Source organism: Heterodontus francisci, chromosome 41 (assembly GCF_036365525.1).
Source record: "Heterodontus francisci isolate sHetFra1 chromosome 41, sHetFra1.hap1, whole genome shotgun sequence".
NCBI classification, from domain to species: Eukaryota; Metazoa; Chordata; class Chondrichthyes; order Heterodontiformes; family Heterodontidae; genus Heterodontus; species Heterodontus francisci.
The window spans coordinates 34,632,341-34,776,519 of NC_090411.1; the positions used below are offsets into that span (position 1 = coordinate 34,632,341).

Sequence of the window (144,179 nt, forward strand, 5' to 3'; positions counted from 1 at the left end):
AAGCACTTCTTCACACAGAGGGGAGTGGGAATCTGGAACTCTCTCCCCACAAATAGCTGTTGATGCTGGGGGTCGATCCAAAATTTCAAAATTGAGATTGGTAGATTTTTGTTGGGTAAGGGGATTGAGGCTTAAGGAACCAAGATGGGTAGATGGGGTTAAAGTACATTTCAGCCATGGTGTAATTTATTAGGAACAGTTTCGAGGGGCTGAATGGCGTCCTCTTTCGATCAACTGAAAACGTTACCCAAACACTTTTCAATTTTTTTGTGCTTATTAAAACCTTTATAATATCAAACAGATAGCCTTGGTAGAGGTCTTTACGATTATGAAGGGTTTGATAGAGTAGACATAGAAAAAATGTTTCCATCTGTGGGGAGGAAGCCACAGCTAGGGGCCATAAATAAATAATCACTGATAAATCCAATTGGAAATCCCAGAGAAACGTCTTTACCCAGAGAGTGGTGAGAATGTGGAACTCACTACCACAGGGAGTGGTTGAAGCTAACATTATAAATGCATTTAATGGGATGCTAGATAAGCTAAAAGGTAAGAGACCTTCCTACCTTGAGGGAGAAAGGAGTAGAAGGATATGTTGATGGGGGTAAGATGAGGTAGGGGTGGGAGGAGGCTCGTGTGGAGCAGAAACACCAGCATTGACTAGTTGGGCCAAATGGCCTATATCTGTGCTGGAAAAGTCTGTGTAATTAACACTATTAACGTATCTGGAGGGAAATTTATCAACTGATTGACTTTAGAAAACTGCAAAGTTGACGAATATGAGGTTTGTTCTTGCTCTCCCCTCTCGCTGAATGAAGTTCCTCAGCAGGCGGCTTTGTGCTGAAAGTCATTCATTTGGATTTTATTCGTTGTTCTCTCCCTCAAAAGGCTCTCGGGGAACAATTGGAGCTTTTAAGACAGAGATTGATAGATTTCTGTTGGGTTAGGGTATCGAAGGACATGCAGCAATGACGGGTTAGTGGAGTTGAGGTACAGATCAGCCATGATCTAACTGAATGGTGGAGTCGTCTCCAAGGGCTGATTTAACCTCCTGCTAGTCTCTACCTTCCCTCCTGCCCTCTGCGTTTTAGCCAGAATTGCGCCTCTATAACAGAAAGATTTGCATTTCTATAGCGCCTTTCAAGAGCTCATGACATCCCAAAGTGCTTTAAAACCAATAAAATACTTTTTTTGATGTGTAGTCACTGTTGTAACATGGTAACCAATTTGCACACAGCAAGCTCCCACAAACGTCAGTGCGATATACTAGGTATGAAGGGCATCTGCTCAGAATCGAAGCTGCCTTATTTTATCATCAGATTCTGTTGCTTTGCATCAGTGACAGTTTTTGCTGGTGTGATTTCACATTCCCTGCATTGGCAGCCTCTTTTATCTGGTTATATACCCCCAGGTCATGGCACAGTTAACGATTAACATGGTAGAAACTGCAGTTAATATGGATGCAAATCCCTTCAGGGACCTTACTGTGCTAGAAACCTAGATACAGTCCACCTCGCACATTATTTTTACCCACAAGATTCTTAATAAGAGATGTATTTTTTTTAATTAACCACCATAAACTTATTGCAACTCTCAAGTTGCACAATGGCGGTTGTACAGGAGGGGGAAAGGAGAGGGGGAGGGGGCAAGAGGCATGGGAGGGCGATAGGGGTGTGGGAGGGGAAAGAGGAGCAGGAGAACAGGATGCGGGAGGGTGAAAGGGGTGGGGAAGTGCAAAAGGGGTGTGGGAAGGGAAAGGGGTGTGGGAGGGGTAAGTGTGCGGGAGGGGAAAGGTGTGCGGGAGGGCCAAAGGGGTGGGGAAGTGCAAAAGGGATGCGGGAGGGGAAAGGTGTGTGGGAGGGGTAAGTGTGCGGGAGGGGAAAGGGGTGCGGGAGGGAAAAGGGGTGCGGGAAGGCGAAAGGGGTGTGGGAGGGAAAAGAGGTGCGGGAAGGCGAAAGGGGTGCGGGAAGGCAAAAGGGGTGCGGGAGGGAAAAGGAGTGCAGGAGGGAAAAGGGGTGCGGGAAGGTGAAAGGGGTGTGGGAGGGAAAAGGAGTGCGGGAAGGCGAAAGGGGTGTGGGAGGGAAAAGGGGTGCAGAAAGGCGAAAGGGGTGCGGGAGGGAAAAGGAGTGCAGGAGGGAAAAGGGAAAAGGGGTGCGGGAAGGCGAAAGGGGTGTGGGAGGGAAAAGGGGTGCTGGAAGGCGAAAGGGGTGCGGAAGAGAAAAGGAGTGCAGGAGGGAAAAGGGGTGCGGGAAGGCGAAAGGGGTGCGGGAGGGAAAAGGAGTGCGGGAGGGAAAAGGGGTACAGGAGGGAAAAGGGGTGCGGGAAGGCGAAAGGGGTGCGGGAGGGAAAAGGAGTTGGGAGGGAAAAGGGGTGCAGGAGGGAAAAGGGGTGCGGGAAGGCGAAAGGGGTGTGGGAGGGAAAAGGAGTGCGGGAGGGAAAAGGGGTGCGGGAGGGAAAAGGGGTGCGGGAAGGCGAAAGGGGTGTGGGAGGGAAAAGGGGTGCGGGAAGCCGAAAGGGGTGCGGGAACGAAAAGGGGTGCAGGAAGGCAAAGGGGTGCGGGAAGGCGAAAGAGGTGCGGGAGGGAAAAGGGGTGCGGGAGGGAAAAGGGGTGCGGGAAGGCGAAAGGGGTGAGGGAGGGAAAAGGAGTGTGGGAGGGAAAAGGGGTGCGGGGGGGAAAAGGGGTGCAGGAGGGAAAAGGGGTGCGGGAAGGCAAAGGGGTGAGGGAGGGAAAAGGAGTGTGGGAGGGAAAAGGGGTGCGGGGGGGAAAAGGGGTGCAGGAGGGAAAAGGGGTGAGGCAGGGAAAAGTGGTGCGGGAGGGAAAAGGAGTGTGGGAGGGAAAAGGAGTGTGGGAGGGAAAAGGGGTGCGGGAAGGAAAAGGAGTGCGGGAGGGAAAAGGGGTGCAGGAGGGAAAAGGGGTGCAGGAGGGGAAAGGGGTGCGGGAAGGAAAAGGGGTGCGGGAAGGCAAAGGGGTGCAGGAAGGCAAAGGGGTGCGGGAAGACGAAAGAGGTGCGGGAGGGAAAAGGGGGGCGGGAGGGAAAAGGGGTGCGGGAGGGAAAAGGGGTGCGGGAAGGCGAAAGGGGTGCAGGAGGGAAAAGGGGTGCAGGAGGGAAAAGGCGTGCGGGAGGGGAAAGGGGTGCAGGAGGGCGAAAGGGGTGCAGGAGGGAAAAGGGGTGCGGGAGGGAAAAGGGGTGCAGGAAGGCGAAAGGGGTGCGGGAGGGAAAAGGGGTGCGGGTGGGAAAAGGGGTGCGGGAGGGAAAAGGGGTGTGGGAGGGAAAAGGGGTGCGGGAAGGCGAAAGGGGTGCAGGAGGGAAAAGGGGTGCGGGAGGGAAAAGGGGTGCGGGAGGGTGAAAGGGGTGCAGGAGGGAAAAGGGGTGTAGGAGGGAAAAGGGGTGCGGGAAGGAAAAGGGGTGCGGGAGGGAAAAGGGGTACAGAAGGGAAAAGGGGTGCAGGAGGGAAAAGGGGTGCAGGAGGGAAAAGGGGTCAGGGAAGGAAAAGGGGTGCAGGAGGGCCACTGGGCCACGGGGGAGGAGATGTGGGCAGGTGGTTACTATGTTTAAGTCAGTGGGAAAAATTGTGGCAGATGAAGGTCATCTGGGGGAGGTTTGAGGTCATCACAGGGAAGTATGAGGTCATTGTGGGGAGGTTTGAGGTCATCGCAGGGAAGTATGAGGTCATCATGGGGAGGTTTGAGGTCATCGCAGGGAAGTATGTCATCACGGGAGGTATGAGGTCATCACGGGGAGGTATGAGGTCACCCACCCACTTTGGAGTTAAGTAGATCATGGTAAAAGGCTGGGGACTGTGGAGGAGAGGAGAGAGTTTGAGGTCCATGTATAGAAATCATTAAATGCTAATGGAAAGGTACAAAAAATAATTTCAAAGACAAATGCAATGTTGGCCTTTATCCCAAGAGGGCTGGAATAAGAATGAGTCGCAGTTATGCTACAGTTATATAAAGCTCTGGTCAGACCCCGGCTGGAGTCACTGTGTTCAGTTTTGGGCTCCGCACCTCAGGGAGGAGATATTGGCCCTGGAGGGGGTGCAGCACAGATTCATCAGAATGATACCGGCGTTAAAAGGGTTAAATTATGAGGACAGATTGCATGGATTAGACTTGCATACCCTCAAGAATAGAGGATTAAGAGGTGATCTAATCGAGGTGTTTAAAATGATTAAAGGATTTGTTATGTAGATTGAAACTGTTTTCTCTGGTGTGGGGGGAGTCCAGAACAAGGGGACATAAGCTTAAATTTAGAATCAGTACATTCAGGGGTGATATCAGGAAGCACTTCTCCACACAAAGGGGAGAGGGAATCTGGAACTCTCTCCCCCCAAAAAGCTGTTGAGGCTGGGGGTGAGTTGAAAATTTCAAAACTGAGATTGATAGATTTTTGTTGGGGACGGGGATTAAGGGTTACGGAACCAAGGCAGATAAATGGAGTTAAGATCCAGATCAGCCATGATTGAATTGAATGACGGAATGAGCTCGAGAGGCTGAATGGCCTCCTTCTGTTCCTATGTTCTATCCTATGTGCCCAGTGCAAGACGGACATTGCGTTCAAAACACAACAATAATAAAATAGTCCAATTACACAATGCCACGGCTGATTTTATTTCAGCTTTTCAAGTTAGGAAAAGTCTTTGTAATTTCTATCTTCGTGTTTTGCCATTTTGCACTGTACGACGTTTCATCCCAGGATTCATTTCTTGCCCTCTTTCTCTGGGCAAACGTTAATCTTCTGTTCTTGCCCCTCCCCCAACCTCCCCTTTACCCCTCCACACCCCCTCCCAACACCAAAGGCAAGTGAAAAACCTCAACCCATATTATGGAAAGGTCTGTGTCCACACAGCACAGTTTGCCTACACTGCACCAATCATTGCTGAGCCCATGACCTTAGCAGGGCAAAGGTTAGTGCCAAGGAGCAGTTGATTGGACCTCAGTCCTCCCTGTGTATTGATCACTTGATCTCCACTATAAACGCATCGCCTCAGATTTCCAATTTAGAAAAACCCATTTTCCATCTTTTGACCTGGAAACATTGGAGATAAAAACCCATCGGAAACGTTCACCTGGAGCAAAGATGAAGGCACACCGCTGCTCTTTCTCCTGATTCACTTCACGGTCTGGATTTGTACCTGGCGAAAGGCGGTAAACTGAGGGCGTTTTGTTGAGCCACTCAGTGGGTAGCAGTCTCACCTCCGAGCCACAAGGTCATGGGCCGAGCCCTACTCAAGAGACTTGAGCACAGAATCCAGGCTGACACTTTCAGTGCAGTACTGAGGGAGTGCTGCACTGTCAGAGGTGCCGTCTTTCAGATGAGACTTAAAACCTAGGCCTTGTCTGCCCTCGCAGGTGGATGTAAAATAGCCCACGGCCACTATTTCGATGAAGAGCAGGGGAGTTCTCCCCATTGACCTGGCACAATGTTTATCCCTCAATCAACATCCCTAAAAGCAGATTATATAGTCATTATTACATTGCTGTTTGTGGGAGCTTGCTGTGCGCAAATTAGCTGTCATATTTCCTACACTGCTGACATCATATACAGGCCCAGACTGGGTAAGGACGGCAGGTTTCCTTCCATTAATGAACCAGTTGGGTTTTTATAACAATCCAACAACTTCATGGTCACTTTTACTGATCCCAGCTTTTTATTTCTAGATTGAATTTCTTTGAATTCAAATTCTCAATTGTTGTGAATTGAATTCAGGTTCTCTAGATTACTGGTTCAGTAGCATAACCCCTATTGTATCCTGACATTTATTGCCCATCCTTAGTTACAACTGAGTAGCTTGCAAGGCTACATCAGGAGGCAGTTAAAAGTCAACCACAAAGACAGAAATGAAGGAGTGACATAGAAATGAATGAGGAGAGAGACTGAAGTTGGGAAGGAGATGGAAAGAGTGAATGAGGAAACAGAGGTGAGAAGGAGTGAAAATGAAAGAGGCAGAAGTGAGGGAGAGTGAGATAAAGAAATGAAGGAAGAGATAGTTTGAGGATAGTATGAATTAAGAGAGTGGAGATGGACTAAAGTGAGGGGCAGAGAGAGAGAAAGAAACTGTTATTGGTAAATGTGATAATGAAGTGACCATAAAAACCCAACTGGTTTACTAATGTCCCTTTAGGGGAGGAAATCTGCCGTCCTCAGTCTGGGCCTATATGTGACTCCAGTCCCACACCAATGTGGTTGAATCTTAACTGAAGTAGCCCTAAAACCATGCTGCTGTCACAGGGAGGGGCAGTAAATGCCAAGCTTGCCAGGCACCACTGCATCCTGAGAATAAATTAACTAAAAAACTCACGGAGATGCAAAGAGATAAAAGGTAACAGGAGTCGTAAGAGATGCAACAGGAAGAGGTCGAACATTTGGTGATTCAAGACTTATAGGAAGGGTAAGATAGTTCATACGTTGATCTGGCAAACAACTTTGTCTGACTCACAAGTGAGTTGATCAGACACAGTGTACTCTGTAGTCATGATGTACAGATTGGCGCAAAAGGGTTAGGGACAGCCCTGACCCCTCACCCATGACGCCTGACCCCTCGCCCCCCCAGATGATTGGATGGGTCCTATGAATAAATTAGAGATGTATTAAAAAAGACAAAGAAATCAAAAGCTTGTTATAAAAGTTTTTATTTGAATGTCTCAGATTTTTTTTAACAGTCTGCAAACAAAAAAAGAATTGTAACAATTGAGATAAATCGATGGGATTTGATTTCTTCGTATGAAGTGAATCATTAATTACAAGATAAGCAGTCCCACATTCTCTTTCCTGCGACTCAATCATGTTTTGTTTCTGTAAATCATTTTTGGGAAAAAGAAAGGTTTTGTTGTAAAGTTTTGGCAAGCCGAATTTCTTTAGCTCACTGAGAATTATATTTTTCATGACCAAACACTCCTTCAGTTGTACAATCATCTCAGCGTAAAATTAATCTTTCAATTCTCTTAAATATTTCCATTGGAACCCACATCAAATCCTGTGTTTAAACTATACTTGAAATATTCCATTGTAGACCTTTTATCAGATGTTTGAATTGAATTTCTTTTTTATTCCTTGTTCAAACCATAGAAAATGTATTTTTTTTATTTTTGAAAATAAAATATATGAAAGCTTTTTTTTGGTAAATTTTATTTAATTTTTTTGAAATTTTTTTACATTTTTTTAAATTTGGCGTGAAATGAATTAAACACCACAGCACCACACTCGCACAACAGAGTATCCGGATTTAGAGAGGTCACTCGCTCCACTTCGCCCTCATCCCTCTCCCTTTCCCCTCACTCCATCCTCAAGCCTTCAGAAATTGAAATAGTCATTCTAGCGTTGGAGAAAACGAAATAGAAAACTTCTGGAAATAAAGCAGATGTGTTTTCCCCCACTCCTTGCCCTCCCAAACTGAAAATTCCTGCTTCGCACAATATTCCATTCCATTTTTATCTTTTTTTTTTCTTAAATTATAATTGAAATCGTTAAAAAATTTCTTGGTTTTAAATTCTTGATTTGAGCTTTTGGTTGGAAGAGGGTAGTCATTACCCATCCGTTGCATGCAAATTTCTCAAATCCACATCTTGCCACACTCCTGTAGAATGTCTTTTAAAAGAATATATAGTTCCTTTTTTTAATTTCCTTTGATATCTGAAAACTTCATTCAACGGCTGAGCAAATTAAAAACTGACACTTCTTGTCTCTGTCCTGTGTTTTCTTTGTTTTAATCGCCCTGTGTTGCAGTTGTAGCAAAGAATGGATTTCTGTCTCTTTTCTATTTTTAAAAACCTCTTCAGCAAATCTTAAGGAAAACCATCCCTTTCATTTCTCGTCCCTTCAGTGAAGTATAAGGCAGGGAAAAATAATACGTAATAGAATTTCAACGATAAATGGCATTTAAATTCATTTGATAAATGAAAAGAATTCTCTTTTCCTCATTGTCCCTCTCACTCTCTCCTCAATCCATTCTCTGGCAGGAGTTTAGGCTTCACAGATCTTCCCACTCTCATCCCCTTTCCCCCGTTTCTTCCCCGTTTTCGATTTTAAAATCTTTTTGTTTTTTTTTGACAAAGTAACTTTTGCATTTTTTTTGCAATGGAATTCGGGTTTTCATGCAATAACTTTTAATATTCTCCGTTTTTGTAAATTAGTAATTTTTTTTTCTCTTTTCTCTCTCTCTCTCCGCCGTTCAATGTTTATACAGGTGTTGTTCTCCGGTTGGCGGTGTTGGTGTGTAAAGAATCCTTAAGGTCTTTCTGGATGCAATTGTGAACCTGTAGGAAATTGTGGTCTCGCTCGGAGTTGTAGGTGGCAGTCGAGGTGGTCGTCTTCAGGGGGTCTCTGGTGAGGGTGTACATGGATATCTCGGTCGAGGGCAGCGTGTTGAAGCCTTTGAGGCCGACAGGCGATGCGTCCCTGGAGTGCGAGGGCTCCGTGGAGCGGGAGCTCGACCTGCTGCGCCGCCGGTACCGATACCGGTAGCTGGGGATCCGGGTGATGGCAGAGGACTGCAGGTAATCCGTGGATCTGGCACCCGCCCGTATCTGTTTGTGTCTGTCAATGAACATGTGGACTGCAAGCACACCCACCATCTCAGCAATGATGAAGGAGAGGGCTCCAAAGTAAAAAGACCATCCATAGGAGTAACTGTTCTTTTTTGAATCACTCTTTGCTGGGTCTCCCGCGTTGGCTGATATGTACACTATGATCCCGATGATATTACTCAAACCTGGGGTACAACAGGAAAATAAAAACAACACCAATTATTTACACTCAAAAGAGAATATTAAAGGGAAAAAAACCCAAGGATATGGGGAGAGAGCAGGGGGATTGGGATTAATTGGATAGCTCTTTCAAAGAGCCAGCACAGGCACGATGGGCCAAATGGCCTCCTTCTGTGTAATATCATTCTATGATTTTTTTGTTTACCCCACCAAAGCTGATGAAGGGAGAAGACACGATAAAAGTTTCCATCGCTCTGTGGCTCAGTGCGTATCTCGCTCACCTCTAAATCAGAAAGTTGTGGCTTCAAGTCCCATTCCAGAGACTCGGGCACAATATTCTGATGCTCCGAGGGCAGGACTGAGGAAATGCTGCAATGTCGGAGGTGCCGTCTTTTAAATGAGGTATTAAATGGAGGCCTGTCCACCCTCTTAGGCTCTCGTAAAAGATCCCATGGCACTATTTTAAAGAAGATCAGGGGAGTTATCCCTGGCGTCCTGGCCAATATTGATGTCTCAACCCAAACCAGAAAACAGATGATCTGGTCATTTTCACATGGCTGTATGTGGGAGCTTGCTGTGTGCAAATTGGCTTTCATGTTTCCTACATTACAGCAATGACGAAAAGTTCATTGGCTATAAATTGCTTTGGGAAATCCTGAGGTGGTGAAAGATGCCATTTAAATACAAGTTCTTTTTTCTGTCTGTCTTTACCAGTTCAATGTTCTCCTCTGTTGGGTTTTTGTGCTAGAAGGTGAAAATTAATCTCAAAGACATGTCTGTGAAATGCAGAGCAATACACTGTCCACAGCCCTGCACATTTCAACCGGGAAGGGGCTAAGATATTGGCACTCTCAGAGACACCCCTCTAAATACTGACACACTCCCGGGACCCCCTCTAAATACTGACACGCTCCCGGGACCCCCTCTAAATACTGACACACTCCCGGGACCCCCTCTAAATACTGACACACTCCCGGGACCCCCTCTAAATACTGACACACTGCCAGGGACAGTTTGGAAACCCAGTTCTATCACATTGACTCAGTTGCACACCAAGCAACAAAACCATTGGAAAAATGTTTAAAAGAAATTTACCATTAAAAAAATTAATAATTAAACATCACATTCTGTTTGGATAAATAGTGTCAGGTTTAGGATATCACCTCTCCTCATCCACCTGTGTCTTATTTACATGTGAGTAACACTAGCACCAATTAGTGGAGGTGGACTGAAAGTTGCTGTTAACACCTATTTTCACTGTAGGAGCCAAGTGTATTTACTGGTGAATAAAATTACTTCATGTGATCCATGTTCAAGAAGAGAGAGGAGTTTTATTGCTTATTGGCTCAGCTGACTGCTCGAATCTCAAGTGTAACGTGCCGATCACACAGATTCCGATAGATCAGGGTTCTATCCGATATCCTGCCCACTTTTTAACTCTCAGCCATTATTAAAAGAGATTTTCTGGTCATTATCATATTGCTCTTTGTGGACTCTTGCCGTGCGCAAACTGGCTGCCATGTAGCCTACATTAAACACTAATTAGACCACAGCTGGAGTACCGTGTACAGTTTTGGGCACCACACTATAGGAAGGATGTGATTGCACTGGAGAGGGTGCAGAGGAGATTCACCAGGATGTTGCCTGAGATGGAGCATTTCAGCTATGAAGAGAGACTGAATAGGCTAAGGTTGTTGTCCTTAGAGCAGAGGAGGCTGAGGGGTCACCTGATTGAGGTATACAAAATTATGAGGGGCATAGATAGGAAGAAACTTTTTTCCTTAGCGGAGGGGTCAATAACCAGGGAGGCATAGATTTAAGGTAAGGGGCAGGAGGTTTCGAGGGGATTTGAGGAAAAAGATTTCACCCAGAGGGTGGTTGGAATCTGGAATGCACTGCCTGAAGGGGTGGTACAGGCAGGAACCCTCACAACATTTAAGAAGTATTTAGATGAGCACTTGAAACGCCATAGCATACAAGGTTATGGGCCAAGTGCTGGAAAATGGGATTAGAATAGTTAGGTGCTTGATGGCTGGCACAGATGTGATGGGCAAAAGGGCATGTTTCTGAGCTGTTTAACTCTATGATTACAACAGTGACTGCACTTCAAAAAGAACATGGCTGCAAAGCATTTTGGGACGTCCCAAGACCATGGGAGGCCACCATTGAGCCATGGTGGGGCCCATGATAGAAATTAGGAAGATGGCCCTGGCTCTTTTGACCCTCCAAGACATGCTCAGCCAATTGCAAGACCCTTATAACCAATCACCTTAGCAAAGAACAGCTAGCTCAGTGCCGTCTGGGAATCGAACCCCAAAACTTCCAGATACTCAGTTTAAACCTACTGACTTATTGGGAGAACAGCAACACCCCTTTTAAAGAGGCTTTCTCATCATTGCAACGCTTTGAAGAGGTGCCACCAATGTACCATTCCCATGTCAGACATCCCTTTGCCTTCACTGAGGTGGTGTTAAGTTTGCGGCAGGTAATCTATGGCCCAGTTGTTGTCAAATCAGACAATGATTTATGTAGGAGCTTTAATGTAGAAAAAAGATCCCAAAGCATTTTACAGGAAAATTTGATACCGAGCTTGGTCAAAGAGGTAGATTTTAAGGAGTGTGTTAAAGGAGGGGAGAGAGGCGGAGAGGTTTAGGGAGGGAATTCCAGAGCTTAGGGCCCAGGCAGCTGAAGACACAGTCACCAATGGCGGAGTGGTGGAAATCAAGGATGTACAGCCATCCAGAATTGGAGGAGCGCAGAGATCTTGGAGGATTGAGAGGCTGGAGGAGGTTACAGAGATAGGGAGGGGCGAGGCTGCGGAGGGATTTGAAAACAAGGATGAGAATTTTAAAATCGAGACGTAATTGGAAATTCTAGAAATTAGCAAGGTCTGTGAAGCATGCTAGTTTTCGGATGCTATTCGGTTTAATTTCACAGTGTCCATGACTAGAACCTGGAAAGGATGCCGTTATCACGATTAAAAAGAGGTTCGTGAAACAGTACCATGTAAAAAGCAAACAAAGCAATGACATCAGACTTCTCGCCCTCCTTACTCTCAAACTAAAAATGCTATTGCTTTCTCTTCTCAATAAATAAGCATATGTTCAAACATACGCAGCCCTCTTCACAAAATAACCTACGTTCCTGATTCACCAACAGTGCTGTGTGTGTTAAAATTAAGCCAGCTTATGAAAAAAATGACATTTACTTGATCAACAGAATCTGCTTTGTGAAGCATGAAAAGTCACTGCAATGACACCAGCAGACCAAACACCACAAATAAAACTGGAAAACCTACCAGTAACCAACCATAAACATACCCATATAATACAACAACAATCTGTATTTATATAGTGTCTTTAATGTAGTAAAATGTCCCAAGGTCTTTCGCAGATTTGTTATCAGATACAATGTGACAGATACATACAAACTAGAAAGAGCAGGAGTAGGCCACTCGGCCCCTCGAGCCTGCTCCGCCATTCAATAAGATCATGGCTGATCGAATTGTAATCTCAACTCCACGTTCCTGCCTACCTCTAATAACCTTTCACCCCCTTGCTGACCAAGAATCTATCTACCTCTGCTTTAAAAATATTCAGACTCTGCTTCCACTGTCTTTTGAGGAAGAGAATTCCAAAGACTCACGACCCTATGAGGGAAGAAATTTCTCCTCATCTCTGTCTTAAATGAGCGACCCCTTATTTTTAAACAGTGACCCCTAGTTCGAGATTCTCCCACAAGGGGAAACATCCTTTCCACATCCACCCTGTCGAGATCCCTCAGGATCTTATATGTTTCAATCAAGTCGCCCCTTACTCTTCTAAACTCCAGCAGATACAAGCCTAGCCTGTCTAATCTTTCCTCATAAGGCAACCCACCCATTCCGGGTATTAGTCTAGTAAACCTTCTCTGAACTGCTTCCAACGCATTTACATCCTTCCTTAAATAAGGAGACCAATACTGTATACAGTACTCCAGATGTGGTCTCACCAATGTCCTGTATAACTGTAGCATAACCTCCCTATTTTTGTATTTAATTCCCCTCGCAATAAACAATAACATTCTATTAGCTTTCCTAATTACTTTCTGTACCTGCATACTAACCTTTTGCGATTCATGCACTAGAACATCCAGATCCCTCTGCATCTCAGAGCTCTGCAATCTCTCACCATTTAGATAATATGTTTTTTATTCTTCCTGCCAAAATGGATAATTTCAAATTTTCCCACATTATACTCCATTTGCCAGATCTTTGCCCACTCACTTAACCGATCTACATCCCTTTGTAGCCTCCTTGTGTCCTCTTCACAACTAACTTTCCTTTTGTGTCATCAGCAAATTTAGCAACCATACCTTCAGTCCCTTCATCTAAGTCATTTATATAAATTGTAAAAAGTTAAGGCCCCAGCACTGATCCCTGAGGCACACCACTCGTTACATCTTGCCAACCAGAAAATGACCCATTTATGCCCATTCTCTGTTCCCTGTTAGCTAGCCAATCTTCTATCCATGCCAATATGTTACCCCCTACACCATGAGCTTTTATTTTTCACAGTAACCATTGATGGGGCACCTTATCAAATGCCTTTTGGAAATCTAAGTACAGTACATCCACTGATTTCCCTTTATCCATAGCACACGTTACTTCTTCAAAGAACTCCAATAAATTGGTTAAACATGAATTCCCTTTCACAAAACCATGTTGATGTCACCTGATTACCTTGAATTTTTCCCAGTGCCCTGCTATAACATCTTACGATAAGGAGATATTAGGGCAGGTGACCGAAAGCTTGTCCAGAGGGAAGTTTTAAAGATTGTCTTAGAGGAGGAGAAGGCGGCAGAGAAGCGGAGAGGTTCAGGAACTTACGGCCCAGGCAGCTGAAGGCATGGCCGCCAATGGTGGAGCGATGGAAATCAGGAATGCTCAAGAGGTCGGATTTAGAGGAGCGAAGATATCTTGGAGGAAATTGCAGAGATAGGAAGAGGTGCGGACATGGAGGGATTTGAAAATAATTATGAGAATTTTAAAATTGAGGCGTTGCTTAAGCAGAAGCCAATGTAAGTCAGCGAGCACAGGGGTGACGAGTGAACAGGACTTGGGTGCGAGTAAGCACACAGGCAGAGTTTTGATTGACTTCAAGTTTAGGGAGAGTAGAATGTGAGAGATCAGCCAGCAGCGTATTGGAATAGTGAAATCTAGAGGTAACGAGGACATGAAATCTAGAGGTAACTAGCATGGCGCAGTGGCTAGCACCGCAGCCTCACAGCTCCAGCGACCCGGGTTCGATTCTGGGTACTGCCTGTGTGGAGTTTGCAAGTTCTCCCTGTGACCACGTGGGTTTTCACCGGGTGCTCCGGTTTCCTCCCACAGCCAAAGACTTGCTGGTTGATAGGTAAATTGGCCATTGTAAATTGCCCCTAGTGTAGGCTGGGGAATTGAGGGAAGGTGGGGATGTGGTAGAAATATGGGATTAATGTAGTATTAGTATAAATGGATGGTTGGATGGTCGGCACAGACTCAGTGGGCCGAAGGGCCTGTTTCAGTGCTGTATCTCTAAAATAAACAAAAAATTAATAAAGGTTTCAACAGATTAGACGGTCAGAAACAGGTGACATTACAGAGGTGGAAATAGGCAGTCTTATTCATGGAGCTAATATGTGGTTGGAAGTTCATCTTGGGATCAGATATAACACCAAGGTTGTGAACAGTCTGGTTTAGTCTCAGGGTGCGGTATGGAACTAGTGGCAAGAGAATGGAGTCGGTCTTCCCAATATTAATTGGAGGAAATTTCTAATCATTCAGTTCTGGATGTCAGACATACAATCTGACAATTGAGAGAGGTGGTGGTGAGGTAGTGCTGGGTGTCGCCTGTGTACATGTGGAAACTGATGCTGTGTTTTCTGATGATGTCAGCGAGGGGCAATATGTAGATGAGAAATAGGAGGCGATCAAGGATAGATTTTTGAGGGACACCAGAAGTGACGGTGCAGGAGAGGGAAGAGAAACCATTGCAGGTCGTTCTCTGGCTATGATTATATAGTTAAGAATGAAAGCAGGTGAGACAGTGGAGAGGCATTGGAGAAGGATGGTGTGGTCAACCGTGTCAAAGGCTGCAGACAGTTTGCGAAGGATGAGGAGGGACAGTTTATCTTTGTCACAGTCACATTTTAACTTTGACTTTGATAAGGGCTGTTTCAGTGCTGTGGCAGGGGCAGAAACCTCATTGAACCACGTAAACCCATCTGAGCACATCAGCAAACAACTTCGCATATACCAAGAGAAACTGCCCAAATCCACTTAAAATAAAACAAACACAGCAACAAACATATCAAAATGTATCAATAAACCATCGATATTACATACGATATATGGCACAGAAGCAGGCCATTCGGCCCAGCCAGACCATGCCAGTGTTTATATTTCACTCAAGCCTCCTCCCATCTTTCCTTATCTAAATCTATCATCGTAATCCTCTATTCCCTTCTCCCTCATTTGCTTGCCTAAGGTAATCAGGCAACGTCAACATGGAACTCCGGGTTCCGAAGAAGGGTCACTGACCCGAAACGTTAACTCTGCTTCTCTTTCCACAGATGCTGCCAGACCTGCTGAGTGAATCCGGCATTTCTTGTTTTTGTTTCAGATTTCCAGCATCCGCAGTATTTTGCTTTTATAACAAGGAAGATTGATGAGGATAGTGTAGTGGATGTTAGTAAAGCATTTGACAAAGTCCCACATGGCAGACTGGTCAGAAAAATAAAAGCCCATGGCATATAGGGAAATGTGGCAGGTTGGATCAAAACTTGGCACAATGACAGGAAACAAAGAGTAATGGTTAACGGATGTTTTTGCCAATGGAAAGCTGTTTCCAGTGGCGTTCCACAGGGCTCAGTGTTGGCTCCCTTGCTGTTTGTGGCATATATTAACGATTTGGACTAAATGTGGGAGGCATGATTAGGAAATTTGCTGATGATCAAAAATTGGCCGTGTTGTTGATAGTGAAGAGGACAGCTGTAGACTCCAGAAAGATATCAATGGTTTGGTTGATTGGGCAGAAAAGCAGCAAATGGAATTCAATCCTGAGAAGTGTGAGGTAATGCATTTGGGGAGGGCAAACAAAGCGAGGGAACACACAATAAACGGGAGGATATTGAGAGGGGTAGCGGAAGTGAAAGACCTTGGAGTGCATGTCCACTGGTCCCTGAAGGTGGCAGGACAGGTAGATAGAGTGGTGAGGAAGGCATATGGAATGCTTTCCTTTATTGGCCGAGGCATAGAATACAAAAGCAGGGATGTAATGCTGGAGCTGTATAAAACACTGGTTAGGACACAGCTGGAGTATTGCATACAGTTCTGGTCACCACATTACAGAAAGGACATAACTACTCTGGAGAGAGTAGAGAGGAGATTTACAAGAATGTTGCCAGGGCTGGAAAATTGCAGCTTTGAGGAAAGATTGGATAGGCTAGGGTTATTTTCCTTAGAACAGAGAAGAGGCTGAGGGGTGACTTAATTGAGGTGTACAAAATTATGAGGGGCCTAGATAGAGTAGACAGGAAGACCTGTTTCCCCTAGTGGAGAGGTCAGTTACCAGGGGGTACAGATTTAAGGTGATTGGTAGAAGGATCAGAGGGGACATGAGGAAAAATATTTTCACCCAGAGGGTAGTGAGTGTCAGGAATTCACTGCCCGATCGGTGGTGGAGGCAGAAACCCTCAACTCATTTAAAAGGTACCTGGACCTGCACCTGAAGTACTGTAACCGGCAAGGCTATGGACCAGGTGCTGGAAGGTGGGATTAGATTGGCGGCTATCTTTTTCAGCTGGCACAGACAAGATAGGCTGAATGTCCTCTTTCTGTGCCGTAACTTTTCTATGGTTCTAACCACTCATGTACATTTCGACACCCATCGGAGATTTACAAGTAGACCCAAAATAAATACAACTGAGTTGGAGATAGTGGAAGGGCTTGCCACAATCTTCCAATCTCCTCTAGATGTGGGGGAGGTGCCTGAGGATTGAAAAGCGGCTTCCTTATAAGGGTGTGCCACCCTTATTCATGAAAGGATGCAAGGACAGTCCTAGCAACTACCGGCCAGTTGGTTTAACATCAGTGCTGGATAAAGTTTTAGAAACAATAATCAGGGAAAAAAATCATCAGGCATTTGGAGAGGTTTGAGTTGATTAAGGATAGCCAGCACAGATTTGTAAAAGGCAGATTATACTTAACTAATCTAACTGAATTTTTTGATGAAGTAACAGAGCAGGGAATGTGGTGGATGTTGTCTATGTGGATTTTAAGAAAGCGTTTGATAAAATACCACGTAAAAGGCTAGTTAACAAAATTGAGGCTCATGGAATAGGAGGGCCAGTGTCCAATTGGATAAAAAATTGGCGTAAGGACAGAAAAGAGCGTTCATGGTAAATGGTTGTTTTTCCAGACTGGAGGATGGTAGACAGTGGTGTTCCCCAAGGGTCAGCATTGGGACCACTGCTTTTTTTTTTGCTATATATAAATGTCTTGGATCTTCGAATACAGAGTAGAATTTCAAAATTTGCCAGATACCAAACTTGAGTGAGGATGATACAAATCACCTGCAACAGGACATAGATAGGCTAGCAGAATGGGCAGACAAGTGGCAGATGGAATTTAATGCTGACAAGTGTGAGGTGATGCATTTTGGCAGAAGGAATAAAAGAGGCAATATATACTTAATGGCACAGTTCTAAAGAGTGTGCAGGAACAGAGGGACCTGGGGGTGCATGTGCATTGATCTTTGAAGGTGGCAGGACATATTGAGAGAGTGGTTAATAAAGCATATGAGATCTTGGGCTTCATAAATAGAGGCATTGAGTACAAAGCAGCGAAGTTATGCTGAACCTTTATAAAGCTCTGGTTAGGCACCAACTGGAGTATTGCGTCCAGTTCTGGTCACCACACTTTAGGAAGGATGTGAGGGTCCTTGAGAGGGTGCAGAGGAGATTTACCAGAATGGTTCCAGGGATGGAGGATTTTAGTTATAAGGTTAGATTGGAAAAGCTGGGGTTGTTCATAGAGCAAAGGAGATTGAGGGGAGATTTAGTAGGGCTTTACAAGATTATGACAGGTTTAGATAAGTTAGACAAGGAAAAACTGTTCCCGTTAACTGATGGTACAAGGGCTAGGGGGAGGTTTTGGGAAAGAGATGCAGAGGGTATGTGAGGAAGAACTTTTTTACACAGTGGGTGGTAATGACCTGGAACTCTCTGCCCACGGGGGTGCTGGAAGCGGAGACAATGATTTCGAAAGGAAATTGGATAGGCAGTTTAGGAAATAAACTTGCAGGGCTATGGATATTGAGTAGGGGAGTGGGACTGACTGGATAGCTCTGCAGAGAGCTAGCATGGACTCGATGGGCCCGAATGGCCTCCTTCTCTGCCATAAATGACTCTATGACTCTATTAATCTATAACTAAATCCACCCCAAATACAAAAAGCAAATTCCAGCAAAATAGGCAGTGAATCTACAACCAATGATTATTGCAAATGACCCCACCAAAATACCCACACTCCCCTACCAAACCCACCCAAATTTCTACCTGAAACATACCAGATATCCCACCCCAATAAACCACCCAATTTACACCAGCAAACTCACTCAAATCCCACAGCCCAAATACACTGGTAAATATAACAGAAAACATCCATCAAATAACCCACCTACAATATTCCAGCAAAACTCGCCCGAATTATACTAAACTCATCCAAACATGATGGTGAAACTATGTAAAGTACACCAGGTAATGGATCCAACACACCAACAATATGAAAACACTAAGCTAGCACCACCTGCTGTTAAGAAGCCCATTCAGAAGCTGATAAATACAGTTATCGCTGTTACACAAATGTAGTTACACTCACAAATATAAAACAGACAGAGAGAAAATAAATTGGCCTCTTTGAGAATCCTTCATTTTCCAGTTGTGACAGAATATTAACAGGTCTTTTCTGGTTTTAGGTGTTGGCAGATTGGTTGAGTATTCCCTATAGTTGGTGTCTTTCAAACTCTGCAGTGTACAAACATCACTCCAATTATAAACAGGTCATATTGTAGTTAACGGAGAAGGAGGAGGCCATCAGTCCCTTGAGTCTGTTCTGCCATTCAGTTAGATGATGGCTGATCTGTACCTCAACTCCATTTACGCACCTTTGATTCATGTCCCTTAATACCCTTAAACCAACAAAAATCTATCAATCTCTAAAGCTCCAATTGTCCCCAGCATCCACAGCCCTTTTTGGAGAGAGACTAACATTTGTGTGAAGAAGTGCTTCCTGATTTCACTCCTGAATAGCCTGGCTCTAACTTTATGATCATGTCTCCTTGTTGTGGATTGCACCATCAGAGAAAATAATTTCTCTGTATCTACCCTATTGATTCTTTTAATGTTTTAAAGACTTTGATCAGATCACTCTTCAACCTGCCATATTCAAGAGAATACAAGCCAAGTCTTTGCAACCTTTCCTCATAATTTAACCCTTTTAGTCCTGGTATTTGTGCTGCAACCTTTCAGGGCCGATATACTCTTCCTGAGGTGCAGGGCCCAGAACTGAACGTAGTTACTCCAGATGGGGTCCGACCAAGGCTCTACATATCTGAGCGTCACTTCCTCCCCTTTGTACCCCAGTGGTAATGGTCATTTTTCTTATCTCTCTTTATCCTATTGATATGATTCTGGTTATTACTCCTCAGAATTTTCCTCCCTTGTTCCTCCTAACCTGAAAATATTCCCTGGACCCCACAACAGTGGGGTTTGCTAATCCCCTCAGTCTGATAGTCAGTGATAAGTGAACTGAAAGGACACAGTAACATAATTGAGTGTGAGCGTATGTGTGAGGAGGTGTGCGCACGTTTATATGTGCATGTTTGGCGTGCGTATGTGAGAGACACACTTTGAGGTATTTCATTGAACGCTACAAATAAAACCAAACCACTAGCTCCTCTAAATCCATCTGCACAAGTTCACAGACTGACCAACAACTTATAAAGCACCTTTAACATAGTAAAACGTCCCGAGGTGCTTCGCAGGAGCGTAACCAAACAAATTTGAAAATGAAACACATAAGGCGATATTAAGACAGGTGGCCAAAAGCTTGGGCAGGGTGATATGTTTTATAGAGAAGGTCTAAAAGGAGGAGAGAGACATAGAGAGACAGAGAGATTTAGGGCAGAGAATTCCAGAGATTTGGCAGTTGAAGAAAAGGCTGCCAATGCTGGAGCAGTTAAAATCAGGGATGCATAAGAGGCTGGAAAAGGAGGAGTGCAGAGATATCTCAGAGGGTTGTAGGGCTATGAAGGTTACGGAGATTGGGAGGGGTGAAATTTTAGACTGTAAAAACACTCCTATTAATGTCCATTAATTCACACAGAATTCATTCCAACCACTCGGTTTGATTCTAGGTTGCGACTGACTCCCAAGTATCCAATCATCCAAACTCCTTGACTAGATTTCAAGTCGCTCTGGATCTCAGCTATTCCTACATAATCTTCCACAGAATTTCCAGCACAGAAACAGGCCATTCGGCCCACCTGGGCCATGCTGGTGTTTATGCTTCACAAGAACCTCCTCCCACCCCCTCTTCATCTCACCCTATCAACATATCCTTCTATTCCTTTCTCCCACATGTGTTTATCCAGCTTCCTCTTAGATGTATCTATACTAATCACCTCAACTACTCTTTGTGGTAGTGAGTTTCACATTCACACCACTCTCTAGGTAAATGAGTTTCTCCTGAATTCTCTACTGGATTTATTAGTGACCATCATATTTACAACCTCTACATCTGCTCCCCACACACAAGTGGAAACATCTTTGCCAGATCGACCCTCTCAAACCCTCTGGTAATTTTAGAGACCCACTATCAGGTCATCCCTCAGCCTTCTCTTTTAGCAAAAAAGAGCTTCAGCCTATTAAATATTTCCTTTCAGTTCTGACACCATTCTAATAAATCTTTTTTGCACTTTCTCCAGTGCCTCAATATCCTTTTAACAATATGGAGACCAGAACTGTTCACAATGCTCCAAATGTGATTGAACCATAACTTTCCTGCTTTTCAATTCTATCCCTCTAGGAATGGAAGAAGGTTACTGGACAGCAAATTATTCATTATGCAAAGTAACCTGGTGGTAAATAAGGCCATAATTTCTAATCAAAACAAGAAATGCTTCAATATACAGTTGACCAATTAGCATCTGATTAGAGAAAAAACAGATTAAAGTTTCAAGAAGGTTTGCTTGTCATTATGATAAAGGATCTCAATCCAATACAATAACCTGTCCTATAATCCCAATATCATAGAGTCATAGAGTTATACAGTTAAACAGAACAGAGACAGACCCTTCAGCCCATCGTGTCCATGCCAGCCATCAAGCACCTATCTATTCTAATCCTATTTTCCAGCATTTGGCCCGTAGCCTTGTATGCTATGGCATTTCAAGTGCTCATCTAAATACTTATTAAATGTTGTGAGGGTTCCTGCCTCTACCATCTCTTCAGGCAGTGTATTCCAGATTCCAACCACCCTCTGGGTGAAAATTTTTTCCTCAAATCCCCTCGAAACCTCCTGCCCCTTACCTTAAATCTATGCCCCCTGTTTATTGACACCTCCACTAAGGGAAAAAGTTTCTTCCTATCTATCCTATCAATGCCCCTCATAATTTTGTACACCTCAATCATGTCCCCCCTCAGCCTTCTCTGCTCTAAGGAAAACAACCCTCACCTATCCAGTCTCTCTTCATAGCTGAAATGCTCCAGCCCAGGCAACATCCTGGTGAATCTCCTCTGCACCCTCTCCAGTGCAATCACATTTTCCATTTTATCTTGACTCATAACCTGAGCTTCTACATTTACAAAAAAAAAATGTCCAAGATTCCACATCACAAGGGAAACAGAAAACTTGCATCAAACTGTGAGAGGCATTGGATGGTATCAATTCACAATCGTTTTTACTGGAAAATCCAATCAGTGTGACACAGAAAACTCCAGTGAATCATGCAAATTGAAACTATGCAAAATCAATAAATAATTGTTGGCACCATTGCAGTTTTCAGCACAGGCCCTAAACTCAATGTTGAGATATCATTTGGGAACAAAGCACAATGTCAAAGGGAAAATCTACTCTTATATTGCACACACATAACTTGCAACTTGCTTCAATCAGATTCAGTTGCCAGAAACCTAAGTACATATCTAAAATTTTTTGCATTGTCAAACTGTGCCCTCATTCCCTCAGGAGCTTAAAGCTTGAAATGTTCTCTTTTTATCAGCCCTTCGAGATCCAAGAGTGTACCATTTGTTTTGTCAACAGTTATGAACAAGATCACCCAATGACTTGGTTCATCTACCTTCTTTATGATTTTCAAGTCCTCTATTCTGCCAATATCCATTGTTATTTTTCTTGAACAGTAAATTTCCTCGTGAATGGATTAGTGAGGTCAACCATACTCTACGGGTAAACTCAGTCCTTAAACTAGATTGCTATATTGTTCAACAGCACCTCCCAAACCACTGACCTCTACCACCTCGAAGAACAAGGCCAGCAGAAGCATGGGAACACCACCACCTGCAAACTCCCCGCCAAGTCACACCATCCTAACTGGGACACAGTCATTCCGTCATCATCTCTGCGTCAAAATCCTGGAACTCCCTACCGAACATTACTGTGGGTGTACCTACACCACACAGACTACAGCAGTTCAATAAGGTGGCTCCACACCACCTTCGCAGGTGGCAATAAGGGATGGGCTATAATCGCTGGCCTCGGCAGCGACACCCACATCCTGAGAATGAATTTCTAAAAAATTATTCTGTTCTTTATCAGTGATTGTCAGTTCACCACACTTGCCGGTATTAATGTGAGTTCTTAATGCAATTATATATCAATCAATGGTTACTTGTGGACACATGAAAAATCTCTACCGTCACTGTATCATAAAATATCATTCTGGATTGCAGTCTCTCTCTTTCAAATTTATGCACGATTATACCCAATTTCAGCTCTTCTCTCCCCCACGCTAAGTTAATTATCTAATAACATGTAGGAAAATGGATGTTTTCATTTTTTTTTTTAACTTTGACAAATTCAGCCACCGTTTAAATTGTTCTCAATTAGCTGTTGGATTTCCAATCATTGAGGTTGCCACTTTATCCATTTTACTTCACTCCACACGGGGTTGTAGTAGCATAGCAGATATATTGATAGGCTGGTAACCCAGCAACCTGGACTTAACAATCCAGCAATGAGAGTTCAAACCCCATCATAGCAGCTGGGGAATTTAAATTAAATTAATCTGGAATAAAAAGCTAGTGTCAGTTATGGTGACTATGGAACTACTGGATTGGTATAAAGACCCATCTGGTTCACAAAATGCCCTTTAAGGATGGAAATCTGCCATCCATACCCAGTCTGGCCTACTTGTGACTCCAGATCCACAACAATGTGGTTGACTCTTAACTGCCCTTGCGAGCCACTCAGCTGCGTAGAAATGGGTAATAAATGCCAGCCTTTCCAGTGATGCTCATATCCTGTGAATGAAAAATAAAAAAACTCCACAAGTCTCGCCCTGTGTCAGGTAGTCACTGTGATTCCTCCTTTTCACCTTCATTTTCTCATTTTCACCTTCATTTTCTCATTTAGTAACACAGACACCTTGCCTAATAATTCAGCATTGAATAATAAAGAGGGCAAGGGGAACTCAGCTAGATTTATTATGGTGGGGAAAAACTTGAAATTCAAGGGAGTTTCTGCTGCTCGCTACCTGCTAACAAATTCCTCCTCACTGAGAGGCGTCATCTGCCTGTGCGGTGTTGCTTCATTGATGGATTAATGAATCTATAGTCTCACACTCGTCCTGTGTGCACATAAATCCACATTCCATCACTTTAAGGTACAACACATTCATAGACCAACACACATCACCACCTCATCACTTGTTCACTGGCACCTGCAGTGCAGTAACTTTCCTTTATAATTGTTATTGTTAGCAGTTGTAATGTAGCAGACAACCCCTCCCCCCCACCCCCACCCACTCCAAAGCATAAAGTGTTAAATATGTCACCTTTTTGGATATGGATGAAACAGTCTGGTTTTTGGACAGCACAGCTGGAAATTTCTAAAAGGATTTCCAAAAATGAGAACTTCAATCATTCCATTCCATGAGACAGACAGACACAGACACAGACAGACACACACACACAGACACACACACACAGACACACACACACATACTCAGACACAGACACACAGACACACACACAGACACACACACAAACACACAGACAGACACACAGACACACACAGACACACACACTCAGACACAGACACACAGACACACACACACAGACACACACACAGACACACCACAGACACACCACAGACACAGACACAGACACACAAACACACAGACAGACACACAGACACAGACAGACACATAGACAGAGACACACAGACACACACACAGACACACACACACACACACACACACAGACAGACACACACACACAGACACGCACACACACAGACACGCACACACAGACACAGACACACACACACATGCACAGACAGACACACACAGACAGACACACACAGACACACACACACAGACAGACACACACACACAGACAGACACACACACATGCACAGACAGACACAGACACACGCACAGACAGACACACACAGACAGACACACACAGACAGACACACACACACAGACACACACACACAGACACACACACACATACTCAGACACAGACACACAGACACACACACAGACACACACACAAACACACAGACAGACACACTCAGACACAGACACACAGACACACACACACAGACACACACACAGACACACCACAGACACACCACAGACACAGACACACACACACAGACACACACACAGACACACAAACACACAGACAGACACACAGACACAGACAGACACATAGACAGAGACACACAGACACACACACAGACACACACACAGACACACACACACACACAGACAGACACACACACACACACACACACACACAGACACACACACAGATACACACACAGACAGACACATGCACAGACACACACACAGACACACACACACGCACACGCACACAGACAGACACACATACACAGACACGCACACACACACACACACACATGCACAGACAGACACAGACACACACAGACAGACACACACAGACAGACACACACAGACAGACACAGATACACACACAGACAGACACATGCACAGACACACGCACAGACACACACACACGCACACAGACAGACACACACACACAGACACGCACACACACAGACACGCACACACAGACACAGACACACACACACATGCACAGACAGACACACACAGACAGACACACACAGACACACACACACAGACAGACACACACAGACACACACAGACAGACACACACACACAGACAGACACACACACATGCACAGACAGACACAGACACACGCACAGACAGACACACACAGACAGACACACACAGACAGACACGCACAGACAGACACACACAGACAGACACACACACACATGCACAGACAGACACAGACACACGCACAGACAGACACACACAGACAGACACACACACACAGACACAGACACATGCACAGACAGACACAGACACACACACAGACAGACACACACACACAGACACACACACACACACACATGCACAGACAGACACAGACACACGCACAGACAGACACGCACACACAGACACGCACAGACAGACACACACGCACAGACAGACACAAACATGAGTTCTTGAGGTGTTCAGTGAACTTTGAACAACAGCAAAGCCAATATCAGAAACTTGAAACCACAATCTCTCCTTCTCCCCTTCCCTATTCTGTCCCCTCCTCGGATTTAGTTCTGAATCCAGTCAAAAAGGAAAGGTGACCAAGTCAGATAGACACAAGATTAAGAAAGTTCTCTCACCTGCAGATACGAAGAAGATGCCGGCACTGAGAATGATGTTGTGTCGAGTTTTGTAGAACTCACTAGCTGCGATGCAGAGGCCACCCATGAAGAGTAGGATCACACTGAGGATAGGAAAGATACTGGATGCTCGAACAGCACCTGTGAGGCAAGAGGAAGGAATTGAGTGGGGGCAAAATTGGGGGCAAGATAGAGCAAGAGGGAGAAGTTGCGAAACAGAAAGAAAAAAGGAGAAATAAAGAAACATTAAGAGAATTTTTTTCCTTCTCCATTTCCAGGTGTGGTGATTCATAAAACAAAGCATTCGAGGTCACATTTAAACATATTATGTTGAACAGAAGCCAACTCAACATTGAGCACGAGATCTGTTTCCAAGACCTTCACCCCATCTCGTTTCATCTTAATACATTGGTTCCAGTGAGGTCAAATTTGGTGAAAATACTAAATACTACCTGGGGATGGCCCTGATTGAAAAGCACAGGCTGCATGGGTCCGAGGGTCAGAGGGCACTGTCCATGATTGCTCATCCATAATGGAAGGAGGATAGTAGACCAGGGTTGAAGAGTGACAATGGGAGGGTGGATTCTGTCCCATACAGTAAAGGTAAACTATTACAAGTTTACACTCCCGGTATGGAGCATTGCACAGCAGGAGTGTTTATCAGGAATTCATATAACATCTATGGATGGAACGTCCAGTATGATGAACTGATCTTCATGCAAGAATTGCCGATAAATGCTCTTGATGTTCAAAGCTGCATGCCAAGACTGTGGATTTGTGAAGTGTAGCCTTACCCACGTGGGGACAGGATTCACAGTGGAGGGGATTATACACGGCCTGTGAACAGAGTGAGGTTGTTGGGGAGGAAAGTAATTTTCCCCATTCTTGATTCTTCGCAAAAATTGAATTGCAGTAAGTATTGGATGAGGAATTCAGCAAATGATAACACCTGCAGTACCAAGCACTGTTCTCAGTCCTGCAATATAAAGGGACTACCAAGAGAAGAGTCGAAAAGACTGATCCCGGGAAGAGGGTGAGGAATATTTTGATAAGCTGGGACTTGTGAGGACATGTTGCCTAAACTTGGCTTGGATACCCTGGAGTTTAGTAGATCTGATCTAATTGTATGTTTTAAATGTTAAAAGGATTTGATAGGGTAGATACGAAGAAACTATTTCCTTGGGGCAGTGGCAGGAGGTGCAGTTTAGAGCAAGGGGGCAGAACCTTAAAATTAGAACCAGGATTTGCAGGGGTGAAATCACAAAGTACCTTTCCACACAAAGGGAAGTGGAAATCGGAACTCTCTCTTCACCAAAGGCTTGGTGTCAATTGGAGCTTTCAACATTTTTATCAATAGATTTTTGTTGTGTAATAGTATCAAGGGATATGGAGCAAAGGTGATAAATGGGGTTGAGGTACAGACCTTCTAACTGAATGGTGGAACAGGCTCAAGAGGCTGAATGGCTTCCTCCTGTACCCGACATTCCTATGGGTTTACAAGCCAAGTCATTCCACAATGCAGCTGAAAGTTCTAAAAGGTTGCACTGTTCTATAAAATAGCCCAGGCTGGTGACTTTGGACAGATCCTATGTGTGGGAAATCTACATTATGATGTGAGGCTCCACTGCCTCTGGAGATGGGAGTTAACAATTAATGTAGGTGGCACTTCAAGTCTATTGTGGTTAATGTACCACTATCTCCACCATGTCATTGCTGCAAACTTTGAGGACAGCACTTTTTTTTTACACAGCGAGTTGTTGTGATCTGGAATGCACCTCTTGGAAGGGCAGTGGAAGCAGATTCAACAAGGGCTTTCAAAGGGAATTGGATATATATCTGAAAGGGAAAAGATTTGTTGGGTTATGTGGAAAGAATGGCGGGAGAGATGGGGGGCTTGGGACTAATTGGATAACTCTTTCTAAGAGCCAGCACAAGCAGAATGGCCTCTTGCGTTGTAAGAGTCAACAGCGATAAATTCGCATGACATATTGGACCACAAGTTGGTTGGGTTACAAACCAGATAGTTATGTTTTGGTTGTAACATTACAGCTTGATGACACGTGGGCTGGGACTAGTTGCCAAATGTTGGGTCACAATGTTTCTTTTATTGTAAAATCGTCCAATACAAATAGACAGCAATGATTGGCCTAGAGACAAGCAGACTCATTAGCAGTGTTCGGCTCAACTGATTCTTTGTGGTCTGTGATGTAACCTAAACCCCTTGATTGTGTTACTGGCTTGCAACTCAATCACTGCCATCTATTATTCACTCAATCAATCACTATATACTCATGTTTCTTTTCAATAGTGGAACAGCTTTCATTGGATTACAGTATCAACTGGGCACCAATGAAACATGTGTGATTTCATCATTAGCCCAAGGCTGCATTTCCAACAAGGCATGGGAGAAGGCCATTCAGCCCTTCAAGCATACTCTGCCACTCGGTTAGATCATGGCTAATCTGTATCTCAACCCCATTTACCCACCTATGCTCCATATGCCTCGATACCCAACAAAAATCTATCGTTCTCAGTGTTGAAAGCTCCAGCTGTCCTCCAGCATTCACTGTCTTTTGGAGGACAGAGTTACACTGCTCCTTGTGCTTTCTGATTTCACTCCTGAATGGCCTGTGTAATTGGTAGTAAATGGATATCTCTATCTGCAACATGAACATTCCTTCAATGAACTGTGACCTAGCTGATATGGGGGGGAAGCGCATGAAACCCCCCTAAGATGAGGGGAAGGGTCACCAATACTCACTGGATCCGGCTGGATGTCAACCCAGAATTCCCAGCCAGAGCTTTGGTCTCCAATTACTGGGAATGTTTGGAGTTTGGTTTGGTTTGAACCTTTTGAATCAGAGGCTGAAGATGAAAAAACTCATTTCATCTTCTAAGGGGTAGGGGCATCAAATATTGTTTAAGGAGGGGCCTAAATGACTCAGCAAGTCGAACCAGTAAATATCTGAGTAATTTCATCCAGAAATATCCTTCGCTAATGTCCTTTGGGGAAGGAAATCTGCTGTACTTACTGGGTCTGACCTACGTGTGACTCCAGAGCCACAGTAATGTGGTTGACTCTTAACTGCCCTCTTTAAAAGCCACTCAGTTGTACTGCTGACCGCACAGATTGCAGTTGTTCAAGAAGGTGGCTCACCACCACCTTCTCAAGGGAAATTAGGGATGGGCAATAAAATCTGACCTTGCCAGCGATGCCCACATCCCATGAAGGAATAAATAAAATAATTTTGTCGTTGTTAGCATCAGGTTCCAATATTTGAGAGTAGAGAAGTTAGGATTGTTCTCCAGAGAGCAGAGAAGGTTAAGGAGAGGTTTAATACTATTCAAAATTATAAAGGGTTTTGATAAGGTAGATAGGGAGTAACTGTTTCCACTGGCAGGATGGGTTAGTCACTAAAGATAATGGATCAAAGGTGAGATGAGGAGTATTTTTATTACACAGTGAGTTGTTGTGATCTGGAATGCGCTGCCTGAAAGGGCGGTGGAAGTAGATTCAATAGTAACTTTCAAAAGGGAATTGAATAAATAAATTGAAAAGGAAAAATTTTCAGGACTATGGGGAAAGAGCTAGCACAGACACAATGAACAGAATGGCCTCCTTTTGTGCTGTGTGCTTCATTGCTCCCTTTTTGGCTTTCATGTGGGTGCACCAGGTCTCATGGGAGTTGGCTCCACAGAGGCTGGAAACTATTTGGTATCTCAACCAACTGGCCACTATTCCTGTGTCACTAACAAGGGTTCAGTTCTGCTCTTACCAGGACACACTGGGTTCCATCAGGAGACAGGAATTCTGGCTGCTTGTCTCCCTTCCTTAATCCAGGTACACTAAACCCAAATTCTCATCTGCCACCCTGACTGAGATTAGCACAGCCCAGGAATTGAACCCAGAACCTATTGGTCTGTTGGATTGAGCTACCCCAGATGTTGCCTTTAACCATTAGACCATCAATAGGGTGGGATCCCCCCACACATTTATAAATGTAATCTTATAGCCTAAAGTGCTCCCAGACCACTAAGATTACATTAGACTTATGGATGGATGACCTGCAGTTAATATTGTCCCACAAACAGGCAATGTCCTGCAGGCAACCTGTCCCTTTCCTCCTGACTTTTTGCAAAATCCTTTAATGGTATTTAAATAAAATTTGAAACGCGATGAAAGGGTTGGAAATAAGAAGGAAGGCAAACTTACGTAAGAAGTATTCGGCTGCGTCTGCTTCGTAATCCGCGTCTTCCGGGAAGTGGTCAATCTGTTTACATAAACCTTTAAAATTTCCTGTTTAAGGGGAGACAGAGAGGGAGAGAGAAGTAAGTCACCTCTCCCCGTGTGAATGTTTAACACAACGGCAGCAAATTAATCCCTAGCTGCACCAGTGTGTAAAACAGAATGATTAATTACAATGGTTACAATCATTCCCGATATTCTCTGGATAAGGAGATCTTTTGAAGTGGTTCAGACGAGGTGAGGGTACCATTCATGCTGGATATTTGGGGAGGGAGGGAGGGAGGGAGGGTGAAAGGGAGCATGGACCCACAGCCCTGTTTATATTTACAGTGAGTGATGTGGTCTGTCCTGAGCATTGTCTCACTCACAACCAACTCACTTCATCACAGAGGCAACGTGAACCCATGACTAACCCAGAGATAAGAATATAATAGTATCAGGAGTAGCCCATATGTTCCCTCGGATCTGCTCCGACATTCAATAAGATCATGGCAGAACTTCAACATCAGTTCCACTTTCCCGCCTTATCCTCACATCCCTGAATTCCCTTAGTGCCCCAAATATCTATCAATCTCTGTCTTCAATAGACGCAATGACTGAGTATCCACAGCCTTTTGAGGTAGAGAGTTCCAAAAAATTCACAACTCTTTGCGTGAAAGCATTTTTCCCCATCTCAATCCTAAATGACTGCCCCATATCCAGAGACTGTAACCCCCACTTCCAGACTCCTGGATTTGGTAATAGGATCTTATGGGCAGAGATCCAGGAGTTAGTCACTAGCCCATCATGTTGGATGTCATGAGTGGGTTGCTCAGCAAGCTGGTCATTTGAATAGTAGGAGAAAAAAATGCTGCAGGAACTATTTGGTGAGTCCAGCATTAATAATGTACACAACACTCATAGGAAAAGGAGGAGGCCGTTCAGCCCCTCAAGACTGTTCTGCCATTCAATTAGATCATAGAAGACCTGTATCTCCACATCTATCTGCCTTGATTCCATAACCCTTAATACTCTGTCTAACAAAAATCAGCAATCTCAGTTTTGAAATTTTCAATTGACCCCCAGTCTCCACAGCTTTTTGGGGGGAAGAGTTCCGGATTTCCCCTCCCCTTTGTGTGAAGAAGAGCTTCCTGACGTCACCACTCAATGGCCCACCTCTAATTTTAAGGTTATGCCCCCTTGTTCTGGACTCCCCCCACCAGAGGAAATAGCTCCTCTCTCTCTACCCTATGTCATGACAGTATATAAACCACTTACATGTTTGAAAAGGGTCACAAGTGCTCAATGTCTACAGGGATGTTGTTGGGACATATGATATTACAAAAATATTAAACTGCTGTTATTTGCAATTTGATCCCAATTTGTTCCCAACCACAATGGGATTAAATGCCAGGAGAAAGGAGTGGCCTCTCTAAGGTGAGGCCTGATTTACTGTTTATATACAAATCTCCACTCAACATTAATACAGATGTGTTCCAGGTGCAGACTTTTGGAATTTGACTCCCCAGAGGGTGGTTTATTCGTAGTCGTTGAGTATATTCAAGACTGAGATCGATAGATTTTTGTACTCAAAGGGAATTAAGGGATTGGGGATAGGGCAGGAAAGAGGAGTTGAGGTCAGAGATCAGCCATGATCATATTGACTGCTGGAGCTGGCTCGAGGGGCTGAATGGACTCCTTCAGCTCTCATTTCTTATGCTCTTATGTCAAAATTGGCTAAATTTCTGTCTACAATCTTATTGTATAGAGTCCCAAATGATCAAACCCTTTCTATTCACTCCCATTGTTCAACATCCAATAAACTGACCTTCCCGATTAATTCCATCAGAGAGAATCCAAATAAACCCATTTGGTCCCATTGATAGAATTCCAATTAACCAGAGACGATATGTTCCACAATCGAGATAGAATTTCAGGGCCATTTTCCTCATGTGATCTCCAAAATTTGCCAATGGGATCAGGAACTGTGGGCGTCAAAAAACCTTGTAACACTCATTCGCACCCTGCATCGGCAAAACAAGCCACTGTGTTACCCCAAGGTGAATAACAGACCTCTGCTCTATCCAATGCTGTAACGCTACTAATCAGAGTCAGGATATCTGCAGACTATCAATTTCTGAATACGTGAAACTGCTTCTAATGAAATGCATCAGCAGTGAAAACATCAGGAAATGTGAGCAAGACCTTTAGAATATTTGCATATGAGGAACGATTCATTTCTCACATTTCCACGCACCATTTTGATGCAGGTAGGAGTCGTGTTTGGAGAGGAATTTTTCAGATCATTGTTTTCATCCTAATTGGCCAGGGTTTTTAAAAATTTGTTTTCTCTCCTCTCCCAGGAGATTACATGCTACAGATGGGCGGTGAGTATCTGTGTCGAGATGGATAACGTATCACACTAAATGGGATAGAATAGATGAACTAGTGGGTCTCTTCCTGCTTGTCATATTTATAGGAACAGGAGAAGGCCATTCAGCCCCTCCAATCTGTTCCATTATTCAATTAGGCTGATCTGTATCTCAACTCCATTTTCCTGCCTTTGTTCCATATTCCTCGATACCCATACCCAACAACACCCTATCAAGCTCAGTCCTGAAAATTCCAATTGTTCCCCAGCATCCACAGCCTTTTGGGGAAGAGAGTTCCGGATTTCCTTTGCCTTTGTGTGAAAACGTGCTTCCTGAATTCACTCCTAAATGGCCTGGCTCAAATTTAACATTCTGTCCCCCATCAAAGGAAATAGTTTTTCCGTATCTACCCTCTCAAATCCTTTCAACATTTTAAAGACGTCAATCAGATCTCCCCTCAATCTTCTAAATTCAAGGGAATAAAAGCCAAGTCTCAGCAAAGTGTCCTCATAATTTAACCCTTTAAGCCCTGGTATCATTCTGGTGAAGCTGTGCTGCACCCCCTCCTGTGCTCATATATCCTTCCTGAGGTTCGGTGCCCAGAACTGAACACAATGACTCCACATGGTGCCTGACCAACGCTCTGCACATGAAAAATTCCAACCCTTTGTATTCCAGCCCCCTTGAGAATAAGGTGAATATTCCATTCGCTCTTTTGATTGTTTCTGTAGCTGTGCACCAGCTTTACATATACTTTAACTAGCGACTGTAGTTTGTCGGCGCAGTTCACCTTTTTCTGGTAACCATATGTGTGGCCAGTTCCCCTTGTGAACTCCCTCACTGCGCTCAGCTCCGTACTACCGGAAAAGGGACAGCACGGTCTTGCTGGAACATTTTCGGTCAGCTCCATTTCTGCTGCTTTATGTTTTGTGTCAGGCATGAGGGGGTGTGCATACGAACATATGAATTAGGAGCAGGAGTAGGCAGGTAGTGGGGTAAGTGTGGGGATGGCAAAGAGGGAGTGACTCTAGCCAGCAGTGAATTGCCCCCCAAAAAATAACACCCTCAGTTTGCACTAAAATGTGAACAAACGTAAACTGGTAGGAGCAGATACATTCAGCAAGAGAGTGACACTATTAAGGTGTCAGCCTTGTGTCTGTGGCTAGCACTCTCATCTCTGCATCAGAAAGTTGTAGGTTCAAATCCCACTCTGGAGTCTTCAGCTCAAAATCCTGACACTCAGTGCAGTACTGAGAGAGTGCCGCACTGTTGGAGGTGCCATCTTTTGGATGAGATGTTAACCTGAGGCCCTGTCTGCCCCCTCAGGTGATTGTAAAAGATCCCATGGATTTTGTTTTGCAGAAATGCAAGGAAGTTCTCCCCGGTGTCCTGGGTCAATATTTATCCTTCAACCAACATCACTAAAACAGGTTATCTGATCATCACGGTGCTGTAACTAGGAGTTTGCTGTGCACAAATTGGCTGCCGTATTTCCCATGTTGAAACAATGACTACACTTCAGGTAACTCATTGGCTGAAAGTGCAAAGGGACATCCTGAGGTTGTGAAAGGCACTACAGAAATTCATATCTTTCTTTCTACATTGCAGATCGTCCCAACTATAAATAAAATTTATAGGTGTCTTTCTTGTGATTATTCGATACTGTCAAAGCGGCTTTGTGCTCATTGTTGCCTGAAAATAGCAACAGCTGCCATGTATGTAGCGTCTTCGTTAAACATCCCAAGGTCCCTCCTGGAAAGCAAAATAGGAGCCAGGTAGCAATGCAGGAGTTAGATGGGACCAACAATGTGATGGAAACCATGGCATTCAAAGCCAGAGACGCAGAAGGTTTTGGCAAGAGTGAACGGCCAATTGCTCTATCATCCAAGATACACTGAGGGTAGGGAGGGGCGAAGAGATGCATAAGTGGTCAGAGTCAGGAGGATCGTAAGTTATGGGATGCAAGGAGGTTGATTAGGGGAGGGAGGAGGGTGAATGACGTAAATGAGCAGGAGGATGTTGAACTTGACAGTTAGCTCAGCGTTTATACTGGCAAGGCCAATAGAAACGTGTGCAATAAGCTTGAGAGTCAAATGGCAGGAGCACCTTGATGACCAGTCCATACTGTTGCCGTATGGAATGATAGGAGGGCTCAGCCTGTGAACCGTCACAGAGAATTTCTGAGCCCAACTGCACGACAGCAAAAGACATTTGGACAGAAGCTGGGCACATTCCCACAGGGAGGGAAAATAAACAGCAACAATAAACAGCAACATTACAGTCTCCATCAACCACCAACAATCTCCTGTCTGTGTCCCCATTCTTGGAGAATTTGTGTGACAGAAAATTTTTCAAAATCCAAAAAAATGCAATATCATTGTTTTGCTTAGAGAAGATATTTTTTGTTACAAAATGGCTGCCTCAGTAAATACTGTCATTAATCTAAGATAACAAGAGTGTTTCTTGTACACTGACCATTAGTTTAGCTCCCTATCTGCATAATGTAGTTCCCCTGATTAGTTAGCAGATTGTTGATCACAAAACGCATTATTGTGAAGTGGCCACTTTGCATTTTCTGCTCCCACATGAATAGCCCGAAGGATGTACCATGACCAGAAAGTCTACTGGACGAGCTACATAAATACTGTGGCTACAAGAGCAGGTCAGAGGCTGGGGATTCTGCAGTGAGTGGCTCACTTCCTGACTCCCCGAAACCCTTCCACCATCTACAAGGCATAGATCAGATTGTAGCGGAATCCTCGCCACTTGCCTGGATGAGTGCAACTCCAACAATACTCAAGAAGCTCAACACTATCCAGGACGTTATGTTTCATACCCCAAGCATGAAGAAACTGGACTCTATTTTTATGTGTGTAGGCATATTTCAGATGGCTGCCCAGATCTGTCTTAGTTTCACTTTTGGAACCACAGCCCTTCAGGTTTGACTGACAAACACAGCACAGAGAAATCAATTACTGAGCAATCAAACACAACACAGGACAAAGCAGCCCACTTGATCAGTCCATAACTTTCCAGAATTGGTCACTGGATAGTGAGCAGGGACGGGAACACTGGCTGTTATTTCCTCCTCCTAGCTAGCACAAGGATGCTGACACCATGATTGTGCCTGTCCTACCATCTGCGCAGACTGAGAAACAAACCTTTTTTCATTCTCAGGATGTGGGCATCGCTGGCAAGGTCAATATTTATTTCCCATCCCTAATTGCCCTTGAGAAGGTGGTGGTGAGCTGCCTTCTTGAACCGCTGCAGTCCATGTGAGGTAGGTACACCCACAGTGCTGTTAGGAAGGGAGTTCCAGGATTTTGACCGAGCGACAGTGAACGAACGGCGATATAGTTCCAAGTCAGGACAGTGTGTGACTTGGAGGGGAACTTGCAGGTGGTGGTGTTCCCATGCATCTGCCGTCCTTGTCCTTCTTGGTGGTAGAGGTTGTGGGTTTGGGATGCGGTGAGTTGCTGCAGTGCATCTTGTAGATGGTACGCACTGCAGTCGCTGTGCGCTGGTGGTGGAGGGAGTGAATGTTTAAGGTGGTGGATGGGGTTCCAATCAAGTACTGCTTTAGCTTGGATGGTGTCGAGTTTCTTGAATGTTGTTGGAGCTGCACTCATCCAGGCAAGTGGAGAGTATTCCATCACACTCCTGACTTGTACCTCGTAGATGGTGGACAGGCTTTGGGGAGTCAGGAGGTGAGTTACTCGCCGCAGAATCCCCAGCTGTAATGGTCGGACTCAGATCTTGGATTGGGATACTCTGGAGAGAAAAAGATGTCACACTAGGACATGTCCTAAGAATGGGATGAAACTCTGATCTGTGATTTCACTGCCTTATCCCAGGATTGCTCCATTCTGCTACCCTACAATGATTCATCTTCTCATTACAGTTTTACATATTCTTTCACAGAGCAAAGTTAAAACACAGCACTGATTTGACATTCACAGGAGAGGTTCTGTTTTATAAAAGGAACATGAATCGTGATGCTTCCTAGCCACGGTTTACACATAAGTAGAATCACAGAATCTTACAGCACAGAAGGAGGCCATTCAGCCGACCGTGCCTGTGCTGGCTCTTTGAACGAGCTATCCAATTAGTCCCACTCCCCGCTGCTCTTTCCCCATAGCCCTGAAAATATTTTCTTTTCAAGTATTTATCCAATTCCCTTTTGAAAGTTACTATTGAATCTGCTTCCACCGCCCTTTCAGGCAGCGCGTTCCAGATCACAACAACTCACTGCGTCAAAGAATTCTCCTCAGCACACCCTTTGGTTCTTTTGCCAATTATTTAACATCAGTGTCCTCTGGTTACCGACCCTCCTGCTAGTGGAAAAGGAGAAACTATCAAAACCCTTCATAATTTTGAAGGCCTCTCTTAAATCGCTCTGAACCTTCTCTGCTCTAAGGAGAACAATCCCAGCTTCTCCAGTCTCTCCACATAACCGGAGTTCCTCATCCCTGGTGCCATGCCAGTAAATCTCCTCTGCATCTGCTCCAAGACTTGATATTCTTCCTAAAGTGTGAAATAATATTAAACAAACCAGCTGAATTCTCCAGGAAGGTCCCCAGTTTGATTTTTCATCTGTTTTGAGTTTTCTAAGTTCAGGAAGGGAGGTGATACAACTGCCTTCCGCATCGGAGGATTAAGGAGGGGGGATAAAATCAGCCATGGGCTCCTTCTATTGATAACAACCCTGCCGGTAAGTAAACATGTTCAGACCAGGCGAGGAATTAAGGACAGGATTGGGACTTAACTGTGATGCCCCCACAGTCAAACTGCCTGACTCTTGCATGAAGGATGGCTACCAGGGGAAGGAGGAAAGGACAGAAATTCGAATGAAAGGAGAACCAAGAGAAAAGAGAGTGTGGCCCGGGTTCATCAGAAGCTGCAGTGATAAATTGTGTCCTAACAATTGTTACCATCATTCCTTTTGAAAGGAAACTGTGTCTTTAAATCTTGTTTATTACAGGAAATCACCAACCCAGCATCAATCCCTTATCCCACTTAACTATATAACTGTCACCAATCTGCGACCATCTTAACTATGCATTGTGTTAATCACAGACCAGCTACTCTGCTCCTGAAATTTACCCCTTTAATATCACATACGTTTGTTTGTATATGTCACCACTTTTTCTTCCCTTTTTGTCTGATTATCTCTGTGTTTTGTTTCAGTGATCTGTGAAATGTCTCAGCTGTACTTCTCCATAACAACCTCCCCAACCCTCCCTAAACCCCTGGCACCTCGCTATCCTCTCACCTTGCCTTTAAACACCTTCTCAAAATATATTCATTTGGCCATGCTTCAATGCAGCTCGCCTGACATGCCTGGTGTCCAATTTAAGAACATAAGAAATAGGAGCAGGAGTAGACTGAGCTTCCACAGCCCTCTGGGGTAGAGAATTCCAAAGAGTCACCACTCTCTGAGTGAAGAAATTTCTCCTCATCTCAGTCTGAAATCATCAACCCTTTATCCTGAGACTGTGACCCCTACCTCTCATTCTTCTAAACTCCAGAGAATATAGGCCCATATAGACTCCCCTGTGAAGTGCATTGGGAGGTTAAACATGACACACAGTCACATTAACGTCCCCTCATCAAAGCCTACTTTCCCTCCACCTCTCCCTCCTTCTGCCTGTCTCCCCCATCCAGTACCTCTTCTTCCGACTGGCCCCTCTGCCTCGTTTGTCTCACTCTGAGACAAAGCCCGAGTGCAGAAAACCATCAAGGTTGAGAAAGGCAGGAGAGAAGGTGAGTTAAGCCAACAAGTATTGGGCTGTTGACACCATGCTTGAGTTGAGAAAGTTTGTCAGGGATTAGGACAATGGAGAGAGACAAGGAGCTCTTTGGTGTTTTTGAGGGAGCATCGGTAGATACACTTAATAGTTAATTCTTGCCTCTGAGTCAGAAGGTTGTGGGTTCGAGCCTCATTCCAGAGAACTGAGCTCAAGATCTGGGCTGACACTCCCAGTACAGTACCGAGGAAGTGCTGTACTATTGGAGGTACCGTCTTTTGGGTGAGACGTTAAAACAGGGCCCCTTCTGCCCTCTCAGGTGGGCATAAAATATTCCACGGCCACCATTTCGAAGAAGAGCAGTGGTCTTTTCCCCAGCATCAACCAACATCACTAAGAACAGAGGATCTGCTCATTATCACATTGCTGTTTGTGGGAGCTTGCTGTGCACAAATTGCTTGCCGTGTTTCCTACATTACAACAGTGACTACACTTCAAAAAGTACTTCATTGGATGTAAAGATCTTTGGGACTCTCTGAGGTCATGAAAGGCGCTATAGAAATGCAAGTTCTTTTTCTTTGTTTAATGGAATCAGGGCTGGGAAATATTAACTACTCACCTGGTTTGAGATTGTTAGGCCAATAGTGAGAGACAATCAGAATCTCATCGCTTCTTCAGATGTCCAGTAATGAGATTCAGTGAGCACACAGCACACTGAATGAAGAGACAGACCCTGCTGTGGTACAAATGACAGCCACAGGATGCAAAGATTTTACCTGCTCCCACACTGGGCAGGCACAGCAAGGACTGAATGGAATAGAATATGTCACCTGGAGTTTTTACCTTCCAAGCCAATAAATATAGATTGTTTAAAGGCAGTGAGTGAGCTGGGGGTGTATGCATGTGCATGTGTGCGTGTTTGTGTGTGTACGAATACGTGCATGTGTGAGTATATGTGTGTACGCCTGCGTGCATGTATAGATGTGTGCATGTGTGTATTGGGGAGGGTTTAAACTAACTTGGCATGGGTGTGGGAACCAGGAGGAAATATCAGAAAGGAATACCAAGGTGCACAAAATACTGGGAGAGATAGATAGCACTTCAGTTGGGAATATAAAGTTATTAGGTGGGGTCAGAGTATGGGAGAAAGTAATAAAGTCTAAATTAGGGTTAATGTGCATGTATGTGAATGCACGGAGTGTTGCTAGTAAGATTGGTGAGTTACAGGTGCAGATTGACATGTGGATATATGATGTTGTGGCTTAAAGAAGGGCAGGACTGGGTGTTAAAATTCCTGAATACAAGGTTTTCAGGAAAGAAAGGACAGGGAAAAAAGGGGGAGGGGTGGCAGTATTGATGAAGGAGGGCATTGCAGTACTGGAGAAAAAGGATGTCCCAGAGAGGCTGAGAACAGAATCAATTTGACTAGAACTAAGGAACAAAAAAGGTGCAGTTACATTGCTTGGTGTTGTCTATTGACCACCAGCTAGTGGGAAGGATGTGGAGGAACAAGTTTGCAAGGAAATTACAGAGAGGTGCAAAAATTATAGAGTAGTTATGATGGAGGACTTTAATTAACCAAACATAGACTGGGAAAGTAGTAATGTAAAGTCAGTGAGGGGCAAGAGTTGCTACAGTGTGTTCAGGAAAATTTTCTACAGCAGTATGAGAATGGAGGCACTGCCAGACCTGATTCCTGGCAGTCAGGTGGGCCAAGTGGATCAAGTGTCAGTAGGAGAACATTTAGGGATAGTGATCATTATATCATAAGGTTTAGGCGGACTATGGAAAAGGACAAAGAACAATCCAGAGTAACAATAATTAACTGGGAGAAAGCCAACTTCAATGGGATAAGAACGGGTCTGGGATGAATAAATTGGAGTCAAAGATTGGCAAGAAAAATGGTAGCAGAACAATGGGCTACCTTCAAAGAAGAGATAGTTCGGGCACAGTCAAGGTATGATCCCTCGAAGGGGAAAGATAGGGTAAACAAATCCAGAGCTCCCTGGATGACAAAAGAGATAGAGATTAAGATAAAGAAGAAAAAATGTTCTTGTGACAGATGCCAGGTTGAGAATACCATTGAGAACCAGTCTAAATATAAAAGGTTCAGAGGGGAAGTGAAAAAGCAAATAAGAGAAGCAAAGAGAGAGTATGAACAGAGACTGGCAATTAATATAAAAAGGTATCCCAAAGTTTTCCATATATGTATAAATAGTAAAAGGGTGGTAAAAGGATGAGTGGGGTCAATTAGGGACCATAAAGGGGATTTACACATGGAGGCAGAGGGCATAGCTGAGGTATTAAATGAATACTCTGCATTGGTCTTTACCAAGGAAGATGATGCAACCCAGGCAATGGTGGAAGAGGAGGTAATTCAGACACTAGAAGAGTTTAAACTTGTTAAGGAGGAGATGTTGGATAGGCTTCTGTACTTAAAGTGGATAAGACACCAGGGCCGGATGAGATGCATCCAAGGATACTGAGGAAAATGGCAGTGGAGATTGCGGAGGCACTGGCCATAATTTTTCAGTCTTCCTTAGACTCGGGGGGTGGTGCCAGAGGACTGGAGAATTGCAAAAGTTACACCATTGTTCAAAAAAAGGTGTAAAGATAAGCCCAGCAACTACAAGCCAGTTAGTTTAACTTCAGTGGTGTGGGAAATTCTAGAAAGAATAATTCGGGACAAAATTAACAATTACATGAACAAATGCGGTTTAATTAAAGAAAGCTAGCATGGATTTCTTAAGGAAAAATCATGTTTAATTAATTTGCTGGAATTGTTTGAGGATGTAACAGAGAGGGTTGATGAGGGCAATGCTGTTGATGTGGTGTACATGGACCTTCAAAAGGCGTTTGATACAGTGCCGCACAATAGACTTGTGAGGAAATTTATAGCTCATGGAATAAACGGGACCATGACAACATGGATATGGAATTGGCTAAGTGACAGGAAACGAAGAGTACTGGTTAATACATGTTTTTCGGGCTGGAGGAAGGTTTGTAGTGGAGATCCCCAGGGGTCCCTATTGGGACCGTAGCTTTTCCTGCTATATATTAATGACTTAGACCCTGTACAGGACACAATTTCAAAGTTTGCGGATGATAGGAAACTTGGAAGTATTGTGAACCGTGCGGAAGATAGTGTGGAACTTCAAAAGGACATAGACAAGTTGAACTTCAGATTGGAGAAGTTGGGACTGTTTTTCTTGGAGAAGAGAAGGCTGAGGTATTTGATCAAGGTATTCAAAATTATGAGGGGTCTGAAAAGAGAGAAACTGTTCCCACTCGTAAAAGGATCGAGAATGAGAGGGCACAGATTTAAAGTAATGGGTAAGACAAGCAAAAGTGACATGAGGGAAAACTTTTTCATACAGCGAGTGGTTAAGGTCTGGAATGCGCTGCCTGAATGTCTGATGGAGGCAGGTTCAATTACAGGGCGAAGGCGGTTGAATGGCACTAGGTGAAATGCTCATTCAGAGAGCCGGTGCAGACACGATGGGCCAAATAGCGGCCTTCTGCGCTGTAACAATTCTGTGATTCTGTGTGTATGTTTGTGCGTGCATGTGTCCTTCCCACATCCTTCCTCCCAGTCGCTCTTTCAACAAAACTAAAACAAAAAAGGTGTTCAACTTTAATCACAATAGGGGTCTCGTGGTCCGATTCCCCCTTTACAAAGAGTCCAGATGGTCAGATACCCCTTACAAGGGGTCAGACACACCCAATGTGACAATCCCGCTGGATGTCAACTGGAATTCTGAGCTGGAGCTCCCGCCTCCACTTGCTGGGACCGCCTGAGAGAAGGTTTCGAACCCTGAACCTTCTGACTCTGAGGTGGGAATGGCTACTGCTGAACAGAGGAACAGGACGAGGCCATTCAGCCCCTTGAGCCTGTTCCTTCATTTAATTAGATCATGGCTGATCTGTGACCTAACTCCATATAGCCATCTTAGCCCCATATATTTTTTATTTGTTCCTGGGAAGTGAGCGTCACTAGCACAGGCGGCACAGTGGCGCAGTGGTTAGCACCGCAGCCTCACAGCTCCAGGGACCCGGGTTCGATTCCGGGTACTGCCTGTGTGGAGTTTGCAAGTTCTCCCTGTGTCTGCGTGGGTTTTCTCCGGGTGCTCCGGTTTCCTCCCACAAGCCAAAAGACTTGCAGGTTAATAGGTAAATTGGCCATTATAAATTGTCACTAGTATAGGTAGGTGGTAGGGAAATATAGGGACAGGTGGGGATGTTTGGTAGGAATATGGGATTAGTATAAATGGGTGGTTGATGTTCGGCACAGACTCGGTGGGCCGAAGGGCCTGTTTCAGTGCTGTATCTCTAATTAGCAAAGCCAACATTTGTTGCCCATCCCGAATTGCTGTTAAGTTACCCATATCCTTTAATATCTTTGCATAACAAAAATCTATCAATCTCAGTTTTAATATTAACAATTGATCCAGCATCGATTGTCATTTGTGGAAAAAGAGTTCCAAATTCTACCAGCCTTTGTGTGAAGAAGAGTTTCTTAATTTCACTCCCGAAAGGTCTGACTCTAATTTTTAGACTCTGCCCGAGTCCTAGACTTCCCAACCAGCAGAGATAGTTTCTCTCTATCTGTCCTCTCTGCTCCCCTTAATATCTGAAAAGTTCAATCAAATCACCCCTTAACCATTTAAATTCCAGGGAATACAAACCTAGTTTGTGTAACCTGTCTTCGTCATTTAACCTTTGGAATGCAGGTAAATCTACGCTGCACTCCCTCTAAGGCCAATGTATCCCTCCTAAGGTGTGGTGCCCAGAACAGAGGCACAGGCTGGTTCCCCTGGGTAGATGACAGAGACAAAAGCCTTAGAAACAGTTTTTTAAAACTGTGACAGATAGGCCATCTGATCCTGTGAATAGAAGGAGGAATAGTAAAGACACAGTCAGAAAATCAAACCAAATCAAAACGAAGCCTGCGGTTAACCCATTGATTTCATCCAGTGATCTATAATACTGCGCTCAACACTGACAATTGGTGTTATTAATACGATCAATGCCATGCGTGTTGGGGGCAAAATACTATTGGGCAGATAGGACATGCTGAGCAGGCCCTCAGCACAACATCAAACAGAAAGATATCAGCTGGCTGTGCACAGCATTCCGGCCTCTTAGCAGTATGAGGGGTTATGTTTGGTTCAGCTCAGACAAAGGAATAAAATGAGAGACAGTGCATCTCTCAAATGCAGAGAGGCTGAAACAGGGAGTGGGAAAGTTTAAAAAGAGACCCAGACATCTGGGCCTGGGCTTTCCTCGGTTAAACTGCCCAAAGTCAGGCAGTGGAATGGAGAAAATGGTTCAGGGTGGCCGGGAGAGGCCCATTTCTGTTTTTTTTAGGATTCTAAAGGGTCAGGATAATGTCGACAGTGATGAGCTGTTTCACCCTTTCCGGCACAGTAGAACCGCAGGGCACCGGGGAGTAAATTGAAAAACTGATCTACTCAAACAAACAATCAGTGAGCGAGTGGTCACTCTATGGGACTGGCTCCCCAGGGAGACAGTGGGAGAAGTTAGCAATTATTCACTAAAATGTGAATCAGATAGATTTCTTTTAGAAAATATTATTTTGACAGCCAGTATACGAGTAATTTTGGACATGACGTGTGCTGAATGGAGCCTGGGAGGGACAGGTGACTTTGGTCTGACTGTTCCCAAAACTCTCCATCACTGGGGGTTTTCCTCACCTCATGTCTGGCTCTGTTGTAGATTTATTGATAGGATCGATCACTGTGATTAGTCAACAACTCCATTATCATTGTTCCATGTGATACCTGGATGGGAGAAGGAGAACTGGACTGACTGTGGTCTTTTCTCATCCAGTAATTCCGATGTCCCGCCTCCCTGACCCCAGCAGCACTCTGCAAGCAACGACCTGACCCTAGATCACCCCGCCATGTTTACAAGACAGAGGGGAGCGTAGAGCCCAAAGAGCCACCTTTACTGCTGCTGATCCCAGGGCACCAACCAGAGAGACAGTCACAGGAAACACCAGGGCTCCCAGAAACTCACTATTTGACAGTCCAAGCCCAAGCCAACAAACAAAAAAGCTTTTATTGCTTTTGGGACCCCACTGCCTATTTTAAATGGTTCTCCTGGGCAGCAGTAGAAGGTGCTGGTGATATGTCGTCTCTGGGTCAAAATTCCTGGAATTCCTTACCTAACAGCACTGTGGGAGCATCTTCAATAGTTCAAGGTGGCGGCTCACCACCACCTTCTCAAGGGCCAACTAGAGATGGGCAATAAATTGCCAACAACGCCCACATCCCAAGAATGAATCTTTGTTAAATCCTGCTTTTATATTTTATCAGCTCCAATTCACAAAAATGGGTGGGGTGTTTTGGGGTGGGGTGGGAGGGGGTTCACTTTACTCTGGTAGCAAAACAGCCCAGAGGAGAATCCGGTCTTTCAGGTTCATAGGATTACATTAGGCAGAACACAGAAGGTAGAAAGCATATGAGGCTACAGGCCAAAAGTAGCAAAGATCTGTGCTGCACGATAGGGAGATGGAACTTCATGGTTGCAAGCCAGGATGTCTTGAATCCGTATTTACCACACAGAAAATATCACAAGAGGCTTCACCAAGGAGAGACCAGCCGGCAAGCAGGGTTTAGAAAGACAACAGAGATCTCTGTCAAACCAGATGGGTTTTTGTGGAAAGAAAGTAGGAAAGACTTGCATCTCTATAGCGCCTTTCAAGATTTCAGGACATCCCAAAGCACTTTACAGCCAATTGACTACTTCTGAATTGTAGTCACCATCGAAATGTAGGAATTGCAGCAGTCAGTTTGTGCACAGCAAGCTCCCACAAACAATAATGTGATAATGACCAGATAATCTATATTTAGTGATGTTGGTTGAGGGATAATTATAGGTGCAGGGACACTGCGGATAACTCCTCTGCTCTACTTCGAATTAGTGGCCTTGAGATCTTTTACAACCACCTGAGAGGGCAGCGGGGGCTTTGGTTTAACATCTCCTCCAAAAGTAGGAGTGAGGGGTAGTGGGAGGCTGGAAGGGAAGTCGGATAGAAACAGCTGAGGACTACGCTTTTCGTAAGGGAGCAGAGGGATGATACTGGGGCCAGGGAGAAGGTGGGCTCAGTCTGGGACATAGGCTCTGAGCTCAGGGATGAGGTGAGGTGGGGAAGGTGAGGTGAGGCAAAAAGTGATTTGTGAGAGGATGTTGAACTGTGCAATATTTCCAAATAGATGAGCTACTCCTAAATTTAATTTTCTTTAATATATGCACAGGATCTCTCAATGATATTACATATTTTCATGCTTTGTACTTTGCATAACACCCAGATTAAGTGGAGAATTTTCTCCATGGATATCACATCTCCATTTCCACTCACTGCTGAATTATTGGAGGAATGTTTTTCCTTCAGAGACACAATTAACCATCAGCATGCAAGAGGATTCCATAAGAGCAACTATTTTCCCAAGGTGTTCCTTCCCCCCTCCCTTTTTCAACAGAAGTGGGTGAGGGAAGCCTTTCAGTCCATCTTATCTCATCTCGGAAAAATCAGCAGCACTCCGCCCAGTATCCCACGATGAGAAGCTGGGGTTGTTCTCTTTAAAGCAGAGAAGGTTAAGGGGAGATTTGATAGAGGAGTTCAAAATCATGAAGCTTTTTGGTAGAGCAAATAAGGAGAAACCATTTCCTCTGGGAGAAGGGTCGGTAATCAAAGGACACAGAATTGAGATAATTAGCAAAAGAACCAGAGGGGGATTGAGAATAATTTTGTTTCACACAGTGAGTTGTTGTGATCTGGAATATGTTGCCTGTAAGGATGGTGAGTACAGATTCAGTATTAAAATTCAAAAGGGAATTGGATAAAGTCTTAAAGGGGAGAAAATTGCAGGGCGATGACAAAAGAGACTAATGAGATAGTTCTTTCAAATAGCTAGCATTGGCACAATGGGATGAATGGCCCCCTTCTGTGTTGTAAGATTCTATGATGCTGTCAATTGCAGAGAGCTGAAGTAAGTTGACTCAGAAACCCAGAGATGATTCAGCACCGGGGAGTGCTTTTACCCAACTTCCGCACCATACTGGGGTCAGCAAGGTGGCAAAGCTGACTGTCCCAATGACGAATCACCACTCGCTACTGAAACAAAAAACACAGCCGCATCAGGGGAATAGAACAAAGGGAGTAGCAGTCATCAGTAATAGTCATCATAGCTATCAATAGTGGCCTGATGACGAGGGACTTGCTAATGTCTTTACAGCGGAGGTGGCTTTGTACGCAGCGCTGTGCAATCTGACAATACCAGTGGGCACGCTTAAGTGGTTTGAAGGCAGAGGACTCAGAGCTGTGTGGTCTGGCTGCCCGCCCCTCACGCAGGCACAGACAGGTAAGTACAGACGGGTGATGTGTTGCCGATGTCTAACGATGGGCTGGTGGGGGAAGGAGGGTCCCGAGAGTTCATACCACTGCATTTGTTTATAAGTAGCTCAGGACAAAGTGAGAGGGCCAACGCAGGCTTCACTCCAGATAGATTGGAATAGAAGATGTGGCAACCAGCGGTGTGGAGCCCCTTCCCTCTGCTGCCTTCGGGTTACCAGCACATCATTGCTGGGTTTCAGCATCTCAGGGGCGACAGCAGCACCACATTTACCTGGCATTGCTCATGCCAGAATTCAGGGGTGCCAACAGCAAACTGTCAATAAGGCACAAGTTGCACAGGGTGACTAGCAACAACAACCCCTTGCATTTATATAGCACCTTTAACAGAGTAAAGCCCAAGACGTTTCACAGGAGCATTATCGAAAATAATTTGCCACCGAGCCACATAAGGAGATATTAGGAGAGTTGATAAAAGACTCGGTCAAAGAGGTAGGTTTTAGGCAGTGTTTTAAAGGAGGAAAGAGCTGGAGAGGTTTAGAGAGGGAATTCCAGAGTTCAACACCTGGGCAGCTGATGGCACAGCCGTCAATGGTGAGTGGGAGATGTGCAAGAGACCAATCAAAAGACAATTAGATGTGCTTCTGTAGAGAGAAAGGATTGAGGGAGATGGTAAGAAGGTGAGTAGAAAGGATTAGTCTTTCTGGACACAGTGGTCTTTTCCTGTTCCTACCATCTTTCGTCAGTGCCTAGATGATTCGTCTTGTTACTGTTACATAGAGAGTAAGCAGAGTTAACCTCACTTAGTGTATAATGTGTAAACACAGTCAATTACACAGTGGAGAGATTGTTCTAAGCACATATGATAGAATATGATTATGCATGAAAGACCAAAATTAAACCCATTAAGGTAATCATTGACCATCATCTGAAGCCAGGCCTGGTAGGCACCGTACACAGACTCACAGCAATTATCTTCAAACTCCCGCTGAAATACACCAGCAATGGGAAGGAGCATCCAGCACACCAAAGGCAATGAATTAGCACCCACGTTTTCCGAGTAACTGGAAGATTCGCAAATTGCACCAGCTGCAAATACAACACTAAGACCTCCTCAAACACAGGGTTGCCTGACGAGAGATAATTGCAAATGGACTCATATTTCTCTAAGTTTCTAATGGACCGGGTCATCCTCCTGGGAGTGTGCAGAAATCAACAAGACGCTCTAGAAAGCTCATTTCCCTTGAAAAAAAATTGATGAAATATTTTGTTGGGTTGCAACGTGAAAGAAAGAAAAATTGGATTTCCAAAGCATTTTAAATTGCTGAACGGTCAATCAAGCACTTTTGGAGTGTACTCACTGCTGGAATGAAGGATAGTTCATTCACAGTAAGCTCCCACAAACAGCAACGTGATATTGACCAGATAATCTGTTACTCTTTAGAGATGTTGATTGAGGGATAAATATTGCCCAGGACACCAGGGAGAACTCCCCTGCTCTTCTTCAAAATAGTGGCCATGGAATCTTTTACATCCACCTGAGGGGCCAGATGAGGCCTCAGTTTAACATCTCATCCTGAAAGACAACACCTCTGACAGGGCAGTATGCCCTCATTACTGCACTGGATGAATTAGCATAGATTATGTGCTCATGTCTCTGCAGTGGATATCTATTATTCCCTACATAAATCACACCCAGGTATCTATTATTCCCGATATAAATCACACCCGGGTATCTATTATTCCCGATATAAATCACACCCGGGTATCTATTATTCCCGATATAAATCACACCCGGGTATATATTATTCCCGATATAAATCACACTCGGGTATCTATTTTTCCCTATATAAACCACACCTGGGTATCTATTACTCCCGAAATAAATCACACCTGGATATCAATAATTCCCTATATAAATCACACCCGGGTATCTATTACTCCCGATATAAATCACACCCGGATATCAATTATTCCCGATATAAATCACGCCCGGGTATCCATTATTTCCGATATAAATCACACCCGGATATCAATTATTCCCCATATAAATCACCAGATATCAATTATTCCCGATATAAATCACACCCGGGTATCTATTATTCCCGATATAAATCACACCCGGGTATCTATTATTCCCGATATAAATCACACACCGATATCAATTATTCCCGATATAAATCACACCCAGGTATCTATTATTCCCGATATAAATCACACCCGGGTATCTATTATTCCCGATATAAATCACACCCGGGTATTTATTATTCCCGATATAAATCACACCCGGGTATCTATTATTCCCGATATAAATCACACTCAGGTATCTATTATTCCCCATATAAATCACACCCGGGTATCTATTATTCCTGATATAAATCACACACCGATATCAATTATTCCCTATATAAATCACACCCGGGTATCTATTATTCCTGATATAAATCACACCCGGGTATCTATTATTCCCGATATAAATCACACCCGGGTATCTATTATTCCCTATATAAATCACACCCGGGTATCTATTATTCCCAACATAATTCAGACTCAGGTATCTATTATTCCAGATATAAATCACACCCGGATATCAATTATTCCCTATATAAATCACACCAAAATCTATTATTCCCGATATAAATCACACACCGATATCAATTATTCCCGATATAAATCACACCCGGGTATCTATTATTCCAGATAAAATCACACACCGATATCAATTATTCCCGATATAAATCACACCCGGGTATCTATTATTCCAGATAAAATCACACACCGATATCAATTATTCCCGATATAAATCACACCCGGGTATCTATTATTCCAGATAAAATCACACACCGATATCAATTATTCCCGATATAAATCACACTCAGGTATCTATTATTCCCGATAAAATCACACACCGATATCAATTATTCCAGATATAAATCACACCCGGATATCAATTATTCCCGATATAAATCACACCCAGGTATCTATTATTCCCGATATAAATCACACCCAGGTATCAATTATTCCCGATATAAATCACACTCTGGTATCTATTATTCCCGATATAAATCACACCCAGGTATCGATTATTGCCGATATAAATCACACTCAGGTATCGATTATTCCCGATATAAATCACACTCAGGTATCAATTATTCCCGATATAAATCACACACCAATATCAATTATTCCCGATATAAATCACACTCAGGTATCTATTATTCCCGATATAAATCACACTCAGGTATCAATTATTCCCGATATAAATCACACACCAATATCAATTATTCCCGATATAAATCACACCCAGGTATCTATTATTCCCGATATAAATCACACACCGATATCTATTATTCCCGATATAAATCACACTCAGGTATCAATTATTCCCGATATAAATCACACCCAGGTATCTATTATTCCCGATATAAATCACACACCGATATCAATTATTCCCGATATAAATCACACCCAGGTATCTATTATTCCCGATATAAATCACACTCCAATATCAATTATTCCCGATATAAATCACACTCAGGTATCTATTATTCCAGATATAAATCACACCCAGGTATCTATTATTCCCTATATAAATCACACCTGGGTATCGATTATTCCCGATATAAATCACACACCAATATCAATTATTCCCGATATAAATCACACTCAGGTATCGATTATTCCCGATATAAATCACACACCAATATCAATTATTCCCGATATAAATCACACTCAGGTATCGATTATTCCCGATATAAATCACACACCGATATCAATTATTCCCTACATAATTCACACTCAGGTATCTATTATTCCCGAAATAAATCACACCCGGGTATCTATTATTCCCGATATAAATCACAAACCAATATCAATTATTCCCTATATAAATCACACTCAGGTATCTATTATTCCCGATATAAATCACACACCAATATCAATTATTCCCGATATAAATCACACCCGGGTATCTATTATTCCCGATATAAATCACACACCGATATCTATTATTCCCGATATAAATCACACTCAGGTATCTATTATTCCCGATATAAATCACACTCAGGTATCTATTATTCCCGATATAAATCACACTCAGGTATCTATTATTCCCGATATAAATCACACACCGATATCTATTATTCCCGATATAAATCACACTCAGGTATCTATTATTCCCGATATAAATCACACACCGATATCTATTATTCCCAATATAAATCACACTCAGGTATCTATTATTCCCGATATAAATCACACACCAATATCAATTATTCCCGATATAAATCACACCCAGGTATCTATTATTCCCGAAATAAATCACACACCAATATCAATTATTCCCGATATAAATCACACTCAGGTATCTATTATTCCCGAAATAAATCACACACCAATATCAATTATTCCCGATATAAATCACACTCAGGTATCTATTATTCCCGAAATAAATCACACACCGATATCAATTATTCCCGACAAAATTCACACTCAGGTATCTATTATTCCCGATATAAATCACACCCGGGTATCTATTATTCCCGATATAAATCACTCCCGGGTATCTATTATTCCCGATATAAATCACACACCGAAATCAATTATTCCCGATATAAATCACACCCGGGTATCTATTATTCCCGATATAAATCACACACCAATATCAATTATTCCCGATATAAATCACACCCAGGTATCTATTATTCCCGATATAAATCACACACCGATATCAATTATTCCCGATATAAATCACACTCAGGTATCTATTATTCCCGATATAAATCACACACCAATATCAATTATTCCCGATATAAATCACACCCAGGTATCAATTATTCCCGATATAAATCACACACCGATATCAATTATTCCCGATATAAATCACACCCAGGTATCTATTATTCCCGATATAAATCACACACCAATATCAATTATTCCCGATATAAATCACACCCAGGTATCTATTATTCCCGATATAAATCTCACACCAATATCAATTATTCCCGATATAAATCACACACCAATATCTATTATTCCCGATATAAATCACACACCGATATCAATTATTCCCGATATAAATCACACTCAGGTATCTATTATTCCCGATATAAATCACACTCAGGTATCTATTATTCCCGATATAAATCTCACACCAATATCAATTATTCCCGATATAAATCACACACCAATATCAATTATTCCCGATATAAATCACACTCAGGTATCTATTATTCCCGATATAAATCACACTCAGGTATCTATTATTCCCGATATAAATCACACACCAATATCTATTATTCCCGATATAAATCACACACCGATATCAATTATTCCCGATATAAATCACACTCAGGTATCTATTATTCCCGATATAAATCACACACCGATATCAATTATTCCCGATATAAATCACACCCAGGTATCTATTATTCCCGATATAAATCACACACCGATATCAATTATTCCCGATATAAATCACACCCAGGTATCTATTATTCCCGATATAAATCACACACCGATATCAATTATTCCCGATATAAATCAAACACCAATATCAATTATTCCCGATATAAATCACACACCAATATCAATTATTCCCGATATAAATCACACCCAGGTATCTATTATTCCCGATATAAATCACACACCGATATCAATTATTCCCGATATAAATCACACCCAGGTATCTATTATTCCCGATATAAATCACACACCGATATCAATTATTCCCGATATAAATCACACACCAATATCAATTATTCCCGATATAAATCACACACCGATATCAATTATTCCCGATATAAATCACACTCAGGTATCTATTATTCCCGATATAAATCACACCCAGGTATCTATTATTCCAGATATAAATCACACACCGATATCAATTATTCCCGATATAAATCACACTCAGGTATCTATTATTCCCGATATAAATCACACACCGATATCAATTATTCCCGATATAAATCACACTCAGGTATCTATTATTCCCGATATAAATCACACACCGATATCAATTATTCCCGATATAAATCACACTCAGGTATCTATTATTCCCGATATAAATCACACCCGGGTATCTATTATTCCCGATATAAATCACACACCGATATCAATTATTCCCGATATAAATCACACTCAGGTATCTATTATTCCCGATATATATCACACACCGATATCAATTATTCCCGATATAAATCACACTCAGGTATCTATTATTCCCGATATAAATCACACCCGGGTATCTATTACTCCCGATATAAATCACACCCGGGTATCTATTATTCCCGATATAAATCACACCCGGGTATCTATTACTCCCGATATAAATCACACCCGGGTATCTATTATTCCCGATATAAATCACACACCAATATCAATTATTCCCGATATAAATCACATCCGGGTATCTATTATTCCCGATATAAATCACACACCGATATCAATTATTCCCGATATAAATCACACCCAGGTATCTATTATTCCAGATATAAATCACACACCAATATCAATTATTCCCGATATAAATCACACCCAGGTATCTATTATTCCCGATATAAATCACACACCGATATCAATTATTCCCGATATAAATCACACCCAGGTATCTATTATTCCCGATATAAATCACACTCAGGTATCTATTATTCCCGATATAAATCACACTCAGGTATCTATTATTCCAGATATAAATCACATCCGGGTATCTATTATTCCCGATATAAATCACACACCGATATCAATTATTCCCGATATAAATCACACCCAGGTATCTATTATTCCCGATATAAATCACACTCAGGTATCTATTATTCCAGATATAAATCACACCCAGGTATCTATTATTCCCGATATAAATCACACTCAGGTATCTATTATTCCCGATATAAATCACACTCAGGTATCTATTATTCCAGATATAAATCACACACCAATATCAATTATTCCCGATATAAATCACACCCAGGTATCTATTATTCCCGATATAAATCACACTCAGGTATCTATTATTCCCGATATAAATCACACTCAGGTATCTATTATTCCCGATATAAATCACACACCAATATCAATTATTCCCGATATAAATCACACACCAATATCAATTATTCCCGACATAAATCACACTCAGGTATCTATTATTCCCGATATAAATCACACTCAGGTATCTATTATTCCCGATATAAATCACACACCAATATCAATTATTCCCGATATAAATCACACACCAATATCAATTATTCCCGATATAAATCACACTCAGGTATCTATTATTCCCGATATAAATCACAGTCAGGTATCTATTATTCCCGATATAAATCACACACCAATATCAATTATTCCCGATATAAATCACACACCAATATCAATTATTCCCGATATAAATCACACACCAATATCTATTATTCCCGATATAAATCACACACCAATATCAATTATTCCCGATATAAATCACACTCAGGTATCTATTATTCCCGATATAAATCACACACCAATATCAATTATTCCCGATATAAATCACACACCAATATCTATTATTCCCGATATAAATCACACACCAATATCAATTATTCCCGATATAAATCACACACCAATATCTATTATTCCCGATATAAATCACACTCAGGTATCTATTATTCCCGATATAAATCACACACCAATATCAATTATTCCCGATATAAATCACACACCAATATCTATTATTCCCGATATAAATCACACTCAGGTATCTATTATTCCCGATATAAATCACACACCAATATCAATTATTCCCGATATAAATCACACACCAATATCAATTATTCCCGATATAAATCACACTCAGGTATCTATTATTCCCGATATAAATCACACTCAGGTATCTATTATTCCCGATATAAATCACACACCAATATCAATTATTCCCGATATAAATCACACACCAATATCAATTATTCCCGATATAAATCACACACCAATATCTATTATTCCCGATATAAATCACACTCAGGTATCAATTATTCCCGATATAAATCACACACCAATATCAATTATTCCCGATATAAATCACACTCAGGTATCTATTATTCCCGATATAAATCACACACCAATATCAATTATTCCCGATATAAATCACACACCAATATCAATTATTCCCGATATAAATCACACTCAGGTATCTATTATTCCCGATATAAATCACACTCAGGTATCTATTATTCCCGATATAAATCACACACCAATATCAATTATTCCCGATATAAATCACACACCAATATCAATTATTCCCGATATAAATCACACTCAGGTATCTATTATTCCCGATATATATCACACACCGATATCAATTATTCCCGATATAAATCACACACCAATATCAATTATTCCCGATATAAATCACACTCAGGTATCTATTATTCCCGATATAAATCACACTCAGGTATCTATTATTCCCGATATAAATCACACACCAATATCAATTATTCCCGATATAAATCACACACCAATATCAATTATTCCCTATATAAATCACACTCAGGTATCTATTATTCCAGATATAAATCACACACCAATATCAATTATTCCCGATATAAATCACACTCAGGTATCTATTATTCCCGATATAAATCACACCCGGGTATCTATTACTCCCGATATAAATCACACCCGGGTATCTATTATTCCCGATATAAATCACACACCGATATCAATTATTCCCGATATAAATCACACCCAGGTATCTATTATTCCAGATATAAATCACACACCAATATCAATTATTCCCGATATAAATCACACACCAATATCAATTATTCCCGATATAAATCACACCCAGGTATCTATTATTCCCGATATAAATCACACTCAGGTATCTATTATTCCCGATATAAATCACACTCAGGTATCTATTATTCCCGATATAAATCACACCCGGGTATCTATTACTCCCGATATAAATCACACCCGGGCATCTATTATTCCCGATATAAATCACACACCGATATCAATTATTCCCGATATAAATCACACCCAGGTATCTATTATTCCAGATATAAATCACACACCAATATCAATTATTCCCGATATAAATCACACACCAATATCAATTATTCCCGATATAAATCACACCCAGGTATCTATTATTCCCGATATAAATCACACTCAGGTATCTATTATTCCCGATATAAATCACACTCAGGTATCTATTATTCCCGATATAAATCACACTCAGGTATCTATTATTCCAGATATAAATCACACACCAATATCAATTATTCCCGATATAAATCACACACCAATATCAATTATTCCCGATATAAATCACACACCAATATCAATTATTCCCGATATAAATCACACTCAGGTATCTATTATTCCCGATATAAATCACACACCAATATCAATTATTCCCGATATAAATCACACACCAATATCAATTATTCCCGATATAAATCACACTCAGGTATCTATTATTCCCGATATAAATCACACTCAGGTATCTATTATTCCCGATATAAATCACACACCAATATCAATTATTCCCGATATAAATCACACACCAATATCAATTATTCCCGATATAAATCACACTCAGGTATCTATTATTCCCGATATAAATCACACTCAGGTATCTATTATTCCCGATATAAATCACACACCAATATCAATTATTCCCGATATAAATCACACACCAATATCAATTATTCCCGATATAAATCACACACCAATATCAATTATTCCCGATATAAATCACACTCAGGTATCTATTATTCCCGATATAAATCACACTCAGGTATCTATTATTCCAGATATAAATCACACTCAGGTGTCTATTATTCCCGATATAAATCACACTCAGGTATCTATTATTCCAGATATAAATCACACTCAGGTGTCTATTATTCCCGATATAAATCACACTCAGGTATCTATTATTCCAGATATAAATCACACTCAGGTGTCTATTATTCCCGATATAAATCACACTCAGGTATCTATTATTCCAGATATAAATCACACTCAGGTGTCTATTATTCCCGATATAAATCACACTCAGGTATCTATTATTCCAGATATAAATCACACTCAGGTGTCTATTATTCCCGATATAAATCACACTCAGGTATCTATTATTCCAGATATAAATCACACTCAGGTGTCTATTATTCCCGATATAAATCACACTCAGGTATCTATTATTCCAGATATAAATCACACTCAGGTGTCTATTATTCCCGATATAAATCACACTCAGGTATCTATTATGCCCGATATAAATCACACACCAATATCAATTATTCCCGATATAAATCACACTCAGGTATCTATTATTCCCGATATAAATCACACACCAATATCAATTATTCCCGATATAAATCACACTCAGGTATCTATTATTCCAGATATAAATCACACCCGGGTATCTATTATTCCCTATATAAATCACACCCGGGTATCTATTATTCCCTACATAAATCACACTCATGTATCTATTATTCCAGATATAAATCACACCCGGGTATCTATTATTCCCTATATAAATCACACCCAGGTATCTATTATTCCCGATATAAATCACACCAGGTATCTATTATTCCCGATATAAATCACACTTGGGTATCTATTATTCCCTATATAAATCACACCCGGGTATCTATTATTCCCTATATAAATCACACACCAATATCAATTATTCCCGATATAAATCACACCAGGTATCTATTATTCCAGATATAAATCACACACCGATATCAATTATTCCCGATATAAATCACACCCTGGTATCTATTATTCCCGATATAAATCACACTCAGGTATCTATTATTCCCGATATAAATCACACACCAATATCAATTATTCCCGATATAAATCACACCCAGGTATCTATTATTCCCGATATAAATCACACCAGGTATCTATTATTCCCGATATAAATCACACCCGGGTATCTATTATTCCCGATATAAATCACACCCGGGTATCTATTATTCCCTATATAAATCACACCCGGGTATCTATTATTCCCTATATAAATCACACCCGGGTATCTATGATTCCCGATATAAATCACACTCAGGTATCTATTATTCCCGATATAAATCACACACCAATATCAATTATTCCCGATATAAATCACACCAGGTATCTATTATTCCCTATATAAATCACACCCGGGTATCTATTATTCCCTATATAAATCACACCCAGGTATCTATCATTCCCTATATAAATCACACCCGGGTATCTATTATTCCCTATATAAATCACACCCGGGTATCTATTATTCCCGATATAAATCACACCCGGGTATCTATTATTCCCTATATAAATCACACCCGGGTATCTATTATTCCCGATATAAATCACACTCAGGTATCTATTATTCCCGATATAAATCACACACCGATATCAATTATTCCCGATATAAATCACACTCAGGTATCTATTATTCCCGATATAAATCACACACCAATATCTATTATTCCCGATATAAATCACACCAGGTATCTATTATTCCCTATATAAATCACACCCGGGTATCTATTATTCCCTATATAAATCACACCCGGGTATCTATTATTCCCTATCTAAATCACACCCAGGTATCTATTATTCCCTATATAAATCACACCCGGGTATCTGTTATTCCCTATATAAATCACACCCGGGTATCTATTATTCCCGATATAAATCACACCCGGGTATCTATTATTCCCTATATAAATCACACCCGGGTATCTATTCCCTATATAAATCACACCCGGGTATCTATTATTCCCGATATAAATCACACTCAGGTATCTATTATTCCCGATATAAATCACACACCGATATCAATTATTCCCGATATAAATCACACCCGGGTATCTATTATTCCCGATATAAATCACACTCAGGTATCTATTATTCCCGATATAAATCACACACCAATATCTATTATTCCCGATATAAATCACACCAGGTATCTATTATTCCCGATATAAATCACACACCAATATCTATTATTCCCGATATAAATCACACCAGGTATCTATTATTCCCGATATAAATCACACACCGATATCAATTATTCCCGATATAAATCACACCAGGTATCTATTATTCCCTATATAAATCACACCCGGGTATCTATTATTCCCTATATAAATCACACCCGGGTATCTATTATTCCCTATATAAATCACACACCGATATCAATTATTCCCGATATAAATCACACACTAATATCTATTATTCCCGATATAAATCACACCAGGTATCTATTATTCCCTATATAAATCACACCCGGGTATCTATTATTCCCTGTATAAATCACACCCGGGTATCTATTATTCCCTATATAAATCACACACCAATATCTATTATTCCCGATATAAATCACACCAGGTATCTATTATTCCCTATATAAATCACACCCAGGTATCTATTATTCCCTATATAAATCACACCCAGGTATCTATTATTCCCTATATAAATCACACCCGGGTATCTATTATTCCCTATATAAATCACACCCGGGTATCTATTATTCCCGATATAAATCACACTCAGGTATCTATTATCCCGATATAAATCACACCCGGGTATCTATTATTCCCTATATAAATCACACACCGATATCAATTCTTTTGGGCCTCCTTATCTCGAGAGACAATGGATACGCGCCTGGAGGTGGTCAGTGGTTTGTGAAGCAGCGCCTGGAGTGGCTATAAAGGCCAATTCTGGAGTGACAGGCTCTTCCACAGGTGCTGCAGAGAAATTTGTTTGTCGGGGCTGTTGCACAGTTGGCTCTCCCCTTGCGCCTCTGTCTTTTTTCCTGCCAACTACTCAGTCTCTTCGACTCGCCACAATTTAGCCCTGTCTTTATGGCTGCCCGCCAGCTCTGGCGAATGCTGGCAACTGACTCCCACGACTTGTGATCAATGTCACACGATTTCATGTCGCGTTTGCAGACGTCTTTATAACGGAGACATGGACGGCCGGTGGGTCTGATACCAGTGGCGAGCTCGCTGTACAATGTGTCTTTGGGGATCCTGCCATCTTCCATGCGGCTCACATGGCCAAGCCATCTCAAGCGCCGCTGACTCAGTAGTGTGTATAAGCTGGGGGTGTTGGCCGCTTCAAGGACTTCTGTGTTGGAGATATAGTCCTGCCACCTGATGCCAAGTATTCTCCGAAGGCAGCGAAGATGGAATGAATTGAGACGTCGCTCTTGGCTGGCATACGTTGTCCAGGCCTCGCTGCCGTAGAGCAAGGTACTGAGGACACAGGCCTGATACACTCGGACTTTTGTGTTCCGTGTCAGTGCGCCATTTTCCCACACTCTCTTGGCCAGTCTGGACATAGCAGTGGAAGCCTTACCCATGCGCTTGTTGATTTCTGCATCTCGAGACAGGTTACTGGTGATAGTTGAGCCTAGGTAGGTGAACTCTTGAACCACTTCCAGAGCGTGGTCGCCAATATTGATGGATGGAGCATTTCTGACATCCTGCCCCATGATGTTCGTTTTCTTGAGGCTGATGGTTAGGCCAAATTCATTGCAGGCAGACGCAAACCTGTCGATGAGACTCTGCAGGCATTCTTCAGTGTGAGATGTTAAAGCAGCATCGTCAGCAAAGAGGAGTTCTCTGATGAGGACTTTCCGTACTTTGGACTTCGCTCTTAGACGGGCAAGGTTGAACAACCTGCCCCCTGATCTTGTGTGGAGGAAAATTCCTTCTTCAGAGGATTTGAACGCATGTGAAAGCAGCAGGGAGAAGAAAATCCCAAAAAGTGTGGGTGCGAGAACACAGCCCTGTTTCACACCACTCAGGATAGGAAAGGGCTCTGATGAGGAGCCACCATGTTGAATTGTGCCTTTCATATTGTCATGGAATGAGGTGATGATACTTAGTAGCTTTGGTGGACATCCGATCTTTTCTAGTAGTCTGAAGAGACCACGTCTGCTGACGAGGTCAAACGCTTTGGTGAGATCAATGAAAGCAATGTAGAGGGGCATCTGTTGTTCATGGCATTTCTCCTGTATCTGACGAAGGGAGAACAGCATGTCAATAGTCGATCTATCTGCACGAAAGCCACACTGTGCCTCAGGGTAGACGCGCTCGGCCAGCTTCTGGAGCCTGTTCAGAGCGACTCGAGCAAAGACTTTCCCCACTATGCAGAGCAGGGAGATTCCACGGTAGTTGTTGCAGTCACCGCGGTCACCTTTGTTTTTATAGAGGGTGATATCAATTATTCCCGATATAAATCACACACCAATATCTATTATTCCCGATATAAATCACACCAGGTATCTATTATTCCCTATATAAATCACACCCGGGTATCTATTATTCCCTATATAAATCACACCCGGGTATCTATTATTCCCGATATAAATCACACACCGATATCTATTATTCCCGATATAAGTCACACCCAGGTATTTATTATTCCCGATATAAATCACACACCGATATCAATTATTCCCGATATAAATCACACCAGGTATCTATTATTCCCTATATAAATCACACCCGGGTATCTATTATTCCCGATATAAATCACACTCAAGTATCTATTATTCCCGATATAAATCACACACCGATATCTATTATTCCCGATATAAATCACACCCAGGTATCTATTATTCCCGATATAAATCACACACCGATATCAATTATTCCCGATATAAATCACACCCAGGTATCTATTATTCCCTACATAAATCACACCCGGGTATCTATTACTCCCGACATAAATCACACACCGATATCAATTATTCCCGATAAAAATCACACCCAGGTATCTATTATTCCCGATATAAATCACACTCAGGTATCTATTATTCCCGATATAAATCACACCCAGGTATCTATTATTCCCGATATAAATCACACCCGGGTATCTATTATTCCCTACATAATTCACACTCAGGTATCTATTATTCCCTACATAATTCACACTCAGGTATCTATTATTCCCGATATAAATCACACCCAGGTATCTATTATTCCCGATATAAATCACACACCGATATCTATTATTCCCGATATAATTCACACTCAGGTATCTATTATTCCCGACATAAATCACACACCGATATCTATTATTCCCGATATAAATCACACCCAGGTATCTATTATTCCCGATATAAATCACACACCGATATCAATTATTCCCGATATAAATCACACCCAGGTATCTATTATTCCCTATATAAATCACACCCAGGTATCTATTATTCCCGATATAAATCACACACCGATATCAATTATTCCCGATATAAATCACACTCAGGTATCTATTATTCCCGATATAAATCACACCCGGGTATCTATTATTCCCTACATAATTCACACTCAGGTATCTATTATTCCCTACATAATTCACACTCAGGTATCTATTATTCCCGATATAAATCACACCCAGGTATCTATTATTCCCGATATAAATCACACACCGATATCTATTATTCCCGATATAATTCACACTCAGGTATCTATTATTCCCGACATAAATCACACACCGATATCTATTATTCCCGATATAAATCACACCCAGGTATCTATTATTCCCGATATAAATCACACACCGATATCTATTATTCCCGATATAATTCACACTCAGGTATCTATTATTCCCGACATAAATCACACACCGATATCTATTATTCCCGATATAAATCACACCCAGGTATCTATTATTCCCGATATAAATCACACACCGATATCAATTATTCCCGATATAAATCACACCCAGGTATCTATTATTCCCTATATAAATCACACCCAGGTATCTATTATTCCCGATATAAATCACACCCGGGTATCTATTACTCCCGACATAAATCACACACCGATATCAATTATTCCCTATATTTCACACCCAGGTATCTATTATTCCCTATATAAATCACACTCAGGTATCTATTATTCCCGATATAAATCACACCCGCGTATCTATTATTCCCGATATAAGTCACACACCGATATCAATTATTCCCGATATAAATCACACCCGGGTATCTCTTATTCCCGATATAAATCACACCCGGGTATCTATTATTCCCGATATAAATCACACCCGGGTATCTATTACTCCCGACATAAATCACACCCGGGTATCTCTTATTCCCTATATAAATCACACCCGGGTATCTATTATTCCCGATATAAATCACACCCGGGTATCTATTATTCCCGATATAAATCACACACCGATATCAATTATTCCCGATATAAATCACACACCGAAATCAATAATTCCCGATATAAATCACACCCGGGTATCTATTATTCCCTATATAAATCACACCCAGGTATCTATTATTCCCTATATAAATCACACCCAGGTATCTATTATTCCCGATATAAATCACACCTGGGTATCTATTATTCCCGATATAAGTCACACCCAGGTATCTATTATTCCCGATATAAATCACACCTGGGTATCTATTATTCCCGATATAACTCACACCCAGGTATCTATTATTCCCGATGTAAATCACACCTGGGTATCTATTATTCCCGATATAAGTCACACCCAGGTATTTATTATTCCCGATATAAATCACACCTGGGTATCTATTATTCCCGATATAAGTCACACCCAGGTATCTATTATTCCCGATATAAATCACACCTGGGTATCTATTATTCCCGATATAAGTCACACCCAGGTATCTATTATTCCCGATATAAATCACACTCAGGTATCTATTATTCCCGATATAAGTCACACCCAGGTATCTATTATTCCCGATATAAATCACACCCAGGTATCTATTATTCCCGACATAATTCACACTCAGGTATCTATTATTCCTGATATAAATCACACCGATATCAATTATTCCCTATATAAATCACACACCAATATCAATTATTCCCGATATAAATCACACCCGGGTATCTATTATTCCCGATATAAATCACACACCGAAATCAATAATTCCCGATATAAATCACACCCGGGTATCTATTATTCCCTATATAAATCACACCCAGGTATCTATTATTCCCTATATAAATCACACCCGGGTATCTATTATTCCCGATATAAATCACACCCAGGTATCTATTATTCCCGATATAAATCACACACCGAAATCAATTATTCCCGATATAAATCACACCCGGGTATCTATTATTCCCTATATAAATCACACCCAGGTATCTATTATTTCCTATGTAAATCACACCCGGGTATCTATTATTCCCGATATAAATCACACCCAGGTATATATTATTCCCTATATAAATCATTCCCGGGTATCTATTATTCCCTATATAAATCACACCCGGGTATCTATTATTCCCGATATAAATCACACCCAGGTATCTATTATTCCCGATATAAATCACACACCGATATCAATTATTCCCGATATAAATCACACCCGGGTATCTATTATTCCTTATATAAATCACACCCAGGTATCTATTATTCCCTATATAAATCACACCCGGGTATCTATTATTCCCTATATAAATCACACCCAGGTATCTATTATTCCCGATATAAATCACACCCGGGTATCTATTATTCCCGATATAAATCACACCCAGGTAACTATTATTCCCGACATAATTCACACTCAGGTATCTATTATTCCAGATATAAATCACACCCGGATATCAATTCCTCCCTATTTAAATCACACCAATATCAATTATTCCCGATATAAATCACACCCAGGTATCTATTATTCCCTACATAATTCACACTCAGGTATCTATTATTCCAGATATAAATCACACCCGGGTATCAATTATTCCCACTTTAAATCACACCCAGGTATCTATTATTCCCGATATAAATCACACCCAGGTATCTATTATTCCCGATATAAATCACACACCGATATCAATTATTCCCGATATAAATCACACCCGGGTATCTATTATTCCCTATATAAGTCACACCCAGGTATCTATTATTCCCGATATAAATCACACCCGGGTATCTATTATTCCCGATATAAATCACACTCAGGTATCTATTATTCCCGACATAATTCACACTCAGGTATCTATTATTCCAGATATAAATCACACTCAGGTATCTATTATTCCCGATATAAATCACACACCAATATCAATTATTCCCGATATAAATCACACCCAGGTATCTATTATTCCCGACATAATTCACACTCAGGCATCTATTATTCCAGATATAAATCACACTCAGGTATCTATTATTCCCCATATAAATCACACCCGGGTATCTATTATTCCTGATATAAATCACACACCAATATCAATTATTCCCCATATAAATCACACACCAATATCAATTATTCCCGATATAAATCACACTCAGGTATCTATTATTCCCGACATAATTCACACTCAGGCATCTATTATTCCAGATATAAATCACACTCAGGTATCTATTATTCCCGACATAATTCACACTCAGGCATCTATTATTCCAGATATAAATCACACCCGGGTATCTATTATTCCTGATATAAATCACACACCAATATCAATTACTCCCCATATAAATCACACACCAATATCAATTATTCCCGATATAAATCACACCCAGTTATCTATTAATCCCGATATAAATCACACCCGGGTATCTATTATTCCCTATATAAATCACACCCAGGTATCTATTACTCCCCATATAAATCACACACCAATATCAATTATTCCCGATATAAATCACACTCAGGTATCTATTATTCCCGACATAATTCATACTCAGGCATCTATTATTCCAGATATAAATCACACTCAGGTATCTATTATTCCCCATATAAATCACACCCGGGTATCAATTATTCCTGATATAAATCACACCCAGTTATCTATTAATCCCGATATAAATCACACCCGGGTATCTATTATTCCCTATATAAATCACACCCAGGTATCTATTACTCCCCATATAAATCACACACCGATATCAATTATTCCCGATATAAATCACACCCGGGTATCTATTATTCCCTATATAAATCACACCCAGGTATCTATTATTCCCTATATAAATCACACCCAGGTATCTATTATTCCCGAAATAAATCACACCCAGGTATCTATTAATCCCGATATAAATCACACCTGGGTATCTATTATTCCCTATATAAATCACACCCAGGTATCTATTATTCCCCATATAAATCACACACCGATATCAATTATTCCCGATATAAATCACACCCAGGTATCTATTATTCCCTATATAAATCACACCCGGGTATCTATTATTCCCGATATAAATCACACTCAGGTATCTATTATTCCCGATATAAATCACACCCAGGTATCTATTATTCCCGATATAAATCACACCCGGGTATCTATTATTCCCGATATAAATCACACCCGGGTATCTATTATTCCCGATATAAATCACACCCGGGTATCTATTATTCCCGATATAAATCACACCCAGGTATCTATTAATCCCGATATAAATCGCACCCAGGTATCTATTATTCCCCATATAAATCACACCCGGGTATCTATTATTCCCGATATAAATCACACCCAGGTATCTATTATTCCCGATATAAATCACACCCAGGTATCTATTATTCCCCATATAAATCACACCCGGGTATCTATTATTCCCGATATAAATCACACCCAGGTAACTATTATTCCCGACATAATTCACACTCAGGTATCTATTATTCCAGATATAAATCACACACTGATATCAATTCCTCCCCATATAAATCACACACCAATATCATTTATTCCCGATATAAATCACACTCAGGTATCTATTATTCCCGACATAATTCACACTCAGGCATCTATTATTCCAGATATAAATCACACTCAGGTATCTATTATTCCCCATATAAATCACACCCGGGTATCTATTATTCCTGATATAAATCACACACCAATATCAATTATTCCCGATATAAATCACACCCAGTTATCTATTAATCCCGATATAAATCACACCCGGGTATCTATTATTCCCTATATAAATCACACCCAGGTATCTATTACTCCCCATATAAATCACACACCGATATCAATTATTCCCGATATAAATCACACTCAGGTATCTATTATTCCCGACATAATTCACACTCAGGCATCTATTATTCCAGATATAAATCACACTCAGGTATCTATTATTCCCCATATAAATCACACCCGGGTATCTATTATTCCTGATATAAATCACACACCAATATCAATTATTCCCCATATAAATCACACACCAATATCAATTATTCCCGATATAAATCACACCCAGTTATCTATTAATCCCGATATAAATCACACCCGGGTATCTATTATTCCCTATATAAATCACACCCAGGTATATATTACTCCCCATATAAATCACACACCGATATCAATTATTCCCGATATAAATCACACCCGGGTATCTATTATTCCCTATATAAATCACACCCAGGTATCTATTATTCCCTATATAAATCACACCCAGGTATCTATTATTCCCGAAATAAATCACACCCAGGTATCTATTAATCCCGATATAAATCACACCCGGGTATCTATTATTCCCTATATAAATCACACCCAGGTATCTATTATTCCCCATATAAATCACACCCGGGTATCTATTATTCCCTATATAAATCACACCCAGGTATCTATTATTCCCTATATAAATCACACCCAGGTATCTATTATTCCCGAAATAAATCACACCCAGGTATCTATTAATCCCGATATAAATCACACCCGGGTATCTATTATTCCCTATATAAATCACACCCGGGTATCTATTATTCCCTATATAAATCACACCCAGGTATCTATTATTCCCTATATAAATCACACCCAGGTATCTATTATTCCCGAAATAAATCACACCCAGGTATCTATTAATCCCGATATAAATCACACCCAGGTATCTATTATTCCCCATATAAATCACACACCGAGATCAATTATTCCCGATATAAATCACACCCAGGTATCTATTATTCCCTATATAAATCACACCCGGGTATCTATTATTCCCGATATAAATCACACTCAGGTATCTATTATTCCCGATATAAATCACACCCAGGTATCTATTATTCCCGATATAAATCACACCCGGGTATCTATTATTCCCTATATAAATCACACCCGGGTATCTATTATTCCCGAGATAAATCACACCCGGGTATCTATTAATCCCGATATAAATCGCACACCGATATCAATTATTCCCGATATAAATCACACCCAGGTATCTATTAATCCCGATATAAATCACACCTGGGTATCTATTAATCCCGATATAAATCACGCACCGATATCAATTATTCCCGATATAAATCACACCCGGGTATCTATTATTCCCTATATAAATCACACCCAGGTATCTATTATTCCCTATATAAATCACACCCGGGTATCTATTATTCCCGATATAAATCACACCCAGGTATCTATTATTCCCGATATAAATCACACACCGAAATCAATTATTCCCGATATAAATCACACCCGGGTATCTATTATTCCCTATATAAATCACACCCAGGTATCTATTATTTCCTATGTAAATCACACCCGGGTATCTATTATTCCCTATATAAATCACACCCGGGTATCTATTATTCCCGATATAAATCACACCCAGGTATCTATTATTCCCGATATAAATCACACACCGATATCAATTATTCCCGATATAAATCACACCCGGGTATCTATTATTCCCTATATAAATCACACCCGGGTATCTATTATTCCCTATATAAATCACACCCAGGTATCTATTATTCCCGATATAAATCACACCCGGGTATCTATTATTCCCGATATAAATCACACCCAGGTAACTATTATTCCCGACATAATTCACACTCAGGTATCTATTATTCCAGATATAAATCACACCCGGATATCAATTCCTCCCTATTTAAATCACACCAATATCAATTATTCCCGATATAAATCACACCCAGGTATCTATTATTCCCTACATAATTCACACTCAGGTATCTATTATTCCAGATATAAATCACACCCGGGTATCAATTATTCCCACTTTAAATCACACCCAGGTATCTATTATTCCCGATATAAATCACTCCCAGGTATCTATTATTCCCGATATAAATCACACACCGATATCAATTATTCCCGATATAAATCACACCCGGGTATCTATTATTCCCTATATAAGTCACACCCAGGTATCTATTATTCCCGATATAAATCACACCCGGGTATCTATTATTCCCGATATAAATCACACTCAGGTATCTATTATTCCCGACATAATTCACACTCAGGTATCTATTATTCCAGATATAAATCACACTCAGGTATCTATTATTCCCGATATAAATCACACACCAATATCAATTATTCCCGATATAAATCACACCCAGGTATCTATTATTCCCGACATAATTCACACTCAGGCATCTATTATTCCAGATATAAATCACACTCAGGTATCTATTATTCCCCATATAAATCACACCCGGGTATCTATTATTCCTGATATAAATCACACACCAATATCAATTATTCCCCATATAAATCACACACCAATATCAATTATTCCCGATATAAATCACACTCAGGTATCTATTATTCCCGACATAATTCACACTCAGGCATCTATTATTCCAGATATAAATCACACTCAGGTATCTAATATTCCCCATATAAATCACACCCGGGTATCTATTATTCCTGATATAAATCACACACCAATATCAATTATTCCCCATATAAATCACACACCAATATCAATTATTCCCGATATAAATCACACCCAGTTATCTATTAATCCCGATATAAATCACACCCGGGTATCTATTATTCCCTATATAAATCACACCCAGGTATCTATTACTCCCCATATAAATCACACACCAATATCAATTATTCCCGATATAAATCACACTCAGGTATCTATTATTCCCGACATAATTCACACTCAGGCATCTATTATTCCAGATATATATCACACTCAGGTATCTATTATTCCCCATATAAATCACACCCGGGTATCAATTATTCCCGATATAAATCACACCCAGTTATCTATTAATCCCGATATAAATCACACCTGGGTATCTATTATTCCCTATATAAATCACACCCAGGTATCTATTACTCCCCATATAAATCACACACCGATATCAATTATTCCCGATATAAATCACACCCGGGTATCTATTATTCCCTATATAAATCACACCCAGGTATCTATTATTCCCTATATAAATCACACCCAGGTATCTATTATTCCCGAAATAAATCACACCCAGGTATCTATTAATCCCGATATAAATCACACCCAGGTATCTATTATTCCCCATATAAATCACACACCGATATCAATTATTCCCGATATAAATCACACCCAGGTATCTATTATTCCCTATATAAATCACACCCGGGTATCTATTATTCCCGATATAAATCACACTCAGGTATCTATTATTCCCGATATAAATCACACCCAGGTATCTATTATTCCCAATATAAATCACACCCGGGTATCTATTATTCCCTATATAAATCACACCCGGGTATCTATTATTCCCGATATAAATCACACCCGGGTATCTATTATTCCCGATATAAATCACACCCAGGTATCTATTAATCCCAATATAAATCGCACACCGATATCAATTATTCCCGATATAAATCACACCCAGGTATCTATTAATCCCGATATAAATCACACCTGGGTATCTATTAATCCCGATATAAATCACGCACCGATATCAATTATTCCCGATATAAATCACATCCGGGTATCTATTAATCCCAATATAAATCACACACCGATATCAATTATTCCCGATATAAATCACACCCAGGTATCTATTATTCCCGATATAAATCACACCCAGGTATCTATTATTCCCTATATAATTCACACTCAGGTATCTATTATTCCCGATATAAATCACACTCAGGTATCTATTATTCCCTACATAATTCACACTCAGGTATCTATTATTCCCGATATAAATCACACCCAGGTATCTATTATTCCCAATAAAAATCACACCCAGGTATCTATTATTCCCGATATAAATCACACACCGATATCAATTATTCCCGATACAAATCACACCCGGGTATCTATTATTCCCGATATAAATCACACCCAGGTATCTATTTTTCCCTATATAAATCACACCCGGGTATCTATTATTCCCTATATAAATCACACCCGGGTATCTATTATTCCCTATATAAATCACACCCAGGTATCTATTATTCCCTATATAAATCACACCCAGGTAACTATTATTCCCGACATAATTCACACTCAGGTATCTATTATTCCAGATATAAATCACACCCGGATATCAATTATTCCCCATATGAATCACACACCAATATCTATTATTCCCTATATAAATCACACCCGGGTATCTATTATTCCAGATATAAATCACACACCAATATCAATTATTCCCCATATAAATCACACACCAATATCAATTATTCCCGATATAAATCACACTCAGGTATCTATTAATCCCGATATAAATCACACCCGGGTATCTATTATTCCCTTTATAAATCACACCCAGGTATCTATTATTCCCCATATAAATCACACCCGGGTATCTATTATTCCCGATATAAATCACACCCAGGTAACTATTATTCCCGACATAATTCACACTCAGGTATCTATTATTCCAGATATAAATCACACCCGGATATCAATTCCTCCCCAGATAAATCACACACCAATATCAATTATTCCCGATATAAATCACACTCAGGTATCTATTATTCCCGACATAATTCACACTCAGGTATCTATTATTCCAGATATAAATCACACCCGGGTATCTATTATTCCTGATATAAATCACACACCAATATCAATTAATCCCGATAAAAATCACACCCAGGTATCTATTATTCCCTATATAAATCACACCCAGGTAGCTATTATTCCCCATATAAATCACACACCGATATCAATTAATCCCGATATAAATCACACCCAGGTATCTATTATTCCCTATATAAATCACACCCGGGTATCTATCATTCCCGATATAAATCACACTCAGGTATCTATTATTCCCGATATAAATCACACCCAGGTATCTATTATTCCCTATATAAATCACACCCAGGTATCTATTATTCCCTATATAAATCACACCCGGGTATCTATTATTCCCGATATAAATCACACCCGGGTATCTATTATTCCCGATATAAATCACACCCAGGTATCTATTAATCCCGATATAAATCACACACCGATATCAATTATTCCCGATATAATTCACACTCAGGTATCAATGATTCCCTACATAATTCACACTCAGGTATCTATTATTCCCGATATAAATCACACTCAGTATCTATTATTCCCGATATAAATCACACCCAGTTATCTATTAATCCCGATATAAATCACACCCAGGTATCTATTATTCCCTATATAAATCACACTCAGGTATCTATTATTCCCTATATAAATCACACACCGATATCTATTATTCCCGATATAAATCACACCCAGGTATCTATTATTCCCGATATAAATCACACATCGATATCAATTATTCCCGATATAAATCACACTCAGGTATCTATTATTCCCGATATAAATCACACTCAGGTATCTATTATTCCCTATATAAATCACACACCGATATCTATTATTCCCGATATAAATCACACTCAGGTATCTATTATTCCCGATATAAATCACACTCAGGTATCTATTATTCCCGATATAAATCACACACCGATATCTATTATTCCCGATATAAATCACACCCAGGTATCTATTATTCCCTATATAAATCACACTCGGGTATCTATTATTCCCGATATAAATCACACTCAGGTATCTATTATTCCCGATATAAATCACACCCAGGTATCTATTATTCCCTATATAAATCACACTCAGGTATCTATTATTCCCTATATAAATCACACTCAGGTATCTATTATTCCCGATATAAATCACACCCAGGTATCTATTATTCCCTATATAAATCACACTCAGGTATCTATTATTCCCTATATAAATCACACTCAGGTATCTATTATTCCCGATATAAATCACACACCGATATCTATTATTCCCGATATAAATCACACTCAGGTATCTATTATTCCCGATATAAATCACACCCAGGTATCTATTATTCCCTATATAAATCACACTCAGGTATCTATTATCACCGATATAAATCACACTCAGGTATCTATTATTCCCGATATAAATCACACTCAGGTATCTATTATTCCCGATATAAATCACACCCAGGTATCTATTATTCCCTATATAAATCACACTCAGGTATCTATTATTCCCGATATAAATCACACCCAGGTATCTATTATTCCCTATATAAATCACACTCAGGTATCTATTATTCCCGATATAAATCACACACCGATATCTATTATTCCCGATATAAATCACACTCAGGTATCTATTATTCCCGATATAAATCACACCCAGGTATCTATTATTCCCTATATAAATCACACCCAGGTATCTGTTATTTCCTATATAAATCACACCCGGGTATCTATTATTCCCGATATAAATCACACCCGGGTATCTATTATTCCCGATATAAATCACACCCAGGTATCTATTAATCCCGATATAAATCACACACCGATATCAATTATTCCCGATATAATTCACACTCAGGTATCTATTATTCCCTACATAATTCACACTCAGGTATCTATTATTCCCGATGTAAATCACACACCGATATCTATTATTCCCGATATAAATCACACCCAGGTATCTATTATTCCCGAAATAAATGACACCCGGGTATCTACTAATCCCAATATAAATCACACACCGATATCAATTATTCCCGATATAAATCACACCCAGGTATCTATTATTCCCGAAATAATTCACACTCAGGTATCTATTATTCCCGATATAAATCACACACTGATATCAATTATTCCCGATATAAATCACACCCAGGTATCTATTACTCCCTATATAAATCACACCCAGGTATCTATTATTCCCGAAATAAATCACACCCGGGTATCTATTAATCCCAATATAAATCACACACCGATATCAATTATTCCCGATATAAATCACACCCAGGTATCTATTATTCCCGAAATAAATCACACCCGGGTATCTACTAATCCCAATATAAATCACACACCGATATCAATTATTCCCGATATAAATCACACCCAGGTATCTATTATTCCCGAAATAATTCACACTCAGGTATCTATTATTCCCGATATAAATCACACACCGATATCAATTATTCCCGATATAAATCACACCCAGGTATCTATTATTCCCGAAATAATTCACACTCAGGTATCTATTATTCCCGATATAAATCACACACTGATATCAATTATTCCCGATATAAATCACACCCAGGTATCTATTATTCCCTATATAAATCACACCCGGGTATCTATTATTCCCGATATAAATCACACCCGGGTATCTATTATTCCCAATATAAATCACACCCAGGTATCTATTAATCCCGATATAAATCACACACCGATATCAATTATTCCCGATATAATTCACACTCAGGTATCTATTAATCCCGATATAAATCACACACCGATATCAATTATTCCCGATATAAATCACACCCAGGTATCTATTATTCCCTATATAAATCACACCCGGGTATCTATTATTCCCGATATAAATCACACCCGGGTATCTATTATTCCCAATATAAATCACACCCAGGTATCTATTAATCCCGATATAAATCACACACCGATATCTATTATTCCCCACATAATTCACACTCAGGTATCTATTATTCCCGATATAAATCACACTCAGGTATCTATTATTCCCGATATAAATCACACTCAGGTATCTATTATTCCCGATATAAATCACACCCAGGTATCTATTATTCCCTATATAAATCACACTCAGGTATCTATTATTCCCGATATAAATCACACACCGATATCTATTATTCCCGATATAAATCACACCCAGGTATCTATTATTCCCTATATAATTAACACTCAGGTATCTATTATTCCCGATATAAATCACACTCAGGTATCTATTATTCCCGATATAAATCACACACCGATATCTATTATTCCCGATATAAATCACACCCAGGTATCTATTATTCCCTATATAAATCACACTCAGGTATCTATTATTCCCGATATAAATCACACTCAGGTATCTATTATTCCCGATATAAATCACACCCAGGTATCTATTATTCCCTATATAAATCACACTCAGGTATCTATTATTCCCTATATAAATCACACTCAGGTATCTATTATTCCCGATATAAATCACACCCAGGTATCTATTATTCCCTATATAAATCACACTCAGGTATCTATTATTCCCTATATAAATCACACTCAGGTATCTATTATTCCCGATATAAATCACACACCGATATCTATTATTCCCGATATAAATCACACTCAGGTATCTATTATTCCCGATATTAATCACACCCAGGTATCTATTATTCCTGATATAAATCACACACCGATATCTATTATTCCCGATATAAATCACACTCAGGTATCTATTATTCCCGATATAAATCGCACTCAGGTATCTATTATTCCCGATATAAATCACACCCAGGTATCTATTATTCCCTATATAAATCACACTCAGGTATCTATTATTCCCGATATAAATCACACTCAGGTATCTATTATTCCCGATATAAATCACACCCAGGTATCTATTATTCCCTATATAAATCACACTCAGGTATCTATTATTCCCGATATAAATCACACACCGATATCTATTATTCCCGATATAAATCACACTCAGGTATCTATTATTCCCGATATAAATCACACCCAGGTATCTATTATTCCCTATATAAATCACACCCGGGTATCTATTATTCCCAATATAAATCACACCCGGGTATCTATTATTCCCGATATAAATCACACCCAGGTATCTATTAATCCCGATATAAATCACACACCGATATCAATTATTCCCGATATAATTCACACTCAGGTATCTATTATTCCCTACATAATTCACACTCAGGTATCTATTATTCCCGATATAAATCACACACCGATATCTATTATTCCCGATGTAAATCACACCCAGGTATCTATTATTCCCGAAATAAATCACACCCGGGTATCTATTAATCCCAATATAAATCACGCACCGATATCAATTATTCCCGATATAAATCACACCCAGGTATCTATTATTCCCGAAATAATTCACACTCAGGTATCTATTATTCCCGATATAAATCACACACTGATATCAATTATTCCCGATATATATCACACCCAGGTATCTATTACTCCCTATATAAATCACACCCAGGTATCTATTATTCCCGAAATAAATCACACCCGGGTATCTATTAATCCCAATATAAATCACACACCGATATCAATTATTCCCAATATAAATCACACACCGATATCAATTATTCCCGATATAAATCACACCCAGGTATCTATTATTCCCTACATAAATCACACTCAGGTATCTATTATTCCCTACATAATTCACACTCAGGTATCTATTATTCCCGATATAAATCACACCCAGGTATCTATTATTCCCTACATAAATCACACTCAGGTATCTATTATTCCCTACATAATTCACACTCAGGTATCTATTATTCCCGATATAATTCACACTCAGGTATCTATTATTCCCGATATAAATCACACACCGATATCTATTATTCCCGATATATATCACACCCAGGTATCTATTATTCCCTACATAATTCACACTCAGGTATCTATTATTCCCTACATAATTCACACTCAGGTATCTATTATTCCCGATATAAATCACACCCAGGTATCTATTATTCCCGATATAAATCACACACCGATATCTATTATTCCCGATATAAATCACACACCGATATCTATTATTCCCGATATAATTCACACTCAGGTATCTATTATTCCCGATATAAATCACACACCGATATCTATTATTCCCGATATAAATCACACCCAGGTATCTATCATTCCCGATATAAATCACACACCGATATCAATTATTCCCGATATAAATCACACCCAGGTATCTATTATTCCCTATATAAATCACACCCGGGTATCTATTACTCCCGACATAAATCACACACCGATATCAATTATTCCCTATAAAAATCACACCCAGGTATCTATCATTCCCGAAATAAATCACACACCGATATCAATTATTCCCGATTTAAATCACACCCAGGTATCTATTATTCCCTATATAAATCACACCCAGGTATCTATTATTCCCGATATAAATCACACCCGGGTATCTATTACTCCCGACATAAATCACACACCGATATCAATTATTGCCTATATAAATCACACCCAGGTATCTATTATTCCCTGTATAAATCACACCCAGGTATCTATTATTCCCGATATAAATCACACCCGGGTATCTATTATTCCCGATATAAGTCACACACCGATATCAATTATTCCCGATATAAATCACACCCGGGTATCTCTTATTCCCTATATAAATCACACCCGGGTATCTATTATTCCCGACATAAATCACACCCGGGTATCTATTACTCCCGACATAAATCACACCCGGGTATCTCTTATTCCCTATATAAATCACACCCAGGTATCTATTATTCCCAATATAAATCACACCCGGGTATCTATTATTCCCGATATAAATCACACACCGATATCAATTATTCCCGATATAAATCACACCCGGGTATCTATTATTCCTTATATAAATCACACCCGGGTATCTATTATTCCCGATATAAATCACACACCGATATCAATTATTCCCGATATAAATCACACCCAGGTATCTATTATTCCCGATATAAATCACACCTGGGTATCTATTATTCCCGATATAAGTCACACCCAGGTATCTATTATTCCCGATATAAATCACACCCGGGTATCTATTATTCCCGATATAAATCACACCCAGGTATCTATTATTCCCGACATAATTCACACTCAGGTATCTATTATTCCCGATATAAATCACACCGATATCTATTATTCCCGATATAAATTACACACCGAAATCAATTATTCCCGATATAAATCACACCCGGGTATCTATTATTCCCTATATAAATCACACCCAGGTATCTATTATTCCCGATATAAATCACACACCAAAATCAATTATTCCCGATATAAATCACACCCGGGTATCTATTATTCCCTATATAAATCACACCCAGGTATCTATTATTTCCTATATAAATCACACCCGGGTATCTATTATTCCCGATATAAATCACACCCAGGTATCTATTATTCCCTATATAAATCACACCCGGGTATCTATTATTCCCTATATAAATCACACCCGGGTATCTATTATTTCCTATGTAAATCACACCCGGGTATCTATTATTCCTTATATAAATCACACCCAGGTATCTATTATTCCCGATATAAATCACACCCAGGTATCTATTATTCCCGATATAAATCACACACCGATATCAATTATTCCCGATATAAATCACACCCGGGTATCTATTATTCCCGATATAAATCACACCCGGGTATCTATTATTCCTTATATAAATCACACCCAGGTATCTATTATTCCCTATATAAATCACACCCGGGTATCTATTATTCCCTATATAAATCACACCCAGGTATCTATTATTCCCGATATAAATCACACCCAGGTATCTATTTTTCCTTATATAAATCACACCCAGGTATCTATTATTCCCTATATAAATCACACCCGGGCATCTATTATTCCCTATATAAATCACACCCAGGTATCTATTATTCCCGATATAAATCACACCCGGGTATCTATTATTCCCGATATAAATCACACCCAGGTAACTATTATTCCCGACATAATTCACACTCAGGTATCTATTATTCCAGATATAAATCACACCCGGATATCAATTCCTCAATTTCAATCACACCAATATCAATTATTCCCGATATAAATCACACCCAGGTATCTATTATTCCCGATATAAATCACACACCAATATCAATTATTCCCGATATAAATCACAGCCAGGTATCTATTATTCCCTACATAATTCACACTCAGGTATCTATTATTCCAGATATAAATCACACCCGGATATCAATTATTCCCGATATAAATCACACTCAGGTATCTATTATTCCCGACATAATTCACACTCAGGTATCTATTATTCCAGATATAAATCACACCCGGGTATCAATTATTCCCACTTTAAATCACACCCAGGTATCTATTATTCCCGATATAAATCACACCCAGGTATCTATTATTCCCGATATAAATCACACACCGATATCAATTATTCCCGATATAAATCACACCCAGGTATCTATTATTCCCTGTATAAATCACACCCAGGTATCTATTATTCCCGATATAAATCACACCCGGGTATCTATTATTCCCGATATAAGTCACACACCGATATCAATTATTCCCGATATAAATCACACCCGGGTATCTCTTATTCCCTATATAAATCACACCCGGGTATCTATTATTCCCGATATAAATCACACCCGGGTATCTATTACTCCCGACATAAATCACACCCGGGTATCTCTTATTCCCTATATAAATCACACCCAGGTATCTATTATTCCCAATATAAATCACACCCGGGTATCTATTATTCCCGATATAAATCACACACCGATATCAATTATTCCCGATATAAATCACACCCGGGTATCTATTATTCCTTATATAAATCACACCCGGGTATCTATTATTCCCGATATAAATCACACACCGATATCAATTATTCCCGATATAAATCACACCCAGGTATCTATTATTCCCGATATAAATCACACCTGGGTATCTATTATTCCCGATATAAATCACACCCAGGTATCTATTATTCCCGATATAAATCACACCCGGGTATCTATTATTCCCGATATAAATCACACCCAGGTATCTATTATTCCCGACATAATTCACACTCAGGTATCTATTATTCCCGATATAAATCACACCGATATCAATTATTCCCGATATAAATCACACACCAATATCAATTATTCCCGATATAAATCACACCAGGGTATCTATTATTCCCGATATAAATCACACACCGAAATCAATTATTCCCGATATAAATCACACCCGGGTATCTATTATTCCCTATATAAATCACACCCAGGTATCTATTATTCCCGATATAAATCACACACCAAAATCAATTATTCCCGATATAAATCACACCCGGGTATCTATTATTCCCTATATAAATCACACCCAGGTATCTATTATTTCCTATATAAATCACACCCGGGTATCTATTATTCCCGATATAAATCACACCCAGGTATCTATTATTCCCTATATAAATCACACCCGGGTATCTATTATTCCCTATATAAATCACACCCGGGTATCTATTATTTCCTATGTAAATCACACCCGGGTATCTATTATTCCTTATATAAATCACACCCAGGTATCTATTATTCCCGATATAAATCACACCCAGGTATCTATTATTCCCGATATAAATCACACACCGATATCAATTATTCCCGATATAAATCACACCCGGGTATCTATTATTCCCAATATAAATCACACCCGGGTATCTATTATTCCTTATATAAATCACACCCAGGTATCTAATATTCCCTATATAAATCACACCCGGGTATCTATTATTCCCTATATAAATCACACCCAGGTATCTATTATTCCCGATATAAATCACACCCAGGTATCTATTTTTCCTTATATAAATCACACCCAGGTATCTATTATTCCCTATATAAATCACACCCGGGCATCTATTATTCCCTATATAAATCACACCCAGGTATCTATTATTCCCGATATAAATCACACCCGGGTATCTATTATTCCCGATATAAATCACACCCAGGTAACTATTATTCCCGACATAATTCACACTCAGGTATCTATTATTCCAGATATAAATCACACCCGGATATCAATTCCTCCCTATTTCAATCACACCAATATCAATTATTCCCGATATAAATCACACCCAGGTATCTATTATTCCCGATATAAATCACACACCAATATCAATTATTCCCGATATAAATCACACCCAGGTATCTATTATTCCCTACATAATTCACACTCAGGTATCTATTATTCCAGATATAAATCACACCCGGATATCAATTATTCCCGATATAAATCACACTCAGGTATCTATTATTCCCGACATAATTCACACTCAGGTATCTATTATTCCAGATATAAATCACACCCGGGTATCAATTATTCCCACTTTAAATCACACCCAGGTGTCTATTATTCCCGATATAAATCACACCCAGGTATCTATTATTCCCGATATAAATCACACACCAAAATCAATTATTCCCGATATAAATCACACCCGGGTATCTATTATTCCCTATATAAATCACACCCAGGTATCTATTATTTCCTATATAAATCACACCCGGGTATCTATTATTCCCGATATAAATCACACCCAGGTATCTATTATTCCCTATATAAATCACACCCGGGTATCTATTATTCCCTATATAAATCACACCCGGGTATCTATTATTTCCTATGTAAATCACACCCGGGTATCTATTATTCCTTATATAAATCACACCCAGGTATCTATTATTCCCGATATAAATCACACCCAGGTATCTATTATTCCCGATATAAATCACACACCGATATCAATTATTCCCAATATAAATCACACCCGGGTATCTATTATTCCCGATATAAATCACACCCGGGTATCTATTATTCCTTATATAAATCACACCCAGGTATCTATTATTCCCTATATAAATCACACCCGGGTATCTATTATTCCCTATATAAATCACACCCAGGTATCTATTATTCCCGATATAAATCACACCCAGGTATCTATTTTTCCTTATATAAATCACACCCAGGTATCTATTATTCCCTATATAAATCACACCCGGGCATCTATTATTCCCTATATAAATCACACCCAGGTATCTATTATTCCCGATATAAATCACACCCGGGTATCTATTATTCCCGATATAAATCACACCCAGGTAACTATTATTCCCGACATAATTCACACTCAGGTATCTATTATTCCAGATATAAATCACACCCGGATATCAATTCCTCCCTATTTCAATCACACCAATATCAATTATTCCCGATATAAATCACACCCAGGTATCTATTATTCCCGATATAAATCACACACCAATATCAATTATTCCCGATATAAATCACACCCAGGTATCTATTATTCCCTACATAATTCACACTCAGGTATCTATTATTCCAGATATAAATCACACCCGGATATCAATTATTCCCGATATAAATCACACTCAGGTATCTATTATTCCCGACATAATTCACACTCAGGTATCTATTATTCCAGATATAAATCACACCCGGGTATCAATTATTCCCACTTTAAATCACACCCAGGTATCTATTATTCCCGATATAAATCACACCCAGGTATCTATTATTCCCGATATAAATCACACACCGATATCAATTATTCCCGATATAAATCACACCCGGGTATCTATTTTTCCCTATATATATCACACCCAGGTATCTATTATTCCCTATATAAATCACACCCGGGTATCTATTATTCCCGATATAAATCACTCCCAGGTAACTATTATTCCCGAAATAATTCACACTCAGGTATCTATTATTCCAGATATAAATCACACCCGGATATCAATTCCTCCCCATATAAATCACACCAATATCAATTATTCCCGATATAAATCACACCCGGGTATCTATTATTCCTGACATAATTCACACTCAGCTATCTATTATTCCAGATATAAATCACACCCGGATATCAATTCCTCCCCATATAAATCACACCAATATCAATTATTCCCGATATAAATCACACCCGGGTATCTATTATTCCTGACATAATTCACACTCAGCTATCTATTATTCCAGATATAAATCACACCCGGATATCAATTCCTCCCCATATAAATCACACCAATATCAATTATTCCCGATATAAATCACACCCGGGTATCTATTATTCCCGATATATATCACACCCAGGTATCTATTATTCCCTATATAAATCACACCCGGGTATCTATTATTCCCTATATAAATCACACCCGGGTGTCTATTATTCCCGATATAAATCACTCCCAGGTAACTATTATTCCCGAAATAATTCACACTCAGGTATCTATTATTCCAGATATAAATCACACCCGGATATCAATTCCTCCCCATATAAATCACACCAATATCAATTATTCCCGATATAAATCACACTCAGGTATCTATTATTCCTGACATAATTCACACTCAGCTATCTATTATTCCAGATATAAATCACACCCGGATATCAATTCCTCCCCATATAAATCACACCAATATCAATTATTCCCGATATAAATCACACCCGGGTATCTATTATTCCCGATATAAATCACTCCCAGGTAACTATTATTCCCGAAATAATTCACACTCAGGTATCTATTATTCCCGATATAAATCACACCAATATCAATTATTCCCGATATAAATCACACACCGATATCAATTATTCCCGATATAAATCACACCCAGGTATCTATTATTCCCTATATAAATCACACCCAGGTATCTATTATTCCCGATATAAATCACACTCAGGTATCTATTATTCCCGATATAAATCACACCCAGGTATCTATTGTTCCCGAAATAAGTCACACCCGGGTATCTATTAATCCCAATATAAATCACACACTGATATCAATTATTCCCTATATAAATCACACTCAGGTATCTATTATTCCCGATATAAATCACACCCAGGTATCTATTGTTCCCGAAATAAGTCACACCCGGGTATCTATTAATCCCGATATAAATCACACACTGATCTCAATTATTCCCGATATATATCACACCCAGGTATCTATTATTCCAGATATAAATCACACTCAGGTATCTATTATTCCTGATATAAATCACACACCGATATCAATTATTCCCTATATATATCACACCCAGGTATCAATTATTCCCGATATAAATCACACCCAGGTATCTATTATTCCCGATATAAATCACACACCGATATCTATTATTCCCGATATAAATCACACACCGATATCAATTATTCCCGATATAAATCACACCCAGGCATCTATTATTCCCGAAATAAGTCACACCCGGGTATCTATTAATCCCTATATATATCACACCCAGGTATCTATTATTCCAGATATATATCACACCCAGGTATCTATTATTCCAGATATAAATCACACCAGCTATCTGTTATTCCTGATATAAATCACACACCGATATCAATTATTCCCGATATAAATCACACCCGGGTATCTATTATTCCCGAAATAAGTCACACCCGGGTATCTATTAATCCCTATATATATCACACCCAGGTATCTATTATTCCAGATATAAATCACACCCGGGTATCTTTTATTCCAGATATAAATCACACCAGCTATCTGTTATTCCTGATATAAATCACACACCGATATCAATTATTCCCGATATAAATCACACCCGGGTATCTGTTATTTCCGATATAAATCACACACTGATATCAATTATTCCCTATATAAATCACACCCAGGTATCTATTATTCCACATATAAATCACACCCAGGTATCTATTATTCCCTATATAAATCACACCCGGGTATCTATTATTCCAGATATAAATCACACCCGGGTATCTGTTATTCCCGATATAAATCACACTCAGGTATCTATTATTCCCGATATAAATCACACCCGGGTATCTATTATTCCCGATATAAATCACACCCGGGTATCTATTATTCCAGATATAAATCACACCCGGGTATCTGTTATTCCCGATATAAATCACACACTGATATCAATTATTCCCTATATAAATCACACCCAGGTATCTATTATTCCCTATATAAATCACACCCGGGTATCTATTATTTTAGATATAAATCACACCCGGGTATCTATTATTCCAGATATAAATCACACCCGGGTATCTATTATTCCCGATATAAATCACACCCGGGTATCTATTATTCCAGATATAAATCACACCCGGGTATCTATTATTCCCGATATAAATCACACCCGGGTATCTATTATTCCAGATATAAATCACACCCGGGTATCTATTATTCCCGATATAAATCACACCCGGGTATCTATTATTCCAGATATAAATCACACCCGGGTATCTATTATTCCCGATAGAAATCACACCCGGGTATCTATTATTCCAGATATAAATCACACCCGGGTATCTATTATTCCCGATAGAAATCACACCCGGGTATCTATTATTCCAGATATAAATCACACCCGGGTATCTATTATTCCCGATATAAATCACACTCAGGTATCTATTATTCCCGATATAAATCACACCCGGGTATCTATTATTCCCGATATAAATCACACCCGGGTATCTATTATTCCAGATATAAATCACACCCGGGTATCTGTTATTCCCGATATAAATCACACACTGATATCAATTATTCCCTATATAAATCACACCCAGGTATCTATTATTCCCTATATAAATCACACACCGATATCAATTATTCCTGATATAAATCACTGCCTGGTATCTATTATTCCCGATATAAATCACACCCGGGTATCTATTATTCCCGATATAAATCACACCCGGGTATCTATTATTCCAGATATAAATCACACCCGGGTATCTGTTATTCCCGATATAAATCACACACTGATATCAATTATTCCCTATATAAATCACACCCAGGTATCTATTATTCACTATATAAATCACACACCGATATCAATTATTCCTGATATATATCACTGCCTGGTATCTATTATTCCCTATATAAATAGTTTTTTGTCACTGTCTTCACAAAGGAGAGGGTTGATGTAGACATTGTAGTTAAAGAGGAGGAGTGTGAAATATTAGATACGATCAGCATAATGAGAGAGGAAGTACTAGAGGGTCTGACATCCTTGAAAGTGGATAAATCGCCAGGACCGGATGGATTGCATCCCCAGGTTGTTAAAGGAAGCTCGGGAGGAAGTAGCGGATGCGCTGAGGATCATCTTCAAATCCTCACTAGATACAGGAGAGGTACCAGACTATTGGAGGTCTGCAAATGTTGTACCACTGTTTAAAAAAGATGCAAGGGATAGACCAAATAATTAGAGGCCGGTCAGTTTGACCTCGGTGGTGGATAAATTGTTAGAATCTATTCTGAGAGATAGGATAAACTGTCACTTTGAAAGTCACGGATTAACCAGGGATAGTCAGCATGGATTTGTTAAGGGAAGGTCATGTCTTACCAACTTAGTTGAGTTTTTTCAGAAAGTAACAAGGAGGATTGATGAGGGTAGTGCAGTGGATATGATCTACATGGATTTTAGTAAGGTATTTGACCAGGTCCCACATGGCAGACTGGTCAGTAAAATGAAAGCCCATGGGATACAGGGGAATGTGGCAGGTTGGATCCAGAGTTGGCTCAGGGACAGGAAACAAAGGGTAGTGGTCGACGGATGTTTTTGTGAATGGAAAGCTGTTTCCAGTGGTGTTCCACAGGGCTCAGTGTTGGGTCCCTTGCTGTTTATGATATATATTAATGATTTGGACATAAATGTGGGAGGCATGATTGGGAAATTTGCTGATGACACAAAAATTGGCCGTGTAGTTGATAGTGAAGAGGATAGCCACAGACTCCAGAAAGATATCAATGGTTTGGTTGAGTGGGCGGAAAAGTGGCAAATGGAATTCAATCCAGGGAAGTGTGAGGTAATGCAATTGGGGAGGGCAAATAAAGCGAGGGAATATATAATAAACGGGAGGATATTGAGAGGGGTAGAAGAAGTGAGAGACCTTGGCGTGCATGTCCGCAGGTCCCTGAAGGTGGCAGGACAGGTAGATAGAGTGGTGAAGAAGGCATTTGGAATGCTTTCCTTTATTGGCCAAGGTATAGAATACAAAAGCAGGGATGTAATGCTGGAGCTGTATAGAACGCTGGTTTGGCCACAGCTGGAGTATTGTGTACAATTCTGGTCATCACATTACAGAAAGGACATAATTGCTCTGGAGAGAGTGGAGAGGAGATTTACAAGAATGTTGCCAGGGATTGAAAGTTGCAGCTATGAGGAAAGATTGGATAGGCTAGGGTTGTTTTCCCTAGAACTGAGGAGGCTGAGGGGTGACTTGATTGAAGTGTACAAAATTATCAGGGGCCTGGATAGAGTAGACAGGAAGGACCTGTTTCCCCTGGTGGGGAGGTCAGTTACCAGGGGGCACAGATTTAAGGTGATTGGTAGAAGGATTGGAGGGGAGATGAGGAAAACCTTTTTCATCCAGAGGGTGGAAGGTGTCTGGAATTCACTGCCAGGAATGGTGGTGGAGGCAGAAACCCTCAATTCTTTTAAAATGTACCTGGACATGTACCTGAAGTGCTGTAACCTGCAAGGCTATGGACCAGGTGCTGGAAGGTGGGATTAGTTTGGGCAGCTAGTTTATTAGGCCAGCCCGGACACGATGGGCTGAATGGCCTCCTTCTGTACTGTACCTTTTCAATGGTTCTAAATCACACTAGGGTATCTATTACTCTGTATATAAATCACTCCCTGCTATCTATTATTCCCAATATAAATCACTCCTATGTATCTATTACTCCATATATAAATTACTACCTTGTATTTATTATTCCCAATATAAATCTCTCCCGGGTATCTATTATTCTGTAATTAATTACACACAGGTTCCATAATCCCTCATATTATCAGATATTAGCCGAAGAAAACACTCCATGAGTTTTGGCTGAAATATTTGAGAAAATCAAACTCGACTTTCTCCATCTGTTGCCTTAACACTTGCATGAAGGTGAGATATGACAGAGAGTGCCTTAGGCATACACACACACACAAACTGTAGCCTGTGGCAACCTAAGTTCCAAGTACATTTGGCTGGATTGCCACATGATCCTTAATGTTACAGAGGCAGCCATTTATCAATGTCACAGATTCTTCGCTGATCCTGCATTTAATTTTGTCAAACAGCTGGCCAGAAGCAACCTGTCTGTATTAAACCCACCTCTTCTGGAACTGGCCGCACCGAACATTGTTCCCCACGACAATATCACGGACAGCAATTCTACATAAAATGGCTGCCTTTCATCAGCAGCTTCGAGGCATAAAACATGGCGACAAAGGGTGCAGATTGACAGTGATCAGTCAGTGCACACGTAGGATTATGGTATAGTCCAGTTCAGTTGTTTTAATCCTGGAACAAGATAACATATGAAATAGGAACAGGAGTTGGCCATTCAGCCCTTCCAGCCTGCTCTGCTATTCAGTAAGGTCATGGCTGAGCTATCTTACCGCACTATTCCTAAATCCCCTTAGTATTCAAAAATCCAGTCTTGGTAAGAATAAGAAGCAGACTTAAAACCCACCTCTTTGAGTGAGCTTTTGGTCACCTGTTCTAATATCACTTTGTGTGGCTCAGTGTCAATTTTTGTCCAATTACACTCATATGTAGCATCTTGGGATGGTTTACTACATTAAAGACACTACATAAATGCAAGATGTTATTGTGTTTTTTGATTCTATTGTAGTCACTGCCCCTCTGAGTTTTCCTCTTCTGCTTTTTCTGAACTGCAACTGTCCTGCACACTACCCCCTTTCCAGAAAACTTAATACGCTGAAATTGAGATTCATTGTACCATCAATAATTTGCATTTATATGGCACATTTAATGGAGAAAAGCACCCCCAAGGTGCTTGACAAGGGAGTTATGAGACAAAAACAGACACCAAGCCAAAGAAGGAGCTATTAGGGCAAGCAGGTAGGTTTTAAGCAGCGTCTTAAAAGAGGAGGAAAGTGGAGAGAAGGAGAGGTTTGGGGAGGAAATTCCAGGGTTTCAGGCTTAAATGGATGAAGGCAAGGCTGCCAATGTTGGGGTCTAGGCTATGGCGTGAAGGAAATGGTAAATGCACAAGAAGCTAGAGTTGGAGGAATGCAGAGATTCCACCCAACTTGTACTCACCTTTTCCCACAATGTCAAGACTGTGGAACTCCTCATTTAACCTACATCTCTCCTCAAGACCTACAGCCAACTAAAACCCAGCTTAGTGTCACCTTCCATAATACTGTGCGCATGATCATTTATAGATATTCCTTTACTTCAGTAATTGTCAATGTCAGGGGTACAGTAGCATAGTGGTTATCTTACTGGACTAAATATCCAGAGGGCTGGACTAATAATCTAGAGACACGAGTTCAAATCCCACCATAGTATCTGGGGAATTTAAATTCAGTTAACTAAATAAATCTGGAATAAAAAGCTAGTCTCGGTAATGATGACCATGTAACTACTGGATTATTGCAAAAATCTATCTGGTTCACTAATGTCCTTTAGGGAAGAAAATCTGCTGTCCTTACCCTCTTTAATCCTCCAGGCCTTGGTCAGGTAATGGGTAATGAGTGTAACTCTAAACAGGGATATCCAATCCAACCACTCTTCTGAAAGTCAACTCAAACCTAGACAGTTTCAAGCCGAATCCAAAAAATGCTCAACTCATTTTTATCTCAGAAATCAATGACAAGAGGAAACAAAAGTCCTGGCTCAAGTCCAAGAATTCAGCCCGAGAAGAAACAAATTCCCCACATCCGTGCCAACACATTCGCAACTGAATGACACACAATCTTGAACTGTGAGGGATGGACTCAATGTTCATTTGGCATATTTACAGGTGGCCATGTAAGGCAGGTATTAGTAAACTCACTGAGAGATGCACCTGGGAGGTAAATGGAATAAACCAGCTGGTGCTCTCTCATGAGCTAGCTGGAAGAACATTAGAGATAATAACAGGAGTAGGCCATTCAGCCCCTCAAGCCTGTCCCACCATTCTATTAGATCATGCCCCTCAACTCCACTTATGTACCTCAATAACATTGAGAGTTTGCTATTGAGGTCCAGGGTAAAACTAACTGAAGGATAGGATACTGTATGAAGAGATAAGGAAGACATGTCCGTGTGGAAAGATCATACTAATAAGGGATTCTAATCAATCCAGTATAAATTGCTATACCCATGAGGCCTGGAATGCATAAGAACTGTGTTGAAATACAGAAAACAGAAAGTAGGAAAATGTCAGTGGGCTAGGTAGATATACTGAGTGGAGTCCCCAGCCTTTCTAAATCAACATAAGTGACTGGATTCATAAACACAGAGGATACAAATCTAGAGGAGGTTGGAGGGCAGAACCCCAATCGAATCTGATGCAGCAGTCGAGTGGTACAGAAGGAGACAGAGAATTTGAAAGTGGGCAGAAATACAGCATATAAAATTCAGAACAAATAATTATTCGTGCTGTCCTTGGCAAAACAGGTGGTTACCAATTGCAGAACATTAAAAGCACAGAAACGGGGCATTCGATACAATAGGTTATGCTCCACACGAGCCTACTCCTCCTACCCTTCTTCATCTTACTCTTTCAGCATATCCTTCTATTCCTTTCTCCCTTGTGTGCTTATCTAGCTTCCCCTTAAATGCATCTATGCTATTTGGCCCAACGACTCTCTGTGGTAGCGAGTCCCACATTCTCACACTCAAGCAGTTTCCCCTGAATTCCGATTGGCTTTATGAGTGACTATCTTATATTTATGGCCCTTAGTTCTGGTCTGGCCCACAAGTGGAAACATCTTCTCTGCGTCTACCCTATCAAACTCCTAAATAATTTTAAAGTCCTCTATTTGGTCACCGCTCAGCCTTCTCTTTTGTAGAGAAAAGACCCCCAGACTGTTCTATCTTTCCTGATTGGTATAATCTCTCACTTTTGGTATCATTGTTTAGTTTAGAGATACAGCACTGAAACAGGCCCTTCGGCCCACCGAGTCTGTGCCGACCCATTTATACTAATCCTACACTAATCCCATATTCCTACGACATCCCCACCTGTCCCTATATTTCCCTACCACCTACCTATACTAGGGGCAATTTATAATGGCCAATTTACCTACCAACCTGCAAGTCTTTTGGCTTGTGGGAGGAAACCGGAGCACCCGGAGAAAACCCACGCAGACACAGGGAGAACTTGCAAACTCCACACAGGCAGTACCCAGATTTGAACCCGGGTCGCTTGAGCTGTGAGGCTGCGATGCGGTGCGGTGCGGCACCCTCTCCAGTGCCTCTATATCCTTTTTACGATAGGGAGACTAGACTATCACAGTGCTTCAAGTGTGGTCTAACCAAGGTTCCAGCTGTTGCTATGCTAAATATATATATATATAGATCCATTAAACAGACTGACAGAAGCATTCTGTTGAGCCTGCTTGGAGGCTTTATCTACTCAAATTGGACTTAACCAGCACTGAAAGCATAAAACACCCTTCCTGGTAATAAAAGGATTGAAAAGGTTAAGGACCAGCCAATGAGAAAGTCAATTCAATACGGCCCAAGGAATCGATGCATGTTAACATGAAAGGGAATTTATGAAGGCAGGAAATATAAAGGGGTGTAAAGTTCATTAAGTCAGCGTTAATCAAACTTTTGGAATCCATAAATTTTCAATAAAGTGAGTGAACATTTAGAAATGCTTGGATTAATCAAGGAGAGCCAGAATTGATTTATTAAAGTTAAGTTGTATTTTACAAATTTAGTCGCATTTTTTTTCTCCAAGGAGGTGACTGAATGCAGTACACAGTGTGTTCAGAAGGTGCTTGATAAGGTGTCTCACTAAAGGTTGTTTACAGAACTTCAGATGTCTGTTAGAAGAGGAAATGTAGAAGCTTAGATTGTCAATTGGTTGACAAATAGAGAACAATGAGTTTTGGTAAATGGGTACTAGTTGAATTGGAGAAGATTGGAAGTGGTGCTCCCTAGGGTTTCAGTATTATGCCCCTCTTTATCCTTTGTCTGTATAGATGGCTTGGACTACAGGGTAAGGACTGCTGAAATCTTCTGACAACACAAAAGTAGAGAGGTTTGGAAACAGTGAGGAGGATTGTGAAAGACTTCAGGAGGTTTAGTGGCATGGACAGAAAGCTGATCGAAGCAATTTGGTGAGGATGGGTGTGAGGTAATACATTTTGGGAGGAAAAGCGAGGAATAATATTATACACTCAATGGAAAGACATTGAAAAGTGCAGATAAACAGAGCTGTTCAAATGCAGCATTTCATGAAAAGGTAATAAAGCCACAAGAAAAGCAACAGAATTTTGGGTTTTCTAAGTAGGGGCATAAAGTACAACATTTGTATAAAACATTGGTTAGACCATATTTTAAATAATGTGTGCAGTTTTGGGTACCCTAATTCAAAAAGAAAATTAAAGCCATGGAGAGCGTACAATGTAAATTCACCTGGGTGATGCCAGGGATCAGGAAATGATAGTTACAGGCTGGGATTGACAGAAGGCCAATAAAGGAGAAATTGGAAAGATGATTCCATAATTTAGAAATGGCGTCTGTGAAACCAACACTGAAGGTCAAACCACTCAAAACGTCTGTCATTCCAAGATTTTATTTTCATTTAATTCTCACTGAATTTTCACAGAATGTCCTAATAAACTTAGAGAAGGAAGATTAAAATGGCTACTAAATGATTCCTTCACCTATCACGTGAAATTAAGCAACAGTCGGGGATTCTCTCTGCCTGAACTAGAGACTCGAATTCCCACTGCATGACTTGAAAACGCAGCTTCAGGGAAGTCAATGCATATTTTTCAAAGAATTTATTTAGTTATAAACAGGTTGTGAATAATATCAAAAAGATTCAGAATTGTGGAAATGTTGAGAGTGATTGAAGCTCAGATGGATTGAATTCCTTGTGGGAAGTCTAGGAAATGTCAAAACTGGTGAAAGTTGTAACAAAACAAATGGACAATAATCTACTGTCGAAACTATCATAGAATAGTACAGCCATAGAAGGAGGCCATTCAGCCCATCGAATCTGCACCAGCTCTTTGGAAGAGCTATCCGGTTAGTCCCATTCCCTGGCTCTTCCCACACAATCCTGCAATATTTTCTCCTTCAAGCATTTATCAAATGCCTTTCTGAAGGCGATTATTGCAACAGTTTCCACCACTCTATCGGGCAATGCATTCCAAATCCTAACCATTAGATGTGTAAAAAAGCTTTGGTTATTCTGCCAATCACCTTAGATCGGTGCCCTCTGGTTATTGACCTTTCAACCAATGGAAATAGTTTCTCTTTATGTTCTCTATCTAAACCCTTCATGATTTTAAGCACCTCTATCAAATTTCCTCTTGGCCTTCTTGTGCTCGAAAGAGAACTGTGGCTATCTGTACTTTGTGAAAGGTATAACTTTGAATAACAACAGTTTAAACAGTCTCAATTTATTGCTAGATTATTCTCAGGGCTAACTGGAGACTGTGGTGATTATACTACTGGACTAGTAATCCAGAAAATGTGAATTCCCTTCCCTCCATGTCAGTCTGAAAATCTGAATTCAATATTTTTTTTTTAAAAGCTGGTGTCCTTTAGGGAAGAAAACCTGCCATCCTTGCATGGTCTGGGCCTATATGTGACTCCAGTCCCATTCCAATGTGGTTGACTCTTCAGTGAAGTGGCCCAGTGAGCCACTCAGTAGTACCAAACCACTACAAAGAATTACTCCTTCATCACAAGGACTGCAACGGTTCAAGAAGTTAGCCACCATCACCAGGGTAACTAGGGATGGACAATGATCGTCAGCCTTGTCAGCGACACTCACATCCTGAGAATGAAAATAAATTGACCTCATCCATGTAATAACAACTCGGGAAGACTAAACAGATGTGAGGTGGCATTGGAAAGAATGTCACACATCTCCGGTGGTTGATTGGTTGTAAAAGATGCTGGGATAAGATGTTGCAATGGTCAAACAAATTAGCCGTGGCTCAGTTGGTAGCACTCTCACCTGAGTCAGAACGTTTTGGGTTCAAGTGCCACTCCAAAGACTTCAGAACACACATAGACTGACACTCCCAGTGCAGTACTGAGGGAGTGCTGCACTGTCGGAGGTGCCATCTTTTGGATGCTGTCTGGCCTATTAGGTGGATGTAAAAGATCCCATGGCCACTATTTTGAAGAAGAGCAAGGGAAGTCTCCATAGTGTCTTGGCCAACTTTTATCCCTCAATCAACATCTAAAACTGATTATCTGGTCATTTCTTTCATTGCTGTTTGTGGGAGCTTGCTGTGCTTGGCTGTTGTGTTACCTATATTACAACAATGACTACACTTCAAAAGTACTTTATTGGCTGTAAAGCACTTTGGGATGTCCAGAGGTCATGAAAGGCGCTATATAAATGCAAGTTCTTCCTTCTTTAACAGTGTCCTTGGGGAAACTATTGGCCATGAATGGAAGGCATGCCTTGATTTAAGGATGCAGCCCATTACGGAAACATAATGTGTTTGTTCTACAGAGACGGAAGTGTGGAGGTGGTCTGTTGTTATGGAGACAGGAATTCATCCCTTGAGAAAGCATAGAAGAAAAAGCTGATGAAGTATCAACACTTGGCAGAGAGAGCTTCAAACCCTGATTGGAGGGACTGAGATGAACCACTTCAGTTTTATTACCAGGCCCAGATAAAGAGGTTTCTGAAGGATAATTCACTAATGGGATTTTTGCACATTACAGGTTTTAAAGCATTCTGCATATTATATTTCCAGATTAACATTACTTTTAACACTGGCCATCTTATGAATGTTCAGTGATCTGGCATTTGACTTTTCATCGATTTTGACAATTACAGGACTGGCCTCCCTAATACCCAAACACACTCCTTTTTAGGGTTATGCACTCCAGATACTATATAGCAGTAATGAACAAAGCAAAGAGTCACTCTGCCCAGTCATAGAATCATACAGCACAGAAGGAGGCCGTTCGGTCCATTGTACCTGTACTGGCTCTTTGAACGAGCTATCCAATTAGTCCCATCCCAGCTGCTCTTTCCCCATAGCCCTGCAAAGTTTTCAAATATTTATCCAATTGTCTTTTGAAAGTTACTATTGCTTCCACCTCCCTTTCAGGCAGTGCATTTCATTGGGTAAAAATATTCTCATCTCCCCTCTGTCTCAGTGTCAGATTTTGTTTGCCCGTGAAGCACCATGGATGTTTTATTATAGTTAAATGTGCTGTGTAAAGACAACTTGCTGTTGGTTCGTTTGCCAATTATCTTAAATCTGTGCCCTTTGGTTACCAACCCTCCTGCCACTGGAAACAGTTTCTCCCTATTTATTCTATCAAAACCCTTCATGATTTTAAACACCTCTATTAAACTTCCCCTTAACCTTCTCTACTCTAAGGACAACAATCTTAACTGTGCCCTTCCCTGTCCTTTTACACTTTGGGTTCCAAAATCCACCCCCTCGTCCTCACCGCAGAACATGGGCAATGAGTAAGCAAGGGTCAATCAAAACAGGGTGAAGTCCAGTGGGATTCTTTATGTCCCGGGCCCATTGGTTACTATGAAGGCCTGTTAGGAACCCTAGAAATGCTCAGCAGACGGGGCTCTGGCAAACAAGTCCTCAACGGTAGAACAGGCGGAGGAAAAGGTGCCATCTGAAATATCTCAACAGCTGTTCTGGCAGACAAAGGCTGCAGCAAACCCCCCAATCGTCTTCGTTTCCTTGCCATTGGATCAGGGTGTCGTTCTGTTAAGACACATGAGGAAGCTGGGGTGCAACGGTTTCTCTGATGAAAGGTCACAGACCTGAAACGTTAACTCTGCTTCTCTCTCCACAGATGCTGCCAGACCTGCTGAGTATTTGTTTTTATTTCAGAGTTCCAGCATCTGCAGTATTTGGCTTTTATTTGCCCTGAACATAGTCTGCCTCACCTCTCCCAACTGGATATCCACATCCAGAGGGAACACCTTCTGTGGCAGTAACACACAAAAGACACAAGTAGTAAAGGTTGGGACCTGGAAGAGGACCCTAATGATCACACCCGCGAGTGAACAGCCTGGAGTGTCGCTCTGCGTTTGTCGCCAAGAACTCCGGTGATACAACATTGACATCGCCACTCTAAGTGAGACCCAGCGAGTTGGAGAGGAGCAGCTCATGGAACACCGAGGCAGCGAGATTCTCTTCTGGAAGGGAAAATCAGAAGAAGAAGAACGCAGAATTCACAGAGTTGGCTTTCCCATCAAGAATGAAATTGTCAACCAGTTTTGGGAGTTCCCTCTTGGAAGGGATGAGTGTTCGTCATGACTCTTCATCTCAAACTGGCCAGGAGCCAATACGCCACTGTGATCAGTGCATATGCCCCAACTCTACACGTCGACGATGAAACCAAGGAGGATTTCTATGCCAAACTTGACCAAGCTCTCTGTGGGGTTCCGAAGGAGGACAGGCTTATTCTTCTCAGAGACTTCAATGACAGAGTTGGAAGAGATTCCAATCTCTGAAATGGAACCATTAGCAGGGAAGGAATTGGAAATGTCAACTCCAATAGCAGTCTTCTCCTTACCAAATGCGCAGAACATGGGCTTATTATCACCAATACCCTGTTCCACCAGAAGAACAAATACAAAACGTCATGGCAACACCTGTGGTCCAAACACTGGCACTTGATCGATTATGTCATTGTCGGTGCCTAGAATCACAAGGATGTTCCTACCACCAGAGCAATGACAGGAGCTGATGACTGGTGGACCAATCATTGACTTATTCATTCAATCATGTCCATCAAACTGGCTCCCAAATGACAGATGCAACAGAAGAGATGTCCAAAAATGATGAACGTCAAAGTTCTGAAGCATCCAATCAAAAGAGACCAATTCCAACAATGCCTTAGGGGAAAACTTTCAAACTTCAATCAAGAACAGAAGTAGAGTGTCCACAGCACTAGGGATGTCCTTAAGTCCAATATCATCAATGACTGCAAAGATACACTTGGATTTTGTGTCAGGAAAGAAGTGGAGCAACATGAAGAACAGGTGGTGGGCAGACAAGGCAAAGGAAATTCCGCATCTCGCTGATATGAATGATATCCATGGCTTCTTTACTGCCACAAAGACCATTTATGACCCAAGTACTCAAGGACCAGCCCCTTTGAGGTCTAAGGATGGGGGAAGATCTGATCAAGGAAAAAGGGAAGCTGTCAACACCTGATGGAGGAGCATTTTGAAGACCTTTTCAATCAAGAATCCATTGTTGATGAGCGTGTTTTCAACTCCATCCCACAACATCCAATTAAAGACAAGCTCGGAACTCCACCAATGCCTATGGAGGTGATGAAAGCCATCAGAGAAATGAAGAACAACAAAGCAGCAGAAGGTGATGCAATTCCCGCTGAAATCTTTAAGAATGGAGGAGAAGAACTAACATTACAGCTCCACGCCCTTGACCTACAGGTCTGGAATGAAGAGTAAGTCCCGAATGAGCTCAAGGATGCAATGATTGTGACAATTGTTTCGACCAGGTGAGGCAGGGGTCAAGGGCTCCCCTCCTGGTTTGGCCGTAACAGGGTTTAATTTTTTAAAACACTGTTTTTAGCTTCCCCTCAGTGAGTTCTTGCTCACTGCTCTCTGATTGTGATTGCAAAGAAATCAACCAGACAGATTTTCTCAGATTTAAACAAGAAAGGTGTAATTTTATTCACCTTAAAACTCTAACTCAGTTAAAACTACTAAAAATACACGACACGACCATGCTAGCATATATACGCGATAAACATATGCAAAAATAGAGACAGAAAAGGAGAAAGAATCAAAAGGGGAAAAGGTTTGAAGCAGTAGATGGAATTTACTTACTGGTTCTGAATTGGATGTAAAGTCTTTGATTGAAGTTAAGTCTTGCAGTTCTCGTTGGGGCTCAGTGCACACTTTCAAACTTGTTTCGCTGGTCTTCTGTATTGAGGCTTGAGTTACTTCCATGGGTCCCTGGAACATTGCGTGAGAGAGAGAGAGAGAGATGCTCTCTTCTTGAAGTTCAATTGCAGTCTCTTCCCAAAACTGTTCTGTGCCGGGCACAATTCAAAAACACCCAGGTTGGCCAGCAGGTTAGTCATGTGACTAGCTCCTTATCTGGAATAGCCTCTCCTGCGAGGTTTGTGGATTCCTTCAAGCTTACTAGACACTCTCCGTGGGGGGATGGAATGCTGGCTCAATGACTCTCAATGTCTCCTGATCATCACCATTGACAAAAATCCATCTGGCTAATTGAATCAGGGAATACTCCCATTGGCTTCTTCATGCAACTATCCTTTAGAATGAAAATGTGCAGCCATGTTTTCAGACACTGTTGTGGTCTTTTTAAACAAGTTATTTCAAGTCCAGTTCAAAAATAATGTTCCATAATGTGGAAATGACGGAGGCATCTCCCTCCTCTCCATTACAGGAAAAATCATTACAAAAACCCTTCTGAACCAACTCATTACACTTGCTGAAGAGCTACTTCCCGAATCTCAATGTGGGTTTAGGCCATCAAGAGACACTGCTGACATGATTTTCACAGCTCGCCAACTACACGAAAAATGTCGCAAACAATATCAACCTCTCTACATAGCATTTTTTTACTTGACAAAGGCCGTCGACTCTGTAAATTGTGAGACACTCGGGAAGATTCTGTTGAAGTGTGAATGTCCTCCAAAATTCGTCACCATACTTCACCTGCTTCATGATGATATGTGAGCCATGATCCTTAGCAATGGATCCATTACAGACCCCTTTGAGGTTAAGACAGGAGTTAAACAAGTTTGTGTCATCGTCTCAGCTCTTTTTTCGATCTTCCTAGCAGCCATGCTCCATCTGACTAGAGACGAGTTCCCTGCTGGAGTTCAGCTTATTTATCGAATTGACAGTAAACTCAGGCGATTCCAATCAAACACTAAGACCATCCCGGATTCAGTCATTGAGCTCCAATGTTGCAAACAAATCTTCAGAGAATCTTCGACGTATTTATTGAGGCTTATGAGAAGATGGGACTTACACTGAACATTCAGAAGACCAAAGTCCTCCATCAGCAAGCTCCGAAGGCACACACCCCAGCCCCATTGATTAGGATTCATGATGAGTGCCTGGAAAATGTGGAACACTTCCAGTATTTTGGAAGTTATCTTTCAAAAAAGACTGACATTGACGAAGAAATCCAGCATTGTCTGAAATCGGCCGGTGAAGACTTTGGTCACCCGAGGACACGAGTGTTTGATGATCACGACATCAAAACTGAAACTAAGCTCATGTTTCACCATGCAGTCGTGATCCCTCCATTACAGTACGGGGCTGAAACATGGACAACGTACAGGAGACACCTCAAAGCACCAGAGTCATTTCATCAATGCTGCCTGCGGAAGATCCTACATATCAAGCAGGAGGACAGGTGCACAAACATCAGTGTCCTCTCACAAGCAGGTACCACAAGCATTGAGGCTGTGATTATCCGCCATCAGCTTCGCTGGGTTGGTCATATAGTTCAGGTGTCAGATACCAGGCTCCCAAAGCAGGTTGTCTTCTCCCAGCTCAGTCAGGGGAGACACACCAGAGGAGGACAGAAGAAAATCTTCAAGGATGTACTGAAAGCCAACATGAAGAAATGCAACATTGACATCAACTCCTGGGAGACCATCACCCTGGACCGATCCAGATGGAGGCAGAGTCTGTGGGAAGGATCCCAGCATTTTGAGACCCAACGACAACAAAATGAAGAGGAAAAGCGAGAGCGGCAAAAAGAACAAGCCATGACCCGAACGAATGATACACTGCCAGACATCCCACATGACATAAAATGCCCTACGTGCCAAAAAGTCTGTAGATCCCGAATTGGCCTCATCAGCCATCTTCGGACTGACGGAAGACGATCATCCTTGCCTGCGACGGATAGCCAATAGTATTAATACACTTTGAAACTTTCTGTGCAGCTGCTGGGAGATTTTTGGATTCCAGTTATCTCTCCCTGTCTAAGCAAGTTTTGAAATTATTCATTGCTGAGTTCATCTTTCCCGGAAGCTGTCCCTTCCCTGCAGCAACGAGTGGCCTTTACTCAACTCTCTCTGCTTATCTCCACCTTCACTCATACTCAGTGCCAGCTGTTGATGGTTCTTGCCAACGCTGGCATCAACCCAAGTGGGAAAGCTATGAGTTCATTGGTGGACCAACAAGCACTGCTGCCCTGCCAATGTCAGAGGGAGGAAGGCCTATGATTCATTAGATGCTCAGCATCTTCACCAGCAGGAGGCAAAATAGTGCTCACATCCCTCACCACAGGGGCAGAATTGGGCACATTTAAGAAGAGATTAGATAAACAGAAAGAAAAATATTTAAAAGGAAGCAAGGAGGAGCGGGGACATGGGATTAGAGGAAAGGAACTAGGAACAACACAGAACACAATGGGCTGAATGACCTTCATAGGAACAGGAAGAGGCCATTCAGCCCCTCCAATCTGTTCCATCATTCAATTAGATCATGGCTGATCTGTATCCTAACTCCATCTATCAGGCTTGGTTGCGGAACCCCTAATCCCCTTCCCCAACAAAAATCTATCAATCTCAGTTTTGAAATTTTCTATTGACCCCCATCCTCAACAGCTTTTTGGGGGAGAGATTTCCAGATTTCCACTTCCCTTTGTGTGAAGAAGTGCTTCCTGACATCACCCCTGAACGGCCTGGCTCGAATTTTAAGATTATGTCCCCTTGTTATGGACTCACCCACCAGAGGAAATCGTTTCTCTCTATTTGCCCTATCAAATCCTTTAATCATCGTAATCATCCAAATTAGATCACGCCTTAACTTCTATAGTCGAGGGAATACAAGCCCAGTCTGTGTAACCTGTTCTCATAATTTAACACTTTGAGCTCCGGTATCATTCTGGTCACGCTGCACTGCACCCCTCCAAGGTTCTTACATCCTTCCGAAGGTGCTGACATTTTTATGGGGGTAACTTCCCTCAGAGGGGATTCCCAAGGAAATCACCAACATCTCCAGGACGTCAAATCACTTTGCCTTGCTTCCTCTTTCTTTTAAACCCTCTCTTGGTCACCAGGCCTAAACCTCTGCCCTGTTTGCTGCTCGATGTCCATCAGCTTTCTTGGAAGCAGTTTGGAAAGCTTTCTTTGGAACATGTTTATTGAGTGGCATGGGCCTTCAGGCTGATGCAGCGAGGCTGTGCTCCCAGAAGAGAACCGAGACCCTGCAGCAGGATAGCCGAGCGCACGGCCTTTGCCATTCTTGAGCCCACCGCCCACCTCCCCACCAAAAGCGGATGCTGTTAATGGCAATTTTGCGGCATTCCACGTACTCCGACTTGGGTTTGGCACGTTAGCCTAGATTTACCAGGTACAGCCAGTGGTGAGGGACCTGGCCCACTGCACACTTTAAAACCAACACAGCACACCCTTAAACTCCGGTCTCTGCTGGCAATGCTGAAGATCTTTGTTGCTCACTTTTACCCAGGAAATTAACACCTTCCCCCTTCCACCCTGCCAGAACCATTGAGTGGTAAACATGATCATTGGTAAGAAAGAAACAGAGGACTCCCATGTCTACAGTGCTTTTCAGGACGTCCGGACGTTCCAAAGTGCTTTACAGACAGTGAAGTACATTTGAAGTGTAGTCACTGTTGTAATGTAGGAACTGCAGCAGCCAAATTGCACACAGCAAGATCTCAGAAACAGCAATGCGATAATAACCAATCATCTGTTTGAATAAATATTGGTCAGGTCACCGGGGAGAATTCCCCTATCCTCCTTTGAAACAATAGCATGGGGATCTTCAACCTCCATCTGAGAGGTAGACGGGGCCTTGGTTTAATGTCTCGTCTGAAAGGCTGCACCTCAGACAGTGCAGCACTCCCTCAGTACTGCACTGGGAGTGTCAATCTAGATTATGTACTCAAGTGTCTGGACTGGGGCTCGAACTCAATCTTCTGACTCAGAGGTGAGAGTGCAACCCGCTGATCCATGGCTGAGTAAACCAAGAAACACTAATTACTACAGGCCAAATCTAATTAAGTTAAGCTGCTCTGCAGATTCCATATTTCAAATCAGTTACACCAGCAGTGCAGTAACTCATCAATCAGACCCAAGCTGACAGATTTACAGTGATACGTTTAATGTCTTTTTTACCTTGCCCACCCTCCCCAACACTTGACAGAGTTCCGATAAAGGATGAGTGCTGATACCTCACTGATGCATTACAGCACTCAATGAAGCACTGGCAATGCATCTGCAACCATGCTGTTCAGTCCGATATCTTGTCTTATGTTGCATTGCTGCGGAGCGCTGAATGGATATTTGATTAATGTTTGCAACTGTGCCTGCATTTGGAGAGAGTCTAAATTATGGCACTCAGCTGGCAAGAGACAGACTGCCTTATAAAGAATTGCTCTCCTTAGAGCAGAGAAGGATAAGGGGAGGTTTGATAGAGGTGTTCAAAATCTTGAAGGGAGTTTGATGGAGGAAATAGGGAGAAACTGTTTCCAGTGACAGGAGAGATGGTAACCAGAGGACACAGATTTAAGGTGATTATCAAAAAGAACCAGAGGAGAAATGAGGGGAATACTTTTGTGTTAAGCAGTGAGTTGTTGTGATCTGGAATGCGCTGCCTGAAAGGGTGGTGCAAGCGGATTCAATAGTAACTTTCAAAAGAGAATTGGATAAATACATGTAGTAAAGTATTTGCAGGGCCATGGGGAAAAAGCAGGGTAGTGGGGTTAATTGGATAGCTCTTTCAAAGATCTAGCACAGCCACAATGGGCCAAATGGCCTGTTTTTGTGCTGTATTTATCGAAGAAAGTGGACTGTGGTCCAAAATTACATACGTTTTAGAGGAAGGCACCTCATTGGTTCAGTTTAAGGGTAAGGGTAAGGGAAAGATTTTTGATCAGTTATTCTGTCCCTTGAATACCTCTTTGCAAAAGCTTTTAGAGGGTCTGAGTGAAAACAAAACAGAATGCCAGAAATACGCAACAGGTCAGTCTGCAGCTGTCACTGCCCCTGCCCCTGCCTCAGCTCATCTGCTGCTGAAACTCTCATCTGTGCCTTTGTTTTATCCACACTCCACTATTCCAACACACGCCTGGCCTGACTCCCATCTTGCACAATCCATAAACTTGATCCAAAACTCTGCTGCCCATATTCTAACTAGCACCAAGTCCCTTTCACCCACAACTCCTGTGATTGCTGATCTTGCGTTCAAATCCCTCCAAAGGCCTCGCTCCCTCCCTATCTCTGTAACCTCCTCCAGCCCCACAACCCTCCGAGATCTCTGCGCTCCTCCGATTCCGGCCTTTTACACATCTCTAATTTTCATCAGCCCACCATTGGCGGCCGTGCCTTCAGCTGCCTGGGGCCTAAGCTCTGAAATTCCCTCCCTAAACCTCTCCGCCTCTATCCCCTCCTTTCAGACACATCTTTAAACTTATCTCTTGGACCAAGCCTTTGGTCACATTCCCTAGAACTCCTTATGTGGCCCGGTGTCAAATTTTGTCAGATAACGCTTCTGTGAAGCTCCTTGGGATATTTTACTTTGTTAAAGGCTTTAGATAAATACAAGCCGTCAAAAGCAAAAGAGAGGTAAGTTACATTTCTTGGACTGGTCAGTTCTGCAACCTGGGAGAGCCCAGTCTGTGCGTCCAGTTCTGATGAGAATCTCTTTCAGATGTTGACCAACATTCTGTGCATTCCCAACACTTACTGCATAGCTGGGTGGTTATTCCAAAATAAAATCTCCCATTCTAGACACTTGCATTTTGTTTTCTGCAGTTACTTGAACGTGACGTTGAAGTGATACACTCATAGCCAACTGTTAATTCCTGCACCAAGTCTGTTTACACAGAGCTGAAAATCTCATGCAAACATCTGCGTTTATTGTGCTTGAACAGTGAGGTGTGAATCAGATTGGATTCTGCATGGGGTGTATAAACACTTACAAAGCTCGTCTACAGAGAAACAAAATCTTCACAGCCTCACCATAGCTTCCCTTCAAATGCGGCATCAATTTGTTTTGGAGCCTTCTTCATGACCACCCGCTCCTGGTGGGAAGTCACTCCCTCCAGGAGAGGTTTCCTCAGACTCCTCGCACCCAGATATTAATGGGAAGGGTAGCTGGGAGCCTGGTAGCAAGTAAAGAACCCGGGGATATGGAGGTATTGCTGATCTTAATGGCCAGGGCCTCATTTCAATGCAGGGTCCGCTCTGTCAACCAGCCAGATTGACTGCTTGGCCAGTGGGTGGGGGTGGGAATTTAGAGGTTGGAGGCTACAGCCAGGGACCCATGGGGAAAGGAGGGGAGGTTTCAGTGAGATCGGAAGTTGAGGGGGTGGTGGTGATGGTGATGTGGTGGGGGTATAGGAAGCTGTAGCAGTGTTCCTTCTCCTGGCTGATAAGGAACAGATCTGTAAATTACTTTGGCCAGTTGGCACCTCTCAGCAGCCACTGGCTCAGAACTGCCTCAACCAACAGCTCATTCTATATCACGATGTCAATGGTGTTGCATTTGTAATGCCTTTGTCAGCCTTGCAATGGGCCGGATTTTGATGTTTGTAATGATTTAAACAGTTGGGAAGTCAATGGATTGGAGTTGGGTGGTAGAATTTTAAAATGTAAACACCTCCCACGCACCATTCCCGCTGGTCTGAGTGGGGGGATGGAGTTTCAAATCAGGATCACTTAGTCAGTGGCATGTGCTTTGTTAAAAAGTTGGCCTTTCTCCACTCTGAGATCACTGGCCCCACCTCACCATATTACCTAATAGAATAAACTAGAGATTATAACAACCATGCATTTATATAGTGCCTTTAACATATTAGAACATCCCAAGGCACTTCCGTTGAGTGATTATAAAGTAGAATTTAACACCGAACCAGATTCGGAGATATTAGGACAGGTGACCAAAAGCTTGGTCAAAGAGGTAGGATTTAAGGAGCATCTTAAAGGAGGATGGAAAGGTGCAGAAATTTAGGGAGAGAATTCCAGAACTTAGGGCCTTGGCGGCTGAAGGCATGGCCGCCAATGGTGGAGCGATTAAAATCAGGGATGTGCAAGATGCTGGAATTGGGGAAGCGCAGAGATATTGGAAGGTTGCAGGGATGGTAGGGGGAGCGGAGGGGAGGGGGACGAAGACTTTAGAGAGGATTCGAAAACAAGGATGCAAATTTTAAGATGGGTTCTCTAACCTTAGAGACTGCTGTTGGCAATACTGACTGGGTAATTTTGATCTAACCACCCATTGGGAAACTGACAGAAACATTGGTTTTACACACTACTCTATTGCATACGAACATACAAATTAGGAGCAGGAGTAGGCTATTCGGCCCCTCAAGCCTGCTCTGCCATTCTATAAGATCATGGCTGATCTGTTTGTGGACACAACTCCACTTGCCTGCATACCCCCGATACCCTTTGACTCCCTTGTTTGTCAAGAATCTTGGGCGGCACAGTGGCGCAGTGGTTAGCACTGCAGTCTCACAGCTCCAGCAACCCGGGTTCAATTCTGGGTACTGCCTGTGTGGAGTTTGCAAGTTCTCCCTGTGTCTGCGTGGGTTTTCTCCGGGTGCTCCGGTTTCCTCCCACAAGCCAAAAGACTTGCAGGTCGGTAGGTAAATTGGCCATTATAAATTCCCCCTAGTATAGGTAGGTGGTAGGGAAATATAGGGACAGGTGGGGATGTGGTAGGAATATGGGATTAGTGTAGGATTAGTATAAATGGGTGGTTGATGGTCGGCACAGACTCGGTGGGCCGAAGGGCCTGTTTCAGTGCTGTATCTCTAAACTAAACTAAAAAATCTGTCTACCTCTGCCTTGAAAACATTCAACAACCCTACCTCTGTTCTCTGGGGAAGAGAATTCCACAGACTCAGAACCTTCTGTGATAAAACATTTATCCCCTTCTCTCTCTTAAATGGGAGACCCCTTATTTTTAAACTGTGCTACCTAGTTTTAGTCTCTCACACAAGAGAAAACATCCTTTCAACATCTAGCCTATCAAGTCCCCTTAGGATCTTATATGTTTCAGTAAGATCACCTCTCATCCTTCTAAACGCCAATGAATACAGACCCAACCTATCCAGCCTTTCCTCATGATAACACTCTCATCCCAGGAATCAGTCACGTGAACCTTCTCTGAACTGCTTCCAATGTAATTATATCCTTCCTTAAGTAAGGAGACCAAAACTGTACACAATACTCTAGATGTGGTCTCACCACTGTAAGCAATACTCTAGATGTGGTCTCACCACTGTAAGCAATACTCTAGATGTGGTCTCGACAATGCCCTGTACAACTGTAACAAAACATCTCTACGTTTACGAAAACAGAAAGTGCCAGAAATACTCAGCAGGTCTGGCAGCATCTGTGTAGAGAGAAACAGGTCTGTGACCCACCTGAAAGGTTAACTCTGTTTCTCTTTACACAGATGATGCCAGTCCTGCTGAGTATTCCAACACTTTCTGTTCTCATTTCAGAGTTCCAGCATCTGCAGTATTTTGCTCTTTTCTCTACTTTTATATTCCATTCCCCTTGCAATAAATTACAACATTGCACTTGCCTTCTTAATCACTTGCTGTATCTGCATACTAACCTTTTGTGTTTTGTGTACTAGGACACCCAGATCTCTCTGCATCTCAGAGTTCTGCAATCTCTTTCCATTTAAATATGTTGCTTTTCTATTTTTCCTTCCAAAGCGGACAAGTTCACACTTTCCGACATTTTTGAAATGAGTGGAGATTAATACTGGGTGGGGTGGAAACACATGCTCCACCTGATCCATTAGGGTTCCCACCTGGTGAATTAGCTTAAAATAACCCCACTAACAAATTGTTTGGACCCCTTCCTCCCTCTGCTGTTTAACTGAATCCATTAACCCGTTCAAGCAATATGTTGCAGCTTGCATTAAAGCAGAGGGAACAGCAATGCCCTGAAGGATAACTTTGCAAAACTGAGCTCCCTGGAGCTTTCTTAGATGGAGAGTTGGATGCAGAGATTTGGCAGATACCATCCTACCTTCATATCTAACCCATGCTCCCACCTAGTGACCCCAAACCTTCATCCACAGTAATTCCAAGGCTGTGTAACATCCTCCTCACCACAGTCCCTGGGGATGAAACCGCAGCAGGGGTTGCCAACCCTCCAGGATTTCCCTGGATCACCAGGAATCACTTGTGAATGGGAAAGAAGGGTCTGTTTGACTGCCAGTCAGGAAGCATCCAATCTGTTCGCTTTCCAATTGGCTGTGGGAAGGCAGGATGCTATGAGGATGGACACATTGGGTGACCAATGGGTGGAGTGTGGGGGTGGGAGGTCATGACATGAAACCTCCAGGATTACATTCAGACAGAGTTGACAACCTTAAGCTGTAGGCTTGAATCTCAGTTTAAATTTGATGCAATTTTCTCCCCCTTGTCCCCAAATTACCTTCAGTCCTGAGTTATAGTCACAACAGCTGGACACACAGTAGCTCAGTTCTTTGTATCCTCTGTACAGGCAGAGAGAGAAGCTACAAAGCAACTAAATGGTATTTAGGACAAATCAAATGTTTGACGGTATGGATTGCAGAGTCTCCAGAGCCCATGTGGCTCCTCTCTGCTTGTCCCTTTGTCCTTCATCCTGTATTGGACACATTATACATTTCATTCTCTAATTATCCACCGATTCCCCAAGGTGTCAGCTGTGGTTCAGTGGGTAGCATCTCTCACCTCCCCGTCAGAAGAACGTGGGTTCGTGTCCCACTCCAGATGCTGGAGCACAAAATCTAGGCTGACATTCTAAGGCAGTACTGAAGGAGTGCTGCACTGCCGGAGGTGCCGTCTTTCAGATGAGAGATTAAACTGCCCTCTCAGGTGGATGTCAAAGATCCCCTGCCACTCTTTCAAGGAAGAGCAGGGCAGTCCTCCTGGTGTCCTGGGCAATAATTATCTCTCTGCCAACATCACCAAACTGGTTATTTATCTTATTGCTGTTTGTGGGATCTTGCTGAGCACCAATTTGCTACGGCATTTCCTACATTACAACAGCTGACCGGGACAGAAGCAATAACTGAGCAGAATGTACTGCAGGATAGGGACAGGTGAGAGAGTGTTGGACACGTTGAGGTTTGGATAAGATGGACCATGGGAGGCCTAAAGGGGAATGCTGAGGAGGTAGAGGCTGGAGGCACGATTAGGGTTTGGGCAACAGTGGGAACAAGGAAAGAATGCAGATTGGCAATTTCTACAGAGGCAGAAATAGGCGGTCTCCACGATGGAAGGGGTGTGGGATTAGAAGCTTTGCTTAAGGTAAGCAGCCCACCCAGTTTGTGTCTTGTTGGGTTCGTTCTCAGTAAGCAACCAAGGAGGTGGATAGAAACAGGGTTAAGGTGGCAGACTACAGTACAGGCTATCCAGCAGAAGTGCCAATGCAAATGGTGGAATTTTAGGGCCTTAGTAGGGGAAGGACCAGGAAGCAGGGAGATCCAGAGTAAAGTGATGAATGACTGAAGACTCCATTACCAATAGTAAAGCTGGGGATAAACTCTGGCTGAAGACTCACTGCTAAACCCAGGCTCACGGCATGACCGGAGACTCTCAGGTCTCAGTAAATCCAGGGCCTCTTCCTTGAAATATGGACATCTCCTCATAAATTAGCTGAATTTTCCAATTAAAGAAAACTTAATCTTAACAGGAGCTCAATGTTTCTAATTGATTCAGTAATCTGTACCTGGGGAATAGGGGGTGGGTCAGAATTACAGTTACTCTATTTGCTTTCAAAAGGTAAAATACAATGCCATACCTTTCTAAAACTAAAGTAACCTTTATCTGACAATTAACCACCTTATTAAGAGAATCCAAGGTATCCGAGCAATATTGGAAGACAACGTGGTACTGAGCCACTCACACATGCTGAGACCTTTTCAAAAATGAATTCTCGGGACGTGTGCATCGCTGGCAAGGCCAACATTTATCGCCTATCCCCAGTTGCCCCTTGAGAAGGTGGTATTGAGCCATTGGTAGAGGTTTGATACAACTGAATGTCTTGCTAAGCCATTTCGGAAGGCAGTTAAGAGTCAACCACATTGATGTGGGACGGGAGTCACATATTGGCCCAGACCGGGTACGGGTCAGCAGGTTCCTTTCCCTGAAGGACATTAATGAACCAGTTGGGTTCATCGGCACTTTTACTGACCCCAGCTTTTTATTTCCAGATATATTTATTTTTTCAAACTGAGAGTATGGTCCTTACCGTTCAATAGGGGTGGACTAAATAGCTGCAAAAAGTGATCTTATAATGTACTACTGCTGCTGGCGTTGATCCAGATGTTTCGATGATTGGTGTCAGAAGTGCAGCTCTGTTTAGTTTTGGGGAACGGACCTTTCAACTCACTCTCATCTCAAGGGCAACACCCTAATTTCTGAACAATCCACCATTATTTTCTAATCAACATTTGTTTACCAGGATATTTTGTGTCAAAAAAAGAATAAATGAGGGGTTTCAAGCAAGTTCCTGAATCAGTTTGGTCATTGCTAGACATGGAGCAGATGTATGGCACTTCCCTAGGAACTGCCAATTCGGATAAGGCACAGCTGAACTGGGAGTGTTTGACCCTGATACTCAGTTTTACATTCCAGAGACTTGAGTCCATTATTTATGCAGATGCTCCCAGTCCCACTACTGAGAGAGTGCTGCACTGTTGGAGGTCCCGTTTTTGGATGAGATGTTATACCGAGGCCCTGTCTGCCCTCTCAGGTGGATGTAAAAGATCACACAGCCACTATTTCGAAGAAGAGCAGGGGAGTTATCCCCGGTGTCTTGGCCAATATTCATAATTTGAGCAAAAACGTAGGTTTTCAGGAGAGAGGTGGAGAGGTTTAGGGAGGGAAATCTAGATTTTGGGGCCTAGATGGCTGCAGGAACAGTCATCAATGGTGGGGTGAAGGATGTTGGGCGATGCACAAGAGGCCAGAATTGGAGGAGTGCAAAGATCTCAGAGTGTTGTAAGGTTAGAGATTACAGAGATAGTGAGGAGGCGAGGATGTGATAAACACAAGGATGTGAATTTTAAATTCGAGGCATTGTTGGACCGGGAGCCAATGTAGATCCTTCTCACAGGTCAAGAAAGACTCTTTACAGCTTTTCTTATTTGTACTACGCTAATCTTCACACCCTCATCATGAAGTTTGTGTGAAAGACAAGGCCAATATTTGTGGATACTTAATTGTCAGCCAGTTTCCATTATCCATGATGGGTGGGATGGGACAGGGAACTCCACTGTAACAGACACAGGAGATTCTACTAGATTCTGAAATCCATGAAGATAGATAGTCTGCAATCAGATCAAACTATTTTCCAGTCATTCCCATTATAAAGAATGACGGATTTCGACACACCTCAATGGATAATCTCCACCGAGCCAAAACATGCTCTCTTGTTTACTTCTGCTAACACATTTTTCTATATCACACACTCACGTCAGTCACCTTTCATATACAAAGAAAAATCTCCCATAGAAGATCATATCATCATAAAAAGTGTTGTATTAGTCGAGGGGGTAACTAGTAAAGATGAGTAGCAAACACAGGATCTTGATCCAAGTTTAACCCCAAGCTGGGTAGAATTTTTCTTGTTAAACTAGTTACATATTTGTTGGAATCTAGCTGTACATTTTATACACAATAAAGGCCAAGTGTTGCAATACAAAACATTACAGCACCCCGGCTAGTTCACAATAAACTCTTGGTATAAACATGGTTACTGAGACAGCAAGCAATGAACAGGGTTAATATCATAGAGTCATAGAGAGATACAGCACTTAAACAGGCCCTTCGGCCCACCAAGTCTGCGCTGACCAATAACCACCCATTTATACTAATCCTACATTAATCCCATATTCCCTACCACATGCTCACCATTCTCCTACCTACACTAGGGTGTAATTTACAATGGCCAATTTACCTATCAACCTGCAAGTCTTTGGCTGTGGGAGGAAACCGGAGCACCCGGCGGAAACCCACACGGTCACAGGGAGAACTTGCAAACTCTGCACAGGCAGTACCCAGAAATGAACCCGGGTCGCTGGAGCTGTGAGGCTGTGGTGCTAACCACTGCACCACCCCACAAATATGATGCACTCAAAAGTAAATGAGAAAATGAGTTCATATTCAGCAAGACCTGCCTCCTTCTGGTCTATCTCTGAACCATTGATCTGCAACAGAGATGGATAGGAATTATTTACAAAATATCCATAGGTAACCCATCTGATTCACCCATGAGGTTTGAATATTGGACCATTTTGTCTTCAGTAACATTGCATTATTAAAAAGAGTGTCCTGCACAACACATGGATAAACAAAGAACAAAGAAAATTACAGCACAGGAACAGGCCCTTCGGCCCTCCAAGCCTGCGCCGATCCAGATCCTCTATCTAAACATGTCGCCTATTTTCTCAGGGTCTGTATCTCTTTACTTCCTGCCCATTCATGTATCTGTCTAGATACATCTTAAAAGACGCTATCGTGCCCGCATCTACCACCTCCGCTGGCAACGCATTCCAGGCACCCACCACCCTCTGCGTAAAGAACTTTCCACGCATATCCCCCCTAAACTTTTCCCCTTTCACTTTGAACTCGTGTCCCTAGTAATTGAATCCCCCACTCTGGGAAAAAGCTTCTTGCTATCCACCCTGTCTATACCTCTCATGATTTTGTACACCTCAATCAGGTCCCCCCTCAACCTCCGCCTTTCTAATAATCCTAATCTACTCAACCTCTCTTCATAGCTAGCGCCCTCCATACCAGGCAACATCCTGGTGAACCTCCTCTGCACCCTCTCCAAAGCATCTACATCCTTTTGGTAATGTGGCGACCAGAACTGCACGCAGTATTCCAAATGTGGCCGAACCAAAGTCCTATACAACTGTAACATGACCTGCCAACCCTTGTACTCAATACCCCGTCCGATGAAGGAAAGCATGCCGTATGCCTTCTTGACCACTCTATTGACCTGCGTTGCCACCTTCAGGGAACAATGGACCTGAACACCCAAATCTCTCTGTACATCAATCTTCCCCAGGACTTTTCCATTTATTGTATAGTTCACTCTTGAATTGGATCTTCCAAAATGCATCACCTCACATTTGCCTTGATTGAACTCCATCTGCCATTTCTCTGCCCAACTCTCCAATCTATCTATATTCTGCTGTATTCTCTGACAGTCCCCTTCACTATCTGCTACTCCACCAATCTTAGTGTCATCTGCAAACTTGCTAATCAGACCACCTATACTTTCCTCCAAATCATTTATGTATATCACAAACAACAGTGGTCCCAGCACGGATCCCTGTGGAACACCACTGGTCACACGTCTCCATTTTGAGAAACTCCCTTCCACTGCTACTCTCTGTCTCCTGTTGCCCAGCCAGTTCTTTATCCATCTAGCTAGTACACCTTGGACCCCATGCGCCTTCACTTTCTCCATCAGCCTACCATGGGAAACCTTATCAAACGCCTTACTGAAGTCCATGTATATGACATTTACAGCCCTTCCCTCATCAATCAACTTTGTCACTTCCTCAAAGAATTCTATTAAGTTGGTAAGACATGACCTTCCCTGCACAAAACCATGTTGCCTATCACTGATAAGCCCATTTTCTTCCAAATGGGAATAGATCTTATCCCTCAGTATCTTCCCCAGCAGCTTCCCTACCACTGACGTCAGGCTCACCGGTCTATAATTACCTGGATTATCCCTGCTACCCTTCTTAAACAAGGGGACAACATTAGCAATTCTCCAGTCCTCCGGGACCTCACCCGTGTTTAAGGATGCTGCAAAGATATCTGTTAAGGCCCCAGCTATTTCCTCTCTCGCTTCCCACAGTAACCTGGGATAGATCCCATCCGGACCTGGGGACTTGTCCACCTTAATGCCTTTTAGAATACCCAACACTTCCTCCCTCCTTATGCCGACTTGACCTAGAGTAATCAAACATCTGTCCCTAACCTCAACATCCGTCATGTCCCTCTCCTCGGTGAATACCGATGCAAAGTACTCGTTTAGAATCTCACCCATTTTCTCTGACTCCACGCATAACTTTCCTCCTTTGTCCTTGAGTGGGCCAATCCTTTCTCTAGTTACCCTCTTGCTCCTTATATATGAATAAAAGGCTTTGGGATTTTCCGTAACCCTGTTTGCTAAAGATATTTCATGACCCCTTTTAGCCCTCTTAATTCCTCGTTTCAGATTGGTCCTACATTCCCGATATTCTTCCAAAGCTTCGTCTTTCTTCAGCCGCCTAGACCTTATGTATGCTTCCTTTTTCCTCTTAGCTAGTCTCACAATTTCACCTGTCATCCATGGTTCCCTAATCTTGCCATTTCTATCCCTCATTTTCACAGGAACATGTCTCTCCTGCACGCTAATCAACCTCTCTTTAAAAGCCTCCCACATATCACATGTGGATTTACCTTCAAACAGCTGCACCCAATTTACATTCCCCAGCTCCTGCCGAATTTTGGTATAGTTGGCCTTCCCCCAATTTAGCACTCTTCCTTTAGGACCACTCTCTGTTGATAAATATTCTTTAAAAAGGCAAATTGTATAAACAGTTCACTGTTATGACAACACCACCACCTTAGCCTTATTACGATGACAGGGGAGTAACCTCTTAATGTATCCTCACATCCTACTGCCAGACCTTACAATCCAAGACTGGACTGCAGCGGTTCAAGAAGGCAGCTCACCACCACCTTCTCAAGGGCAATTAGGGATTGGCAATAAATGCTGGCAAAGCCAGTGATGTCCACATCCTATGAATGAATTTTTTAAAAAGAACCATCAACTAGGCTTTACTGTAAACCCAAGGACTCAGCAATCAACCATTAAATTGAGTCCTCTGAACAATGTGCATTCTATTTTGTTTACAAAGTAGAGTCCATCTTTTATTGACACAAAATGCTTAGAAATAGGGTAGAGCTGTTATTGACATCAGTCCCTGTTTCTCACAGAAAAAATCAAGCTTGTACAAGATTTGATCCCAAGGTTTTACTACAAAGATTGAAAAAGTTGATCCAACCACTCCTAATTCTGTCTCTAAAGGTCAGTAAATTATACACTGAGGAAAATTTCCAAGCAGTCAAAACACACCCTCCATTAACCGAGATGAAGAATAGCAGTTTTAAAATTCATGGGATCCCATGAAATAGACCTAGGTTGGCAAACTTGCAGCTGTCCCCTCAACTGCCTCCTGCTGATATTGGAGGCTAACAAACAGATCGCTGTGAATTCCCAGCATTTCTGAAATTCTGTTTATTTTCCTCCCATTTTGATGAGCTCCTTGTTTTTATTAGTTGTCTCGTCCTGGCCGAACTGCCATCCCATAAATTGGAGCTCATCCAAAACTGCTGTCCATATCCTAACAGGCATCAAATCCCGTTCACACTGCCATCGCTGACCCATATTGGCTCCTGCTCCTGTAACACCTCAATTTACAATTCTCACCCTTGTTTTCAAATCCCTCCATGGCCTCACCCCTCCCTATCTCTGTAATCTCCTCCAGCCCCACTCCAAAATATCTCTGCTCCTCCAATTCTGGCCCCTTGCACTCCACCACTGGCAGATGTCTGGGTCCTAAGCTCTGGAATTCTGTCCCTAAACCTCTCGGTCTCTCTTTCCTCCTTTAAGGTGCTCCTTAAAACCTATTGTTTTGCCAAGCTTTTCCTCATCTGTCCTGATATCTCCTTATTGAGCTCAGTGGCAAGTTTTGCTGGATCGTTGCTCCTGTGCAATGCCTTGGGTTATTTTATTACACTGAAAGGTGCTATATAAATGTAAGACATTGTTGTTGAGTTCATCAGCAAGGTTTCATCCTTTTACAATTGCTTGTGCATCTACTTCCCACATCAATACTTCCAAGCTCATAACACGGCAAAGAAATCAGCCATGAAGCCATTACTCTGTTGTCTTGGCGATGTCAGTGGGCTTAACCTCACTCAGGAACATTAACCACTGGACATATATATGGGAGATATATATATCTGTGTATGTGTATACACATATATATACAGAATGAAAAAAGGGCAGATAAAGTAAAGGATGTGAATTTCCACAGCACCTTTCACACCCTCAAGACGTCCTATAGTGCTCACAGCCAATTAAATCATTTAAAGTGCAGGCAATATGTGGCTCCGTGGGTTGAACTCATCTCTGAGTCAGAAGCTTGTGGGTTCATGTCCCATCCAGGGATTTGAGCATATAAATTTGGGCTGGCACTCTCGGTGCAGTACTGAGGGAGTGCTGCACTGTTGGAGGTGCCATCTTTTGGCTGGGACATTAATCCTCTCAGGTGGACGTAAAAGATCCTGTGGCCATGTTGAAGAGAGCTGGGGAGTTCTCCCTGGTGTCCTGGGGCCAGTATTTATCCCACAGCCAACATCATTAAAACAGATTAGCTGGTCATTATCACATTATAGTTTGTGGGATCTTGCTGTGCACAAATTGGCTGCAGCGTTCCCTACATTACAACAGTGACTACATTTCAAAAGTACTTCATTGACTGTAAAGCACTTTAGGATGTCCTGAGGTCGTAAAAGGCGCTACAGAAATGCAGGTTCTTTCTTTCAGAACAGGTACATTGTGCCTGTCCTGGGATGGTGCAAACTCTGCATGTCATCACTCCTGTCCTCTCTCTCCTGCTCCCTTCCCACTCCACAATCCCCTGGGAGAGGCAAAAAAAAACAGAGGGGCAATATCTCAGGAGACTGTGGGAATTTCCTGTCTGACCCAACAATGCGATCAAACAAGCTCCATAATGACCAGGTTAATATCACAGCAGCGTGTTTGGTGCATATCTTAAACTGAGCTGAAGGAGGCTCAGTGCTAGAATGATCGTAGGACTGGCTGCAAAGTGGAGGCCAGTCACATCCGCCAATGGAGCAATTGGAGTTGGTGGGGGTACATCACCCAATGCCTACTGGTGAGACTGGATGGGCAGAATCCGGACGAGGAAGGAACAAGCGAGGAGAGTTACAGGGAGAAAAATAACAACAACAAAAAAGATGGCAGCAAGAGGAAACATGGCAGAGTCGAAGGAAAACTCACCATTAACGTGACAACTAAAGCTCTTTCCAGCATTGAAAAGACTGGCAACAGGTGAGTAAGCAGTGGCGATCTCCCAGCCAGATTACAGCTGGTCAATAAAAACTCTATCACTCGCCCTGAGTTTTTTTTATTCATGCAGAGAGTTATTTGTGAGTGTCCCTGGCCAGGCCAGCATTTATTACTCATCCTTATACAACTGAGTAGCTCACTACGCCATTTCCAGAGAGAAGTTAAGAATCAAGAGTCAGCCACATTGCTGCAGGTCTGGAGTCACATGTAGGCCAGACTGGGTAAGGACGGCAGATTTCCTCCCCTAAAGGGCATTAGTGAATTAGATGGGACTTTACAACAATCTGGTAGTTTTATGGTCCCCATTACTGACACTAGCCTTTTATTCCAGATTTATTTAATTAACTGAATTTAAATTCCACTGTTGGCGTGGTGGGATTTGAACTCGTGCCTCAGGATTATTCATCCAGGCCTCCGGATTTCTAGTCTAGTAACATAAACACTAAGCTACTGTATCCCTTTAAACCATATCCCAGCAGGGATGAGGGACTCATGAAGGTCTCCCAGGTAGGAGCGAGATGGCCAATACTCACTCCATCACTTGCACTGGGTTATTCTCTTTATCATAACAGCTTCCAGCTTCTTTGGGAAAGGAATGATCTGAACAAAACTTGTAGATAATCCTAAATGTTACAAATGGACTGTACGTACGCTGGCTTTCTCGATCACCACTTGTTGCTGTGTTCTGTATCTGGTTAATGGGAGCTATTTCGTATGGAACCCCACCCACCCCCAGAAATGATGTCACAGAGATCCATTCAAATGCCTCCCAGAGCCCACTGCCCCCACAGTCATGACATCAATCGAACTGAACCTGATGGCGTCACATCAGGGAAAGCTTTCAATACAAGATGTCTCTTCTCAGGCTGCCAAGAGAGTTAAGGCAGAGTACACAGCAAGCAATGCATGGCTGATTGATGCTCCCATGTGTACAGATATCTCCCTTGGTAACATTTAGGTTTATGTTAAATTCAGGAGAATGTTCCTTCCCTTTAAGTATTTCTATCTGGCTGATTTATATTTAAACACTACTTATTTACAAATCCCGTTCCGACAACATCATCTTTTCCGAAGTACTGAATATGTATGTTTTTCCGCCAAAAGCAGCCATCTTATCGCAACATTGCAAATAGTGACAGAACTAAAATCATGACCATCAATAGCCTGTCTTCAAAAGATGGAATTCTGACTTATCACAATGGATCAGGTCATAACTTCCTGTTTCATTCTTGCAATTATTGTTGTGAATTTCATGTTTATCAGCTGTAGGATATTACTGTTGGAAATGGAACATACTGCATTTTGGCTGTCCAGTACAGCACAGTTTAGATGCAGAGTAAAGCTCCCTCTATACTGTCCCCCCAGGACAGGTACAGCATGGGGTTAGATACAGAGTAAAGCTCCCTCTATACTGTCCTGTCGAAGAGTGTGTTCCAATCTCCGAAAAGTGTCCCTTTAGCATCAGTGACTACTTCCTATTTCCGACACCAGCCATTAATTCTGACCTCAATGAGTGAGACTGACAATTGGGCCCCAAATTTTAACAAAAATGACACATGACTATTACGGGCAGTGACACCATTATTCACACCTAATGGATGGAGCCCATTGGTGAATATTCAGATTTTTTTTTGCATTGTGGCACAAAACGCCTTTAACAGGTTCATCCCATCAAGACTGAACTCTTGACAGAGTTTGATCAACAGAGGCAATTCATAAGATTGAACTGCAGAATTTACATAATAGAAAAGATCATGAACTAGCTTGTGGGTTGGTGGCGACAGGAATACCTGGATATATAACACATCCATCCAAAAGCCACAAGTCCAACACTGAGCATTCAACCAACTTATTAAAACCCATCTGTTTCACATAGAAAGCTCATAAAACAATAGAGATATGAAGAGTGTCCCATGAACAGGTAATTTATAATATTCAACAAGACAGGAACCACATCATTTATGCAAAGCTACAATGAACATTAAACATACATCTAAGAAAATCCAATAGACCAACATCAGAGGATAACAGTTACAAGAGAAATCCAGGGCATCTTTTATATGCCAGAATATGGACAATCGTGTTCATTTAACACAACAAACCCATCATTTTCTTTTGAAAATTGAAACAAAGGATTAAAGTCCAATGCTGGTAAACATTTACCTAAAGAGGGTACAAAAATAACTCAAGATTAGCCAGTATTGGGGGCTTAACTCCACTTTCTGTAAAGTGTAAGACTGTAAACAGGAAACATCAGATTTTTAATCAACGTTAAATTTAAAAGTGAAATAGGAAGGTGTTGAACCTTTTGTAAGCACCGAGCTTGCTCAGAAAGGTTGTTCTCTATTTCTGGGGATAAGCAGACACTAGTTTCAATTCTATTGCCCACTGTTCTCACTCACTGAAGCCTATTACCTACTGACACCAATTAGCAGAAAATTGTGAAAAACACCTTTGTAACACCTGAAGGCTTTTAAACCAATTATGCTAAGCTCTTTGATTCTGGGCTGTAACAATACTGAAGAAGGGAGACTGCAAAGTCCTGTCCTCTGAAAGCTACCTCTCAAAGGTATTTTCAATTGAACATATTCTGCCCCACTTCCCAAACACAACAACTTTGCATTTGGTGAAACTTTGATGCTAAATATTATTTTATTTTTAATCACAAACTTCAGACAAAATGGATCTTCACAAACTCTGGGGCCAGTTAAATCTTGAAGAGTTTCTAGCAGGACCACCTGAGTTAAGGAGTTCGATCTTGTGCCTTGCTGGGAGTGACAATTATGTTGACCAAAAAAAAAGGTTGAACCCAACTCAGGTCTTTAAAAAAAGATCTTTTTATCATATATAAATAAAAAGATTAACATAGCAACAGAACATCTGATCTGTGGATGGAGTTTTGACATATATTTAAATGGACTAAAATGACAATTTTAAAGAAAATCCTGGGCACCTTAGTTTACAACCAGTATGAGTCATATTTGGCTTTTAAATGACAAGTGTGGTGACGTCATTACTTTTTTTTAGCAGTGTATTTTAAGGCTGAATTCTATATAATATTTGCCTCTTTAAAAAGTTGGTGGGGGGAATTTTGACCACAGGGAGGTTACAGCCAAAAGGAGAATATGAACACACAATTCACTCACTTATGTTTGATAACAAGATGATTTATCCCAGTGGATATTAATGTTTGCAACTCTCTATTTATTGCAGTAAGACTCACCCCACCCCAGATTAAGAATCGAACCCACCCCACTGCATTCCAACCTGTAATTGGTGAAATTGCGCCACCCAGGGATGTAAATCCGCCCCGTCAAACCCCAATTCATCTGATCGGTTTCAATAATTAATTCTATATATACATATATATATTAAAAAGCAGCTCCTGTGAACCCGAGAGACCATCATTATAATGCAGCCCAGACACAAAGGGGGTTTTTAATCTCCCGAAGTATTTTGTCATTGTGTTGGAATGTGGAACATAAATTCTTTTGAAGTAATCCTTCCTTCAACCGGTGCATGTTTCAAGATGCAAAATGCATCCTGATTTTACAAAATCATTCACTGCTGTTAAAACACTGGGAATATTCGTTCCTTCTATTGTCCCTTAAATTTTCCCTTCCAATGCTTTAATTTTAATTTCTCCTCCCTGCTTGTGCTACCCCAATCGAACAGGTTCCTTTCCAATTTGGGAATGGCTTTTCCTGGGTGGGATTGGGATTTGTTGGGGGGGGGAGGCAGGTTTAATTGTATTTATTACAAAGACGCAGACATAAACCTAAAAAGAAAACATGTACCCATTTTGTCTTTGATAAGCATTAATTCTGACACACCCAAAATGGCTGTTTCCTTTCTCATTGCAATAAAAAAAAGCTAGTAAAAACAATCCTGCAAAACAGAACAGAATTCCCCTTTAAAATAAAAAAAAATGAAATTAATATTTCATTAACCACCAGACTGATTCCTCATTCAAAGGTCCCCATGTGTGAATAATGACATACTCCTCCAATGATGCCCTTTTGGTTTACTAAAATACCCCTGATTAATTCGTGCTATTGATTTTTTGGGGGTGGAAAAACATATAGTATTCAGCATGTTACCCTACTGCAGAATACGTTAACGGGAAGCTGGATGGTGGAAAGGGGAAAGATGCAGAATGCGTCAAACAGCACCATTGAGGGGAGTCATTTTGCTATTCATCCCATGTTCGGCCATCAGTCTCCCATACACAATAAACATGGGGGAATGAGGGATGGAGTGAATAGAAAGCGATGGGATATATGGGGGAGGAGTGGATAAAATACCTTCAAGGCAGCAGGTTCTCCACAATCCAGAATGGGTCATCACTTCTTCGTTCTTTTTGCTGGTCTCATTTTCACTCACAGCCTTGCTTTTGCAAACCCCCCTGGAATACAGCCAGTAGTCTGTTCCTACAGCAATGGTCATTAGGCTGAAGGCAGCAAAAGCACCCACAGTAGTCAGGAGCATCTGTACACCGCGGTCAAACAGCCCCATAATTCTTCATTATATTCGGGCACACATACAACACACACTTTTTCTTTCTCCCTCTCCTTTTCTCTCTCAGGTAGATGAGAAAATATCCCCCTTCAAAAATGAAAAGGGGGAAAAGAGATCAAAAAGGGGCAGGAGAGACCTCTTCCAGTTCCAATCCAATATATATTTTATATATATATATATATATTTATATATATTTTTTTAAATAAAAAACAAAAGAAAGCCCCAAAAATAAATAAGTTAATCCTTTTTTCTAAAATTCTGATCCCCAGTTTCCATAAGTGATGGCTATTTTTGAGAAAGCTTCAAAAGAAAGATGGGGATGAGTAGCAGCATCCGTGTAAAAGCTTCTCATCAGGACCAGGGGAGATGGAGCCAGCATCAATGCAGCCGTCTTCAGCCTTCTTTCTTAGAGTTGTTTCCAACGCCATGAAATCCTTCCAGTTCTCTTGTTCTCAGAGAATGATGTCGTACAGATTGGTCTGTATATAGCTTTTTTCCTTTCAAATAAAGCTTAGACTTGTGGAGGAGAGAGGATAAATGCCATGCAGTTCATGTTTCGTGAAGACATTGAGTTGCTCAGCCGTTGGTGCTGAAATGGACAGCTCCTTTTAGATCGTGTTATTCAGAAGGCTAGCTCCTGAGACGCATTCTTTCTCTTTTTCTCTTGTCCCTCTCTCTCTCTCTTGATTTTTTTTTTCTTCCCACCTTCTTCTTGTCCCCGGTCCTTCTCTCTCTCTCTTTCTCTCACTCGATTCCTCTCGATAGCTGAAAAGAACAGCACCCAGGCTCCGGAGCACAAAGGAGGCGTAGCTAGTCCTCCCTCGCCTTCCTCGTCACTCCAACTGTACGTGCCCACAGCTCCTAATGCAGCCCTCACATCGCAATTAGACCGGCTCACAAAAAAAGGAGGAAAAAATCGCATGGTTCTGGGCAAAGAGAAGTAAAGATCAGCATGTGGAAGGGTTTTTTTTTAAAGTTAAAGCATACTTTTTCCAGTTACAAGAAACTCGTCTACACATGCAACACTAAATTCAACCAAAACTAGGGATCACCAAAATAAATCCAATCGGGAATTTAGGAGAAACTACTCAGAGAGTGGTTAGAATGTGGAACTCGCTACTACAGGGAGTGGTTGAGGCAAATAGCTTGGATTCATTTAGGGGGAAGTTAGATAAGTATATGAGGGAGAATGGGATAGAAGGATATATTGATAGGGAGCGATGTAGTAGGGTGGGAGGAGGTTTATATGAGCTATAAACACCAGCATGGACCAGTTGGGCTGAATGGCCTGTTTCTGTACTGTAAAATCTATGTAATATACTCTTGTTCAAACCATTTTGATTCAACTTTCCAACAGTCCAGTTCTGTCCTGCATCCTTTTAGAATTAAGTGTTGCCTCATGAGGAACATTAAAATAGGATCTGATTTTTATACATTATCCAAGTGACTGATCATTCAGAAAACGTGAGTTCAAATCCCAGTTTGAGCATCTGAATTTGTTATAAAAAAATCTGCAACTAAAAAGCTGGTAAAAAAAACGACCATGAAAAGCTTCCGGATTGTCGTAAAAACTCAACTGGTTCCACCAATGTCCTTTAGGGAAGGAAACCTGCCATCCATATCCAGTCTGGGCCTTTATGTGACTCCAGTTCCACCAGCGAGCTCGCCACTGGTATCAGACCCACCGGCCGTCCATGTCTCCGTTATAAAGACGTCTGCAAACGCGACATGAAATCGTGTGACATTGATCACAAGTCGTGGGAGTCAGTTGCCAGCATTCGCCAGAGCTGGCGGGCAGCCATAAAGACAGGGCTAAATTGTGGCGAGTCGAAGAGACTTAGTAGTTGGCAGGAAAAAAGACAGAGGCGCAAGGGGAGAGCCAACTGTGCAACAGCCCCAACAAACAAATTTCTCTGCAGCACCTGTGGAAGAGCCTGTCACTCCAGAATTGGCCTTTATAGCCACTCCAGGCGCTGCTTCACAAACCACTGACCACCTCCAGGCGCGTATCCATTGTCTCTTGAGATAAGGAGGCCCAAAAGAAAGAAGTTCCACATCAATGGGGTTGACTCTCAACTTCCCTCTGAAGTGGCTTAGCAAGCTATTCAGGCAGGAAACTAAAGATGGGCAATATGTAACTCTACAGAATTCTTCACCCAGGCACTGTGTGGGGTCACTTTACTTCCAGGATGATAGTTTTGTATTTAACATCTGTCACAGTTCATAAAATACCAAAATCAGATGTGGCATTTAAATGTATTAATTTGCATCTGCATGATTGGCACTTACAGGGTATTATCAATCCCGAGAAGTGTGAAGTAATACATATGAGGAAAGCTAACAAGGCAAGGGACCACACAATGAATAGTCGGATAAGGAGAAGTGTAGAGGAACAGAGGGACTTTGGAGTGTATGTCCACAGATCCATGAAGGTGGCGGGACAGGTAGTCAAGAAGACATAAGGGATTCCGTTCCCTCTCGAAGGGATCAAGAATGAGAGGGCACAGGTTTAAAATAATTGGCAAAAGAAGCAAAAATGACATGAGGAGAAACTTTTTCACGCAGCGAGTGGTTAAAGTGTGGAATGCACTGCCTCAGAGAGTGGTGGAGGCAGGTTCAATCCAGGCATTCAAAAGGGAATTAGACAGTTATCTGAAAAGGAAGAATGTTCAAGGTTACAGGGAGAAGGCAGAGGAATGGCACTAGGTGAAATGCTCATTCGGAGAGCCGGTGCTGATACAATGGGCTGAATGGCCTCCTTCTGTGCTGTAACAATTCTGTGATTCTGTGATACTGGCCTTTATTAGCCGAGGCATAGAATATAAGAGCTAGGAAGTTATGCTGGAACTGGATAAAACACTAGTTAGGCCAAAGCTGGAGTACTGTGTGCAGTTCTAGTTGCCGCAATATAGGAAAGATATGCACGAGAGAGGGTACAGAAAAGATTTATGAGGATGTTGCCTGGACTGAAGAATTTTAGTCATGGGAAAGATTAGATAGACTTGAGTTGTTTTCTTTGGAACAGAGGAGACTGAGGGGAGATCAAACAACTGTATAAAATTATGAATGGTCTAGATAGAGTGGATAATAGGAAGGTCCTATTCCTATTGGTTACGGGGTCCATAACCGGGGGCATAGATTTAGGGCAAGAGGTAGGAGGTTTAGAGGGGATTTGGGGGACTTTGGGGATCTGGAACTCACTGCCTGAAAGGATGGTAGAGGCAGAAACCCTCATAACATTTAAAAAGTACTTGGATATGCACTTTAAGTTCCATAACTTACAAGGCTACGGACCAAGAACTGGAAATTGGAATTAAGTTGGACAGCTGCTTGTCGGCCAGCATGAACACAATGGGCTGAATGGCCTCCTTCCATGCTGTAAATTTCTATGATTCTATGATTTCTATCAAGGAGCACTGAAGCAGCATCCTGTAGGTTTTCTATTTATCTCAATTATTTTTAGCTCTGCCCCATTTCAAGAGAAAAAGAACTTTGCCTTGTTTCAAACAAAACACACTTTTTGGAAGTGTTGAGGGCAGGGTGGGATTAGTTTCGATTGCTGTATTCCTATCCTTTTGTAGTGTCTCAGACACTAAAATTGCGGAATAGCTGCATTTCAAACTTTCACAAGTCACGGAAAATTATGGCCATCGGGAAATGTCACATGGACTGAAACAACAACAACAAACTGCATCTATATAGCACCTTTAAGATAGTCAAATGTCCCACAGAAGCGATTATCAAACAAAATTTGACACTGAGCCACATAAGGAAATATTAGGACAGATAACCAAAAGCTTGGTCAATTATAGAGTCATTTACGACACAGAAGGAGGCCATTTGGCCCATTGAGTCCGTGCCGGTAGGCTTTAAGGAGCAAAATAAAGGAGACAGTGAGGTAGAGAGGTGGAACTTACTTGGCATAAAAATTTCAAATGTGAATTTAGTCAGGTATCCCCAGACTGAAATAACTCCTAATACTTTGGCACTATCACAGTATAACCAGGAAAGAACTCCATAATAGTCAGGTCAGCACACAGTCCAGTCGAACCTTTCATTTTCAAACCTTGTAATTTACAGTTACAGGGCACCAGATACTTATTTCATTGTCCATGAAAATTTTTTATCCTATGTTGCTTTGAAACTCCCGAGTTTATCAGCTTGCCTTTTCCACCAGAAGAGAATGGTACATTTTCCAACTTTTATCACTTGTATTAGCATCAAACACTCCCAGGACAGGTACAGCACGGAGTTAGATACAGAGTAAAGCTCCCTCTACACTGTCCCCATCAAACACTCCCAGGGCAGGTACAGCACGGGGGTTAGATACAGAGTAAAGCTCCCTCTACACTGTCCCCATCAAACACTCCCAGGGCAGGTACAGCACAGGGTTAAGAAAAAAAGAAAAAAAAAACCAGGGTTAGATACAGAGTAAAGCTCCCTCTACACTGTCCCATCAAACACTCCCAGGACAGGTACAGCACGGGGGTTAGATACAGAGTAAAGCTCCCTCTAAAAAAAAAACGGAGTTAGATACAGAGTAAAGCTCCCTCTACACTGTCCCCATCAAACACTCCCAGGGCAGGTACAGCACGGGGGTTAGATACAGAGTAAAGCTCCCTCTACACTGTCCCCATCAAACACTCCCAGGGCAGGTACAGCATGGGGGTTAGATACAGAGTAAAGCTCCCTCTACACTGTCCCATCAAATAGTTCCAGTTAAGGGGCAGATTTTCTGCAGGGTTAATGTCCCTCTCTCAGTTGCCCCATAAACTGTCATAGGTCAGATATAGCAGAAGATAAAGCTCACTTTACTCAGCCCCAAACTCAGACCAGCCATTCTGCATCAGTGTGACATTTATTCTATGTCGCCAGGCAATGTTACTCTCGCTCTCTCTGAGTGGCATTGCCAATTTAGACCAGGCTGTGGACAGTTACATCCTGTGGGGTATCAGACACTGGGCAAAAGCCATTTTAAATCTATTCATCTTTAAAACCTCTCTGTGAGAAAAAAGTTTCATCCCATCAACGTGATCTGCAAACAGACTCATGATAAGAGGTGAAATTCCTGAATTGCAACCCAGGTGTCCTCAACAGGAGAGTTTAATCTCGATACTGAAACAGTCTAATGCTACTGGTATTAGATATCAATCTCCCTAAGGAGATGGTTGTTATGATTAGCATTGCTTGCAGAAGTTATGATACACCCTAGAGGAAAATGCGGCTGCTCGGAAGCAAGCAATTAGGCCTGCAATTCAATCCTGGGGTTCAAGTGACTTTAACAGCCTACTTGAGTTTCACTTTCATGGCTTGTGAAGTCATCTAAATCCTCTGATTAAATTACAACATTTTTACTTCCAAGAACTTACGAGGTGACATGTTATCCCTGCTTCAACCAGACTGTGCAAGATACTCGTGAAAGGAATTTAGAAAACAGAACTTTGAAAACCTAACAGTTTGCAGCACAGTTACACTATGCAAAAGCAAAATATTGCAGATGCTGGAAATCTGAAACTAAAACAGAAAATGCTAGAAATACTCAGCAGGTCAGGCAGCATCTGCGAAGAGAGAAACAGAGTTAACGTTTCAGGTCTGTGACCTTTCATCAGAACTGGCAAAAGTTAGAAATGTGATAAGCAATTGAAGGTGGGGGGTGGGGGAAGTGCGGGGGAAGAATAACAGAAAGGAAGATCTGTTATAGGGTGGAGGGCAGGAGAGATCAAATAACAAAAGGTTTCATGGTGCAAAGACAAAGCAGGTAGTAACAAAATATGTGTCTGGATGCAGTGTAATTGACAAGATAGCAGCCGTCCCAACACAAAGTAAATGGATTAGGAAAGAAATAAGGGGTGGGGGAGAAAAAAAACAAACCAGTAAAAAAAAACTGAGGGCAGAGGTTATGATCTAAAATTGTTGAACTCAGCGTTGAGCCCAGAAGGTTGCAAAGTGCCCAGTGGAAAGATGAGGTGCTGTTCCTTGTGTTGAGCTTCATTGGAACATTGCAGCAGGCCAAGGACAGAAAGGTCAGAGTGGGAGCAAGGTGGAGAATTGAAATAATAAGCGACAGTTACACAATGCCCTGGGGTGGTGGAGTGTTTAGTAACTAAGTTCCCTATCTCAGCTGCATTGCTGTAACAGGTGTCAGCTGCAGGTCAGGCATCTCCTCAAGGGAGAGGACGTTTGGCAGTCATCCCCTAGCCAGTCTTGTTTAGTGGCAAATTTAGATTGCTATTGTTATAGGCTGGAAATAAGTCTCTTTTTCTCCCTATTACACAGAATTTACAGCACAGGAAGAGGCCATTTAACCCCACTGGTCCATGTTTATTCTGTGCACGAGCTTCTCCCAATCCTCCTCATCTCACCCGATCAGCATATCCTTATATTCCTTTCTCCCCCATGTGTTTATCCAGCTTCCCCTTAAATGTATCCCTGCTATTCACCTCAACCACTCCCTGTGGTAGCGAGTTCCACATTCTCACCACTCTTTGGGTAAAGACGTTTCTCCTGAATTCCCCTATTGGATTTATTAGTGACTGTCTTATACTTAGCTTTGGACTTCTTTACAAACATCCTCTCTATGTCTACCTTTATCAAACCCCTTCATAATTTTAAAGACCTCTATCAAGTCACCCACAAGCCTTTTCTAGAGAAAAGAGCCCCAGCCTGGTCAGTCTTTCCTGGTAGTTGTATCCACTCAGTGTTGCCCTCTCTGAATTACAAATACAGACCAGTGCTGCTGCACTCTGAGCTCATTAACTCAAAGACATCTCCATAAAATGTGTCAGAATCAAAGTTGACCAACCTCATTCAGAAGCCTGTTTTACATCTCCAACTGGGATAGTAAGCTGCTGTAAATAACAAACCTGATCCTGCAATACAGGACCAATGGTTCTGCTTTTATATTGATGTAGAAAAGTGGACCCCAACTAGAGTATTGTTACTGTCCAGTGAAGTTTCAGTAGTCTGACAAACACAGCACTAAAAATACCGCAATAAAGAGAAATGCAAAGCCTACTCCCCTTTAAGAGCCCCTGTGCATGTGGGTTTGAAGTTTTGACCAATTGACTTTAATCTAGTCCAAACATCATCCTTAAAGAAAAAGAAAAACCTGTATTTCTATAGCACCTTTCACAACCTCAGGACACCCCAAAGTACTTTACACCAATTAATTACTTTATGAAGTGCAGTCACTGTTGATATGGCAACCAATTTGTGCACAGCAAGCTCCCACAAATAGCAATGTGATAATGACCAGATAATTTTTTTTGAGATGTTGATTGAGAGATTATTATTGGCCAGCACACAACTCCCCTACTGTTCTTCAAAATAATGCCATGGAACCTTTTAACATCCACATGAAAGGGCAGATAGACTCTTGGTTTAATATCTCAACTGCAATCCCTTGAGTGGCTTTCGAATCTACAACCTTCTGTGGAAGTAGTAAGTATACAACCCACTGAGCCACAGCTGATTTTTTGCACCTAGACCCTATAGGCTTTGAAGCCAAAAAGCACGAGAGTATGAGGAGTGAGCAGGAGAATGGGGAGAGAGTTCCAGATTTTCACTGCCTTCTGTGTGTTAAAAGTGTTTTCTGATTTCATTCTGAACAACCTGGCTCTAATTTTAAGTTTATGCTCGTTTGTTATTGATTCCTCTGTCAGAGGAAATAGTTTTTCTGTTTCTACTCTATCAAATCCCTTTATCATTTTAAACACCTCGATCAGATCAGCCCTTAATCTTCGAAATTCCATGAAATACAAGCCAAGTATATGCAACTAACTCTCATAATTTAACCCTCTAAACTCTGCTATCATTCTGGTGAAGAGTGCATCACAGAGCTGTTATGGACCGGTGCTGAGTTTAAATGTTTGACTCTAAGCAAGGAGGGAGGGGAATGGAAGGAATGGTCACTGCTGGGCTGCTAGCAGCAGATTCAGAACTGGTCGTCAGATCTAACAATCACAGGGTCAGGCCTGGGTCTGAAATGGGGTACGGTGGGGTGGAGGGGTTTTGTGGTCAAATTGGTCGACAATTCTTCTGTTCCATCCCCCAGGATCATGAGGCCCATGGCAATTAAAAGGATCAGACATTTAAATAGCCCATCTCTCATTAGAGAGGAAGATGAACTCCACCCCCACCCCTGCTTCCCCCCACCACCCCCCCGCCCCACCCTGCCCCAAGGGAACAGACTCACCTCTGGCTTAAAGAAAATGCTGGGATGGGGTTACTAACAGATGTTGGTACTGGGAGGGAAGGGAAGCCAAGGATCCATCATGGGGTCCCAAGGATGCTCTCTCCTGGACACTCAGCTGCCTCTCAGTTTTTGTTGCCAACCCCAACGGGGTCAATGACATCTTTGGGCTGCAAACTCAGCATGTTGAGTAGGTGCTCCCCTTCCCTCCCCTTCCCCAACTTGGGGTAGGCAGCCCTTTCCCATCTAAATTCTGCTTGGCCAAAATGGCCAGGAATGCAGGATAGGAACAGCGATCTTGAAAAGAAGTCTCTCTGCAGACTAACCTGCGCACCACAGTAAACTCAGTGGAATCAGAACCACTGCGAGACAAAACACGGCAAGGTAATCATCATACCTTACACTGTAACAGATTCTCAGACTTTTGTTGTGTCGATGGGAAAACTTAGTGAGTAATTAGTGTTAGTAAACCCAACACATTGGGAATAGTGTAAATATTACATGCTATAAATACTATGCTGGGTTATATACACATTTTTCAATTTTTACAAATAATCGAGACGTGGGTGCAGGAAAAGGCTTTATAAAGTTTGCAGATGATACGTAACTTGATAAAGTAGTGAAGAGTGATGAGGATAGTTATAGTCTTCAGGATGGTTAAATGGGCAGAAATGTGGGAAATGGAGATTCAATGTAGAGAGGTGTGAAAGACTAAAATGGAAAGACAGTATATGCTAAATGAAAAAAGTGTAGATGAAAGAATGACCTTGGTGTCCAGATATAGAAATCCTTAAAGGTGACATATAAAAGTAAATAGATCAGGCTAAAACTTTATAAATGACTGGCTAGACCTCAGCTGGAGTATTGGAGACAATTCTGGGCACCAGACCATGAAAGATGGAATACAGATGAGGTTTACCGGGATATAAGGGATGACATTCTTCTGTTGTGAGAAGAGGTTGGGAATGTTGGGACTGTCCTTCTCAGAACAGGGAAGGTTAAGAGTTGACCTAATAGAGGTTTTCAAGATTCTGAGACGTTTTGATAGAGTAAACAGAGAAAAACTATTCCCTCTGGCAAGTGGGTCAATAACCAGATGTCAAAGATTTAAAATCATTGGTAAAAGATCTAGAGTGGAGATGAGGAGAAATGTTTTCACTCTGAGTTGTTGGGATCTGGAACACTCGACCTGAAAACATGGTGGAAGCTGATCCCATCAAAAAGGGAGTTGAACAGGAACCTGAGAATGAGGAACTGACAGGGTTAGAGACAAAAAGCGGGATGTGGAACTAAACATGACTGCTCTTTCAAAAAGTCAGCACAAACATGATGGGCTGAATGGCCTTCTTCTGCTCTGTAGGTTTCTGTGCCTCTATGACAATATTAGATACTGTAAATTCTGCATTGGGGAGTATACACAGTGAATAAAAATGTCAGTGTGTAACATTGTACAGACAACACAGAGCAGTGTGAGATTATTGGAAAAATTGAGCATTCTTTTTTAAGGTTGAGCCTTTCAGTTGTAGGACCAAGGACCACAAGGAGAGACACCAGCAAAGATCAAAGCAGGACCAGTGAAAGGCACAGATCATCTCTCCTCCCCGACTCTGGATTGCCTCCCAGAGCCTCCTCTGATGTCCCTGTCTGTTGATACTGCCCCTCCAACACTGGCACTCGCAGCTGTCTGCTAATAAACAAATGAGGCCAGCAGACCGATTTGCAACGGCCTTGTCACTGTTCTCATTAGGCTTGTGCTATCTGCACTCGACAAGTCATAACCAAAGCTCAAGAAGTGACATTCTCATCTCTTGAGTCAGAAGGTTGTGGTTCAAGTCTCCAATGCATATTTGAGCACTTAATCCGTGCTCACACTCCCGGTGCGGTACTGAGGGAGTGCTGCACTGTCAGGGGGTTAAATACTGAGGGAGTGCTGCACTGTCAGGGGGTTAAATACTGAGGGAGTGCTGCACTATCAGAGGGACAGTACTGAGGGAGCGCTGCACTATCAGAGGGTTAAATATTGAGGGAGTGCTGCACTGTTAGAGGGGCAGTACTGAGGGAGTGCTGCATTGTCAGAGGAGCTGTACTGAGGGAGGGCTGCATTGTCAGAGGAGCAGTACTGAGGGAGTGCTGCATTGTCAGAGGGGCAGTACTGAGGGAGTGCTGCACTGTCAGAGGGGCAGTACTGAGGGAGTGCTGCATTGTCAGAGGGGCAGTACTGAGGGAGTGCTGCATTGCCAGAGGGGCAGTAATGAGGGAGTGCTGCATTGTCAGAGGGGCAGTACTGAGGGAGTGCTGCACTGTCAGAGGGGCAGTACTGAGGGAGTGCTGCATTGCCAGAGGGGCAGTACTGAGGGAGTGCTGCATTGCCAGAGGGGCAGTACTGAAGGGGCGCTTTTTGTTTGCTAACCCTCCTTGGGACGTTTTCCTATAATAAAGGTGTTATGTAACTGCAATTTGTTGTTACAGCACTGACACTTGCTGCCAATTGGTTCATCCAAGAAAGAGAGAATGGACTTGCATTTATACAGAACCTTTCACATCCTCAGGACATCCCAAAGAGATTCAATACCAATGAATTACTTTTAAAATTTAATCAGTGCTTTTTATTCAGGAAAATATACGGCCAAATTGTGCACAGCAAAATTCTGTAAATTGAAACTGAGGTGAATCCCCCAGTTTTGATTGCTGGGGAAAGAATGATATCCAGGATACAACAACAACAAATTGCATTTATATAGCACCTTTAACAAAGTAAAACACCCCAAGGTGCTTCACAGGAGTGTTAATCAACAAGTTTTGACAGTGAGCCACACAATGAGAGTTTAGGCAGGTGACCAAAAGTCTGATCAAAGAGGCAGGTTTTAAGGAGCATCTTATAGGAGGAGAGAGCGAGGGTTTAGGAAGGTAATTCCAGGGTGTGCAGCCCATGCAGCTCGGGCCACTGGTAGGCTGATGAAACCCGGGGAAGCGTAAGCGCCTAGAATTGGAGGAGTGCCAAGATCTCGGAGGGTTGTAGGGATGGAGGAGATTACAGAGATAGGGAAGGGCGAAGCCATGGAAGGCTTTGACAATAAGGATGAGAATTTTAAAACTGAGGGCTTGCTGAACCAGGTACAGCAGAACTCTCTGATTTTCTTCGAATATTGCTGTCAGGTGTTTCACATCTACCTGAGCAGTAAGACGGGGCCTCAGCTTAAAGAAAACGCAGCATCCTAAGTGCAGCACTTCCTCAGAACTGCGCTGGAGTGTTAGCCTGGATCATGGGCGGGAGTGGGGCTCAAACCCATGAGATCATCTGTCTTAGAGTCACCCAGTGTTTAGCTGAGTGGAATGCAGGCCTGATGGAGAAAGGGGATGTGTCTAATTCAGGTCTCACCGGATCCACCAGATGGGAAACGTATCCCCACCAGGGACCATAAAATCTCGGTCAGGAAACCTGGACCACCTTCAGAGATTGCTTGCACAATCACAACTGCCTCGGGCTCCTCCTGGGGGGGGGGAAGGGCGACCACAACAAACTGGTGGCTGAATCGAGACATGATGCTGGGTGGGCAACGCCTCACAACCGTGAACGCACATGACCGCTCCCAGCTACCAGGCAGAGAGTCTGCCCGTTCCTCATCCCCATCTGGAACTGTCCGTGTGGATCTACCTGAAAATCGTTGTGGTTAAAATTAAAATCAAAGAGGAAAGAAAACATTCTCTCCAATTGTATCGCATTCCCTATAAATGTCTCTTGGGGGCTTTATGTTTATGACGTTCTCCCCACCCCCACCCTGCAGGGTCTGCTGCCTTGCTGTATATTGTTTCTACTTTCCTGTGTCTCTTTTCTCCTGGATCAGGCAAACATAAATAAATAAATCAATGTGTTTAATTTATTAAAACAGATTTAAAGTTATTGGCAAAAAACTGGGGGGTTGGTGAGGCTAGAAGGAAATATTTGTAGGACTATGGGGAAAGAGTAGAGGGCGAGAGATTACTTGGTAGCTCTTCAGAGAGCTAGCAGAGGCACAATAGGCTGAATGGCCTCCATCAATGCAGTGTAATTTTCTATGTTTCCAAGATAAGATAAATTGCCACCTGCAACATCAAAGACCTTCCACTGTGTGCAATTAGTCCACTGTTCATTCACCAAGACAACATCTGAAGCTGCAGCCCTTTAAGTGCTGCAGCCCTTTAAGTGCTGCTGCTCCTGCTGCGCTGCACCTCTGCGCTTCCCAGCCAAGTGTATTACAGGGCAACTTTCTAGGCAAGCTCTTCCTGTGTCAGTAGCTTATTCTAAACCGTGGGCAGGGGCCACATTTGCAAAATGTGACACAAGTTCTGAGCCACCTGTACAGGTGCACCTGGAGCAAGAGGCAACATAAAACTATTTTAACCTCTCTCACAATATCAGCCTGTGATCTTTTCCAAACTTGAGTTCTCTATGTTACAAGAGGCCATACCCGATTGCTAAGTGAATGAAACAGTATCAGATCAATAATAGCCTTTTGTCAAGTCAATGATGTTGTGTTACCTCCACATTGGATTGGCTATTGATGTTACAAGTGGCACAAATTGGCAGGCTATGCAGAATTTCAAAGCTTTATTCTGTTTTCAGTGTTGTCAGCTGCAGATTAGTACGTAGCACCATCACCTCAGAGTCAGAAGCTTGGGAGTTCAAATCCAACTCCAGTAAGTTGAGCACAAAATCTAGGCAGACACTGCCAGTGTAATACTGAGGGAGTGCTGCACTGTCGGAGGGTCAGTGCTGAGGGAGTGCTGCACTGTCAGAAGTTCAGTACTGAGTGAGCTTTGCAACGTTGGAGGGTCATTACTGAGTGACCACTGCACTGTCAGAGGGTCAGTACTGAGTGACCACTGCACTGTCAGAAGGTCAGTACTGAGGGAGCGCTGCACTGTCGGAGGGTCAGTACTGAGGGAGTGCTGCATTGTCGGAGGGTCAGTACTGAGGGAGTGCTGCACTGTCGGAAGGTCAGTACTGAGGGAGTGCTGCACTGTCGGAGGGTCAGTACTGAGGGAGCTCTGCACTGTTGGTGGGTCAGTACTGAAGGAGTGCCGCACTGTCGAAAGGTCAGTACTGAGGGAGTGCTGCACTGTCGGTGGGTCAGTACTGAGGGAGCTCTGCACCATTAGAGGGTCAGTACTGAGTGAGCACTGCACCTTCAGAGGGTCAGTACTGAGGGAGCTCTGCACTTTCGGAGGGTCAGTACCGAGGGAGCTCTGCACCGTCGGAAGGTCAGTACTGAGGGAGTGCAGCACAGTTGGAGGGTCAGTACTGAGTGAGCTCGGCACTGTCGGAGGGGCAGTACTGAGGGAGTGCTGCACTGTCAGAAGGGCAGTACTGAATGGGTGCTGCATTGTCGGATAGTCAGTACTGAGGGAGTGCTGCACTGTCGGAGAGTCAGCCCTGAGGGAATGCTGCACTGTCGGAGGGTCAGTACTGAGCGAGCTCTGCAATGTTGGTGGGTCAGTACTGAGGGAGTGCTGCACTGTCAGAGTTGACATCTTTTAGATGAAACATTAAACTCAGACCCTGTCTGCCCCCTCAATTGGATGTAAAAAAATCCCAAATCACTACTTTGAAGAGGAGCAGGGGAGTTCTGCCTGTGTCCTGGGTCAATATTTATCCCTCAACCAGAATCCCTCAAACAGATTATCTGGTCATTATCACTTTACTCATTGTAGATCTTGCTGTGCACAAATTGGCTGTTGTGTTTCCTACTTTACAACAGTGACTACACTTCAAAAGTACTTCACTGTAAAGCTCTGAAGTCGTGAAAGGTGCTATAGAAATGCAAGTCTTCCTTTCTTTACCTGAAACCAAAGCACAATTTTATTTATTATCAGTTTAGCAATTCCCACCCCAGGAAACAAGATGGTGCAGAATTTCCAGGCGGGTTCCCAGCATAACATCAGCGGAAATGGCCATTGATTCATGATGACCGATGGACAGGACTTTGCTGGTGAGCTAACAGGGGAGTTTGGGATCACTCAGCAACCCGAGCCATCTCCCCATCGCAGGATCCAAACATATGGATGGTTGGGCGGCACAGTGGCGCAGTGGTTAGCACTGCAGCCTCACAGCTCCAGCGACCCGGGTTCAATTCTGGGTACTGCCTGTGAGGAGTTTGCAAGTTCTCCCTGTGTCTGCGTGGATTTCCTCCGGGTGCTCCGGTTTCCTCCCACAAGCCAAAAGACTTGCAGGTTGGTAGGTAAATTGGCCATTATAAATTGCCCCTAGTATAGGTAGGTGGTAGGGAAATATAGGGACAGGTGGGGATGTGGTAGGAATATGGGATTAGTGTAGGATTAGTATAAATGGGTGGTTGATGGTCGGCACAGACACGGTGGGCCGAAGGGCCTGTTTCAGTGCTGTATCTCTAAACATATGTTTGACCACTCTTTCAAAAAGCCAGCACTGGTCCGATGGCCCAAGTGGCCTCCATCTGGGCTGAATGAGTCCAAGATCCCAGCCGCCAAGGACCTTCCCTGATACTGTAATTCTGTCTGTCAATCACCTTCCGTGTGGAATAAGGCGAGTTCTTGACTCTGTCTTAAACGTGTCAGTCAGGGTTTTGAATGTTTCTGTCTCCATTTATCACCCGGGGAATTCATGAGAGAGGCAGGAGGGCGACAGAAAACAAAAAACATGATTCCAACCCCCACCATTTTTTTTTTACCAGTTCTTATGTAAATATTCTGTGGGTGGCAGGAATAGAGAGAGCGAGCGATGAAAGAGAGGATAGACGCAGGGCAAAATAGAAAGTAATTAAAGTGTTACACTTCATGAGCAGAAGCAGAATGCGAAATTTGCAAATATTTTGAATGAGGCAAGGCTGGAGACCGAGGTTAATGGGCCCTTAAAGGAGATTGACACAAAGCATCAATTTCTGTGAGTAGATTTGTTGGATGTAAATTTTTGAATTTGGCAGATTAGAAAATTAAGCTAAATCCTCCACAAACATCCATGCACAAACATGCACACTTACACAGAAGCACACACACAAACTTCTGGAGGAGTGGAGTTTTCTTTATTCGTTCATGGGATGTGAGCATCACTGACAAGGCTAACATTTATTGCCCATCCCTAACTGCCCTTGAGAAGGTGGTGGTGAGCTGCCTTCTTGAACCGCTGCAGTCCATGTGGGGTAGGTACACCCACAGTGCTGTTAGGAAGGGAGTTCCAGGATTTTGACCCAGCGACAGTGAAGGAACGGCGATATAATTCCAGTCAGGATGCTGTGTAACTAGGAGGGGAATTTTCAAGTGCTGGTGTTCCATGCGTCTGTTGCCCTTGTTCCTCTATGTAGTAAAGGTCTTGGTTTAGAAGGTGCTGTCAAAGGAGTCATAAAGTCATTACGGCACCAAAGGAAGCCAATCGGCCCATCGAGTCCATGCAGGTTCTCTGTAAAGTAATCCAATCAGTCCCATTCCCCCGATCTATCCCGATAGACCTTCAAGTTTATTTCCCTCAAGTGCCCATCCAATTTTCTTTTGAAATCATCCATCATCTCTGCTTCCGCCACCCTCGTAGGCAGCGAATTTCAGGTCATTACCACTCGCTGCCTCATATTCCCCCGGCATCTCTCGCCCAAAACCTTAAATCTGTGTCCCCTAGTCCTTGTACCATCAGCCAATGGGTACACCTTTTCTTTGTCTACCTTATCTAAGCCTGTCATAATCATGTACACCTCTATCAAATCTCCTCTCAATCTCCTTTGCTCCAAGGAGAACAACCCCAGATTCTCCAATCTAACCTTGCAGCTAAAATCCCTCATCCTGGAACCATTCTGGTAAATCCCCCCTGCACCCTCTCAAGGGTCCTCACCTCCTTCCTGAAGTGTGGCGACCAGAACTAGATGCAATACTGAACTTGAGGCCTATCCAGAGCTTTCCAAAGAGCCTTGCCGAGTTGCTGCAGTTCATCTGGTAGCTGGTACACACTGCTGCCACTGTGTGCCAGTGGCAGAGGGAGTGAATGTTTAAGGTGGTGGATGGGGTGCCAATCAAGCAGGCTGCTTTGTTCTAGATGGTGCCAAGCTTTGAGTTTTGTTGGAGCTGCACTCATCCAGGTAAGTAGAGAGTTTCATCACACTCCTCACTTGTGCCTTGTAGATGGTGGACAGGCTTTGGGGAGTCAGGAGATGAGTTACTTGCCGCAGGATTCCTAGCATCTGACCTGCTCTTGTAGCCATGGTATTTATATGGCTACTCCAGTTCAGTTTCTGGTCAATGGTAGCCCCTAGGATGTTGATAGTGGGGGATTCAGCGATCGTAATGCCATTGAATGACAAGGGAGATGGTTAGATTCTCTCTTGTTTGAGATGGTCATTGCCTTGCACTTGTGTGGTGTAAATGTTACTTGCCACTTATCAGCCCAAGCCTGGATATTGTCCTGTTCTTGCTGCATCTGGACACGGGCTGCTTCAGTATCTGAGGAGTCACAAATGGTGCTGAACATCGTACAATCATCAGCGAACATCCCCACTTCTGACCTTATGATGGAGGGAAGGTCATTGATGAAGCAGTTGATGTTGGTTGGGCCAAGGACACTACCCCTGAGGACCTCCTGCAGTGATGCCCTGGGTTGAGACAATCAGCCTCCAACAACCACAACCTTGGGCATTGAAGCTCAGGAAGGATATATTGGCCTTGGAGGGTGTGCAGGGCAGATTCACCAGAATGATACCAGATCTATAAGGGTTACATTATGTGGCCTGGTTGTATAAACTTGGCTTGTATTCCTTTGAGTTGAGGGGTGATCTAATTGAAGTGTTTAAGTTCAATTTGATCAAGGCTGATCTGCACCTTAACTTTACTTACCCACCTTTGCTCCATTTCCCTTGATACCCTTACCCAACAAAATTCCATCGATCTCAAAAATACTTCCTGATTCTACTCCTGAATGGTCTAGCTGTAATTGTAACATTGGGTTCTCTTGCTCTAGATTCATCCATCACCAGAGGAGTTAGTTTCTCTGTAACAGCCCTATCCTTTTAACATTTTGAGGGTCCTTTTTGCAGCCTGAGGAAAAGTTCCCTGCTTCAATCTCTGTTCAAAACACTGTTAGTCAATCTCAAAGAGGGTGGGAGGACTGCGGAGGGAGAGGGCTACAATTGCTCCCAGTACATCTGGACGAGGGAAAAGCGGGGATAAAATTATCCAGCCTTCTTCCTTCAGTGACCCCTGTGCCACCAGATATGGCAGCTCAGGGCTCGGCTGTGAGGCCACCCCCACCTTACGTAAACAGATTGCTGTCAAGGCCCCACACACGCAAAATGACCATTTGGACAAAGTTCTCGAGGCACTGGTTGACGTAAATAGAAATGCCTCCAGCCAGGATTCAACATCTCTGACAGGAGGAGGAGAAGGAAAACTGAATCACAGAGAAATAAAACCTTGAACATCTATCAAACCACTGAGGTATCCTCCATTGAGCTGAGTTGTTACAGAAGGAGTTACAAGCTGGATCTTTGGTTAATTAAATTTTATTAGTTTTCTGTACAGAGTTAAAAATAGCAATAACTGTATGAAGGAACTGGCCCTTCAACTTGGACATTTCAATGTCAGTGTCACAGCTTCCAGGCATCTTGCTCTCGCACTCTGGAATTCTGTAGCTCAGTGGGTAGCTACCCCACCTGAGAGTCAGAAGGTTGTGGGTTTATTGTCCCACTCCAGGGAATGGGCACAAAATCCATGAAGGCACTCCAAAGCAATGCTGAGGGAGTGCTGCACCATCGGAGGTGACGTCTTTCAGATGAGGCATTATAACAAGGACCTGTCTGCCCTTTCAGGTGGATGTAAAAGATCCCATGGCCACTATGTTGAAAAAGAACAGGGGCAGTCATCCTGGTGTCCTGGCCAGTATTTATTCCTCAACCACCTTCACTAAAACAGATTATCTGGTCATTAACACATTGCTGTTTGTGGGATCTTGCTGTGCACAAATTGGCTGCCATGTTTCCTGCATTACAATCGTGACTACACCTCAAAAAGTACTTCATTTGCTGTAAGGCGCTTTGGGATGTCCCGAGGACACAAAGGGCACGATAGAAATTCAAGTCTTTCTTCTTTTGCTAAACCATCCCCCCTAAGGGCTGAATTTAGTGGCTCCAGTGGGGCTTCCGGCACCGGGATCCCTGTCCCTATAAAGAGCTGCCAGCCAATCACAGGGCTGGCAGCTCAGTAGTATCGGCAGCGCCAAAGGAGCGCGAGCAACTGCTGGTGCAGCAAGAGGCCTCGGACCCGGGCCCAGCGCGGGACCTCAGGTCAGTGAGGCAGGGTTTCTGGGGCCAGTCCAGCAGACCCGGGTGATGACAGGGGAGGGTGGGCATTGGGGACAGGGGGAGAGGGGGTCCATGGAGGTGGGTTGTTTGCTGCAGGTGCCCTCAGTGGGCCACAGATTGCCTCTGCTGGAGGGCCCCCTTAGGCCAGCAGGGAAGTCGCCTCATTTTACTGGGCGACCTGCCCACGTGGCGGAGGCTCCCCTCATCACCCCCCCTCCCCCCGGCTTAATGCCAGTGGCACCAGAAAGAGGCCTTTAAGTGACTGTCAATAGACCTCTTATGGGGCCTCAATTGGCCTCTGAGCCTCCGGAGTGATATTGGAGTTGCAATCATTCTCTAGACTCTCCATGTAACTGAAGTTCCACATCCCTGGTACCATTTCAGTAAATTACCTCTGCACCTCTCCAAAGCCTTTGCATCCTTCCTAAAGAGTGGTGGGAAAAATTGGCCCAATATTCCAGCTGCTCCTAACCAGTGCTTTACAAAGGTTTAGCATAAATTCCATGCTTTTGTGATCTCTGCCTCTATTTATAAAGACAAGGATCCCATAGTCTTTTTAACCTCCTTCTCAACTTGTTGTGCACCTTGAAAGACTTGTGTATGTAAACCCCCGGTCTCTCTGTTCATGCAGCATCTTTACAATTGTACCATTTAGTTTATATTGCCTCTCCTCATTCTTCCTACCAAAATTAATCATATCACATTTCATTGCATTATATTTAATCTGCCATTTGTCTGCCCATTTCACCAGCCCATCTATATCCTCCTGAAGTCTGTTACTATCCTCTTCACTGTTAATACATTTCTGGGTGTCCCCTGCAAACCTGGAAATTATGCCCCGTATACCCAAGTTCAGGTCATTAATATATATCAAAAAGAGCAGTGGTCCTAATACCAACCCATGCGGACACCACTGTATACCCCTTTCAGTTTGAAAACAGCCATTTACTACTCCATGCTTTCAGCTCTTAGCTAATTTTGTATCCATGCAGCTACTGCCCCTTCCATCCTACAGCTTTAATATTGCTTAACGGACTGAAACACGCCACATGTGGTTAGGGCGTGTGACTCTTGTATTCTTTACACTGACTGGCTCACTGCAGAACACAGGGTACAAAGAGCATTCACATGACTGTACATGCTCAGGCCCACGTTGGCAGGTTTCCTAGCTTGCATTATTAGTGTCTGCTGTGACATAGTTAGTAGTGCTCTCACCTCTAGATTAAAAGGTTGTGAGTTCAAGTCCCATTTGAGGGTGTGCATACAAAATCTAGGCTCACACTCCTAGTGCAGTACTGAAGGAGTGCTGTGCTATCTTTCAGGTAAGATATTAGACTAAGGCTCTAGCTGCTCTCTCAGGAGGATATAAAAGAGGAGGAAGCAGGGGAATTCTTCCCCAGTATCCTGGATAACATTGCTGTCTGTGGGATCTTGCTATGTGCAAACTGACTGCAGTGTTCCCCACATCATAATAGTGATCACTTTGTTGGCTGCAAAGTGTTTTGGGATGTCCTGCATTTAAATAATACACAGGTACTCCCTATGCCGATTATACAATTAGGATTACAACTTGCTCCCAGATATACATCCACTGACTCTTGGAAGATGTAATAATTGCTACAAACTGTGAGAAGGAAATGAGATCACAGGAATGAACAATTTTGCATTGTCTTACAGACATCATGCAATTGAGTTTAGTCTTCAGAATTGGTATTCTTAAAAGCTCAGGTGCATATTCATCAAATTGCTGAGTTTTTATTATTTTACGCACTAAGCAATAAAGTATTACTGGACTTTAATCAAATATGCTCTACAAAGAGAAGGATTGTAATCTTATTTCCTATTGCTCCAATATATTGGGCAGTAACAGCTAAATGGCTAGTATAAATCATGACAAAATAGCAGTGATAAGTTCCGCTCCTTTTGAACTAATACGGTAGGTCATTATTCTCAGGAAATTTCATGGATCTGTCAGCTTGGTCAGTAGGTAGGACTCTCCCTGCTGAATCAGCTGGTTAAGTTGTTCAAACTTCATTCCAGATCTTGAGCATGTAATGTCAATTGTTGGAGGTGCTGCCTTTTAGATGTGATGTTAAACTCATGTGGGTGTAAAAGATCGCACGGCACCACTTGAAGAATTATATCGAATTTACAGCACAGAAACAGGCCATTCAGCCCAACTGGTCTGTGCTGTTGTCTATGCCCCACACGAACCTCCCCCCACCCCTTTTCACCTCACCCTATCACCATGTCCTTCTATTCCTTTCTCCCTCATGTGTTTAGCTAGTCTCCCTTCAATGTATCTATTCTATTCACCTCACCCACTCCCTGTGGTAGCGAGTTCCACATTCTCACCACTCTCTGGGTAAAGAAATTTCTCCTGAATTCCCGACTGAATTCATTAGTGACTGTATTATATTTATGGCCCCTAGTTTTGGTCTCCCCCACAGTGGAAACAACTTCTCTATGTCTACTCTATCGAACCGGGAAATCCGGGAACAGGGGAATGTAAACTTAAACCAATAAATGGTGGCTTGTTGGCGAGCGATTATGTTTTGTAGGGTGTTGAATGAAAACAGCAATTCATAAATTCCTGAAATCTAATCTATGACCTTCTAGTTTTTGTAATAAGCTTTAGAAAATATAGACTATTGATTTCCTAGATCGGTCAGAACTGAACAATTTTTTGAGTTTTTTCAGTGTGTCCTACATGCTCTCTTGCCTTTCTGATAAACAGTTCCATCTGGTTGGGCATAGCTGCATCCATAATTGGAGGCATGGCCAGTGCTTGCAGCTCTTGCATTGGAATGTTCTAGAAAACAGGAATAGCAACAGGGCTTGCTTCATTCATGTGAGAGTAACAGGAGCAGGAAGCAACTTATTGTCAAAGAGGGAACAGATCAGTTGGCCCTTTCAACAGGGTTACAGTGGTTATGTGACTGGACTCGTAACGCAGACACTGAGAGTTAATTTCCACCATGAAAATTTGAGAAGGTTAATTTGTTTTTTTTAAAGCTGTATCAGTAAAATTACCATGAAGCTTGTTTTTCTTTCATAGGATGTGGGCATCACCAGCAAGGCCAGAATTTGTTTCCCCTGAATTGAGTGGCTCGCTTGCCCATTTCAGAGGGCAGTTAAGAGTCAACCACATTGCTGTGGGTCTGGAATCACATGTAGGCCAGACCAGGTAAGGACAGCAGAATTCCTTCTCTCAAGAACATTAGTGAATCAGATGGGTTTTTAATGTCAATTGATGATAATTTCATGGCACCATGCCTGAGAATGGCTTTCAATGCCAGATTTTTAAAAATTAATTAATTGAATTTAAATTCCACCAGCTATAATGTGGGATTTGAACCCATGTCCCCAGGGTATGAGCATGAGCCTCAGGATTATAAATCCAGTGACATTACCACAACACCACCTTCCTCCCCCAGTTCACCACTGTCCTTTAGGGAAGGAAACCTGTTGTCCTTACCCAGTCTGGGCCAAACTGTGAGTCCAGTCCCACACCAACATGGATGACCCTTCACTGTGAATGTGTATATGTAGGTGTCTGTGTATATGTGGAGGTACTTAGGTGAATTGAAGTGACTGATAGATCATGTACACTGCAGTGGTGGTATAGCCATTGAGTGAGTGGACAATCACAGACATACACAAGACACAAAGTCAATTCTCAGTCTCAGGTGCACCTTGGGAAAAGGTACAGAGAGGCATTCAGCCATATCCTCACCTCACAGCATCAGCTCCCAGTGGCATTGGAGAGAGAGCCCTGAGAGTCAGAATCATTCTTGTTTCGCACTTGGCCAGAGTGTAGTGTTGGGTGGAAGGGGGAGAAGGACAAGAGGTGAAGGTAAGAAAATGCAAGTCAAATTCAGAGTGCCATTGAGCCCTTCCGCTATTACAACTGAAATGGCAACAGCCCACCTCTGTATTCTGATTGGCTGCCAACTGTCCTTAGGAAGATAGCCAATGGGAACCAATGCTGTTGTGTTTTGCTGTGACTTCATTGACTTGGGACGAAACCGCTCCTGGTTTGAAATGTGCCAAATCTCATCATGAAAAGAGTTACTGTGACATTTGCAAGACCTGATGGGATGGCAATTAACCCATGGGCACAGGAACAGAAGGGAATCAAACACTGAGCTGGGGACTGTGCAGATTCCGAGTGCTTTAAGAGGCACTTGTTACATCTCCAGTGCCTATGGTGATTAAATAAGGCAGTGAATTATACATTTGCAGGTAGATTTACTGATTGGGTCCTCTCTGCAGGAAGCACAGAGACAGAGATCTACAAATCAGTCCTGCCAATTCTCCGACCCACGCTCCCTTCAGGGGCAGCCCCACACTAGGAGCATGGGATTTATAACCTCTGAGGCAAAAAATTGTGGGTTCAAGTCCCCGATCCAGAGATTTGAGCACAAAATCTAGGCTGACACTCCCAGTACAGTACTGCATTGTCAGAGGGGCAGTACTGAGAGAGTGCTGCACTGTTGCCATCTTTCAAATGAGACATTAAACAGAGGTCCTGTCTGCCCTCTCAGGTGGATGTAAAAAATTCCATGGCCACTATTACGAATGAGACCAGGGGAGGTTCCCCCCTCCCCCGGTCAGTGTCCTGGCCAATATTTATCCCTCAACCAACATCACTAAAACAGACTATCTGATCTTGCTGTGCACAGATTGGCTGCTGGGTTCCCACATTACAACAATTACTACAGATCAAAAGTGCTTCATTGGGTGCAAAGCGCTTCGTAGAAGATGCAATGAGAATGCAAGCTCTTTCTGTCTAATATAAAAAGAGACACCATTAAATATGAGGGGGGAGGGGCACAATGGGTTTGCTTCTAGCCCCGAATGAACATCCCAGGCACTGTGCAACAAGCTTGGTGGTCTGCTGCTGTCGTTGCCATGGTTACATGGTCATTCTGTGACTCGCTACAGTGCTGGAATTCAATGGTGATTTGCACAGCGCGGCTTAAGTGGACTGGATGCATTGTGTGAAATGCTTTCTGCATTCGGTGCTTACCTTTGAGTTTTACACTGTGCTGATGGACTGCGGTCACCTTGATGATGGCAGGGGGTAAACAATGGCTAACTCTGAGCCTAGAAATTATAGCTGGTGATATTAGTGCTTTGTGACACTCCTCCGATGGCTGTTTCAGTACTTAAACCCACTTGATACAAAGCAGTTCAACACATGATTTAAAGCCCGGGGAAGAATTAGTGGCTGGACTGGGTGTTTGTCCATTCATGTGGAGGCTACACAGATGGTATCAACAATAAACAGCCTGCTATCCTCCCTCTCACTCCTTCACCAACTAATCGACTCCCAACACATCAAAGACAAGCAAAGGTGAGGTCCCTCCTTGTGCTCACTGACCTACATTGGCTTCCTATCCCCCTACACCTCCATCTTTGTGTTCAAATGCCTCCATGGAACCACCAACTCCCTCCCTATCTCTATAACCTCCTGTGACCCACCAAGGTCTCTGTGCTGCTCCAATTATGACCTCTTGCGCTGTCCCCCTTTCTTCCTGCCTCAAGGTCATCTCATCGCGCCCCAAGGTAACCTGTCATGGGTTTCATTGTGTTATCTTGAGCAACACAATGAGGTGCATGGACTCCAGTTCATTGAAAATCCCTAGAAGGTTTATTAACAGCTAGACTAGTATATACAATACAGAGCAAACTATTGACAAAACCTTTATCTAGGGTGTTACAGCTGCAGAGTGACTATGGCTTCCAGTCACATGATTACATCCTGGTACTT

The 144,179-nt window shown here is 42.0% G+C and overlaps 1 protein-coding gene across 1 annotated transcript; it reads right to left on the bottom strand.

Moving 5' to 3' along the window:
- Positions 1-8,179: 8,179 nt before the first annotated feature.
- On the bottom strand, positions 8,180-119,917 carry cacng2a (calcium channel, voltage-dependent, gamma subunit 2a). The gene is made up of 4 exons (XM_068020064.1): positions 119,707-119,917; positions 29,915-29,998; positions 25,702-25,842; positions 8,180-8,712 (listed from the first exon to the last, which is right to left on the bottom strand). The coding sequence occupies exons 1-4, from the start codon at positions 119,915-119,917 to the stop codon at positions 8,180-8,182; spliced, it is 969 nt and encodes a 322-aa protein (XP_067876165.1).
- Between the last annotated feature and the right edge of the window lie 24,262 nt (positions 119,918-144,179).

Coding starts and splice junctions, on each gene's coding strand:
- cacng2a (XM_068020064.1), bottom strand. CDS start 119,917: ATGGGGCTGTTTGACCGCGGTGTACAGATGCTCCTGACTACTGTGGGT. Junction 29,999..119,706: donor GAGAACCTGCTGCCTTGAAG/GTATTTTATCCA, acceptor CCCCTTAAACAG/GAAATTTTAAAGGTTTATGT. Junction 8,713..25,701: donor CATCTTCTTCGTATCTGCAG/GTGAGAGAACTT, acceptor GTTGTACCCCAG/GTTTGAGTAATATCATCGGG.